Raw genomic sequence first — 144,179 nt, forward strand, 5'->3', positions numbered from 1 at the left:
GCCCAACCAACAAGGCCCACGGGCATGTTGGGGGTGGCCTGCAAAGCTCCACGTCTACAGTGGCATCCATGCCAGGTATGGTAGTAACTGTAGTTTAAGCTGATGATATGTTCACCAACAAGTCTGAGTCAAACAGTGGAAGTGACTGTGACGCCCCGCTGGCCTCAGCACCCTAGTCCCAGCCCAGATGCGCAGCTTCACGCCTGGGGTGATGGCTAGAGGTGGAGGCAGGCAGTGTGAGAGCAGGAGGGCAGGCACCCGGCTCATGGCAGGGAAGGGCTAATTGCTGGAAGGGGTTTCCCGTCTTGGTTTAGGCGGCAGTTGAAATCACCCTGGGAAATTTGCTGTGTCCCAGGGATTTAAAAGGCACACTGCCCAGCTCCTGAGTTCCCCGTTCTAGAAACTCCCACCCCTTCCCATGCTCAGGCATCAACTAGGAACCATGTTTACAAGACATAACCCGCCCTCCCTATCACCCTGCATTGCACCAGATGAGCCAGCCAATCCGAGACCACTGGGTGTTCTGCGAGAGATCAGGAAACAAAGTCACGTGAACTGAGGTGCATAGAAAATGTCTTCAGAACAAGATGAGTGTCGCAGAGATGAGGATGAATGTCCTCCTGGCTTCTAGCAGCCTTCCATGCTCCTGTCCTTTCTGAGAGCCATTGCATCTCCCATCCAGATCATTCGCTTCCTGTTTTGCTTTACCTACTCCAGTTGGTAGCTATTACCAGGGCCCCAGCTATTGGAGGGGGGGTTAGTGTTGGTCCTTTTGGGCTTAGTTGGCTCCTGGTTTGGGGGACCCCCTGCGGGAGGCTGTGGTTTGCTGTCTGGGTTTCCCTCTGCCCTGTTGGGGGTGGGAGAGGAGGTGTTTGAGATGAGTTCAGGCTTAGTGAGAGCTACTATTTCTAGACCCATTTCATAGACGAGGAAACTGAGGCGTAAAGCTACTTGCCACACAGCCAACACTTGGCAGAGCTAGCCTTCGAGACGGTCTATGTCCTGAGTCAACCAGGTGCAGGAAGGTCGCAGTGACCAGTGGGAGCAAGCAGGACAGCTGTGGACTGTCCTGCCCCTGAGACAGCCTGCCTCTAACGCTGTCGGGCCAGGGCCGGCTCCTGGGTCCTTTCTGTCCCCCGCCGCGGAATCTGTCAGAACCCCAAAGGCTTTTCCTGTCAAACCAAGCTACCGTGACAGGCCCCACATTACAAAACAACTCTCGAGAGACAAAAACGAGACTTTGGGGTTTTCCTTGGTGCTCCTGACCATAAGCTTCCAGGGACGTCCAGCAGGTGCTGGCAAGCCCGGGGCAGTGTGGCGACGGCGCTCGTCGGGACCTAAAACTTCTTCCTTTTCCGACTGCTGTTCCGCAGCAAGTTCGTGGCGCTCTCTATGAAGTTTTCCAAATCACGCATGGTCAGGAAATGCAGGATCCTACTCATTTTGCCCAGAAGGACCTGAATCTTCCGAGCCGTTGAACCAAAGTCCACCTCCAGGATTGCTTTCATCTTCATTTCTTTCAGCCTCTCCGGGTTGATGAACTGTGGGAATTCACGGAAGGCTAGGTGAGGGTAAATGCTACCCAGACCCCCCCCCCCCCCCGCCCCAATCCCCCAGGATCAGACCCCTGTGGCCAGGACCGAGTCTTCCCTGAGAACACCACTCTCCAGGGCAAATCTCCGCTCCCAGCCCAACCACCAGCAACCTTTCTGCTGCTTCCCAAGGACACGTGCTGGGCCTGTGCCTGTGGCCACCCCCCAGCCTGAACCCAAGCCAAAGGGTGCCAGCTCCTGAGACCTGGTGTGGGCTGCCATCCAAAGGCTGTGCCCCCCTGAGGACATCCGCTTTTCCCCATGGATCCCCTCCCACGGAGGCCCTGCCACAGTTGGGAGACTGTCCGAAGTGTCTGCCGAGAGCCGCACTCCCACTGCGGGCTCGCTGGAGTGTGTCTGGGTTTTGCTGGGATGAGGCACTGCCCAGTGAGGCCACCTCTACTGCAATTCGGCCTTGGTTTGTAGCAACAGAAGGCCGAGCAAAGGGCCTCCCAGAAGAATGCTAAAGAAAACCAAGATGTTCTATTTCTAAGAAGTATCCAACTTATGAAATGTTTTCACACAAAGCGTCTTATTGAAGCCGTACAACGTCACTGTCACTTTATAAACGACAACAGTCTCAGAAGGAGCAAGAGGCCTGCCTGTGTCACACGGGAAGCGGAGGGGCTGGCGTGTTCTCAGGACGCCCTGCTGCCTGGCCTGGGAGGACCCTGCCAATGAGTCACATCTGTGCTGATTCATTTCCTTTGGCCTCCTGCCGCCTTCCACTGGCACAGGACTCTGACCATGTCAGCCATTCACCTGCCCTTTGGGGCATTGGTTTCCTTTGCTGACCCTCCCTCAGTGGAACCCCAGGTCCTCGTGCCCTCTCCATTCTAGCTGCTCCCTCCTAGCTCATCTCCATGTGCAGGGGCAAATGGAAAACTCAGGGAGACCATAAGTATGCATCATCTCTTTACTGAGGTGGCTGCTCTGGGGGCCCAGGTAGGTGAGAAGGTTGGGACTTCATTCTTTAGCTTGTAAACCAGCAGCCTTCCTAGGCAAGGGGACCAGGCTGACCAGCTGTCTGGATCTGCATGAACGGTCCCGGCTTTAGCTCTCGAAGTCTCCTGTCCTGGAAAAAGCCTCCGTCCTGGGCAAACTGGGGTGGTGGTCACCCTAACCTGCCACATTCTCTCCTCTCCTTTCAAATATTAGTTACACAGCTTAATTGTGCTTGAGTCTGCTTCTTCCCTTCCATCAGCCTGCTTCTCCGCCTGGCCCACTTCCCACAAGACATGTCCTTCTGTCTCCCCAGGCAGTCATGCTGTCAGCGGCCTGGAATGGCTCTCTGGTGGGTCTGTAAACAGAGCCCTCTGTGGAGTGGGTGGGCGGCGGGGGCGGGGGAGCTGGAGCAGGAACAGGATCTTGTGTGTGTCTCAGGGGGCAGTTAGGGAGATAGACTGGGCAGGGGCCGTGCGGATGTAGAGGTTCAGATCCCAGCAGCTCCAGGCCTCTGAGTTTTCCCAGTTCCCCGCCTTCACTCTGGTGGTCAGGAAGGGTCTCAATAGCCTGCCTCTTGCCCTGTCACAGTGAGAACGCTAGGGTCCAGACTCTCCCCTCGTAGTGGGCAGAGCAGTGGCCCCCAAAAGACATGGCCAGTAACCTGTGAAAGTAACCGTATTTGGAAATAGGATCTTTGCCGATGTAATCAAGTTAAGGACCGTGGATGAGGCCTTGGGGTGGGCCCTAACTCCAATGTCTGGTGTCCTTATAAGAGAAAGGAGAGGGAGGTTGATGTGCAGAGAGACGTGGAGGAGCGGCCACGTGAAGACAGACGCAGAGACTGGAGTGAGGCTGACACAGGCCAAGGAATGCCGGGAACCAAGAAGCTGGGAGAGACAAGGAAGGATTCTCCCTCAGAGCCTTTGGAGGTAGACACCTCGATTTTAACCTTCTAGCCTCCAGAACTGTGAGAAAATAAACTTCTGTTGATTTAAACCCCACAGCTTGTGGTCATTTGTTATAGCAGCCGAGGAAACTAACTCTCCTTTGGACTTCCTGCCTGGACTGGGCAGAGGCCTTGAACTTCCAGGCAGTCATTTCTTTGGAAATGAGCATGTGTGAGAAGGAGAGTAGGGCTGGGGACACACATTTCCCCTTTGTTTCTGGCCCTGCCAGATGACAGGGTTGTAGTGAGTGTCAGACCAGATGAGGCATGTTGATATCGTGGCCTTGTTTTCCTATGGGTTGGAGTCATGCAGAACATGGCCCGGGGCCCATGGCACGACCAGTAAGAGCCAGCCGAGGCCTGCGTGCAGGTGGGCAGAGGTGTGGGGACCTGAAACCTTACCTTGTACTTAGTGCCCAGGTTTAAGGAAATGCGGTTTGTTTGGTGGATGAAGCGGAAGATGATCTCATTTTGGCTCTTGACTTGTACCTTGATATACTGGTTGATGTTTAAGGAGATAGACCGGACAGGGGGCGCGTGGACGTGCAGGTTCAGGTTCCACCAGTTCCAGGCCTTCTGGGATTTGTCTTTGTCAAAGTAGTAGCCCAGGTTTTGGCTCAGGCTCAACCTAGATTGAGAAGTCCCATCAGGCAGCTGGGCACTTGGCCATGGGGCGAGGGGGCGATGCAGGCCTGCTCCCTCCCTCTCTCCCCCCCTTTCTTGCTTCAACCTTTGCCCACAAACAGCCCACAGGCTCCCATGGGTCTTGGCAGGTGGGAGAAGTTCCACCTAGGAGGGCAAGCCCAAGACGAGGTGCAGCCCTTCAGCCTCCCGTGCAGACTCTAGGCTTGTCTTGTGCCTGCGCCCCCCACTCCCACGCACTCCTTTCAGTCCCAGGGGCTGTGTGCTCTTTTCCTCCTCAGGGCTTTGCCATGCTGTTTCCTCTGCGTGGAACCGCCCTCCCACCCTGCTTGGCACAGCTGGCTCCTGCATAAGCATCATTTTCTCAGAGGCCCTTCCTGACCAGCCCCTCTGGCTCCCTATGTCACTCTCCATCTTTTGCTCCTTGCTGGTTTCCTCCATATAATTTACTAATACATATAGTTGGTTCTTGTTATTTGTGTATGTGTTAGGTTCTGTAAAGTCGCCTTGAACACTTAGTGAATACTGAGCCCGTTGTTCCAGGAGAACTGTGTATCTATCTCTCGTGAAGGTAATCTTCAATCCTCAAAGCAACCCATCCTTGTGGAGTCCACCTGGCCCCAGAGCTGGGGCTTCTGAGCCACTGAGCCCTGCCTCCTGTGTCCGTCCTCCGGGAGGCAGCACCTCACGCAGCCTCCGCGGGGAACGTGCGCATCAGAGGACTCAGATGTGTCACTGCTCTCCCCGTGTTTGTGATTCTGTCTACGTGAAACACACACACACACTCCCCCACAAGCAATGAGTCCAGTGCTCACTACTCAGTGTTCACGGAGACTTCATAGAACAGAACCATCCTGAATAATGAGAACACCTGCACTTGTCTGTCGTCTGTGTTTTCTTTACTAAAATGTAAATGTAAAATGTGGTCCTGCAGGGCAAGGTCCACGTCCGTTTGGTTCCCCAATGAGTTCCTGCCCCAGCACTGTGCCTGGGACTCACGCAAATAGGTGTTGGATGAGTGAGGGTGCATGCGCTTCTCCCTCACCAGCCCAGGCCCTCTTGTCGATGAGCCATCCTTTCTTGGCATTTGAAGCCGACCGTATCCCTCTTCCCCGGCTTCTGCTTTTGGACTCCCACCACGGCTGTCCCTGGAATCTGTGCTGTTGGAGCAGCAACTTCTCTGAATGCAGAGGGCAGAGGATCTGAGAACTGGGGAAGCAGAGGAGGTGGGTGTGGGGCAGCCAGGGTCACTCAGACGCCTGCCAGGTTTCCTCCGGGCTGTCTGGTGGCCTCACAGGTCAGCTCAGAGCAGGAGGCCGGCTAAGGGCAGTCTTGTTCACCTCCAACAGGAGAACTCCTTGTCATTCCCAATCTAAGATTCTCCTGTTGCTTCCCATTTCCCAGCAAACAAAGTGCAAAAGTCCTAAGTCTCTCACCTTCGGGCCCTGCCTGGCCTACCTCGTTTCTCTTTAAGTAGACAAGAGGCTGTTTGCACGTGAGGAGTTAAAAATCTGGGCTCTGGAGTCAGAATCTCCAAGTTTAAAGCCTAGATCTGCCACTAGGGCTAGTTACTCCCAATGCCTCAATTTCAACTGCAGATGATACTACTACTTCACTCAGAGGGTTGCTGGGAGGATTAAGTGCCTGTACATAGCAATAACTCGGTCATAATTAGAATATCCTTATTACCATCGATGGAAAAAAGGGTAGAGAGGGACTTTTCTTCCACCCTGTGGGGAGCAGATCCTGCTAGCTCTACCCTGTGATGGCCCCTATCACAGCTCTCTCACAAGGCCTTCCCAGGGGTCAGGGGTCTGTCCCTGCCCTGGGCACCCAGCTCTGGGCTGAGGCTTCCTCAGGAAAATGGGTCTAGAACCCCCAGATATCTAAATCTGGAGGTTCCTCCTAGGGGGTGTAAAGACCCCAAGCTGTGGAGTGTGTAGACCCACCCACCAGGAACCCTGAGTTCAGGCAGGTCTGGGCCCTTTGCTGTGGGGGACCCTGAAGCCTGGCAGGAGGTCCGGTCTGAGATTCCTCAAGTCCAGGGCCTGGAGGTTGTGGGCGATGCTGGGGTTTAGTTTCCAAACACCGGCAAACTACAACTATGCCATCACCTTTCCTGAGGAGACGGAAATAAAAAACGACCAAAGAAATATTCAGTCCTTAAACAGCTTAGCACTAAATCCCTTCCAGCGCCTGGGGTGCAATGGAGGAGCTTGGCACACACTGAGGGTGAGGGGGTGGGGCTGGGACCTGGGGAGCAGCTGTGGCCATTTCTAGCAATGATTAGGCTTGGATGGCCCCGGTTGAGCAGCTTTGTGTTCCCAAATGACTCGGCGGGTCTTTGCCACAAAATCGATCTCCCTGTGACAAAGGGACTGCAGTTCTAACGATGGATTCTCTCAGGGACCTTTCCTCACAGGATAGAATTTTCCTTTGGTGCTGCTGCCCCTAGGGAGGGAAGCAGCTTGGGACGGGGAGCCCATTCTGCCCTGTGCAATGACTTTTTGGGGGGATGGGTGTGTGTGTGGGATACACAGAGACAGTTCCTCTCTCATCCAAGTCTCTGAGGCCTGAAATGCTGCTGCTTCACTTTGGTTGAAGCCAAACTAGAGCATGACTCAGATAACATGCATTTGCCCTCAGGGGAGGCAGGACAGAAATGTTGGGCAACTGCAGACAGCTGAGTGAGGAGGGGCTGCTGGGGGGAGACGAGAGGCCCACCAGGCCTGTGTGCAGAGGGGCCAGGACCTGCTGAGGGGACCCCTTCCCTTTCCTTATTGGCCTGCTCCTTCAGCACCAAAATGGAAGGACAAGAAAAATGACTGATACTATGGGGGTGTGTGCTCGGCTGTGGGGGCAGCTGGAGAGCAAGGAGGGAAAGGCAGGGGCTGCCTTTCGGTGGACAGAGGGGCCAGCCCAGGGTGGGTAAGAGTGGAAGCCTTTTGCAGAGGTTCACGAGGCCCACTCCGAACCTAACGAGCAGTTTTCAATGTGGGGCAGCCTCTCTTTTCTCCAGTGACAAGGAGCTCAGCATTAGAAGTGGAAGCTGCCAGTGTATCTCCCCTCTTGAGAACCATGAATGGTGAAGTGGTTAGCAGTTTCAGAAAAAAAAACTTCAAGACTAGAAGACAGCAAGGCCCACAGAGAGAGATGGGAGATGGAAGTTCGGGGTCCCTGAATCCAGAAATGGCTCCGAGGCTAGTGCCTGAGGCCTGGAAGCAAGGCCTGGAAGCAATTTCTCTGGGGGAGAGAAATTGAGCCACTAGTCACTGCTGTCCCACAGACGGGACATTGGGCTCATTCCCTTGTGAGGTTGAGTTTTTCCTGGGGTCCCAACAAAGGTCTTGTGTCAGCACAATGGCTTGGCTATCCACTGTTGTTGATTTTGATGAGGAGATGGAAGTATTTCCTTCGGGGTCTCCTGTCTTTGTCTTACGGTCTTTAGAGGGGCGTCACGCCTGATAGATGAGGTAGCTGCTGCCAGCTTATGGGCCTTGGCTGATTTCTGAAGGCTAGTGGAGGCATGCTGGCCTGGGCCCCACACCCTGGAGACCTGCACAACCTCCTGGGAATCTCTTACAGAGTGCAGGTCTCCAGCCCTACCCAGACTGACAGAATCTGAATCCGAGCACCATCCTTCCCCCTGGGTTTTGATGGGCTGAGATTCAGGGATAAGATGTAGTTTCTTGGATTTGAAGATGGTGGTGTAGGTAAATGCCTGTACTCACTGCCTCCCACAACCACATCAAAATTACAACTAAAATACAGAACAACCATCATCCAGAACTTTTGGAAAGCTGGCTGAATGGAAGTCCTACAACTAGAGAGGTAAAGAAGAAAGCACACTGAGACCAGTAGGAGGTGCAGAGGTGTGGAATGGGCTGGTCCGGCACCCATGTGGGCCACTTTTTTAATTGGGAGGGAGATTGTCTCTGCAGAGGCCGCCTGGAGGGGCAATGGGTCCCAGCCCCAGAGCACACCCCCAGCCCAGGGTTCCTTCCAAAACTGGTAAAAGAAGTTCCTATGGGCAGTAAGAACTACAGGCTGTATAAACCAGTGTGGATTGGAGCTCAGTGACAGGGAGGCTGCTGGAGACCCATCTGTTCCTCTTAAAAGGCTGGCAGTATGAACTAAGCTTGCAAGGTCCTGCTTTATTTTCTGCTCCAGCACCAGGGAGAGACTCGGGGGAACACAATCACATATGAGGAGGAACTGATTGTCCAGCATCAGGGTAGGGATTCAGGGGCAGCTTTCTCCCAGACAGAGGTGCTCACAGGGATCATTGTTTCTATGCTGGGACCACCACAGTCACAGGGCTGACTGGAAGCCATTTCTGTTTGCTATGCCCTGGTGATTCTCTAAGACCCTGCCTCATCCAATTTACAACCCCTCCCAAGCTGGGTGCAGTGGCTGTTGCATATGTCCTTGCTCAGTCTAAAATCTCTCAAACAAGCTGCAGCTGGGTCAGGGAGCCCCAAACCTATCAATAAAAAGCCCAAGACTGGGCACCAGCACCAGCCTGCCTTGCTTCATAGTTGGGCCTCATCTGGGTACTTCCAAACCCGATTCAAAGAGGAGGAATCTGCAGATCTCTCTGTAGCTCCTCCTGGGTGGCCCCAGGCAGTGGCTGACTTTGCACTTCCCTGGAGACTCAAGAGCCAGTGCACCCAGTGGGCAGTGTCAGACCATACCAGATTACAACTCTACACATCCATAAACAACACACACAAGGGGCAGACTAAGTGAACACCAAAGCCCCACTGAAGCAAGTCCTGCTCCATAAGGGTGTCTCCTGCACAGCAGTTCTTCCACTGTAGTCGCAGCTGTCCCTCACAGCCAATTGTCCTGGAGTGACACCAACAGCAATTAAGTCTCAACTGCAACAAGACTGTGCTCACAGCCCACAAAAGGGTGCACCTAGAGCTCCCAGCTCAGGTGACTGAGAAGGCTGAACCACAGAACACCTACTACACAAGGCCACTCTACCAATGCAAGGAGACATAGCACCTCTATCCAATACATAGAAAAAAACACAGGGAAGCAGCTAAAATCTGGAGACAAAGAAACATGTCACAAATGAAAGAAATGGAAGAAAGCAAAGTACTAGGTGTAGAGTTCAAAACAATGGTTATAAGGTTACTCAAGAATCTTCTAGAAACTCCAAAAAAAATGGAAAAGGATGAGTCATAAATTAAGCATACACTGACTGAAATAAAGAATAACATGCAGGTGCATATAAGCATAACCAATGGACATAAGACACTGGGGGATAGAGGAGGCTAGGGGACTGTCTAGGGCGGGGGGGAAAAATGGACACATATGCAATACCTTTTGTAATACTTTAAGCAATAAAAAAAAATAATATGCAGGGATTCAACAGAAGAGTAGAGGATTCTGAGAATCAAATCAATGATTTGAAATATGAGGAAGTAAAAAACTCCCAACCAGAAGAGCAAAAAGGAAAAAGAATCCAAAAGTATGAAGATAGTGTAAGGAGCCTCTGGGACAACTTCAAGCATACCAACATTCGCATTATGGGGGTGCCAGAAGGAGAGAGAGAGCAAGATATTAAAAACTTATTTGAAGGAATAATGACAGAAAACTTCCCGTATATGGTGGAAGAAATAGACTTACAAGTCCAGGAAGTACAGAGAACTCCAAACAAGAGGAACCCAAAGAGGCCCACACCAAGATACATCATAATTAAAATGCCAAGGGCTAAAGACAAAGAGAGAATCTTAAAAGCAGCAAGAGAAAAGCAGTTAGTTACCTACAATGGAATGCTCATCTGACTGTCAGCTGATTTCTCAACAGAAACTATGCAGACCAGAAGGGAGTGGCAAGAAATATTCAAATATTCAAAGTGATGACTAGCAAAGACTACAACCAAGATTACCCAGCAAAGCAATAATTTAGAATTGAAGATCAGATAAAGAGCTTCACAGATAAGAAAAAGCTAAAGGAGTTCATCACCACCAAACCAGTATTCTATGAAGCATTGAAGGGTATTCTTTAAGAAGAGGAGGAAGGAGAAAAAGATAAAAAAATATGAACAACAAAATGGCCATAAATACATACCTATCAACAACTGAATCTAAAAATCAAAATAAATGAATAAGAAATCTAGTGAACAGAATAAACTGGTGAATAAAATAGAATCAGAAGCATGGAAATGGAACAGACTGATGATTCTCAGAGGGAAAGGGGGGTGAGGGAGGTGGGAAGAGATTAAACAAAGATCTTATATGAATATATGCATTACCTATGGACACAGACAATGGGGTGGTGAAGGCCTGGGGCAGTGGGGGAACTGGGTGGAGGGGAGCAATGGGAGGAAAAAGAGGGACATCTGTGATAATATCAACAATAAAGATAAAAATAATTTAAAAAAAGATGTAGGTTCTCTTGCAAACCTTATTTGATAATTTTAAAAAATGCTTAATTTCAGGCTGAGTCAAAATGCCATAAAATTTCTTGCCTATAATTTTATGTATGGCTTAGGGCAAGTGACTTATTAGCTTCTCTGAAGCTCAGTTTTCTCATCAAGAAAATGAAAGTAGACTCCCCCAAAGTCTATTTTGTCCCTAAAAATAAGTGTCATTAGAGAGAAGAGGCCCACCTATATGCAGCCAGATGCCATTTGGGATAATTTAACCAAGCTTCTTGCCCCCACTACTTGGTGCTTCTTGTATCTAGTACCTTCTTCCACCTTTCAGATATCATTTTTATACTAAGGGACCTTCAGGGAGGGCAGACACCTCTGAGAACAAAGTAGACAGCTAATGTCGAAAAAACCCGTACAGAGAAAATATTCTTAAAAACCAAGGCTTGGAATATGAAAATCCTTGTGTCTTTTTTTTTTTTTTGGCTGTGGGCGGGGCGGCGGGGGGGTGGGGGGGCAGAATTAATAAGAAAAAAGTTAATATCAATAAGAAAGAAAGTGTAAGCTCTAGCTGGTTTGGCTTAGTAGATAGAGCATCAAGTTGTGGACTGAAGGGTGCTGGGTTCAATTCCAGTCAAGGGCACCTACCTTGGTTGCAGGTTCCTGAGCCCTGGTTGGGTGCATACAGGAGGCAATCAATCAATGTCTCTCTCTCACATCAATGTTTCTTTCTGTCTCTCCCTCTCCCTTCCATTTTCTCTCTCTCTCTAAAAAAAAAAAAAAAAAAAAGAAAGAAAAATCTCTTTGGACAAAGATTAACAAAATAACAACAACAACAAAAAGAAAGAAAGAAAATATAACACTGATCCAAGATAATATGCACTTCCCACTACATGTCCACTTAGAACACAGCAGGAACAGGAAACCTGAAAAGATAGTCTGTACCCCAAAGAGATGGGCAAAAATTTTGAAGTGACTAAACCACCTTGAATTGGTAAGGTGAAGTTTTCCACCATTACCAGAAAGGGAACTTAAGAACTAAGTTCAGTTACAATGAAATATTTAGAAGTTATATTTTTGAATATAATACATGGGTTTCCAGAGCGCTCACCGCACCCTCCTCTCTGAGGCTCCCAGAGTAGAGGGGTCCTGGGTCTTTCAAAGTTAATTCTCATGAGGTTTGACTCTTAAGGGGAGTAAAGGAGATGAAGCAATAGAAGTGGTTGCCCCAAGTCTGTGACTGCTGTTTCACTCATGGGGAAAAGCATTGGTGGGACAAGGACAATATGCCTTGTCTGAGGTCAGGGACCTGTATTACTGGTCCATAGTGGTACCCATCTCCCCATTCCAACATGTGTGAGTCCAATGAATGAATTCACAAGCAAAAGTAAGAGGGAGGGAGGGAGGGAGGGAGGGAAAGAATGAGAGCGGGAGAAAGAGAGAGAGAGACAGAGACAGAGAGAAATGAGTGAGTCAAGCCTTAACCACACTGCTTCTTCATGCGGATAAGTGTTTGGAACTCATGACCTAAGCTTACCAGATTTCTCTGTATTCATCATAGATGGTGGCATGGCCAGTGTTGTTGATAAGGGCTCGAACACACCCTTCTTTACTGTCTTCCAAAATGATATATGTGAACTGGCTCTCTTGCGTACAGAAGGAGAGCACAGCCAGGTTTCCCGATGGGTAACTGGAAGATGGTTAAGGCACAAGCAGTCCCTTGGGATCCCCTTGCAGCGCCCTGCAGAGAGTGCAGGCCTTGGTAAAACCATGTCCCAGCCCAAATCCTAGACTTTTTAGGTGCCATATATGTCAATATAGGTGTCCTTGTGCTCCAGTGGATACTGTATCTGGCCTGATTGATCAGAAAAGAGAATTCGGAAGATATTCTCATTGGGGTAGAGAATTACTTTTACAACATCTTCAAACACCTGGAAAGAAAAAACAAGCCTGTGAAAAGTGTTCAGGGGTTGATTGTCCCAATTTAGAGTACAGGGTTGTCACTAGAGTGCTTGGGACCTATCCGACCCATCACTACTGGGTCTATCATTGCCATCAACCTGCTAGGTAATCTGTACGGGAACTCTCTCAGGGCCTCAGATTACTTGTCCATATGATGAGGAGGCTGAAAGGGATCACTCTGTGTGCATGTGTGTGTATGTGTGTGTGTGTGTGGGGGGGTGGGGGGTGGGGGGAAGTTCAGCCGCACATGCAGATTTTAAACTATCATTTCAATCACTGCAATAGTTATTGGTTGTTTGTTTCCTAGGGCTGCCATAACAAAGAACTATAATCTGGGCAGTTTGAATCTACAGAAATGTATTCTCTCACAGCTGTGGAGATCAGAAGCCTGAAATCAAGGTGTCAGCAGGGTTGGTTCCTCCTGCCGGCTCTGAGGAAGAATTTGTTCCATGCCGCACTCCAGGCTTCTGGTGATGGCTAGATCCCTTTTTTTCTTGACTTGTACTGCATCGCTCAAATCTCTGCCTCCACCTTCATGTGGCCTTCTCCCCGTGTCTCTGTGTCTTCACGTGGCTGTTTTCTTGTGAGGACACCAGTCATATTGGAGTAGGGGCCCACCCTACTCCTATATGACCTCATCTTAAGTAATTACATCCTCAAAGACCAATTTTCCAAATAAGGTCATACTCTGAGGCACTGGGAGTTAGGGGTTAAACATATCTTTTTTGGGGGGAATATTCAGGGTTTTCTTTTTTTTTTTTTAATGTATATTTTATTGATTTTTTACAGAGAGGAAGGGAGAGGGATAGAGAGCCAGAAACATCGATGAGAGAGAAACATCAATTAGCTGCCTCCTGTACACCCCCTACTGGGGATGTGCCCGCAACCAAGGTACATGCCCTTGACTGGAATCGAACCCGGGACCCTTCAGTCCCCAGGACGATGCTCTATCCACTGAGCCAAACCGATCAGGGCTTATTTTTTTCTTGAATCTGAGTGAATTATACTTTTCTGGGTAATTGTTCATTTTATGTAAATTTTAAAATGTATTATTTTTTTCGATTTTTCCCTTTTTTTAAAAAATATATTTTTATTGATTAAGATATTACATATGTGTCCTTGTCCCCACGTTACCCTCTACCCCCCCCCCCCGCTCATGCCCCCCCCCCCCCCCCGTTGTCCGTGTCCATTGGTTAGGCCTATATGCCTGCATGTAAGTCCTTTGGTTGATCTTTCCCCCTTACCCCCACCCTCCTCTCCCCTCCCTCCAAAGCCCGACAGTCCAATCAATGCCTCTCCGTCTCTGGATCAGTCCTTGTTCATCAGTTTATGTTGTTCATTATATTCCACAAATGAGTGAGATCATGTGGTATTTATCCGCTTTCCAGTTCCACCCATGCTGTGGCAAATGGTAAGAGTTCCTTTTTCTTCTTCCTCTTCTTAAAGAATACCTTTCAGCATTTCATATAATGCTGGTTTGGTGGTGATGAACTCCTTTAGCTTTTTCTTATCCATGAAGCTCTTTCTCTGACCTTCTATTCTGAATGATAGCTTTGCTGGATAAAGTAATCTTGGTTGCAGGTTCATGCTATTCATCACTTTGAATATTTCTTGCCACTCCCTTCTGGTCTGCATGGTTTCTGTTGAGACATCAGCTGACAGTCGTATGGGTACTCCCTTGTAGGTAACTGACTGTCTTTCTCTTGCTGCTTTTAAAATTCTCTCTTTGTCTTTTGCTCTTGGCATTTTAATTATGATGTGTCTTGGTGTGGTCCTCTTTGGATTCTTTTTGTTTGGGGTTCTCTGCGCTTCCTGGACTTGGAAGTCTATTTCTTTCACCAGGTGGGGGAAGTTTTCTGTCATTATTTCTTCAAATAGGTTTTCAATATCTTGCCCTCTCTCTTCTTCTGGTACCCCTATAATTCTGATGTTGGTACGCTTGAAGTTGTCCCAGAGGCTCCTTACACTATCTTCATATTTTTGGAATCTCTTTTCTTTTTTCTTTTTCAGTTGGGTACTTTTTGTTTCTTTGTATTTCAAATCTTTGACTTGATTTTTGGGATCCTCTTGTCTGCTGTTGGATCTCTGTAAATTATTCTTTATTTCAGTCAGTGTATGCTTAATTTCTAGTTGGTCCTTTTTCATGTCCTCCATGGTCTCACTATACTTATTGAGGGACTCATTAAATTTATCGGTGGTTTCCATAAAATTCTTGAAAAACCTTATAAACGTGGCCTTGAACTCTATATCCAGTTGTTTGCTTTCCTCCATTTCTGCCATTTGTGACCTGTTTCTTTGTCTCCTCATTTTGGCTGCTTCCCTGTGTTGATAGAGTGGCTTTGTGTGCTAGGTGTCCTGTAGGGCCCAGTGGCTCAGCCTCCCCAGTTACCTGAGGTGGACACTCTTGGTGCACCCCCTCGTGGGCTTTGTGCACAGTCTTGTTGTAGCTATGCCTTGGTTGTTGTAGGATCATTGGGAGGAATTGACCTCCAGGGCAATTGGCAGCGAGAATCAGCTGTGTCTGCAGTGGGAGAACTTCTGTGCTGGAGACACACTTCTGGGGCAAGACTTGCTTCAGTGGGGCTTTGGTGCTCACTGAGACTGCACCCTGAGTGTGTCCCTTATGGATATGAGGAGTTGTGATCTGGATGGTTCCCCTCTGACCACTGGGTACACTGGCTCTTGGATCTAAGGAGGTGCTAATTTAGCCTCTGCCTGAGGCTACCCAGCAGGAACTACGAAGAGAACTGCAGATTCCCCTTCCTTTTTTTTGGAGTTTGGAAGTGCCCTGATGATGCTCAGCTGTGTAGCAATGCAAGCCACTGTGGGGCCTTGGGCCTTCTCTTGGAAGCTCTGGGTCTATCTGGCCCGGCTGCGGTTAGGTAATTACAGGTTGCAAATGGCCGGGGCATTCATATGCAAAAGCCTGTGCCGCAGCCTGGGCGGGGTGGGGTCTCGAGAAATCAAAGGGCGGAGAAAGCAGCTATGGTGGAGCCTCAGCCCTGCCCTAAGGATTCGCGAGTCCCAGTGTCCCGGCAATGGCTGCAAGCACCTCTGAGGGAAAGCCGGTCTCAAGCTCGCCCGCTGCCAGACAGTCCAGTATCTCCCCGTATGAGTCCTGGGTCCCCAGAGACTTCCCGGAACCGGATTTCAGAGCCGTCGGGAGCTTGTGTCTCCTTCCAGATTCAAAAAGACAGCCGCGTCCTCAGGTGCCAGACCCTTTCCGCGCGCGAGCCCCCGTACCTCTGCACTCCACCTCCGCAGCTCCTCCCGCTCGCAGTGTGCTTTTCTTTCCTTCTAGTTGTAGAATTTACACTCAGCGAGCCCTCCTGTAGCTCTGGATGGTGTCCACCTTGTGTTTTTGATGCATTTATCGATTGTTGTGGGAAGCAGCAATTTCCCGGTGTTTATCTATGCCGCCATCTTAGTTTCTCCGATTTTTCCCTTTTTAAAAAAATCTTTATTGTTCAGATTATACAGTTGTTCCTCTATCCCCCCCCCCATAGCTCCCCTCCATCCGGTTCGAACCCCACCCTCTGCCCTTACTCCCCCCCCCCCCACTATCCTCATCCATAGGTGCACGATTTTTGTCCAGTCTCTTCCCGCACCCCCCACCCCTTTCCCCGCTTAGAATAGTCAGTTCATTCCCTTTCTATGCCCCTGATTCTATTACTTTCACCAGTTTATTCTGTTCATCAGATTATTTATTCATTTGATTTTTAGATTCACTGGTTGATAGATGTGTATTTGTTGTTCATAATTTGTATCTTTACCTTTTTCTTCTTCCTCTTCTTAAGGATACCTTTCAGCATTTCATATAATACTGGTTTGGTGGTGGTGAACTCCTTTAGCTTTTTCTTATCTGTGAAGCTCTTTATCTGACCTTCAATTCTGAATGATAGCTTTGCTGGGTAAAGTAATCTTGGTTGTAGGTTCTTGCTATTCATCACTTTGAATATTTCTTGCCACTCCCTTCTGGTCTGCATAGTTTCTGTTGAGACATCAGCTGACAGTCGTATGGGTACTCCCTTATAGGTAACTGACTTTTTTTCTCTTGCTGCTTTTAAGATTCTCTCTTTGTCTTTTGCTCTTGGCATTTTAATTATGATGTGTCTTGGTGTGGTCCTCTTTGGATTCCTTTTGTTTGGGGTTCTCTGAGCTTCCTGGACTTGTAAGTCTCTTTCTTTCACCAGGTAGGGGAAGTTTTCTGTCATTATTTCTTCAAATAGGTTTTCAATATCTTGCTCTCTCTCTTCTTCTGGCACCCCCACAATTTGGATGTTGGTATGCTCAAAGCTGTCCCAGAGGCTCCTTACACCATCATCATATTTTTGGATTCTGTTTTTTGCTTCTTCGTGTTTCAAATCTTTGACTTGATTCTTGTGATCCTCTAGTCTGCTGTTGGGAGTCTGTATAATATTCTTTATTTCAGTCAGTGTGTGCTTAATTTCTAGTTGGTCCTTTTTCATAACCTCGAGGGTCTCACTAGATTTCTTGAGGGTCTCACTCAATTTATTGGCGGCTTCTAGAAAATTCTTGAAAAACCTTAAAAGTGTGGTTTTGAACTCTATATCCTGTAGTTTGCTTTCCTCCATTTCTGTCATTTGTGACCTGTTTCTTTGTCTCCGCATTTTGGCTGCTTCCCTGTGTTGATAGAGTGGCTTTCTGTGCTAGGTGTCCTATAGGGCCCAGTGGCTCAGCCTCCCCAATTACCTGAGGTGGACACTCTTGGTGCACCCCCTCGTGGGCTTTGTGCACAGTCTTGTTGTAGCTATGCCTTGGTTGTTGTAGGTATCACTGGGAGGAATTGACCTCCAGGCCAATTGGCTGTGAGAATCAGCTGTGTCTGCAGTGGGAGAACTTCTGTGCTGGAGACACCCTTTTGGGGCAAGACTTGCTTCAATGGGGCTTTGGTGCTCACTGAGTCTGCCCCCTGAATGTGTCCCTTATGGATCTGAGGAGTTGTAATCTGGATGGTCCCACTCTGACCACTGGGTACACTGGCACTTGGATCTAAGGAGGTGCTAATCTAGCCTCTGACTGAGGCTACCCAGCAGGAGCTATGGAGAGATCTGCAGATTCCTCTTCTTTGGGGTTTGAAGGTGCCCAGATGAGGCCCAGCTGTGAAGCAATGCAAGCTGCTGTGAGGCCTTGGGCCTTCTTTTGGAAGTTCTGGGTCTCTCTGACCCAGCTGAAGTTTGTTAGGTAATTTTCAGATTGCAAAGGGCCAGGCCTTTCATATGCAAAAGCCTCTGCTCACAGCTTGGGTGGGGCGGGGTCTCAGGGGATCAACAGGGTGGAGCAAGCAGCTCTGGCTGCTCCTCAGTCCTACCCTAAGAGTGTCCCGGTAATCGCTGCAAGCACCTCTGAGAGAAAGCTGCCTTCCAGTTCCAACCGATGCCAGACAGTCCAGTTTCTCCTGTATGAGTCTGGGTCCCCAGAGACTCACCCAGAACTGGAGTTCCAAGCAGTCGGGGGCTCATGACTCCCTCCCGATTCAAAAAGACAGCTGTGTCCTCAGTTGCCAGCCCTTTCTATGTGCGCCTCTGTACCTCGGCACTTTCCTTCTGCACCTCCTCTGAGTCTCAGTGTGCTTTTATCTTTCCTTCTAGTTGTAGAATTTCCACTCAGCCAGCCTTCCTGTGGTTCTGGATGATGCCCATTTTGTCTTTTAGTTGTATTTTTGAAGTAGTTGTGCGAGGCAGCAATTTCCGGTGTTTACCTATGCCGCCATCTTGATTTCTCAAATGTATTATTATAAACATTTTTCATATACTGTTATACTGTTTTAAAAAACTTCTACTGCCTCTGTAGTTATGTCCTTGTCTTCATTCTTTATATTATTAATATCTTTTCTCTCTCTCTTTTTTTTTTCAGATCAACCTTGACCTAACATTTGCCCATTTTACTAGTCTGTTCAGAGAACGAGCTTTTAGTTTGTGTATTTTATTAATTCTTTTGTTTCTGTGGTATCAATTTCTGCTCTTATCATGATTATTTGTATGCATCTACTTTCTGTGGGTTTTCTATATTACTTTATTTAATTTTTCTAATTCCTTGAATTGAATGTTGAACTCATTGGTTTTCATTTTTCTTCTTCTCTGTCTTCTTCTTCCTCCTCTTTCTTTAATATAAACATTTAAAGCTATAATGTTTCTCTCAAAATACAGTTTTAGCTGTTTCACACGAGTATAGATACCTCCAATTCCATTCTAGATATTTTCAAATTACCAATATGATTTCTTCCTTAACACAAAAGTTATTGCCCAGCGGGTGTGGATCAATGGTTGAGTGTTGATCCTAGAACCAAGAGGTTATTGCACCGGTTTGACTCCTAGTCAAAGCACAACTTGCATGTTGTGGCCTTGATCTCAAGAAGGAGGCATCCAGGGGAGGCAATTGATCAATGTTTCTCTCTCATTGATATTTCTATCTCTCTCTCCCTATCTCTTCCTCCCTCTCTAAAATCAATAAAAACACATTTTAAAAATGTTATTTACAAATGTGTTTTAAAATTTACAACATACCAGTTGCTTTTGGTTATGTTATTATTATCACTAATTGAAATGCATTGGGGTAAGAGGCATAGGCTATATATCAAGTATTTAGTGTTTGCTGGGGTTTGCTTTGTGGCTTAGTGTGTGATCAATCATTGTAGCTATTTCATGTCTGCTTGAAAAAGATGCATGCCCTCCAATTGTTTCATGTTCCTGGATTATCAGAACACATTGGTCACCTGATCTTTCCCCTCCCTTTCCCATCATACACCCCCACCTCAACCACACTCGTTCACACTCTCACTCTTCTGCTTTTTTGGGTTTTCTCTATTTCTGGTATTATTTCCCTTACTTTGTTACACACGCTACTCTGTGTTTAAAGGAACGCTTTTTACATTTTCTCTAAATTTCCCAGGTGTTTGGAGCCAGATTTTAGGTCATCTAGCCTTCCACATTACTTTAACTAGAAGCCAAATCAGTGATCTTCAAAAGATTTAAAAGAGTTTAAAAGAGTTGAAAAATCCTTTATTCAGGAAAGCTTGCAGCAGGATTACTGATAGCTCTAACAGGTTGTCTAGGGCCAGTCACAGACAATGTCTGACATTAGCCTGCACCAGAGTCCCTCCAAAGAGGCTCAGAACCAGTACACCCAGTGGCCAGTTTCAGAGAATAACAGAGTAGGATCCAATAAGCTTCATAAGCAGCATATCCACAGGGAGATCTCAGGAGGCACCAAAACCTGCTGAGGCAAATTCTGCTTTGTGTGAAAAGCACCTGCACAGAAACTTGCATGCTGTGTTGGGGGTTGAGCCTCATTGTCAGCCAGCCTGAGGGTCAAGTCCTTGCACAAATGAGCCAATAGCAATCAAGACTCAATGACAACAGGAAGGCCCACATATGTGCATAAGGAACTTTCTTTGAGCACGCAGCTCAGGTGATCAGGGAGACTGTGCCATTGGGTCCCACAGGTCACCTACTATATAAGGCCACCCTATCAAGACTGGGAGTTGTAGAAAATCTACCTAATACATAGGAAAAAAACTACAAAGAGGTAGTAAAAAAAAAAAAACAGGCCCGAAGTGAAAGAACAAGAGAATTCTCCAGAAGAGCTAAATGAGTGGAGGTAAGCAATATGTCAGATATAGAGTTCAGAGTAATGATCATAAGGATGCTCAACAGCATGGAAAAGGACATAGAAAGCATAAAAAAGACCAGTCAGAAATGAAGAATGCCATATGTGAAATAAAGAATACCCTGAAAGGAATAAACAGTAGGCTCAATGAAGCAGAGAATTGAATCAGCAATTTAGACAAGCTAGAAATAAACACCCAATCAGAGCAGAAAAAAAAAAGAATTTAAAAAAAATGAGGATAGTTTAAGGAACTTTTAAGACAATATGATGCATAATAAAATCCATGTCATAGGGGTTCCAGAAGAAGAAGAGAGAGCAAAAAATCGAGAATGTATTGAAGAAATAGTGATTTATTACCTACAAAGGAGCTCCCCTAAGACTGTCAGCTGATTTCTCAACAGAAACTTTCAGGCCAGAAGGGATTGACATGAAATATTCAAGGACCTACAACCAAGTCTATTTTACCCAGAAAAGCTGTCATTTACAATTGAAGGAGAAATAGCTTTACAGACAAGGAAAAGCTAAAGGAGTTTGTAACCACTAAACCAGTATAGAATAACAAGAAATGTTAAAGGGCTTACTCTAAGAAGAAGAAGTAAGAGGAGGAAGAAGAGGAGGAGGAAGAGGAGCAGGAGGAGAAAAAGAAAAAAATAGGAATATATCTAAAATAAGAAAATAACATTAAAAACACACCTATCAATAATCATATATTATTTTTTAAATAATACATAATGATAAAGAGAGCAACCCAACAAGAGGACATAACCCTTCTAATCTTTTATGCACCCAACATAGGAGCACCTAAATATGTAAAGCAAATTTAAAGAAAAAAGATATATTTTTATTGATTTCAGAGAGGAAGGGAGAGGGAGAGAGAGATAGAAACATCAATGATGAGAGAGAATCAATAATGAGAGAGAATCATTGATTGGCTGCCTCCTGCACGCCCCTTACAGGAGAATCAACTCACGCATATGACCTGCCTGGGAATGAACCATGACCTCATAGTTCATAGGCAAATCATTGATTGGCTGCCTGATAACCAAGGATGTAAAGTGGAGACCACATAGAGACTGGGAGGAAGTGTGGATGTGCGAGAGGGCTGGCCAGGCTCCCACAGACAGCAGTTGAATTTCTGGAGGGATATCTCAGCTGTGTGTGTGGGTGGGAGGGTGGTTCCCCACTAAAAACTCTGGTCAAACCCCAAACTAGGTTCCCAGTCCAGAACACCAGAACGGAGAAAGGTGCCCACATAATATCTGGCTGTGAAAAGCAGCAGGTTTTCTGTCTGGCAGAGAGAGATGGCTAGAAATGCAAACACCCTCTTAACGGGCCAATGCACAAAATTTCGTGTGTAGCCACTCACTTTGGGCTCCAGCAGAGGGAGGGCAGAGTGGACTAGAGCTGTGTGAGGAGAATCTAGGGTAGAGGGCTCTGGGGATAGAACCTGGAGAGCAGAAACTGTGCTGAGTTGTTCCCCGATACTGCACAGGACACCTTTCTCAGGCCGACTATTACCACCCAGGCAGCTTTTGCCTAGGACAGTGATGGCGAACCTATGACACGCATGTCAGAGGTGACACACGGACTCATTTTTTTGGTTGATTTTTCTTTGTTAAATGGCATTTAAATATATAAAATAAATATCAAAAATATGTCTTTGTTTTACTATGGTTGCAAATATCAAAAAATTTCTATATGTGACACAGCACCAGAGTTAAGTTAGGGTTTTTCAAAATGCTGACACGCCGAGCTCAAAAGGTTCGCCATCACTGGTCTAGGGGGTGGGGGAAGCATCGCCCCACCCTGTTTGGAAAACCTCTTGCCCCATCCTGTGGAGTTTATGCCTCACTGTGGCATGTACCTGAGGCTTATTAAGAGACTAGGAATAACAATCAGGCTGCAGACAGAGGTGGACCTCTGGGTGCTTTGAGTCTTTACCTGATCTGTTTCTGGTCACAGGGCTGAGAAAAGCCCCATGGTGTGCATCCTGGTCCTGTCCAAACAACCAACCCCAGCAGAGGGAGCCACAAGCTGCAGGCTGCTGATAGCTCCAAACACAGAACTCAGGGCCAGTCACAATGTCTGATCTTATCCTCCACCAGAGACCCTCCCAAAAGACTGGGAGTCATGGCAGATCTACCGAACATATAGAAACAAACCCAAACAGGCAGCCAAAATGGGAGCCAGAGAACAAGCCCCAAATGAAAGAACAAGAGAATTCTCCAGAAGAAGAGAGAAATGAAATGGAGATAAGCAATTTATCAGATATAGCAATTATGAAAAAAGACCAGTCAGAAATGAAGAATGACATAGCAGAAATAAAGAATACATTGGAAGGAACAAACAGTAAACTACTGGAAGCCAAGGATTAGATCAGTGAATTAGAAGACAGGGTAGAAAAAAATCATTCCGAGAACCAAGATGAAAAAAAAAAAAACTAATAAAAAACAGGAGGACAGTTTAAGGGACTTGTGGGACAACATGAAATGTAATAATATCCATGTCATAGGCAGGCCAGAAAATAAAGAAAGTGAGCAAAGGAGTAAGTGGATGCTAACTGACACTCTCCCAGGACCAAGCTGGAATTACAACTAAAATATAAAAAAAATCCTGGATAATCAACTGAATTTGTTGGAAGAAATAATGGCAGAAAATGTCCCTAACCTGGCGAAGGAAAAAGTCACACAAGTTCAGGAGGCACAGAGAGTCCCAAGCAAGAAGAAACCAAAGAGGCCCATTCCACGCATCATAATTAAAGTGCCAAAAATTAAAGACAAAGAGAGAATCTTAAAGGCAGCAAAAGAAAAACAGGCTCCCATAAAGCTCTCAGATGATTTTTCATCAGAAATTCTACAGGCCAGAAGGGAATGGCATGAAGTATTCAAGGTAATGGACAGCAAGGTTCTGAACCCAAGGCTACTTTATCTAGCAAGGCTATCATTCAAAATAAATGGTGAAATAAAGAGCTTCCCAGGTAAAATAAGGATAAAAGAGTTTATAACTACCAAACCAGCATTATAAGCAATGTTAAAGGGACTGCTGTACTACTAATAAGAGATATATATATATATATATATATATATATATATATAGATATATAGAGAGAGAGAGAGAGAGAGAGAGAGAGAGAGAAATATAGGCAAAAAGAATTAAGGTGGAAATAAATAAGTACCTATCAATATTAACCTTAAATGTAAATGGTTTGAATGCTCCAATCAAAAGACATAGGGTCACTTAATGGATAAAAAAAAAAGACCAAAATATATGCTATCTACAAGAAACCAAAAGACTCACACAGGATGAGAGTGAAGGGATAGGAAAAAAGTTTCTATGCAAATGGAAAAGAAAAAAGCTGGGGTAGCAATATTCATATCTGACAAAATAGATTTCATTTTTTAAAAATATATTTTATTGATTTTTTACAGAGAGGAAGGGAGAGGGATAGAGAGTTAGAAACATCTATCAGCTGCCTCCTGCACACCCCCTACTGGAGATGAGCCTGCAACCAAGGTACATGCCCTTGACTGGAATCGAACCTGGGACCCTTGAGTCCACAGGCCGATGCTCTATCCACTGAGCCAAACCAGTTTGGGCCTGACAAAATAGATTTTAAAATGAAGGCCATAAAAAGAGACAAGAAAAAGATTGATCCAACAAGAGGATATAACCCTGGTAAACATATATGCACCCAATATAGGAGTACCTAAATATATAAAAAAAACTTCTGGAGGGCTTTAAGGGAGAGATCAACAGCAATACAGTCATAGTAGGGAACTTTAACATACCACTGACATCACTGGATAGATCTTCCAGACAAAAAAATCAACTATGAAACAGAGACCTTAAAAGACATACTAGATCAGATGGATTTAACTGATATTTACAGAACATTTCACCCTAAAGCTGCAGAATATACATTATTCTCAAGTGCACATGGAACTTCTCAAAGATAGACTACATGTTAAGACACAAAATAAGTCTCTACAAGTTTAAGAGGATTGAAATCATACTAAGCCTCTTTTCGAATCACAATGGCATGAAACTAGAAATCAACCACACTAAAAACACTCGAAACATTCAAATACATGGAGGTTAAATAGCATGTTACTAGACAATGAATGGGTTACCAATGAGATTGAAAAAGAAATAAAAAAAAACTTCCTGGAAACAAATGAAAATGAATATACAACAACCCTAAATCTATGGGATACAGTAAAAGCAGTCCTGAGAAGGAAGTTCATAGCACCACAGGCCTATTTCAAAAAATAAGAAAAATTATTAATAAACTATTTAACCCTATAACTTAAAGATTTAGAAAGAATAATAAGCCCTGGTGGGTTTGGCTCAGTGGATAGAGCATCGGCCTGTGGACTCAAGGGTCCCAGGTTCGATTCCAGTCAAGGGCATGTACCTTGGTTGCAGGCACATCCCCAGTTGGGGGTGTGCAGGAGGCAGCTGATTGATGTTTCTCTCTCATCGATGTTTCTAACTCTCTAGCCCTCTCTTTTCCTCTCTGTAAAAAAATCAATAAAATATTTTTTTTTTTAAAAAGAAAGAACAATAAGCCCAGAGTAAGTAGAAGGAAGGAAATAATAAGAATTAGAGCAGAAATAAATGATATAGAGACTAAAAAACAATACAAAATATCAATGAAACCAAGAGCTTGTTCTTTGAAAAGATAAACAAGATTGATGAACCCCTAGCCAGATTCATCAAGAAACAAAGAGAGAGGACCCAAATAAACAAAATCAGAAATGAAAGAGGTAAAGTAATAATTGACACCACAGAAATACAAAGGATTGTAAGAAAATACTATGAACAGTTATATGCCCACAATGTGGATGAAATGGAAATATTCCTAGAAAAATATAATCTTCCAAAATGGAACAGGGAAGAATCAGAAAACAGGCTAATAATAACTGATGAAATTGAAGCAGCAATAAAAAACTCCAAACAACAAAAAAAAAGCTATAGTCTGGATGGTTTCACTGGGGAGTTTTGTAAACCTTCAAAGAAGAACTGTGGAAAGCAGTATAGAGATACCTCAAAAAATTAAAAACGGAACTGCCTTATGAATCAGAAATTTCACTTCTGGGAATTTATCCAAAGAAACCTGAAACACTAATTTGAAAGAATAGATGTACCTCTATGTTCATTGCAGTGCTATTTATAATAGCCAAGATTTGGATGCAGCCCAAGTGTCCAACAGTAGATGACTGGGTAAAACAGCTATAGGACATTTACCGCACACAATGGAACACTACTTGGGCATATAAAGGAAGAAAATTTTACTCTTTGTGACAGCATTGATGGACCTGGAGAACATCATGCTAAGTGAAATAAGCCAATCAGAGAAGGACAAGTATCATATGGTTTCACTCATAATGTGAAATTTAATGAACAAACTGAACTACCAAACAAAATAGAGACAGACTCATAGATAGAGAGCAGGCTGACAGCACCGGTGGGGGTGGTGTTGGGGCTGGTGGTAGAGGGATTGAGGCAAAAAAGAAAAAAAATAGAGAAAGAACCCCTAGACAAGGACAACAGTGTGGTGATTGTGGGGGTGAGAGGGGTGGGTGGAGATGGAAGAGGGATAAATGGTGATAAAAATAAAACAAAGAAGGAAAATAAAGAAAGCTTGCAGCAGAATGCCAACATCTAAGACAATAGAAGAAAGAAAGGCAGCTATTTGGGGAGTCACTGTGGGTGTTCTCTCTATGGCACAGCCTGTAAGTGCTCAGGAACCTGGGCATCTGGGTGAAAACCACTATGGGAGGGAAGGTCCTGTAACAGACTCTATCCCCACACCTGGCACTGCGGTAACACTTTACTTCCACAACACAGTGACCCCACAAGACTGGCACTATCAGTGTCCCCATGTAAGAAAGGCTAAGGGCTTACACAACGTTACCAGTGAGAGGAGAGCCCCTCCCACTAACCTGCAGGCTCGTTAGTGCAAACAGGCTGTCTCTGGCCATTAAGCTCTCAGCCACCGCTCATATTTAGTTTGCAAATTAATGCTCCTCTTCTTCTTTTTTTTAACCTAAAAAAAGTGCCTTGTAAGAATATCTGTGGTTGGTTTGCTGCTGATGGCCTGTAAAAAGCTTCTAGATCTTGCTCACGGAAGAGGATATTTGTATTGTAGGCCTTATTTTCAAAAGCCACCTGAAAGCCAGATTTCTCAAGATGCTTTTTGCTTGTCAAACTCACTTGTCATATAATGACACTTTCCTAACGGTGAGGACCCCATGGGAAAAGCAAAATCTCTGACACAGAGGTAAAGTCCTTCCATTTTTCTCTCACTAGGAGATCATCATCATGTGTCACTTAACGACAGGCACACGTTCTGAGAAGTAGCATCTCTTGGCAACTGCATCCTTGTGGAAACATCTCAGAGTGCACACACGCAGCCATAGATGGTGTGTCTACTACCGTAACTGAATGCGCTGTGCTTTTATATGACTGGCTGTTTGTTTACCTCAGCATCACCACAAACATGCTGCATTGTTGTACAGCGCATAACTGCATAATAAGTGGCATATCTAAAAGCCTGAATCCCATCACTATTTTCTTGGGAACAGAGTATGAGGCTAAGAGCTAAAAGGTAAGATACTACATCTCTGGACCTTCCTTTAATTCTTCTAGAGAAAAAGCGGTGCCTCACAGGCAGGCCCTGCGCTGTGAGGTAGCTGCTGTCTCAGCTTGCTCTGCTGCTCTCTGTCCGTGAACTCACCCTGACCGCTGTGGAGCCACTGGCTCCGGGCTGGCCGGGTGCACACACAAGCAGTGCTCTGCCTGACTCAGCAGCCTACTCCCAACTTACCGCCATTTGTAAAAACAAAAACAACCAAATGTCCCACTACTCACAGCCTTTTCGGGCAGTCTGATGTGAATGATAAATTAGGAAGGATCCTCTGCTTAGAGATCATGGTGAGAACCTTCCTCTTGGCTACAGGGAACACAGTTAAGTTTACTTGAGGGACAGACACTACAGGACCAAAAGGTCCAAGGCAGGACAGGGCAGGAGTTCACTAGCTGGTTGGAGCAAGACACCAAGGAAGGTTTCATTATGGATTGGAGGTGAGGCCAGGGAGATGTGAAAACTGAAGGCTTCTCTGGGGGCTTCCAACCTGAAGAGACCCCCGCTCTCCCTTAATTTCTGTCTGTAGAGGTTCTGACTGGTCCCACTGACTTCCTTTCTACATGCAGGCCCAAGAGATGAAGGGAGGCCAGGAGTGTCCACACCTGGGCTGACAGTATCCGTTTCTAGCTCTTACGTTTTTACCCTCATTACTCGAAGATGTTTGATTGTTTTGCCTCTTAGTGAAAAGTGTTTTCATTTTCTGCTGGACACACAGCAGAAGTACTTTTCCCAGCCTTCTTGCATCTAGGTGAGGTCATGTGACTCATTTTGGTTAATGAAATTTAAGCCTGGATCTTGGCTCACTTCCTGTCCATGCTGGACACAAAGAACTCCAGTATGGTGGAGACCCATGATAAAAGGACCCAGATCCCTCAGAGCCAGCCTCTAGGAGGGATGCTCAGAGAGCTGTGGGACTCAGATGAGATGTGACATGAGCAAGAACCTTGCATCTGGTTGTTAAGCCACTTAGCTTTGGGAATCATATGTTTCAGCAGCGAATGAGCATTGCCTTGGCCAACACGGGCTCAGTGTCCTGAGATAGTCATGTATGTTCTTCTGGGCCTCACTTTCTTCAACTGTAAAGTGAGGATAATAATAGCACACATCACACAGGAATGGTTGGGAAAAGCTACACTTACATTATATGTGGAAGTGCTTTGTAACCTGCATGGTGTTACATAAATGTTAGTTTCTGTTAGTTTCCTTGTGTTCTCCAATTTAGTAAATGATAAAATAACATTTGCTGAGTTGCCCATGCCAGAATTCTTAGATTCTTTCTTTGTCTTCTTTCTCTCTCACACCCCACTTCCAATTCAACAGGAAACCAATTCCTGGTTCTCCCTTCAAAAAATATCCCAAATCAGACTACTTTCACCATCTTTCCTGCCACCACTTAGTAGAGACGCCCATCACCTCTCACCTGAGTTTATGCCGTGCCTTCCAACTGGACTTCCTGCCTTTATTCTTGTCCCTTAAATGTATTTTCCACACAACAGCCAGAAAGATTCTTCTAGAGACTAAGCCAGGTGATGTTTGTCTCCTGCTCTAGACTTTCCAATATTTCACCTCATTCCAGGATAAAATCCAGAGTCTTGCTGTGCCCACATGGCTCTACCTGATCTGGGCACTGAGGCTCATTGCTTATTCCTCTCGCAGCTGTCCTTGCTTGCTCTGGTTAGCATGCCCTTCCACCCGGTATTTGCATACTCACTCCCTCATTTCATGCATGCCTAGGCTCAAAGGGCATTTCTGAGATTGCCCTGCAGGTTTTAGAGCAACTCCTCTCTCGCTCAACAACTCAAGAGCCCCTTATGCTGCCCCCCCCCCTCCCATGGCACCTACCAACACCTGGCATAGCACTGAATAGTATTTTTTTTTTATATTGGCTATCTCCTCAACTGAAACAGAAGTTCTATGGGCACGAGAGCATTGTGATGTTTACCCCTGTATCTCCAGCACCCAGAAGAGGGCCTGACATAGTAGACTCTCAATAGATATTTACAGAAGACATAAGTCTATCACATCTTTCTAATTCCCACATCAATGTCTCCTTCTTGAGCTTCAGACCTGATTATTAACTCACTCTAAATGACCAATATTTTGAGACTAGTTTTCACTTATAACTTCATAGTATCCATCTTCATAAATATTAGTATGTGATTGATTTTTTTAAAAAAAGCTTTATGTTTAGAGCAGATCACAGCAAAATTGAGCAGAAAGTACAGAGATTCCCTATATCTCCCACCCTATCACACACACACACACACACACACACACACACTCCACCACTGTTACCATCCTGCACCTTAGTGTATATTCATATAGTCAATGAACCTACATCGATACATCATTATCATGCAAAGTCTATAGTTTACATTGGGGTTTACTCTTGGTGTTGTACCTTCTATGGATTTAGACAAATGTCTAATGACATGCATTCACTTATAGTATCATACAGAGTATTTTCACGCCCTAAAATTCTTCTGTGCTGCACCTGTTCATTCCTGTCTCCTCCCTAGCCCCTGGCAACCACTGACCTTTTTATTGTCCCCATAATTGTGCCTTTTCCAGATATCATACAGTTGACCCTTGAACAACATGGTTTTGAACTGTGCAGGCCCACTGATCTATATATAAGTAGACCCGTGCAGTACAAACTCAGGTTGTTCAATGGTCAGCTGTATTTTTGATTTTCAGTTGGGAATCATGTATGCGGAGGGCTGACTTAAGTTATACTTGATTTTCAAATGCACAGCACATTGGTGCCCATAATCCCCACCATGTTCAAAGATAAAATTATATGGTATGTAGTTGAAATTATACAGTATGTAGCCTTTTCAGATTGGCTTCCTTAACACAGTAATATGAATTTAGGGCTCCTCCATGTCTTTCTATGGCTTAATAGTTCATTTCTTTTATCACTGAATAATATTCCATTGTTTGGATGTATCACAGTTTATTTATCCATTCACTATGTAATTACTTTTTAACATGGGTTTAACATTTATTAGGAGAAGGACCTATATATTATAACATATATTTTCTTTACCCCTCCCCCAACCTCACCTAACTGCCAAATATAGGCCCTTTAGGGAGAAGAGTCTCAGTGAGTCCTAGTAAAAGTCCTAGTCAATTTGTGATAACCCACGATGTGCCTCCATATATTGAACACATTTTTCTTGTATTCACATTGTGTATTGGCTTTGACAGCTCCTGGATGGTCTGAGTATCCCACCTGAGCCTTAAAACCTGCACAAAATAAAAATACCACTGCCACACTTACCTCAGTGCTGCTCTTCATCCACTCTGTATCTATTTCTGTATCTAATTTCTTTTTACGACGAATACGGTGAGGTTTTTTTCCTTCTGTCGTGGGCTTCTGAGTTTGGCTCAATAAATTAAATGTGCGAGTAACCATATCTGAATCTCTGAATATGGCTTTGGTAGAAAAGAGAAAGAAAACATAGATCTATTTCTCAAGAGAATTTGGGGGTTTGGGACATGGGCCATATTCTCCCAAGTAAGGAAAGCTGCCAGGAAAGAGCAAGAAGAGAGAGCTGGGTTGAATTTCGAACTCTTATTTATTTACTTATTCATTTAACACCTGTTTATTAAAGGCCTGCAATATGCCAGCCCAGTGCTAGATGCCAGATACCATGTGAAGACCACCCAGTCCAGACTTGGGATGCGAGGGGTGACACATTAGCCCCAAGACAATAACAAGCGTGGCTGCTAACTCAATTAATTAAAAAATAGGCTAAAGTGGGGAGTCATTACAAAAGAAAACATACCTTAAACATATTATTTGAACTTAAAACATAAATCTATATTAACACTCTACTTTAATGTAGGGCAAGGTCTTTTCTTGGTGTGTGGGTCTGATGATGGATTCTGTGATCATTTTTGCTCAAACCACACTCATGATTTATTATATCTAATTTTCAATTTTGGAAAATTCTAAATAGTCTGAGCATAGAATTATAAAGTTTTAAAAACATTTCTATATATTCTCCAATCTTTTAGATATGGTGCATATATAGTTCCAAGCACTTTTTTTTAAAAAAGCTATTTTTTTTTATTGGGTCCTCTTAAAGCATTCAAAGCACAATTTAAATTCTTAAAGCATTAGTTTTCTTAGCAACAAGAAGTTTCTTTTTATTTTCATTTTTGTCCATTTTTTTCCCCCAACTGAAAAAATGGAACTAAACTAGTAAGGACAGTTGAAGAACAATCCCTGCTCCAAGTGACTCTGGGTGGATGTCTGACAACCAGTGGGCACAACAGTGGCCAGAGCAGTGGGGAGGAGCTTCTAGGACCCTATCAGCTGGGCAGCTCTTCACTGGAAGGGGCACCTTGGTACCCTCCACAACTAGGTTAGGAGTGGTTGGTTAAGAGAGCTTAGTTATCCCTTGTCATCAACACAGTGTTGGAGGAGGTCATTGGGAGGCTGTTACTGCTGATTGACCTGGGAGCTGGACCTGAACCACCAGAGGCTCCTCACCGCCACCCCCTGTCCTTAGAATGAGACCTCTGCCCACCGTTCCCACAGCTGGAGCTGCGTCTCAAAGATCCAGCCTTGAGAGAATAATGTGTTGTGAGACCATCTGGGCTGAATACGTGAGTGACACAGGTAAGGCCTCTTTACACAATTCAATCTTTGGATATGGAGATCGAATTGTCTTACTACCGACTAATACAAGACTTGCATATTAAACCTGCCCTGCTTGGGGCTAACCCATTGTGTAAGTTTGGTGGGAGACAGGGTCCTTCCACTATAGAGACTGAAAGTGGCAATTCCTTCTTCTCCCTGCCCCAGATTTCCCATGCCAGGGTTCGGTAACTCCACTGAGAACATGAAACCTATACTTAGAAGGCCCCCACTTTTCTTCTCTAGACACATTGAACATGCCAAAAGGATGAGCCTTGGATATGGCCTGAGAGCTTTTGGACATGAGTGTGGCTCATGTTCACCCAATGACTCTCTGAGCGTTACTTTCTTTATGCTACTTCACATGGTTATGAAAATTAATTTGAACAGATAACATATGTGAAAGTACCTAGCCCATAGCGATTATTTTGTATGAGTTAGGACAGGGGCTAAATTGGTATTTGGGAATGGAAGCACTTCCTTGAGAGAGAATATGAGCTGTGTCCTGGCTCAGTGAGAAAAATACTATGCTTGATTCCTTATGTTTGCCATTGTTATCATTGCCATTTCTATGTTAGTTGGATCTGGTAATTTGAAAGATATTCCATATGGTGGTTTTGAGTTTTTAAATTAGGTAGCCTTGAAGCTTAAGCTCTTGGTTCAAGCTTTTCATGATTAGACTCCAAAAACTGGCAAGCTCCATGATTGGCAAGTCTTAAAAGCTGGACCACAAATGCCTTCAGTATGTGGTAAAAAGGGCTCTTTCTTTCCCAAAGTTTATGTTAATAATGACTTATTGGACCTCCCCAGATCTAGGAATTATCTATTTCTGTGTGGTCTCATAGCATCCTCTTCCCACCATATCCCTTAACCATACTATATGTGAATTTCCTGCTTGCTTGTCTATTTTCACCACCCCCACCAACCTGCACCCCACCACAAAAGCGTAATCCCGTTGAGATCCCAGACTGTGTCCATCTTTCTCCATATTTTATCCCTGGCAGCTAGGACCTCAATAGACCAGTAGGGGCTCAAATGAGGGAATGAGCACTTCTGCCTCCTTTGCGGACATGGCAGAAGGTGAGAGGCAGTGAAATGCACACAGGAGAGCTAGTCATGGATGGAAAATGGTAGAGAAGTCCTTACCTCCACGTTTCTCCATAATCCAGTGAATTACTTCCTTGTACTTTTCAATGTTTGTCTTCAACCTGAAAGGAATGTGAGTTATCTTTAAAAACTGAGACTAAATTCCTGTTTATATGTCACGCTACACAGTGTAGCCAGTGCTAGAACCTTCCAAGTCCTTTTCATAGGTGGAATGTTGGGCTGACGGCTCTTTCAGACCCAGCTATTCTTCCAATCAGAGCTGAGGAGTAAAGGAACAGCACATGGCATAGGCTTGGTGCTTCTTTCCCTGCCTCTAATTGGCCTTCAACCTGGGCACCTGGGCTGACCTCCAAACTTTTAAAATAAATTTAGTGAGGACCAGCTTGAGGGCAGGAACAAGGCAGAAATGCCAGACTGGGTCTATGAGTTAAGCTTGATTTTTCTATGCCTTGTGCGTATCCCAGTGAAGGTGACATTTGGAAACAACGTGAAAAAACAACATTGTTTGTGCCATTGGAAACCCCTTTGCATTTAGCAGGAAGATTTTCAGTAATCCCATTCAGAATGACTCACCATGAAAGCCACACCAAGGCACAGCTTTTCAAAATACTCAAGCCCTAAGGCCCTCTCATGTCAATACACAAAGCAAGTCATCCTGGCATGTCAATGGCTTGGGCTGTTGTCCTCTCAACTAAAGGGACCTCCAGGGGTAGCTGTGTTTCCTGGTTCTCAGATCAGAATATTTTTGAAAGGGAATGTGTCAGGAGTGAGCATCCCAGCTTAATTAGATCTGGAGGAAGGCCTTTAACATGACAGATTTTAAGTTTTCAGTTAAGATTCCTTAAAGAGTGCATGATAATTCAACCCAGGAAACAAATTGCTGGGAAGGGCTGAATGAATTCACTTGGCAGAGAGCTAAGGTTTACTACTTGTGCTTTAAAAGCAATAACGGAACTCGAGAGTGGGTTCTTCATGGGCCATGTATACGAAATGTTTTCATTTTATTTGCTAGCACTTTGAATGGGATGGGAGCAGTTATCTAGCCTACTATTACCTGTGAGAGGGTGAGGACCAAGGAGTGAGTGGGGTGAGACCTATTCCACAGGCCAAGAGAGGATGCCAAATACTAGTATATGCAAGAGTTAAAACTCCAGTGAAGGGTCCAGACAGAGGCACCCAATGCCCTTCTTTGTCTACTTTTGCAAGCTAGTGGAATCTTACTAGGTAGCTCCTCAATGGCAGCGGCTCTCGGGCACACACTACTGTAAAGATCAACACACAGACCAGCACAGAGTAGGTGCTCAGGAAATATTTGTTGAGTGCAATCAGATTAGAATGAGCACCGGTAATAAGCTTAAATGGGAAGGAATGGGGGTAGAATGTCATACATGAGGTAGAATAACTTTTGGGATGTTTTCTGGCATTTGTTTGTACAGTTGTATAAGGATCTGAAAGCTTGGATGTTTGCTTTCCCCTTTCCTAGAGAAACCTCAGAGGTCTCTGGCCCCAAGACACTATGAGTCCAAAGCTGAAGTTTCTGGCAATCTCTCTTCCTGACTTTTGTAAAAGCTTCGACTCACGAGGGAGATTATACAGGACACCCCATCCCTCACAGCCTGTTCCTTGGCGCCACTGCCAGAGAGTTTGTGATAGACTCATGGGAGGCCTAAGAACAACTTGCTTACCAAGGTGTTTGACAGCTGGATGAGTGGAAATGCAGCACCGGGTGGATGTACAAGTGGGGATCTGGAACATTTTGTGCCTGGGGTCATGCCAACTAGAAAGGCTTGGTGCCAGCCACATCTTCGTCATTCTCCACTCTGAATAGAGGGTCTGGCCATTGCTCCCAGGTCAGTGAACCTCATGGCTTTCCCTCTCCAGGAAGCAGGAAAGAGCATTGGCTTAGCCCAGGATAAGGCCAGGGAATTTCTTGGGCAGATGCCTGGGATCTCCATTCCCTGACTGTCCCCTCTCTTAAAAGGCCCAGAGTCTTGAGCCTTGCTCCCCAGACTTTTGTACAAGTTCATAGTCTCTTCAAGACTTTCTTTCCCTGGATTTCCAACCTTTGTCATTGCCTATCTTTGGTCCTATCCTGTATCTCCCAAGCTTGTCAATTTCCTTGCCCTTGTGCCTGTCTTGTGCCTGCTTTTTGACTCAGGGGACCTTCTGGCACTGGCCTTGCTCTTTCCTCTGGTGGCCCAATTTACATTGCCCTACTACTACCTTTAACCTACCTAAACCCACTGACCAATACCTCATCTCTCCAGCCACTTACAGAATTCTCAGTTTCCTTCTGGTTTCACTTTCCAGTTGGCCAGTCAGGGGAATGTCAGTATCCTCGTCCAGTTCACTGTGAGCAGCCTGTTCTTTGAGCACGGTCTTAAATACTGTGTGATAGGAGCTCTTAAAAAGCTACAAAAGGATCAGAGAATAAGATATCTGGCTAGCAAGATTTGTTTTAAAGAATATTTCCATTATTATCATACCCTCTACTTACTTCCCAACTCCCTCAAGATTTTTTCTAGCAATCTTTTGAGAGAAGAAAACTATGCTCATTTTAAAAAATTATTGATTTTTAGAAAGAGAAAAGGAGAGATAGGTAGGTAGGTAGGTAGAGAAACATCTGATTTGCCAAAACTGCAACTTTAGCATACTGTGTGATGCTCTAACCAACTGAGCTACCTGGCCAAGGGCAAAATTTTGCTCTTTTTCCAAATGTGGAGATGGCTATAGAAAGTAAAAATGCTTTCTTGCTTTAAGAGCTTAACAGGCTGTCTGAGTTCTAGGAATGACCAACCTCCTAGCGGTTGGTTATTTATTCAATGTGAACAATGACTGTCTTCAGAAAGCAGTGTGGTACCTGGCATGTTACTACAGTGGACAATCCTGTGTTTAAAGATTCTCCCGAAGTAATGACATTGCAAGCTGCCTTTTTATTTTGTAAACTTGATTGTTCTATCCCAAGTCCATGCTGTTAACTAGAACTGACCCATAGGTGGGTCTTCACAAGCGTTTCCTTTTTTGGATCCCTTTTGCCAGAAGATGGAAGTTGGCTTGCTGTTGAAGAAATCCATGGATCTGTCATGTTGCCCTGCACACCTAGAAACTGAAGTTGTCATTATTGTTGTTCAACATCTGATAATGTATAGTATGCCATTAACTTATTGGTTTTTAATAATAAGCGGAAGACCAATGGACTTAGAGCTGCGGGTGATCTGGGACAGATTTAAGATAAAACTGTGTTTGGCCAGTTTTTATAAGCTATGGAGAAAGCTGGGATGCCTCAGATCTAGCTTGTCGATTCCCAGCCTTTGCCCATTGCTGGTATTAAATTAATTAAACAAGGAGGTCATTAGCCTGGGGTAGCGCTAAGGCTGTGGTGTCCTACATAAACAACCAGAATCTAAGCCTGTCAATGCCCCAAGGTTACAAAATCAAAACCCAAGGACAACCAAACACAAGCAACTAGCTAGCTTTAAGCTATGGCCAATCAATAATTTCCTTGCTTGTTTCTGCTTTTCTCTCTAAAAACCTCTTCCCAGCTCCTATCAGTGAAGCATTCGCAACCACTTCTGGTTTGATGATGACAATTCCAGTTGATGTATGCTCAAATAAACTCTTAACATGTTTAAATATACCTCAGTTTACCTTTTAACACTGGAATCGGTGTTTCAGGCCAGGTTGAGGTTAAGGCCCATGGTGTCTTGCCTCTAAATTCCTCATTATTGACAATCCTGTTCTTGGGTGGAGCAATTTCCTATTAGGCCGGTGATCTCTCAGCATCTTCTTTGGATTCTATGTTTTATTCACCAGAAAATACAGTGCTCACTGTATCCACTACACAACAGACCCACTGGGTGGACCTAGTTGAAGTTCTCATCCCACCTAGGCTGTGCCACCCCATTCGATTTAGCCAGCATGGACACCTTGTGAGGTTGACCCATTTGCTTCCCCAGCCTAGTAGAACTATCATCATCATGGTAGGTGTGTTGGGCACTCCAGTGATGAGTTCTCTCATGCCCAGAGATGACTCCTGGGTGAATCTCTGGTTCTTGCAACCAAAAGAGTTTGCATAGCAGGGTTTGTGATTCATGGGCATGTCATAGAAATAAAACAAACAAAGTGAATCAAGAATAGCAAAGTAATTGAACTGTCAGAATAACCAAAATATTGATTGATAACCCTGATCCAAATGGGAGGACTTCAATTCCTTCTCCCTAGTTTGTACCCCAGTGGCTTCTGGTATCCCCTCATAGGGGCCTCAAAAGTCTTTCAGCTGTAGGTCTCCTGTGACATTCATTCCATCCTTCCTGTCCTGCTCTGGTCCCACCTGTTCGCATCTGCTGCTGACGACGGGGCTTGGAGACATACTGCTTAGCCTCGCTGTATAGCTGCCTATCACGAGAGTGTCAGTATCTGTTGTCTCAGCATCCTCGTAAGCTTCTGATCCTTGGGGACAGAGTGGTATAGACAGCAGGGAGAATGTATCTCCCAACTCTATGCCATACTTTGTCATCAGGGCAAAGCCCCTGAGATGAGGAGGCGAGGTGCTTGTGATTGGAGCTAGCCTGCACAGCTCACCTGTCACACGGAACCCTCCCAAAGTGCCATGCTCATGCAGGAGCTCGCACAGTGACCAAAGAGACTCCCCTCTGCCTGTGACCGCAGCTCCGCCCATACAGCAAATCCTCAATGGGCAGGCATGCTGACGGTTTCTGAATGATTCCAGTTCCTAAATCAAACAATTTCTTTAGATTTTCACTCTTGCTGAAAAATGTTTCTAAAATGCCAGTTACTTTCCTGTCTTAGTAAATGCTATGCAGTGAATCTAAGCTCTTGTGCAATCTTTTTTCTCCCTTGGGCGTGGTATTTCAGTACCTGAAAAGCAATTCTTATTAATACACAGGGTGGGTAAAAGTAGATTTACAGTTGTGAGTATGCAAAACACAGACTTTATTCCTGTATGACTATTAATTATTGTATTATTTTTCATATGAACAACTATAAACCTACTTTTGCCCTACCCTGTAATATATATAGAGGCAAATATGAAATTTAAGGCTAAATATGAATTGAGACCAGAGCATTTCCCAATTAAAACAAACAACTTAGTTGTTTTTCTTTTTTTGCCTTTTCTTTTGTAAGTTTAGAAAAATACATCTGCTTAATATTGATTTCCTGATTTCCAGGGATACACGATTTCAGTCTTGTGATTGTAGCTAGTACCTACAGTCCTGAGAGGTTTCTTAGCCATAGCAGAGAGGATGCATCATAACGCTTCCACCTGAGTCCACATGTGTGGTCAGTCTTGGAGGTCTGACACGGAAGTAGAGCCACTAGGCTGTGCCAGCAGGGAAGAAATTGATGCAATAGAGACAATACCACATACTACAGAGGTAAGGCTTGCTCATGCTGTCATGACGTCCATCTCATCTTGGTTACTGGGCACCCTTGGGGAAAGGAAGCCTGCTGACCTTCCAGGGCTGGTTCTGTGCCCTGCCGAAGGCTGTGCTAGCAGCACTGCAGACCCCTTAGGTGGTTCACTACTGTTGGTTGTGGTGTTTGCTTGCAGAGGGGGCCGTTTAAGGTTTAGCTTGCTAGGCTGCCCCATTCCTACCCTTTGGTTAGAAACACCAGGCTTTTGTTAGGCGTTTTGCTGTCTGTGCTTGTTTGGTTGTTGGTTGCTGTCTTTGCTGGCACCCAGCCTGGGACACGTGAAGTAAAAAGAAAACTCAGGAAACTCGCTGCCATGTCATTCATGAAGTCCCCAGGTCCCTAGCCAGTCAGCCTTCTCTCTGCCTTTCAGAAGTTTCTTATGCTTCTTTTATATGTAATGTCTAGGGTTTTATGCTGTACTTAGTGGGAAAAGTACATCTACGTATTCTTCCCAGAATCTAACTTCATTTTTACAAAGGGTTTCTACACAGAACGATTTGCCTTGAGATCTAGATGATTTATGTTTTGTTTGAACTTTCCTGATTTCAAAAGCAATCTTTTTTTAAATTCTCACTCAAATATATATTTTTACTGATTTCAGAGAGTGAAGAAGGGGGTAGGGGAGATAGGTAGATAGGTAGGTAGGTAGTTAGAGAGATGAGAGAGAAACATCAGTCGGTTGCCTCTGTTACCCAGATATGTGCCCTGACTGGGAATGAAACCCACAACCTTTTGGTGTATGGGACGATGCTCCAATAAACTGAGCCACCTGGCCAGGACTCAAAGCAATCTTGAGGATATTTGTCTAGGTCACCAGCAGGGCCCTCTGAAACTCAGGCCCTGGAGCAACACCTCAGGCGTTCTACGATCCTCTTTGGTTGAATGTGCGTCATTGACATGTAGGTCTGTTATAAGGAAAGCTCATTTGGGCTGTGCTAACAACAGAGCAAAGCGAAGAATATCAGGGCTCATGAGGCAGTGCCAGCTGACCTGGGGCTTCCTGCCCCAACATGGAAGCAAGGTGGTCTCACGTTTTTATCCAACTTACACTGTCATCGAGGTCCATGCCATCCAGTATGTCAGGGCGCTCTTTTAATATAGCCTCATAGAAGCTTCTTCGAGGGACCAACTTCATGGCTTTCAATTGGAAGGCAAAGCAAAGGAAAGACATTTGGAAGAGGAACGAAAACCAAAACCAAAATAAAACAGATTTACAGCATTTACTCTTGCCCCTTTAAATAAAAACGCACACACCATCAAAAAGGCTTTATATGAATTCGTCAAATTTCCTAACATTCAACTTGAAGATATTAATACAATAGGAACAAAAGGATAAGCTTCAGTGGCTGACTTAGGAAAGTGAGTGTGTGCTCCTGGTGTCTGGTGGAGGTTTATCTGACCAAAGGACAATTGAGTGAGTCCTGAATGAAGCAGGCAGAAAGCTGGGGAAGAGCATTTCTGCCAGGAGGCCAGCAGGTGCAAAGGCCCTGAGGTGAGAGTGAGTGGGAGCGTGGTTGGCCTATTTCACAAACCGCAAGAGACACAGTATGCCTGGAGAGGAGTGAGCGTGAAGGAGGGTGGCTGGAGGGGAGAGAGGGGGCAGGGCAAGCTCACCCAGTAGGCTGAGGGAAGCACTTTAGATTCCATTCTGAGAGAGTTATCTTCTGAGTGTGATTTTCTCTTGGAAATCCTGAAAAATATTCCTACCTCCTGCCAGTTTTATCAAAAATTGCCAATTTCTGGAATTGCATATGGTTCATAATTGCAAATTAAAGCATAAGAGGTGAATCTCCAAGCCAGTGAACTGTAGAAAAGGTCTATTGGAGATAACGAATGCCTTTGTTCTCAAGGTCAGCCACAGCCTGGTGACTCTCTGGCCAGGAAAGAGGCTTCAAGTTTCCAGTGTCTAAGGGGTGCAAACTGAATCAAGGAATTGATAATTACAGCTTAGGTCTTGCTTTCCTGCTCCTGGGAAGGTGTGCACCCTGAGGCAGAACTGGCAGGAAGGGCTCTCTCTGATAATTGGGCCTCCAGGGAGTTTACTGGGCCTGTAGCTGAGCTTCAGAGTGGCACCCACCCCTTTGAGCTGGGCCATCCAGAGAGGCCTGAGCACCCTCCCGGCTGGCACAGGGATGACTCATGTTGTCTGATTTTGTGTCCCTATTGTGCCTTTGGGAATGGAGAAGGGATGTCCTTTGTGATCTCCACACATGTTATTTTTGTACTTCTTCCCAATTTTGGTTCAGAATAAAAGCTCTGACTCTGTTGGGCTCCTGGTGGATGGAGAATTCCACCTAGTTGGGACTGCCTGTACGAACACCAGGCTCAGGGCACTTTCTGCCTACAAACCTCCTGCACCAGCTTTGGTTTTTTCCTGGCAGAAACCTGCCCATCTGTGGTGGATCCTGGGCTAGACAGAGCCGCCCCCCGCTCCCCCACCCCTGCGGCAGTTCTTTTCTGGAGTTCCCACAGGAACATATCATCTCACTGTGGTACTGACAACTGGCAAAAGCTAGGGCCTCTTTCAGCTCGGTCCCCAAAACACTGGATGTCCCAGAACTGGACACAGATAAGAGAAGTTTGAAAAAGCCATCCAGGAAAACCCAGCAAGAACCCAAGGGAATGCAAGTCAGGGAGCTCCTTTGGGTTGTCACGGGAGAGGAGACGTGCGGAGCAGCAAGGCCAGAGTGGCAGTGCCTCCAGGGAAGACTTTGAGCATTGCTGCCCTAGACTGAGAATAAGAGTCTGGCGCTGGCCCTGAGAGTGTAGCCAATCCCCATCGTTTGCGATTGCCCTACTTGAACAGGCTTTATGAAATAATACACAGTTAAGTTGAGGGGGAAAGAAGGTGTTTATCAGGGGAAGAAGGTGACTTGGCAGTCCTGAATACTGAACAGCAGTATTCACAAGTGTCTGGCTTGACATAATTAACCTTACTAACATCAATTGCACTGTTGACCTGTCAAGACAAGCACAGTAAATACACAATAACAGGCATATCTGGGCCTGAATGAGAAGGAAAAGCTTATTCCTCATCAACTTTCCCTTTGAGGATTTCCATCAACCCCTGTCTTTGTTGGAGTGAGATCATTATTTTCTCCTGAAATTGCTTTATGGGAGGCTTGGTGAGGTGGGGGAGGGGAGTGTCAGCCTGTCACACAAGACCTGGTCACTTTCACATGGCATGCAGCCCTTTCCTTCTACTCCCCTCACCTATGTGATGGGGACAAGAAGCCTCCTCTTCAGGGTGGCTCAGAGGAGCAGTGCCAATGTAGGTAGGTGCCTGGCATATAGAATTCCCTAAAGTGGAGTGTGTCTGCCCCACATATGATTAAAAACAAATCTTGGGGTAACTGCTGGCGTGTGCCCATGTGAGGTCAACGCAGCCCACTAGCTCCCCTGACCTGTGTACTGGGCCAGCCCTGGCTGAGTCCTTTGAGGGGCCCAGGTTGGGCAGTTTGCTGGGTACCTTTGTGGCCAATATGGATATAACCAGACACCCGGCGAGGAGACTCCACCCACAAATGGGTCAGTAACACTCCAGACCCAACTACAGAGGCAGGAAAATGGCTGCAGTGAGGGAGAGAGCATGAGTGAATGAGGGAGTGAAAGGGGAGTGTGTGGAGGTGTGGGGTGTGTGCGTGTGCACATGAGTGAGGGACAGTTAGATACCACAGGACTTTCAGGGGCAGGCAAGACTAGGCTCGCCTAACCAGGCAGCCTCTGCTACCATTACAAACAATCCTGGGTGGCAGGCTCTACTGCAGAGGCCATGCCTTCTTGAAGGGGAGAGCTGCTGTGACTGAGAAAGCAGCCTCACCTCCACCCAGGATGCCCTCAGACACCACCCAGGACTCTACAGCCACCTCCGCCAGGGACCTGCTGCCTTGGCTGTAGTCCCTCAGTCACTGAGACTCAGCCACCCTGGCCACAGGCTCCTGTGAGTTCAGAAGCATGCTACCCTCTGGCTGGCCCAATGCTTTAGTCCAGGGTGCCATGACCACACAAGCAGCAGCCGCTTGAGCAGCCCACCTCTGTTTGAGGAGCAGGAGCCTCATGCAGCCTGTCCCTATCTGAGGAGCAGCAGCCGCACAAGCAGCACACCTCCCCTCCCCCCAGCCAGAGCAGCCACCACTGCTGCAAGCAGCCATGCAAGCAACATGAACCAGAGGAGCTGCGGCCAACTGAGGAGCAGCCACTGCCACGGTCACCCAAGGAGCAGCCCCCACATGACTTGACACCTAGTTCCTTTGGTGAGAGCAAAAATAGGGAGACAAAGACACCCCAAAAGGAAAGAAAAGGAGGAATTGCCAGAAAAGGGGCTAAGTGAAATGGAGGCATGCAATATGTCAGAAAAAGAATTCAGAATAAGGGCCATACAGTTCGTAAACCGGATAGATGAAAAAAACTAACAACTTATGTAAGACTCAAGAAGAAATAAAGAGTAATATAGCTGCAATAAAAAACACTATGGAAAGTTTCAACAGTAGACTAGGAGAAGCAGAGAACTGAATTAGCAAATTAGAAGACAGGGAAGCAAAACACACCCAAACTGAACTGCAATCGGAGAAAAGTATTAAAAGACAAGAGGAAAGCCTAAGGAAGCTTTGGGACAACATGAAACAAAGCAACATATGAATAATAGGGGTACTAGAACGACAGGAAGAGGAACAAGGGTTAGAAAACTTATTTGAAGAAATAATGTCAGAAAACTTCCCTGATGTGGGGAAGAAAAGAGTCACACAAGCACAGAGAGTCCCAAACAAGATGAATCTGAAAAGACTCACACCAAGACACGTTGTAATTACAGTGGCAAATGTTCAGGACAAAGAGAGAATCTTAAAGGCTGCAAGAGAGAGACAAAAAGTTATGTACAAAGGATATCCAATGAGATTATCAAATGATTTTTCAACAGAAACACATCAGACCAGAAAGTAATGGAAGGAAGTTTACAAAGTGATGCAAAGCAAGAGACTGAATCAAAGAATAGTATACCCAGCAAGGCTATCATTCAAAATTGAAGGGGAAATGAGCTTCACAGACAAAAAAAGGCTAAGAGGGTCATCACCACCAAGCCAGCAAGGCAAGAAACACTAAAGGGACTGGTGCAAAAAGAAGAAATAAAAAGGGAAGAAGGAACACAGGCACAAAAAATAAAAATGGCTACAAACAAGTACTTATCAATAATAACTTTAAACGGACTAAATGTTCCAATCAAAAGACATCTAGTTGCTGAATGGATAAGAAAACATGACCCATATATATGCTATTTACAAGACCCACCTGAGAACAAGGAACTCACACAGACTAAAAGTGAAGGGATGGAAAAATATCTTCCAGGCAAATGGAAATGAAAAAAATGCTGGAGTAACAGTACTTATATCTGACAAATTAGACCTCAAAGTGAAGGCCATAACAAGAGATAAGGAAGGCTACTTCATAATACTAAAGGGATCATTACAACAAGAGGATATAACCCTGGTGCATAAACATATATGCACCCAATACAGTCAACTACATAAAAAAACTCCTGAAAGATATTAAGGGGGAGATTAACAACAATACAGTCATAGTAGGGAACTTTGATACTCCACTGACATTACTGGATAAACTCTCTAGACAAAAAAATCAACAAAGAAGCAGCAATCCTAAATGTTTCACTAGATCAGATGAACTTAATTGACATCTTCAGGACATTTCACCTGAAAGGCATGGAATATACATTCTTCTCAAGTGCACATGGGTCATTTTCAAAGATAGACCACATATTGGGTCACAGGCAAACTCTCTCCAAATTCAAGAATATTGAAATCATATCAAGCATCTTCTCAGACCACAATGGCATAATACTAGAAATAAACTACACTAAAAACAAAAACAAAAATCCAAACACTTGGAAGCTGAATAGCATGCTATTAAACAATGAGTGGGTTACCAAAGAGATCAAAGAAGAAATTAAAAACATCCTGGAAACAAAGGACAATGAAAAAACAACAATCCAAAATCTATGGGACACAATGAAAGCAGTCCTGAGAGGGAAGTTTATAGCTCTACAGGCCTACCTCAAAAAACAAGAAAAAATGGTAATAAATCATCTAACTCTATAACTTAAAGAATTAGAAAGAGAGCAACAAGAAAAGCCCAGAATAAACAGAAGGAAGGAGATAATAAAGATCAGAATAGAAATAAATGACATAGAGACCAAAAACAAGCAAGCAAGCAAACAAACAAAAAACAATACAAAAGATCAATGAAACCAAAAACTGGTTATTTGAAAGGATAAACAAGATTGATGAACCTCAAGCCAGGCTCACCAAGAAGCAAAGAGAGAGGACCCAAATAAACAAAATCAGAAATGAAAGAGGCCGAGGCCGGTTTGGCTCAGTGGATAGAGCGTCGGCCTGCGGACTGGGGGGTCCCGGGTTCGATTCCGGTCGAGGGCATGTGCCTGGGTTGCGGGCACTTCCCCGGTGGGGATGTGCGTTGGCAGCTGATCTATGTTTCTCTCTCATCGATGTTTCTAACTTTCTGTCTCTCTCCCTTCCTCTCTGTAAAAAATCAATAAAATATATATAAAAAAAAAAAAAAAAAAAAAAAAAAAAAAAGAAATGAAAGAGGAGAAATAACAACAGACCCCACAGAAATACAAAGGTTTGTTAAAAAATACTATGAATACCTCTATTTCTTTTTTTTTTTAAATATATTTTATTGATTTTTTACAGAGAGGAAGGGAGAGAGATAGAGAGTTAGAAACATCGATGGGAGAGAAACATCGATCAGCCGCCTCCTGCACATCTCTCACTGGGGATGTGCCCGCAACCCAGGTACATGCCCTTGACCGGAATCGAACCTGGGACCTTTCAGTCCACAGGCCGACGCTCTATCCACTGAGCCAAACCGGTTTCGGTGAATACCTCTATTTCAACAAACTAGACAACCTGGAGGAAATGGACATTTTCCTAGAAAAATACAACCTTTCAAAACTCAATTGTGGAGCACAGTTACGGTGTTTTGGCCAGGTTCAAGCCTCGGACTAATGAAAAGACAGGGTCCTCTCATTGCCACGTGCAAGTCCCAGCTGGAGAGCAGGGCCCTCCCAACACAATTATAGCCAATAGCTGTGGTTGTTAGCTTGAACCTATGGTCCAAACACGTAGCCCCACGTGCCTTGTGATAGAGTTCGGGTGCATGTAGTTGAGTGAGACTGACACTCACGAGAATGCTGTAAACAACGTGATCACGGCCCTACTTTGTCTCGTGGCATCTGCTATAAAATAAAGACACGGCTTGTGGGTGGGGTTATTGTTTCCTCATCAGGGAGGCAGTGTCCCACCGAGACCCAGCTATTATTCTCTTGTCTGTCTTTCCTTAATCCTTTTACCCCCCCACTCAGGATCACCCTTAGTCGTGCTGGCGTGGCACACTCAATAAGGAAGAATCTAAAAATCTCAATAGGACAATAACTATGGAAGAAATTGAAGCAGTCATCAAAAAGTTTCCAGCAAACAAAAGCCCGGGGCCAGACTGCTTCACAGGGGAGTTTTATCAAACATTCAAGGAAGAACTAAAACCTATCCTCCTCAGACTATTAAAAAAATTCAAAAGGAAGGAACATTTCCAAGCTCATTCTATGAAGCCAGCATCACCCTAATACCAAAACCAGGTAAAGACAACACAATGAAAGAGAATTATAGGCCAAAATCCCTCATGAACATAGATGCCAAAATACTCAACAAAATTCTAGCAAATCGGATCCAGCATTACATCAGAAAGATCATACACCAGGACCAAGTAGGATTTATCCTGGGGATGCAGGGATGGTGTAATATCCACAAATCAATAAACGTGATACATCACATAAACAAATTGAGAGATAAAAATCACATAGTCATATCAATTGATGCAGAAAAATTATTTGACAAAATCCAACACCCTTTCTTGATAAAAACCCTCAGCAAAATGGGAATAGAAGGATCATACCTCAACATAATAAAAGCCTTATATGACAAACCTACAGCCACCATCATACTAAATGGGCAAAAACTAAAACCATTTCACATAAGAACAGGAATGAGACAGGGATGCCCACATTCACCACTCCTCTTCAACAGAGTTCTGGAAGTGCTAGCCATAGCAATTAGACAAGAGTAAGAAGTAAAAGGTATCCAAATTGGAAAAGAAGATGTAAAACTGTCATTATTCACAGGTGACATGACACTGTACATAGAAAAACCTAAAGACTCCATCAAAAAATTATTAGACTTAATAAATTAATTCGGCAATGTAGCAGGATACGAAATTAACGCCAAGATATCTATGGCATTTTTATACACCAATAGTGAACTTACAGAAAGAGAGACTAAAAAAACAATCCCATTTACCATTGCACCAAAAAAATTAAGATACCTTGGAATAAACTTAACTAAGGAGGTAAAGACCTGTACTCGGAAAACTACAAGACACCGAGAAAAGAGATAGAAGAAGACATAAACAGATGGAAGAAATATACCGTGTTCATGGATTGGTAGAATCAACATCATTAAAATGTCCATACTACCCAAAGCAATCTATAGATTCAATGCACTCCCCATTAAAATACTAATGACATATTTCACAGACCTCGAACAAACTCTCCAAAAATTCATCTGGAATAAAAGAAGACCCCGAATAGCTGCAGCGATCCTGAGAAAGAAGAACAAAGTAGGAGGGATCTCAATACCAGATATCAAGCTGTATTACAAAGCTACTGTTCTCAAAACTTCCTGGTAGTGGCACAAGAACAGACATACAGACTAATGGGATAGAATAGAGAACCCAGAAATTGACCCAAACCACTATGCCCAATTAATATTTGACAAAGGAGGCAAGAACATACACTGGAGTCAAGACAGTCTCTTCAATAAATGGTGTTGGGAAAATTGGACAGATACATGCAAAAAAAATGATACTAGACCACCAAGTTACACCATACACAAAAATAAACTCAAAATGGATAAAGGACTTAAACATAAGATGGGAAACCATAAAAATCTTAGAGGAATCCACAGGCAGCAAAATCTCTGACATATGCTGAAGCAATATCTTCACTGATACAGCTCCTAGGGCAGTGAGGGCGAACCTATGACACGCATGTCAGAGGTGACATGCGAACTCATTTTTTTGGTTGATTTTTCTTTGTTAAATGGCATTTAAATATATAAAATAAATATCAAAAATATAAGTCTTTGTTTTACTATGGTTGCAAATATCAAAAAATTTCTATATGTGAGATGGCACCAGAGTTAAGTTAGGGTTTTTCAAAATGCTGACATGCCGAGCTCAAAAGGTTCACCATCACTGTCCTGGGGCAATGGAAACTAAAGAGAAAAGAAACAAATGGGACTACATCAAAATAAAAAGCTTTCGCACAGCTAAAGAAACCATAAACAAAACAACAAGAAAGCCCACTGCATGGGAGAATATATTTGCCAACATTATCACTGATAAGGGTTTAATCTCCAACATTTACAGGGAACTCATACAACTTAACAAAAGATAAACGACCCAATCAAAAAATGGGCAACGGACCTAAATAGATACTTTTCAAAAGAGGACATAAGGAGGGCCAAGAGACATATGTAAACACTAGAGGCCCAGTGCACGGAATTCATGCACTAGGAGGGGCTCCTCAGCCCAGCCTGCACCCTCTCTAATCTGGTACCCCTTTGGGATCGGGCCTAAACTGGCAGTTGGACATTCCTCTTGCAATCTGGGACTGCTGGCTCCAAAATGCTTGCCTGCCTGGTTGCCCCTAAATGCCTCTCCCTGCCAACCTGATTACCCCTAACTTCCCTCCCCTGCCAGATTGATCGCCCCTAACTGCCCTCCCCTGCCAGCCTGATCACCTCTAACCATCTCTGCCTAGGCCCCCACTACTGTGGCTTTGTCCAGAAGGACATCCGGAAGACATCTGGTCTAATTAGCATATTACCCTTTTATTAGTATAGATGCTTAAAGTCACTAATCATCTGAGAGATGCAAATCAAAATGACAATGAATTACCATCTCACACCTATCAGAATGGCTATCATCAACAAATCAACAAATGACAAGTGCTGGTGAAGATGCAGAGAAAAAGGAACCCTCTTGCACTGCTGGTGGGAATGCAGACTGGTGCAGCCACTGTGAACAGTATGGAGTTTCTTCAAAAAACTAAAAATAGAACTCCCATTTGACCCAGTGATCCCACTTCTAGGAATATATCCCAAGAAATCAGAAACACCAATCAGAAAGGATATATGCACCCCTATGTTCATAGCAGCACAATTTACCATAGCTAAGATTTGGAAACAGCCTAAGTGCCCATCAGCAGATGAGTGGATTAAAAAACTGTGGTACATCTATGCAATGGGATACTACGCTGCTGTAAAAAGGAAGGAACTCCTACCATTTGCAACAGCGTGGATGGATCTGGAGAGCATTATGCTAAGTGAAATGTCAGTCAGAGAAAGATAAATATCCCATGCTCTCACTCATTTATAGAATATAATGAACAACATAAACTGCTGAAGAAAAACAGATCCAGAGACAGAGAAGCATCAGTCAGACCATCAAACCTCAGAGGGAAGGTAGGGGAGGGTGGGGGTAAGGGGGAGAAATCAATCAAAGGACTTGTATGCATGCCTATAAGCCTATCCAATGGACACAGACACCAGGGGGTTGAAGGCATGAGTGGGGGGTGGGTGGAGGGACAATAGGGGGGGATAAGGACACATATGTAATACATTAATCAATAAAGAAAGAAAGAAAAAAGAACAAATCTTAATTTCCCCCCATCCAATCAATTCTTGTCCTGTAATGTTTTTCTTGACAGAACTGCAGTCCCTGAGCCTGGGAGAGCTGTTGGAGCCATGCGTGTTTGCCTTGCAGGACAGATCCCCTGTTAGAGATGAGATGCGGGTGGGGAATGGCAGTGAATAACCAGCCGGGTGCCCACTCCAAGAAGTGAGCAGCCCAGCTCTGCAACTCAGCGCTCTTTTCACCTCCTAGTGGATTCCTTTCTACCTTAGACAGCTGGGCTGGGCTGGGCTGGGTTGGTGATTCCCAAAGGCACAAATCCATAAGCTGTTCTAAAACCTGGTGTGGTCCATGGAGCAGCAGCAATAGCTGCTGCTGGTGTTTGTGAGAAATGCAGGATCTCAGACCTACTGAGTCAGAATCTGCATTTTAACAAGATCCCTGGTTCTTTCTCTACACAGTAAAGTCAGATCAGTACAGCTCCTAACACTTGCCCTTACCTCAGCGGTTCTCAACCTGTGGGTCGCGACCCCTTTGGCGGTCGAACGACCCTTTCACAGGGGTCGCCTAAGACCATCCTGCATATCAGATATTTACATTATGATTCATAACAGTAGCAACATTACAGTTATGAAGTAGCAACGAAAATAATTTTATGGTTGGGTCACAACATGAGGAACTGTATTTAAAGGGCCACAAGGTTGAGAACCACTGCCTTAACGGAAATGGAGTAAAATAAATTCAATTAATCTGTACCCTTCTGGGGGTGGTGGTGGGGTGGCTGGAATGCAGAGTGAATCTGAAAGAGTTTGTTTGATAAGCCACTTGTGTATCAGGATCAAAGCTCTGATCTACCCCGCCTCCCCTCACGCCCACCATACTGTGAGATAACAGAACACAGTGCCTAGATTATTATCTAATAGGATGGCCTGGTTAATTGCAGGGCTTTTGTTTTGTGAAGTGATGTATGCAAGTTGGGATTCTACTACCGTAAGGATTCTCCCTTGTCCTTTCCCCTCATAAGATTCAACGAATCCCTCCTTAATAAAAATGCAATGTCTTTAAGGGCTCCAGGTGTAGGGGCTAACTTATTCCTTACCCAGGTGTCATTAGTGATCTCTTGCATTCTGGCTAAGTCCTGCTTCCCAGAGATTAGGGAACCCAGCCACCAACTAGACACTCTTTAAATGTGAGAGTCCCTATACCAAAGGTTGAGTAGAGAGATGGACTTTTGGTTCTATGCCAGGTCATTCTGTGTTGCTCCAGAGACCCTCTCTCTGTTTCCCTATCTATCTCCCTTCTTCAGGAAGGGATAGGGAAGCAGCACATTCAGGTTACAGGCTGTGTACCCAGCATGTCCCTAGGTCCTCTCTAAGAATTGGTCCAGCCTGGACCCACAGGATACCCACCACCTGGGGCACCATCCCCAGCCTGGGACTCTGTGGGGAGCAGGGAGCTTTGGGTATATCATGTGGACTCTCACCATTTCCTTCCTGTTGTGGCACTTCATGTGCTAAAAAAGAATAGGAAAAATTATTAATAGAATGTGGTATGGTGAATTAGTCCAGACCTTGAAGGAATCGATTTAAAATCACCTCCTAAATGGCTGGGAAGACCAAGATGGAGATCACATATTTTGGGATAAGAAGCTTCCATGATCTTTAGCAGTTTGAGGACTATAGCTTATGCTCAATAAATATTGATTCCTTTCCCTTTATTTATATTTTACTTTACCCACTAGAATTTAAGTTCTGAGATGGTATAATGGAGTTATTCATCTTTATATCCTGCCCAATATACAGTAGGTGTATAATAAGTGCCAGTAGGCATACAGTAAATGTCATGGAATGAACTGAGTATGAATACCCAATTTTGCTGCTTCCTAACCCCACTGGAAAATATTGTTTCCTCCCCTTTCAAAATTCAATTTTAACTCAAATTTAAAAGCACTTTACCCTTTGGCTCAGTTTCTTACATGACCCATGAGCCTTGACACCAAGCCCTAGAAATAATGCCTTGGTCACTTGACTTTAACTAGCCAGTGACCTAGTCCTAGTCTAAAAAGGTCAAAAGAGGACTTTCTGGTTGGGGGCCTGAAAATTCTGTGCTTCTTATGTTCTTGTGGGTGGATTTGTAACTTCTGCAAGTTATTTAAAATCATCAAATTATAAAATTAAAATGATACCTTCTGAATCCAACTTTGAGGTGTGTGCTATTTTTGAGGCTTCTTGCTCTGTTTTTACTTTTGATGTTGAAGGTCCTGTTAAAAGACAGAAGAGAAATACAGAAGTTGGTGAAGACAAGATGGCGGTGATATAGGCAGACGCATTCCAGGTCATGTCCCAGAGCAAATGGAGTAAGCAGCTGAAACTAGTAACACCCACACCAAATTGGCAAAATTACTCAGCTGGTGAGACAGTTTGCAGCCGGGAAGGGCCAAACTCCCCTGGAAAGCAGATCCAAGCAACAGCAGCCTCGTGAGCACCACACCCTCTGTCTGAGGAACAGCAGCTGTATGTGAAGCCTCCCCCCACCAGCCAGAAGAGCCACCACTGCTGTGAACAGTACCCACCAGAGGAGCTGCTACCAACTGAGGAGCAGCTGCTACCGCAACCACCCGAGGAGCAACCACAGCCCAAGGAGCCACTGCCACCCAGGGAGCAGCCACTGAACGATTCAACGTCTAGATATGTCAGTGAGATCAAACATGGGTAGACAAAGAAACCCCCAACGGAAAGAAAAGGAGGACTCGCCAGAAAAGCAGCTAAGTGATACAGAGGCATGCAACATGACAGAAAAAGAATTCAGAATAAGGGTCCTAGAGTGCATAAACCAGATGGAGGAAAAAAATCAACAACTTATGCAAGAAGCAAGAAGAAACAGATGAAAAAATCAATAACTTATGCAAGAAGCAAGAAGAAATAGATGAAAAAATCAATAACTTATGCAAGAAGTGAGAAGAAGCAGATGAAAAAATCAATAAATTATGTAAGAACCAAAAAGAAATGAAGAGTGATATAGCTGCAATAAAAAACACCATTGAAAGTATCAACAGTAGACTAGGAGAAGCGGAGGACCAAATTAGTGAATTAGAAGACAAGGAAGCAAAACACACCCAAACTGTACTGCAATTGGAGAAAAAAATTAAAAGACAGGAGGAGAGCCTAAGGGAGCTTTGGGACAACATGAAACGAAACAACATATGAATAATAGGGATGCCAGAACAACAGAAAGAGGAACAAGGATTAGAAAACCTATTCGAAGAAATAATATCAGAAAACTTCCCTGAGGTGGGGAAGAAAAAAGTCACACAAGCACAGAGAGTCCCAAACAAGGTGAACCCGAAAAGACCCACACCAAGACACATCATAATTACCATGGCAAATGTTCAGGACAAAGAGAGAATCTTACAGGCTACAAGAGAGAGACAGAAAGTTACATACAAGGGATCTCTCATTAGATTATCAAATGATTTCTCAACAGAAACACATCAAGCCAGAAAAGAATGGATGGAAATTTACAAAGTGATGCAAAGCAAAGGACTGAATCCAAGAATACTCTATCCAGCAAGGCTATCATTCAAAATTGAAGGGGAAATAAGAAGCTTCACAGACAAAAAAAGGCTAAGGGAGTTTATCACTGCCAAGCCAGCAATGCAAGAAATGCTAAAGGGACTGGTGTAAAAAGAAGAAATAAAAAGCTCAGAAAGAAAACAGCCACACACAAAAAGAAATGGCTACAAACAAGTACCTTTCAATAATAACTTTAAACGTAAACGGACTAAATGCTCCAACCAAAAGACATTCAGTGGCTGAATGGATAAAAAAACATGACCCATATATATGATGTCTACAAGAAACGCACCTCAGAACAAGGGACTCACACAGACTGAAAGTGAAGGGATGGAAAAATATCTTTCAGGCAAATGGAAAGGGAAAGAAAGATGGGGTAGCAATACTTATATCGGACAAAATAGACCTCAAAGTGAAGGCCATAACAAGAGATAAGGAAGGCCACTTCATAATACTAAAGGGATCAATACAACAAGAAGATATAACCCTGGTAAACATGTATGCAGCCAATGCAGGAGCACCGAAATACATAACAAAACTCCTGGAAGATATCAAAGGAGAGATTGAAAACAATACAATCATAGTAGGGGACTTTAATACACCACTGACATCACTGGATAAATCCTCTAGACCAGCTGTGGGCAAACTATGGCCCGCGGGCCGGATTCGGCCCGTTTGAAATGATAAAACTATTGAACAAAAAGACCGTACCCTTTTATGTAATGATGTTTACTTTGAATTTATATTAGTTCACACAAACACTCCATCCATGCTTTTGTTCCAGCCCTCCGGTCCAGTTTAAGAACCCATTGTGGCCCCCGAGTCAAAAAGTTTGCCCACCCCTGCTCTAGACAAACAATCAGCAAAGAAACAGCAATCCTAAATGACTCACTAGATCAGATGGACTTAATTGACATCTTCAGAACGCTTCACCCCAAAGCCATGGAATATACATTCTACTCAAGGGCTCATGGGACAGATTCAAAAATAGACCACATATTGGGTCACAAACAAAGTCTCCCCAAATTCAAGAAGATTGAAATCATACCAAGCATCTTCTCAGACCACGATGGCATAATATTAGAAATAAACTACACTAAAAACAACCCCAAATACTCAAACACCTGGAAGCTGAATAGCATGCTATTAAATATTGATTGGGTTACCAATGAGATCAAAGAAGAAATTAAAAACATCCTGGAAACTAATGAACACAACAATCCAAAACCTATGGGATGCAATGAAAGCAGTCCTGAGAGGGAAGTTTATAGCTCTACAGGCCTATCTCAAAAAACAAGAAAAAATGGTAGTAAATCATCTAACTCTACAACTCAAAGAATTAGAAAGAGAGCAACAAGAAAACCCCAGAGTGAGCAGAAGGAAGGAGATAATAATAAAGATTAGAGCAGAAATAAATGAAATAGAGACCAAAAAAACAATACAGAAAATCAATGAAACCAAGAGCTGGTTCTTTGAAAGGATAAACAAGATTGACAAACCTCTAGCCATGCTCACCAAGAAGCAAAGAGAGAGGACCCAAATAAACAAAATCAGAAACGATAGAGGCGAAATAACAACAGACCCCACAGAAATACAAATGATTGTTAAAATATACTATGGACAGCTCTACTCCAACAAACTAGACAACCTGGAGGAAATGGACAAATTCCTAGAAAAATACAACATTCCAAAACTCAATCAGGAAGAATCTAAAAATCTCAACAGGCCAATAACTATGGAAGAAATTGAAGCAGTCATCAAAAAGCTTCCAGCAAACAAAAGCCCAGGACCAGACGGCTTCACAGGGGAGTTTTATCAAACATTCAAGGAAGAACTAAAACCTATCCTTCTCAGACTACTACAAAAAATTCAAGACGAAGGAACACTTCCAAGCTCATTCTATGAAGCTAGCATCACCCTAATACCAAAACCAGGTAAAGACAACACAATGAAAGAGAATTACAGGCCAATATCCCTCATGAACATAGATGCCAAAATCCTCAACAAAATCTTAGCTAATCGGATCCAGCAGTACTTCAGAAAGATCATACACCACGACCAAGTAGGATTTATCCCAGGGATGCAAGGATGGTACAATATCCGCAAATCAATAAACGTGATATATCACATAAACAAATTGAAAGAAAAAAACCACATGGACATATCAATTGATGCAGAAAAAGCATTTGACAAAATTTAACACCCATTTTTGATAAAAACTCTCAGCAAGGTGGGAGTAGAAGGATCATACCTCAACATAATAAAAGCCATATATGACAGGCCCACAGCCAACATCATACTCAATGGACAAAAACTAACACCATTTCCCCTAAGGACAGGAACAAAACAGGGATGCCCACTCTCACCACTCCTGTTCAACATAGTACTGGAAGTATTAGCCATTGCAATTAGACAAGAAGAAGAAATAAAAGGCATCCATATTGGAAAAGAGGAAGTAAAACTGTCCTTATTTGCAGATGACATGATATTATACATACAAAATCCTAGAGACTCCATCAAAAAGCTACTAGACTTAATACATGAATTTGGCAATGTAGCAGGATACAAAATTAACCCCAAGAAATCTGAGGCATTTCTATACACCAATAGTGAACTTACACAAAGAGAGATTATAAAAACAATCCCATTTACCATCGCACCAAAAAAATTAAGCTACCTAGGAATAAACTTAAGTAAAGAGGTAAAAGACCTCTACTCAGAAAACTACAGGACGTTGAAAAAAGAGATAGAGGAAGACATAAACATATGGAAGAACATATCGTGTTCATCGATTGGTAGAATCAACATCATTAAAATGTCCATACTACCCAAAGCAATCTATAAATTCAACGCACTTCCCATTAAAATACCAACGGCATACTTCGAGATTTAGAACAAACTCTCCAAAAATTCATCTGGAATAAAAAAAGACCCCGAATAGCTGCAGCAATCCTGAAAAAGAACAAAGTAGGTGGGATCTCAATACCAGATATCAAGCTGTATTACAAAGCCACTGTTCTCAAAACTGCCTGGTACTGGCACAAGAACAGACATATAGATCAATGGAATAGAATAGAGAGCCCAGAAATCGGCCTGAACCAATATGCTCAATTAATATTTGACAAAGGAGGCAAGAACATACAATGGAGCCAAGATAGTCTCTTCAATAAATGGTGTTGGGAAAATTGGACAGATATATGCAAGAAAATGAAACTAGACCACCAACTTACACCATACACAAAAATAAACTCAAAATGGATAAAGGACTTAAACGTATGACGGGAAACCATAAAAATTCTAGAAGAATTCAAAGGCAACAAAATCTCAGATATATTCTGAAGCAATTTTTTCACTGATACAGCTCCTAGGGCACTTGAAACTAAAGAGAAAATGAACAAATGGGACTACATCAAAATAAAAAGCTTCTTCACAGCAAAAGAAACCATCAACAAAACAACGAGAAAACCCACTGCGTGGGAAAACATATTTGCCGATGTCATATCTGATAAGGCCTAATCTCCAAAATTTATGGGGAACTCATACAACTTAACAAAAGGAAGATAAACAATCCAATCAAAAAATGGGCAAAGGACCTAAATAGACACCTTTCAAAAGAGGACATTCAGAAAGCCAAGAGACATATGAAAACATGCTCAAAGTCACTAATCATCTGAGAGATGCAAATCAAAACAATGAGGTACCATCTCACACCTGTCAGAATGGCTATCATCAACAAATCAACAAACGACAAGTGCTGGAGTGGATGTGGAGAAAAAGGAACACTTGTGCACTGCTGGTGGGAATGCAGACTGGTGCAGCCACTATGGAAGACAGTATGGAGTTTCCTCAAAAAACTAAAAATGGAACTCCCATTTGACCCTGTGATCCCTCTTCTAGGAATATATCCCAAGAAACCAGAAACACCAATCAGAAAGGATATATGCACCCCTATGTTCATAGCAGCACAATTCACCATAGCTAAGATCTGGAAACAGCCTAAGTGCCCATCAGTAGATGAGTGGATTAGAAAACTGTGGTACATCTACACGATGGAATACTATGCTGCTGTAAAAAAGAAGGAATTCTTACCATTTGCAATGGCATGGATGGAACTGGAGAGCATTATGCTAAGTGAAATAAGCCAGTCAATGAAGGAAAAATACCACACGATCTCACTCATTCATGGATAATAGAGACCATTATAACCTTTTGAACAATAATAGATACAGAGGCAGAGCTGCCTCAAACAGATTGTCAAACTGCAGCGGGAAGGCCGGGGAGGGTTGGGGGGCAGGAGGGAGGGGGGTAAGAGAGCAACCGAAGGACTTGTATGCATGCATATAAGCATAACCAATGGACATAAGACACTGGGGGGTAGGGGCGCCCAGGGGATTGTCAAGGGAGGGGGAAAATAAAAGTACACATATGTAATACCCTTTGTAGTACTTTAAGCAATAATAATAATAAAAAAAGACAGAAGAAGGTGGTTGGGATGGTGTGGCTCATTGGTCATGGTTCGATTCCCCATCAGGGCATATGCCTGGGTTGCAGGTCCGATACCTAGTTGGGGACGTGTAGGAGGCAGCCAAGCAGTGATTCTCTCTCATTAGTGATGTGTCTATTGCTCTTTCTCTCTCCCTTCCTCTCATAGAAATCAATAAAAACATATTTTTTTAAAAAAGACAGAAAAGGGTGGCCATTAATAATTTTAACCTCGCACTTCCCAGTGGGTTCATATTGGACATTTACGGTCTGAGGTTCTTTCTTGACCCAAGGCTGATCAAGAGAGGGGAGAAATGGGTTGGAGGGTACTGCTGGTATATACTGGATGTTCCCTCTCTCCTCCTCCACTTTTCTAGGACTGCAATGAACCAATAGTTAGGAAAAGTAGCCCCTCTGTGGCCTTCTCCTCTGGTCACCAGGGAGCCACTTAGGGTTCCAGGATAGATAGCATGACGGGTTGAGCATGCACCTTGTAGCATTAGAACAATAGAGCCAAGTGGTTCCATGACCATGTAGATAAATAACGGGGTATGGCTGTCACGGAAGGAAGTGGGTGTTTCTTGTCTTCTTGCTCCCCAAGGGTGCACAATGGGGGCTGGCTGGGAAACACAGGAGGCTGCTGTAGGTTTTTGAGAACTTTTGTAAGTTCTTGGTGATGCTGACTTTATGTCTTCTGGAATTTTGTAATTCTCAATCCTTTTGCCTCCCCATCTTCATCTCCCCCTCTTCCTACTCCTAAACATATGTGTGCACACATGTTCATGCACACAGCCTAGGTTCCATGCTTAATTGTGGAGGGGAGCAGGTCCATGAAGAAAAAGGAAAGGCTAACTGCACCATCTGCTTGCAGGAGTCTCAGGCTTTGACCTGGTCTGTGGTGCTTGGACGCCTCTACACATGTGCAAGTCATAGCCTGAGATGGACCCAGAACTTGCCTCTAAAGACCAAGAACTCTCCAACTCATTCCCCTGTGGCATGGCTTTCACTGTTAGGAAGAATTTCTTAACGTATTTCCCAAAGCCAGTCCTACGCTAGGCCTTCAATGCAAATGGAGAAGTCAGGTCTCGGTTTTGTATGGCTGATCATCAGGTACTTGTAAGACAATTACACTGTCCCAGAGATGTGTGCCTTCCAGACTTAACATCTCCTTTGCTTCAACAGGTCTTTGTATGGTATAGTCTCCTGGTCTGCCTAACACCACCCTCTCCTCCAAGTCCCACCGGTCTGCTTCTAGACCTCACACAGAGTGACAGCTCTTGGAGAGAACAGCTGTGCAGGCTAGAGTAGGATTACTCCCTCTTTATGGAATCTTTTAATTATATTTGGCTATATTAACTTTTCTGGCACTAACATCAGTCATGTCATTGACTTATTGCGCTTATAGTTGACTAACATCTACAACAAACAGGGCTTCCCTACCTTGCACTTCACTCCATTGTTTTTGCGGACCTAAGAGCAGTGTCTAATATAAATTACCATTATCTTTTATCTAACTAGTTCTGGTCCCACGTTCCTGTTTGTCAAGATCTTTTAGAATCTGATTACATTATTCCCATCACTCAACAGCTTCAGATCATCTACAAACACAAATTTTCCTCCTGCATCTCTACTCAAGTCTATGATAAAATATGTGTGGCTCTCTGCTGGAAACTAGGTTGACTCTGATCCTTAAATAGTATCTCCAGTGGTTATTCAACAGTTATCACTGCATCATCTTATATTGGCAGCCACCTGATATTTCTCTATCTTGTCCACAGGAACATCAGGAAGGCTTTGAAAATGAAACACATTGTATAATTTGGGTCTACTGGATTATCACCATTCCCTGAGCTACTGTCAAAAAGTGACCTAAGCCCTAACCAGTTTGGCTCAGTGGATAGAGCATCAGTCTGTGGACCGAAGGGTCCCAAGGTTTGATTCTGGTCAAGGGCACGTACCTTGGTTGCAGGCTCCTCCCTGGCCCAGGCCCTGGTAGGGGCTCGTGCAGGAGGCAACCAATCAATGTGTTTCTTTTATATTGATATTTCCCTGTGTCTTTCCCTCTCTATTCCATTCTCTCTAAAAATCAATGGAAAAATGTCCTTGAGTGAGGACTTAAAAGAAAAAAAAGTGACCTAAAAGCCAGTATTACTTGCTTTGTTCTTATTGATTCCATGCTGGCTTCTTGTGGTCACTTTGCTCTTAATATTTGCCCCTGATTGGTTACAGACTCATTTCCCCAAATTTTCACAATTCCTTAAAAACCACAAACATGATGAAGCTACTCTCTCTCTGTCTATATTCTGGGGTGCATTTTATCTAGGTCAGGACACAGCAGTGTCTTCTGATCTTTTCACCAAGTTTTGCATTCTGCTATTTCCTGCCTAATTTTGTTGCACCCTTTTCAATATGGAGAACAGTTTTCTTGACAGTGAAGTCAAAATTAAATAGCAATTGAAGGACACGACTTTGAACCATTCCTCAACATTGCACTAAACAGTGGCCTTATCTTGATCTTCTTTTTGCCCAAATCCTGTTTTAAAAGGGCCTCTTCTTTAGGTGCAGCCTGCAGTATTGTTGTTATTATTACTACTACTACTTTTTGGTAATAAAAAATTTATCCTGGGAAATCAGATCTCCTGACATTCTTCTTAAAGTTGGAGCCATTTTTCTACATTTATTGTAGGTAACATTCTTATTTTTTAAATCTCTGCCTGTGATTTTTCAAAACGCGAGTCCACTGAGGTGAACTGTGTGCAAACGCTAGTTTATACTTTTGGGAGCTTTCCAACTGTCTTCTCCATCTGGCCAGGTGGTGTGAAGTAAATTACTTCACTGATGGCACTTCCCTTCTTTCTGTTTGTCCCCCCACACATTGTTCTTTAGGCCCAGCTCCCTTCCTAGCAAGACTGTGTTTTGGGAGTAGGATATACCCTGTAATCACCATATCTGCTCTGAATCAGATAAGGCGTCAACAACAATTTCATAAGTATTTTACAAAGATGTATAGGTGCTCACTCTGTGCCAGGCACTAAATCTTGAGGATTGCTACCAGCAAGGAGGTACTGCTCTGTGTCAGAGCTTTGGGTATACTTTGTTTCTGACACTGCTGTGTGCCTGGGTAGGTGGACACCTAAGGCCATCAATAGCCTTTCTGGTCCTCCTTCAGAGCACTCCTCACGTGGGTCGCAAGGTATTTCTGGTACCTTTAGCATTCCTTCCACTCTCTGTAGTAAGGTTTCAAGAATTTACCTGTTTTTCCTCCACATTCTGTTCAAAGTCTAATTTCAGTTTCCTTGACAGTGAAGTTAGAATTAACTAGCAATTGAAAGACATGACTAACTTTACAACCTAACTTTTACAGGGCTTTGCCACATAAAATGCTGTTTCTGGCCCACGGGGTTTGAACAATCACACAAAAAAAGTTTTAAAAGTAGGAACCTTGCACCCATTATATTAACCCCTTGAGGTGCGTGGTTCTCCAACATCCCTGTACCTGTGAATCCTCTGGGGATCTTGTTAAGGATGCAGGAGGGGATCCTGATAAAAAAGGCTGGGAACGTGCCTCTGTACCAGCTCCCAGCAGTGGGACGCACAGTCTTGGACATTGTGGATCAGCAGTGCCAACACCTGCTGTCATCTCTGCATGCTTCTGTTGGCCCTTGGCCTCAAACTAGCAGCTCACTGGATTGCTTTTGTCTTGATTGTCCATGTTTCTCTGACAGGTGGCTGATGGCTTCTGCCATGGGCTGAAAGTAGAGTCTTTTTTGCATCTGCCACACTGGGGAATCCTTCGTGTTCTGTACTCCAGCTGAAGAGGGTTGGCTTTCCTTCTTGGCACGGGCCACACCTTCATCACTCACAGATCGTTTGCCCTGTGTCACTTTCCCTTCCTCCTCTTGAATGGTTTTGATCTCTTCTACCTTCCTGGACCTCCACATTTCCTGGTTTCTGCCTTCACACTTCTATCACTTTCTGTGTAACTAGTCATTTCTCAGAGAAGCCTTTTTGCTACATTTTTGCTCCATTTCATTGGCCAGATATAATCATGTACCTATTACTGGCAAGTTTTCCCCAATTATTGCCAATGCTTTCCAGAAAGTTATGTTGTAAACCATAGGCAGAAGGAAAAAGAAAGCCCCTTACATAACTGCAGAAATCTGGCGTGTGCCGTTGATCCCATTTAGAGGTCCAATACAGTCCACACCTTTGGTTCAGGCCACTCACATCATAGTATTTGACCAGTAAACATTTATGGTGGTGGCTAGACTTTCACTAAACACAAAATTTATGTTGGCATTAAGGAATTCAGTACTGAAAAGACAATTGTAAAACATGCCCCTACAGACCAAAATTATGTAGAGCGCTTCAAACTTAAGTTAGATATAGGCATGACTAGTTCTATAAATTAAGCTTAGAAACCAAAAGGATCATGAATGAACTGGTTAAATAAAGCAATAACTTCCAGAGGGCTCTTTCTGGAGGTGGGTCCATAGAGGTATGGACAGGACCTGGTGTCCCCTTCCCACACCCCAGCCTTGTCCTATCTTCTTTCTCCTCTCCCACATCCTTCCAAGCTTAGCATTGGCACTTTACAGGTGATTACCCAGTAAATGACTTTCAGAATCCTGCTTATGAATATTTAGAGCAATGCTCAGATTTTCCCCAGCTGTCATGCTTACTGACTTTGAAATGGTTCCAGTTTTGGGGCCCCATCGGAACACACATGCTGACAAAGGCCCGACACGACCCGATTTGGCCTGTAAAACACTCCTCATCAAGTGCTGCCTGCACACCCGACCTCCGGCTGTGTGGGCTGTCCCTATCTCTCCATACTTCTTATGGGGTTTCTGGCTCCTAATTGCACCTAATCACATTTGAGCTATAAAATTTAGCAGGCACAGAGGGGGGCATGGAGTTGAGGTGATGGGGAAATTTAACTTATTGTTGCCATGACTACAGATGTGCAATGGATCCGTGAATCCGTGATGGATCAATCTCACCAAGGCTGGATGTAATTATTAATAATGGTGACAAATGCTGTTAAGCATCCCATCCCAGGATCCTAGAGTGAGAGGCCTTTCTGTTGCCCACTGCAACCTTGCCGAACTTTCTTCTGAGTATCTCCCAGTTGTGGCCACAAGAGTTCACTGGGCTGGCTTGGCTGGTCCTGAGTCAGGGCTGGCTCTGACTGCTCAATGGCACAGGGAGTCTGGGGGACCCCATCACCTTGGGGACCGTCTGTGATCCAGGAAGGAAATGGTCCCTGAGGGAAACAGGCTCTGTGTTCATGCAGAATAAGAACGGGAAGATGAACGAAGAGACAGGGAAAGTCCGAAGAAGGAAACTGCCTCGGTACTTTGCTGATGCTCTTTCTCTGAGGAAGGCCTGGCATGGAGGAAGGTTGTAACAGGACTAGCAGAAGAATTTGACTTCTTACCCAAAATACAACTTCAAGTGGCGCAGGAAGCAGTATATATCATCAGCATGAGAGAGTCCTTAGCTCTGATGTTTCACAGGTATGGAATGCACTCGTACCCTCCTTCCCCCCACCCCGCCCCCAGAGAGCCCTGCTGGGCAGCAGGTGCCAGTTCCCTTACCCTGAGTCTCATAGGCGCTCTCTGTCTGCGTGCCCTGGTTTTGCCAGGGCAGAGATCCTCTAGCATTCTCCTTGAAGGCGATAAAAGTCTTCTTGGCAGAGTGAGAAGACTTCCTGGCATGTTCAAAGGTGGGAGGAGTGACGGTGAGGAGGGTGTTCGCCTGAGAGACGGCAGCAGCTGGGCTTCTGTCAGAGGGGAGCACAGGGTTCAGTCAACTTCCCAGCAGGGGCCAGGTAGGCACCCATGCACGGCCTGCTGGGAAGTTGGGGTGGTGGTGGCTGCTCTCCAGCCTACAGACTTCTGCCCATCCCTAATGGGGGACTCACAGGGTAGAAGGGACCAGGTGAGGGCAAATGAGGGTGGGGGCAATGCTGGCTGCTGTCATTCTCTTAGGGGAAGTACAGAGTTCAGCAGCCCTTCCTGAGACAGGCCTGGGTCAGGGTTCCTGAGGCAGGAGCAGCAGGGAAGGGGCTGCTGGTGAAGAGGCTGAGAGAGAGAGGAGGAGGCTCTTTCCATCCAGGAGACACCACCAGAAAGCTGTTCTCTTTCAGCATCTGTGGGCGTTCCAGGCAGGTTTTGTGCCACTCCGTGGGTGGGCCTGGGTCTGGGTGGGCCGGGGCAGAGCGGCTGTTCCCAGGATGTACCATTGAAAGGGGCCTCCGGGTCACCTGGCAAGATGCTTGGGTCCTAGCCAGGTGACCGCAGGGCTTAAGAATTAGTGGACACAGTGTCAACTCTTGCCCTGCTCCAGGCCTCAAGACAAGGTCAGGAGTCTCTTCTGGGCTCTGTCCTTCTAGTGCAGTGATGGCGAACCTTTTGAGCTCGGCGTGTCAGCATTTTGAAAAACCCTAACTTAACTCTGGTGCCATGTCACATATAGAAATTTTTTGATATTTGCAACCATAGTAAAACAAAGACTTATATTTTTGATATTTATTTTATATATTTAAATGCCATTTAACAAAGAAAAATCAACCAAAAAAATGAGTCCATGTGTCACCTCTGACACGCGGGTCATAGGTTCCCCATCACTGTACTAGTGGGATAATGTCTGTCCTGCCTCACTCCCCAGGTGCGCACTGAGAGGCAAGGAGATCATGCAAACCCTCCTGAAAGGACCTTGAGAAGTCACAGCCGCCAACAACAGAGGGACTATACTTAGGCAATGGTGGACTGCGCTGGTCATCTCCATCTCTGTGTACATTTGCTTAGCACCCTCTCTGCCATGACTGCCCCAGTCTGGGACATTGCAGGGCCTTCTGGGGCACCTGCCAGGGTTCGCTGTGGCCTCAGCACCCACCAATCTGGGACAAACACTTGCTCCCTGGCCCATCAGCAATGGGGAGAGTACAAAGGGGGACCCACTGGATCCTGGGTCCCAGGGAACATGGGTGGTTCCAGGCCGTCTTAGAGAGGGGAAGGGGCCTGGCATGTGCTTGGGGACCGTTAGGGGTTGGTTGTGGAGTGGGAGAGAGAGCCTTCCTATTTATAAGGGACCCAGGAAACACTTGACTTGAATCTGCTCTCTTTTCACACTCCCTACCTTAACCAACATGAGTGTAATGCCTCTTGCCTAAAGGGGTTTGTGGGGGGTTCATTCTCTCAGCAACCTCGTGTGAGGAAAATCCAGGGCCTGTCTGAGCACCCAAGGTTCAGACCTGGACTCTGGGGACCCAAGCCGCAGAGCACACGGACAGACCTCTCTGATTGCCACGTGTTCCGCAGGACCCCGGGAACAGAAAACCCACTCAGCTAACCTATGGAGAAAGGACAGGACGGTGGGTGTGCTCGGCATAAAGCTGGCCAGGAACCACGATCCTCATCCTGGGCCTGGGCATGCTAAGTTCCCACGTGGGCTCGTGGGCGCAGAACAGAGAACAACAAAGGGCCTGAGCACTCACTGGCGTGCCCTGCGCGCTGACCACTGTTCTCAGTGGCCCCACGAGTTCACACTCATCTATTCTCATCACAGCCCATGAGGCCTAAACCCACTGTCGCCATATTTCAGATAAGAAAACCTAGGCATAGGGATATTAAGTGGTTGCCCTGCGGCCCACAGCTGGCTGAGTGGAGGAGCTGCGATTCAAACCCAGGCTCTGGAGTTCCCGTTCTCAAGCAGAGCCTTCCCCATGGTCACTGCACTGTCGGGCCCTTCGCTGCCACGTTGCTTATTGGCCTGTGAGTGTCAGTAACCTAGGCGATGGGGGGGCCTTTGAAAAGCCACTCCCTCTTACACATTGCCCTGGTGGGGTGATCCTGTCAGATCCATGTGTTTGTGCCTCTGGAATTGTGAAGCATGGAATGGAAGGGCCAGTGAGAGCAGGAGGGGAGGCCAGCCTTGTCAGGCCGAGGGGTACCCCTGTGTAGAGCCCTGGGCCCTCAAATTGTAATCTGTTGCTTCCCAATGCCGCAGCGCTGGGATTTTATTCCTGCCTCTCACCATAACCAACTGGCCTGTGCTTTCTTTGTATCTAGTGTCAACCCATTTTCCAGTGGAGATAAATAATCATGCTTTGGGAAGGGATTGTAGAGGCCCAGACTCAAGGACCAAGACTGTGAATCAGAAGTCTTATGTACCTCCCTCCCCTGCCCTCCCACAGGTTTCCACAGGGCTGAGCACATTTAAGGCATTTTAATCATTGATCCCATAGGTATGTTATTGACTGTCTAGTGCAGCCGTGGGCAAACTACGGCCCGCGGGCTGGATCTGGCCCGTTTGAAATGAATAAAACTATTGAAAAAAAAAGACCGTACCCTTTTATGTAATGATGTTTACTTTGAATTTATATTAGTTCACACAAACACTCCATCCATGCTTTTGTTCCGGCCCTCCGGTCCAGTTTAAGAACCCATTGTGGCCCTCGAGTCAAAAAGTTTGCCCACCTCTGGTCTAGTGTGTGCCAAGTCATGTGGCAGTTTAATGACTACTCATTGAATGACCATTTAGACTTCGGAAGTATGCCCGGGCAAGGAAGATTGCAACTTCCTTTTGGGCATTCATTCATCTACTCACCATGGGCACTGCCCATGGGCCTTTGCTCTCTCTCTCCAGCTCAGACTCAGCCCCCTGCCCTTCCATCTCTGTGGTTCTGGCTGCCAGGGCTCTGTGAGTGACTGAGTGACAGAGGGGAGCAGCACTGGGAGGTCCTTTGTGTGTGATTTCCAAGAGCGCTCACCCTGATTGAACCCCTCCTTCCTCAGGGGACCTGCTCCCTGCATCCCGCTTCTCCTCCCTCCCTCCTCATCTTTGGAAAGCTAATGGCTCCGGAAGCATCCCCGAGCATGGATTTCCACCTGATTTACCCCAAAAGAAAACTATTACCTTTCATTAAGATTAGGCGGGGTGTGCGATGGATAAATCACCTGGAGTTCTATTGGGAAAAAGAAGAGAAAGACAATATTGGAAAAAAAGAAACCATCTTTCTTTCTGTTTAAAAATGTGTTGCTAAGTGTGTGACGCCGGGGTTGGGACAGAGGGACCCCAATTTATGTTTTATTTTATTTTTACTTTTCCTATTTTGTCTTTACTGTCTCTCTAAATGGTTTCCTTTAGAAATTCTGGGGTTGAAATTTTATATGATCAAAGAAAACTCAATAAAGTAATTTTCATGAAACCACGGTTTTGGAAATTCAGGTTTGCTGTGTTAATCTTTTGGGTTATCACAGGGGCTCCCTCTGTCAGGGGATGGAGGATAACTGTGCAGAAAAGGTGACTGAGGTTCAGAGAATATAAATATTGTAAACATTATTTTTTGACTTTGAAGAACCTATTTTTCATTTAACCACCTGTTTGCCTTGAATGCTATAACATCAAGAATTTCATGTACAATTGGGATAAAATATGGCACCAATTCTAGTAACACAGCATGGTACAGTGGAAACAGTAAAGAAATGATAATCAGAAAATTTGAACTTGAAACTTACATGTTCAATGCTTATACTTACTCACAGTTTATCCATGCGACAGGACATTGTTGAGGAATATTACTTGGTGATTAAAATGATGTCTCCAAAAGTTAAGCAACAGAGGCAAATATTGAAGTCACAATGCTAAGTTACAAAAGTAAAATATAAACCTGTATATATAGTATGTTTAAAATAGGAAAAATAAAAAACAAAACAAAACCAAGAACCACAACCACTCGATATGCAAAAACTAAGGGTGAGAGGGACAGAATAGAAATCACTAAAATGTAAATCAGTTTTATTTGTATTTTGATGTTGGTAGGTTGGGTGATGTTTTTCCACTTTTCAAATTTTCCATTAAAATAAAAAAATAGATTTTATTTCTCTTTATGTCACTGTCTGTTCTAAAATTAAAGTATGCGCACAATTTACTAAAAAGCATAAACAAAGGATGAAAGGAGAAAGGAAAGGAGAGAAGAAAAGGAGGTGATCTGAAGAGAAAGAAGAGAAGGCTTGGGAGCCTGTCCTGGCTCTTCTAATTATTCCCCATGACCTTGGGATGTTCCACTACCTTTCGCTAACTCCAGGTTCCTTGTTTGTGAAGTGAGGGGTAACGAATGGCTGGGAGAATGAAAGGAGACAGAGGTTGTGAAATGCACTGTGTTGGATTGTGCTCCCGACCTTCTTTAGGGCAAGAAAACACAGAGAAGATGGTGTTTGTACAGGAGCAGAGTGGAGGCTGGGGGTAACTGGTCGTGGGGCTCAGCATCTTCCTCCACAACAAATTGTATGGTGTGGGAGAGCTTTCACTGCACCCTCAGATATGTCCTTTCATTTAAGTAGCAGTGTTCTTTCTTCACACTGTAGAGAAAGGTACGTTTACACGTAGAGAAACTGAACCTCAGGGAATGTAATGACATACATGCCAGGGTCAAAGGCCCTATCATGTGCTTCCTCTTCTGACTCTGACCCCACAGTGTTTATGCACATTTAAAAAAAAAATATATATATTATTGATTTTTTACAGAGAGGAAGGGAGAGGGATAGAGAGTTAGGAACATTGATCAGCTGCCTTCTGCACACCTGCTACTGGGGATGTGCCCGCAACCAAGGTACATGCCCTTGACCGGAATCGAACCTGGGACCCTTGAGTCCGCAGGCCGACGCTCTATCCACTGAGCCAAATGGGGAGCAACATTTTACAAAAACTATTTGCAACATTCTGGGGAGATCAGTCATATATGGTTATTGATTACTCAGTGGTAATTGATGCTACATTTATATTCAAGTTGCTCATCTAATTTTGTCTTTTCCCATAAACCATGGGGAAAACCATCCCTGTAAAGAAGAGGTGGGGGCAGTAGTTAGTCTGACACTACCCTGATTTGTCCAGTGCAGTTGGAATCTCTGAAATTTACCTGCCTATAGGTAGTTGGGTGGCGGGCACAGATTCCTCCCACACACTCGTTCATTTCATTTTTTCTTGTCTGTTTGTTATATCCATTTCACAAAGTGGGCAAATGTGGCCAGGGGAGGAGTGTAAATGACCCTTCACAAGTCAATGGTAGGAGAGTATAAAATATAGTAATAATAATCCTATCTAATAAAAGAGAAAGATGGTAATTAGCGTACGACCGCTACCCTTCCCATTGGCTAATCAGGGAGATAAGCAAATTAACTGCCAGCCAAGATGGCGGCCGGTAGCCGGGCAGCTGATGTGAACAGGGAGGCTTGCTTGCTTCAGTGACGGAGGACTCCAATGTTCCCCGCCTGACTTGCCGGCCTCTCAGCTGCAACTCTAAGCAACTATGTTGCAAATATAGAAGCTAAAAAAACCCCAGAAACCTGCTTTACTCAGCCGGGCTTCAGCCAGCCGGACCGCAACATTGTATCAAATACAGACGGTAAACAAAGGCCAGAAACCTGTTTTCAGCAGCCGAGGCCTCAGAGCTAAAGCTGGGCCAGAATAAAAAAAGAAAAAGAAAAAAAGGAGCAGTTGGGAGCTTTAGTCACCCATCAGCCTGAAAACGGCCCTCAGCCCCTCAGCCAGACTGGCCAGGCACCCCAGTGGGGACTCCCACCCTGATCCAGGACACCCTTCAGGGCAAACCAGCCGGCCCCCACCCGTGCACCAAGCCTCTATTCTATATAGTAAAAGGGTAATATGCCTCCCGGCACCAGGATCAGAGTGACAGGGGGCAGCGCCCCAACCCCCTGTTCGGCCCTGCTCTGTGGGTGATAGAGGGCGGTGCCCCAACCCCCCCCCCCCCCACGGGCCCTGCTCTGTGTGTGACGGGGTAGAGCCATAACCTCCCCATCGGCCCTGCCCTGAGTGTGAGAGTGGCGGCACCCCAACCCCCTGATCGGCCCTGCTCTGTGGGTGATAGAGGGCGGCGCCTCAACCCCCTGATCGGCCCTGCTCTGTGCGTGACAGGGGGAGCTCCCCAACCCCCTGATCAACCCTGCTTTGTGTGTGACAGGGTACGGAGCCCCAACCCCCCTGATGGGCCCTGCTCTGTGCATGACAGGGGGCAGCGCCCCACCCCCCTGATCCGCCCTGCTCTGTGTGTGACAGGGGGCAGTGCCCCAACTCCCCTATTGGCCCTACTCTGTGCGTGACATGGGGGAGCTCCCCAATCCCCTGATCAACCCTGCTCTGTGTGTGACAGGGGGTGGCGCCGCAACTTCCCTATCGACCCTGCCTTGAGTGTGACAGGGGGCGGTGCCCCAACCCCCCAATTGGCCGTACCCTGAGTGTGACTAGGGGTGGCATCGCAACCTCCAGATCCGCCCTGCTCTGTGCATGACAGGGGGCGGCGCCCCAACTCCCCAATCGGCCCTGCTCTGAGCCTGACCAGGGGCTGCACCTAGGGATTGGGCCTGCCCTCTGCCACCCGGGAGCAGGCCTAAGCCAGCAGGTCGTTATCTCCTGAGGGGTCCCAGACTGTGAGAGGGCACAGGCCAGGCTGAGGGACCCCCTCTCCCCCCTGAGTGCACAAATTTTTGTGCACCGGGCCTCTAGTAATAATAATAAAATAATAAATGGCTTACAATTAAAGAGGCTTCAAATGCTATGTGCTTGGCATAGCTCATAATGTTTTACATAATTTAACTCCTTTCATTCTCACAAACATCCCGTAAGGTAGGTCAATTGTTTTTCCTAATTATAGTTAAGAAAACCAAAACACAGAGAGGTTAAGTGACTTGCCCAACCTGTGCAATGAACAAGTGGAAGAGAGTTGGCATTAGAACCTGGATAGTAAAGCTCCCGAGAGAGGAAGAAAACAGCTCTTTGTGACAGGCTTATTAATATCTGTCACCAAATGACAAATAAATGACACTTGTCCTCCTCCCCTCGCACCTGCTCCTTTGGCTAGTTGATCATGGCACTCTTTCCTGCTGAATCTAAATGGAGACTCAGAATCCTTCTTAACATAGTGCTCCACCATGTTAAACCTCAAGTAACTAATCCATCAGCATGAGAGATGGAAGCCCATTTGTCATCTCTAGGGCTCATTTTATAGGCTCTAATTAATTCACAAAGTTGTTTTAAAAATAAACGTGTGTGTGTATACATATGCTTGACTTTATGAAATGAATGAAATTGAACTTGATTCAATTTGCATTTACTGAACATCTGCTATATGGATCAGGAAGGCACTCTTGTTATGCACTGAGGCTTAAAACAAAGGATAAACTAAGTTATGTCTTAAAGAGGACACTATTCCACATAAATTTTGATGTAAATCCTTTTGAAAAGTTAAGAATCTTCTTGTAAACCTCTTGTACAGAGTTTTCATAGATCAAGACATTCTGCCATGTGCCTTTAAAGGCATTTTAGCATTCCCCTACATTGTTTTAGGTGCCTCTCTCATTTTTTTTTTTTTAAGCAAGGCATTTATTTTCATTTTTCTTTCTTTCTTTAAGTTGAATTTATTGGGGTGACATTGGTTTGCAAAACCACACAGGTTTCAAGTGTACAACTCAGTAAAACATCATCTGCACACTGCATCGTGTGCCCATCGCCCCAGGCTTCACACACAGTGTGGTGCGTTACAGCATTGTATTTGTTCTACTCCAGTGAGTATTTATTTACAAAGCTCCAGTGCACGGAGGAGACTTATAAAGAATGCTTGACTCATACTGTGCAAAAGAAAGGGCTTGAATGCTATTTTTCAGTATTAGAACTATACTTACTTGGTACTTGAATAGCAGGGATATTAGGATTCTGAGAAGGAGCTTAATGGTAGAGGCACACAGAAAAAAGGGCTTCCCAACAATAGAGAAATTATCTCTTCCATGTCCCAACTAAGCATCCATGAGGGTAGTAGGAACCAAGGTTAATACATCTGATTGGATCAAGAGGGACATAAAGGTGAAATGCCTGTTGGCTGCTGAGAACACCCGGTCTTTAGGATATAGGTTGTATATAATCAGATGGAGATTTAAAATTCAAGCTGCTTGAGATGCTTGTAGTTGGTAACAGAACTGGATCCAGAAAAATAGTTAGTTCTACTTTTAGGTCAACATTAAGATGCTGCACATGACCTGGATTTTTAAACTTCCCGTACCTAGTTGGATATGGCCATGCAGTCATGATATCAAGGGAAGACACCATGTGGGCTATGGGTGAATGCACATCAACCACTCCTAACAAAAGCATGAGGAGACCACTGCCAAATAACAAAACCCAACTTAAGCAAAAGTTGCCAATTGCAGAAACAGCATTGGAGAAATGTCGGCCCTAGTATGAGAGAAATAACTCCAAAGTTAAATACTCACCAGCAGGGTAAGATGATACCTTCCCAGGGCCCAATAGGCACCCTAGGAAGCACACTAGTGTCTGTTGACTTAGCAACAGGTTGTGGGAATGCATTCTAGGAAATAATTAGAGGTCATTGATAAAATTAGGCTATCAAAGTGCTGTTTAAAAAAGTAGCAAAAAGTCAGAAGCAATGAATAATCAATAATAGGGGATAAATTAAAAATATTATGGTTTGCCCTGATTGGTGTGGCTCATTTGGTTGGAGCGTTGTCCCGAAGGATCACAGGTTCAATTCCGGCCAGGGCACATACCCAGGTTGTGGGTTCAATCCCCAGTCAGGGCACATGCGGGGAAACAGATTGATGTTTCACTCATATTAATGTTTCTCTTTCTCTCCCTCTTCCTTCTTCTCTCTCTAAAGATCAATAAAATATTTTTTAAAAAGTATGGTTTATATTATACAGTTGTATTATATAATACAATGCAATGAGGCAATTACAACAATTTTTAGATAATAAATGAAATGATATTCATATAAGTATGCAATATTTATTTATAATTATAAGTATATTAAAAATGTACCTTAAAAGGCAGGTTACAAACACTATATAAAGTCTGGGGAGGATATAACCAAAGTGTGAAAGAAATGATCATCTCTGGATGGTAGAGATCTTTGCTATTTTTTGCTTATATATAATTTCTCAAACATCCACAATGAACATGTATTACTTGAGCAATAAGGAAAAAATAAGGTAAAAATCATGTTTTTTTTTTTTTTTATGAACAGGTGCTTTACATTCATCAAGTCTCCCTGCCTGCTCTGTTGACATGGTGCTTTGGGGCATGGCTAGTGAAGCTGTGAATAGAACTTAGTAATGAGTCTTCCTACCTGTTCATTCCATGGGTAGGTTGATAATTTGAACTTTGGCTAGATTTCAAATTTCTTCTTTTTTTCCCTGAGCACTTTGGGAGACCCTCCTCCAGATACTCACCCTTTTCTTGATAGCCTTCTTCATGCCAATAATTTTTTTCCTTCTGTAGATGCTTTTTCCCCTTCAGAGACTCCTGTTCATTCAGATCCTTCTTTCCTTTCTGATGCTTTTCCTTCTCCAGATAGTCATCTTCCTGTGGATGCTTTTCCTTCTCCAGATGCTCATTCTTCTCCAGATACTCATTCTCTTCCAGATACTCATTTTCTTCAAGAAATGGAGAGTCTTCCTTTGAACTCTTCTCCTCTCCCTTGGTATACTCTTCCTCTGAAGAGAAGATCTGTGTGGGTTGTTGGAAAGTGGTGGGAAGGAGAGGTGATGACTCTCCTGATGACTGGCTACTTTTAGTAGACATGCTGGGAGGCAGTAAGCAGATGAAACCCTTCAGCAGCAGGTGAAGTCACTTCATCCTGGTAACCAACAAAGGAATAAAAGTTCATTAGTTAGTAATTGACTGCTGCATGCGATTAAAATACTCATTTCAGTCAGTATCCTTGGGTGACCCTTTGAGTATGTAGATCAATACATGACCCATGAAAAGGCACAAAAGGAGGGAACAGGAGATTTACCCTCAAGAACATAGTGGAGAGAGTACACCTGAAGGCAACACCTTTGAAATTGTGGCACAATGTGAAGGAAATGAAAAGGGCTGGAAAATGAAGACATGATCAGTGGTGCTATTATTGGAGAAAACTTTTACTTATAAAAAAATATTTATTGCCACAGTAAGCAATACAGAAACTGTCTTCCAGGAGATTGAAATCCAGGGAGGAAAATAGTCATGCAAACAGATTTCTATATAAAAAGTGATGAACACAATGGAAGAGGTACAGACAGGATGGTATAGATGTCCTGTTTGGTCCTTGTTCAGCGAAGGCCTCTGCAGGTGGAGGTCTGTGCAGCACATAATCATGGCTGCCACACCCACGGCCACCTCTGCTGGAAGGACCACCAGCACTTTACTAATGTTTGACTCCCCAGCTTCAACGCAACTGTGAGCACCTGCCGGAAGCCGGTCCATCCTTGCTGCTTGACACAGTCGCTGCAGGAAAGAAACATCTGCACAGCATATGTTTCAAGGGACCTGGCGTATATAGCATACTGTTCTTAATATGTTTGCTCCCCTTAGCGCTGTGTGTTTTAACCAAGGTCACCTCTCCGAGAAAGGTTGTTTCCCCAGGTAGGAATTTTTCCCTGAAGTCAGGGAGGGGATGCCTCTCCTAGAAAGGTTGTTTCCCCAGGTAGGAATTTTTCCCTGAAGTCAGGGAGGGGATGAAACTCCTTAACTAAGTGCCAGGCGGGTAGTTAATCACTACAAACAATCATGCTTAAGCTACATAATCTTTACTCCCTGGAATGGAGATAAGAAACACCCTAACCTTTGTAATAGAAATTGACAGGATTAAAATCAACTGGTATAAATACGGATGTAACAAGACAATAAACAGCAGAACTTCACTGGAGATCCAGACCAGAACTTGGCTAGAGATCCTGGCTAGGCTGCTGATCAACTGAACACTGTCTCCGTGTCCTTCCTTCTTCGCTGACTCCATCCACGCCTTTGGGGACCCCTGGACCTGCTGGGGTTGGATTCCGGCATCTGGCGCCCGAACAGGGTTCCCTTAGGTAAGTCCCCCCGTACTTGGGACGGATAGGACTGCACTGTAGGGTGCTGCAGACCCCATAGAGAATAAGTAGGGTAAGCGGGTAGTTAGTACAGAACTTAGATTGACAAGATGGGTCATACTGAGTCTAAAGAAAAAAGACTCTGTATTAATCTTTTAACGCATATGCTTGCTAGCAGAGGAGTTAAGGTTACTCCCAGTCAGACAGAAAGTTTTATAGAAGACGTATGTGAATGGCTTCCTGAGGATGGAACTGTTAATTTAGAAACTTGGACTAAAGTAGGAGAGCAATTAAAGAACTATTACAGCTACCATGGATCTGAGAAGGTCCCGGCAGTTACCTTTTCTCTCTGGAATTCAATTTGTGAAACCTTAGCACCAGAGGCAAAAACGGTTGAACTTTCTCAAAATTTAAATAGTCCCTCGGCTCCACCCAGAGAGGATACATCATCATTGTCTCCAGCTCAATCTAAAAGCAATTTAGCTATGCCTAGTGATCGGGAGGAGAATAAATATCATAAACATGACCATTGGTCCTTTCCAGTCAGTAGAGAGGAGAATGGCCCTCCCATTCAAAACAGGCTCCCCAAATTAGAAAGGAAGCCTAAACCAGGTCCTGTGGCTCCTATGAGCTCCATGTCTAAATTTCAAAGGGCCATAAGAGAAGCTGAAGCTAATGGAGATTTTGAATTCTCACTCTGCTTCCCAGTTACATATGAGAATGAGTCTGGTGGGAATAGAAACCCCACCTTGGAGCCTATACCTTACAAAGTACTTAAAGAATTAAAATTGGCCTGCTCTGAATATGGACCTCTAGCTCCTTACACACAAACCTTGGTAGAAACCCTAGCCAGTAAATGGATGAATCCTTATGATTGGTCACAGGTTTGTAAAGCCTGTCTCTCAGGAGGCGATTACTTATTATGGAAAACTGAATATGAAGATCTTGCTAAGAAAGCTGTAGCCACTAGCGAAAAAACCAGAAAAGGAATAACCCTAGACATGATATTAGGAGAAGGTGATTTTAACACGGCTGAGGAGCAAATGAATATGCCCACAGAGGCACTTACCAAAGTAACCAGTTGTGCAGTAAGTGCCTGGAAATCCCTACCTTATACAGCAGGAGAAACAACCACCCTTACAGAGGTTAAACAGAAGGTCGAGGAACCATATCAGGATTTCCTTTCTCGCCTCATACAGGCAGTCAAGAGAGTAATCAATAACAAAGAGGCAGCCGATATCCTAATCAAACAACTGGCTTTTGAAAATGCTAATAATACCTGTCAGGCTTTATTAAGGCCGATTCGCAGAACAGGAACTATAAATGATTTTATAAAACAGTGTGCTGATGTAAGTCCAGCATTTATACAGGGTGTAGCTATAGCTGCAGCTCTCAAAGGAGAGACATACCCTCAATATGTACAGGGTATAGGACAAGCCAGCAATAATACAGGTAATAAAAGAAATATGAACTGCTACTCTTGTGGCTTATCTGGGCACTTTAGCAGAGAATGCCCAAATAAAAATAATAATACTCAGGCCAGATGGCAAGCTCCTCGACAGCCTGGAAATACATTAGGGAATAATATTAATCCTCCAAAAACCGTTTGTCCCCGATGTCAGAAAGGATTCCATTGGGCAAAGGAATGTAGATCAAAATACCATAAAAATGGTCGGCCTTTAAACTCTACAAATAGCTCCCAAGGAGGTTATATCCCATCACCTCAATCGGGAAACTTGAGAAGGGGCCAGCCCCAGGCCCCTGCAATAATAGGGGCATCAACCCTCAACCCCTTTGCAAATTTCAATCAGTCAGTGACCTCTTCAGGGCAACCCCAGGCAGTGCAGGATTGGACCTCCACTCAACCACCCATGCAGTACTAACCCCAGACTCGCCAGTAGCAGCCATTCCTACAGGAGTGTCTGGGCCGCTGCCTGAGGGAACCATAGGTTTAATATTAGGACGGAGCTCCACCTCGTTACAGGGGATCTTAGTCATCCCAGGAGTTGTTGATGCAGACTACACAGGAGAAATACAGATTTTACTTTCCCCACCCACCACAACTATACAGATTCAGCCCAACCAGAGAATTGCCCAATTACTCCTGTTACCAATACATAAAATAGGGACAGCTGTTACCCAGGAAGCTAGAGGGGCCGGAGGCTTTGGATCTAGTGATGCAGCATTTTGGATACAAGAAATCCATGCTACTAGACCTACAAAAATTTTACAAATTCAGGGAAAACCAATTGAAGGTCTATTGGATACAGGAGCAGATGTTTCCTGCATAGCAGGGAAGGATTGGCCCTCTTCATGGCCCACGCACACCACCTCCACTTCCCTAGTAGGACTAGGCAAGGCATCTAATGTAAAAAAGAGTTCTCAGATTCTAACTTGGACTGATGAAGATCAACATTCAGGAACATTCTGTCCCTATGTAATTACGACTATCCCCTTTACATTATGGGGAAGAGATATCTTGTCTCAAATGGGAGTTGTGTTATATAGCCCCAGTGATAGAGTAACATCACAGATGCTAGACATGAGATTTAATCCAGGAAAGGGATTAGGAAAGGAAAGTAATACCTCACACTCCTCGACAGGATCTGTAATTGGGGCCATTGCCCTTAGGACTGCTGATCCCATAGTCTGGAAATCGTCACAACCAGTATGGGTTGAGCAATGGCCCTTAACATCTGAGAAAATATCAGCAGCCCGACAATTAATTGATCAGCAATTAGCAGAGGGACATATAGAGCCATCAAATAGTCCCTGGAACACACCCATATTTGTAATAAGAAAGAAATCAGGCAAGTGGAGACTTTTGCAAGATCTAAGAGCCATAAATGCCACCATGGAAGATATGGGCTCCTTACAACCTGGATTGCCCTCCCCTGTGGCAATTCCACAGGAGTATTGTGTTGTTGTTATTGACTTACAGGATTGTTTTTTCACTATACCTCTTCACCCAGCTGATTGTCAAAGATTCGCATTCAGCATACCATCAGAAAACTTTAAACAGCCTTATCAGAGATACCAATGGAAGGTTCTCCCACAAGGGATGAAAAATAGTCCTACATTATGTCAAAAGTTTGTAGATCAGGTATTGCAAGTTATTAGAAAGAAATTTTCAGATCTATATCTTATTCATTATATGGATGATATTTTACTAGCTCATAAAGATCGGGCTACTTTACAGGAAATTCTTACTCAGACCATCCTTGCTTTAGAAGAACATGGTCTAAAAATAGCCCCAGAAAAGATTCAGACTGAACCTTCTTTTTCATACTTAGGCAGAATATTACATACCTCTACTATCACCCATCAGCCTCTACAATTAAGAAAAGATCATTTAAACACATTGAATGATTATCAGAAACTATTAGGTGATATCAACTGGGTCAGGCCATATCTAAAAATAACCACTCTTGACTTAAAACCTCTATTTGACATTTTAAAGGGAGATTCTAACCCTAAGTCTCCCCGACAATTAACTGTTGAAGGAGAAAAGGCTATAGCAAAAATAGAACAGGCCATCAATAAACAGCAACTACAGTATCTAGATTATTCCAAATCTTGGGCCTTAATTATTCTAGCCACTAAATATACTCCTACAGGATGCTTGTGGCAGGAAGGACCATTAGAATGGATACATTTACCTGTCACTCCTAGGAAGATTGTACCACCCTATTCCTCCCTAGTGGCCACTCTCATTATTAAAGGTAGACGTCGCAGTGTCGAACTCTTTGGAAGAGAAGTTACTGAGATAATAATACCTTATAAAAGAGAACAATTAGACACACTATTACAATTTGAAGAAGAGTGGCAAATAGCTATAGGTAACTTCCCAGGACAAATTTTACATCATTTGCCAAGATCACCTATATTGCAATTTCTCTCCCTACATCCGTTTATATTTCCTATCAAATGTTCAAAAGAACCATTATCACCTCCTGCCTCCTTAGTATTCACAGATGGTTCCTCTAATGGTAGGGCAGTAACAATCATTGACTCAATAACCCATGTTCAACAAACTCTAGAGACGTCAGCTCAGAGAACAGAGCTTTTGGCAGTCATTTATGCTTTTGAACAATTGCAAGAGGTTCCCTTTAACTTGTACACTGACTCTCAATATATAGTTAAATTATTTCCTCATATTGAGACCGCCTCTCTCCCACAAGGAAGAACAGCCATTTTCTCTTTGTTAACTCAGCTACAAACTTGCATTCACAAACGAGAAAAGGCTTTCTATATTGGACATATTAGAGCTCATTCCTGCCTACCAGGACCCTTAAGCGAAGGAAATTATCAGGCGGATTTACTAACTCGCCCAGTAGTTTGTACAGCTCTAGAAGAAGCCCGGCGGTCTCATGCCATTCACCATCAAAATGCTTCTGCTCTCCGTCTATATTATCGCATATCTAGAGAAGCTGCTCGAAGTATTGTGCGTGACTGCGGCCATTGTCCTACTCATTTTCCTAGCCCTGCTACTGGAGTTAATCCAAGAGGACTTAGACCCTGTGACTTATGGCAGATGGATATTACTCATGTCCCATCTTTTGGCAAACTTTGCTATGTGCATGTTTGTATTGATACCTTTTCTCATGTTATCCTTGCTTCTGCACGTACAGGAGAAGCCTTTAAAGATGTAAGTCAACATCTATTCCAATGCTTTTCCTACCTAGGAATACCAAGGGCACTTAAAACTGACAATGGGCCTGCCTATACCTCTAGAGCTTTTAAAAACTTATGCTCTACATTCGGCATCGCACATACTACAGGAATACCCTACAATCCTCAAGGCCAAGCAATAGTAGAAAGGGCTCACCAAACTTTAAAAACACAAATTAAAAAATTGCAAGAAAATGAGTTTAAATATTCCTCTCCTCATCATGTTCTACAACATGCTCAATTTGTAATTAATATACTAAATGTAGATTCTGAGGGAAATTCCCCGATGTACAGGCATTGGAACCCTGATCTAACTAAACCTAAAGCCCTCGTCAAATGGAGAGACTTGCTTACAGGAGCCTGGAAGGGACCTGATGTACTTTTAACCCAGGGGAGAGGATGTGCTTGTATATTTCCACAGGACGCAGACTCACCTGTGTGGATTCCAGACCGTCTAGTCCGACCTTATGTCTCACCGCCCGCCATCTCTGCCTCATCATAGCACACCTGACCAGTGCCCGTCTGCAGCAGATGTGCAGACCTGAGCTGGAACAATCTGTCCATTGGGAGGATCACATGTGCCTCCGTTTTGTCTTTCCACATGTCCCAGCTTTGCCCCACATCTCCTTTCCTTTTTCCTTTTTTTAAAATCTAACTACTTGTTTGCTGGTTCTTTGGCCTTTCTCCTTCTTTCCTGAACACAGCCTTTTCTAGAATCTCCCTACCCTACTGTTCCAGGAAGGGCATCTCCCTTTTATGCCGTGACTAGGGGTGTTTGGTATATGCCCCATACATGGAGTTGTCTTGGGCCAAGAGCCTGACATCCTGGGCTGAGAAAGCCCTGTTCCAGGACTCTCCTTTGTCCTGTATTGGCCCCTCTTACCCTTGTGTCAAGAGGGACCCTCTTCTTACAATCCAATTGCCCATAGCTGTTGCCTGAGCTCTCTGTTCATGCTAAGGTTGAAGCCGCATGGTGGCTGGTACCATGGATCTGTCTCTGGCCCAATGGCGTAAGCTGGGCCCTCTCTAGAGAAGAAACCTGAGTTCCCTATGATCAATGCCAGAGCCCTGCCAGCAGGCAAGGGGATCCCAAGGCAGTTGCTGGGCATGGAGGCCAGAGGGACATAGGCTATCAAGGAGACAAAACTGAACCTCACATCACCCTACTTGGCCCAGAGATGGCTGGTAGCCAATGACGGGTAAGACTCCACAGGGTGGGGCAACCTAAGACAGGCACAGTCGGGGGCCAGTAGGAGAAAACTTGGGGTGCAACAAAGGTGGGGCACAGACCCCCCTCCCCAATGGTGCAGGGGCTTGAACACTCGGCCCTTCTGAGGAAGGTCTCCTGTCCCCATGGCTGCTTCCTGCTTCCCATGCCCAGCTCAGATCGGGACCCAGGTAAAGACAGAGACTGGCTGACAGCAGCTGCCCTCTCACTGCAACAGGACTTGTTTCCCATTTCTACCTTGGACCACAGGGAAAGGGGCAGCTGAAGGAAAGGGCTGTGTCAGGATGCTGCCTTCTTCCCTTTCTTCTCCCTCTTTTTTCTAAACACTTCCATGCCTTGTAGTTCTTTTGCTTTCTCTTCTTTTTCTACTACCCTCCATTTTCCATATCAGCTGGATCCAGAGGGCACAGCTTACTCCTCCTCGGACATCGACACCACCATCAACCACGGCCCTGATGGACCCTTTGATGCAGCCCTTCAACTTGCTGACGCTTCGGGAAGCCTGTCGCCAGTGACGCCGCCCGCTAGCCAGACCAACAAAGACAACCAAACCAACAACTTGAGGACAGCTGAAATCCCTTGACTGAAGAGGCTGGCAACCTTCTACAGGAATGGGGCTCCTTCTGCGCTCCATCCACTATGTTTATAGCTATGCTCACTATCATTGCTTGCCACTCTTCTTCCGAGACTTAAATGGCCCAATCTGAGAGGTGGCCACTGATTTGCATGCGCTATCATTTAAAAAATAAAAAAGGGGGAATTTGCCGGAAGCCGGTCCATCCTTGCTGCTTGACACAGTCGCTGCAGGAAAGAAACATCTGCATAGCATATGTTTCAAGGGACCTGGCGTATATAGCATACTGTTCTTAATATGTTTGCTCCCCTTAGCGCTGTGTGTTTTAACCAAGGTCACCTCTCCGAGAAAGGTTGTTTCCCCAGGTAGGAATTTTTCCCTGAAGTCAGGGAGGGGATGCCTCTCCTAGAAAGGTTGTTTCCCCAGGTAGGAATTTTTCCCTGAAGTCAGGGAGGGGATGAAACTCCTTAACTAAGTGCCAGGCGGGTAGTTAATCACTACAAACAATCATGCTTAAGCTACATAATCTTTACTCCCTGGAATGGAGATAAGAAACACCCTAACCTTTGTAATAGAAATTGACAGGATTAAAATCAACTGGTATAAATACGGATGTAACAAGACAATAAACAGCAGAACTTCACTGGAGATCCAGACCAGAACTTGGCTAGAGATCCTGGCTAGGCTGCTGATCAACTGAACACTGTCTCCGTGTCCTTCCTTCTTCGCCGACTCCATCCACGCCTTTGGGGACCCCTGGACCTGCTGGGGTTGGACTCCGGCAAGCACCTTGGCTCCCCAGGAAGTCTTCCACGCTCCGTGCTATGCTCCATCTGTTCCATTTTTCATTTTCATTCAAGTTACTATTTGCTATATTATTTATTGGCATGTCTGTCTTCCCAACAGTGTGTGAACTTCTTGAGAGCAGAAAGGATTGAGTCTTGTTTAAAAATATTTTTTGAATCCTTTCACTCTTCTCCATCTCCACTGTGAGTATCCACAGTGAACTATGTCATTTCTAGTCTGGATTGCTGCAGTGCACTCTTCAATGGCCTTCCTGCCACCATTGCTGCCACCCTGCTAGTGTTCTTGTGAAAATAGAAATCAAATCATGATATGCATTGCTTAAAAATATTCCAGTGGCTTTTCTGTGCACTTAGAACAAAATGTAAACACCATTCCACACCTTCCAGGATCTGGCGAAATCTGCTGCCTCTGCCAGTTTCCCTGGCTTTTCTTGCCATTCCTTCCCTATTCTCTTACCCTGTTATTGTCTCCTATAACATCACTATTTCTTTTTTAAAAATTGATTTTAGAAAGAGAGGAAGGGAAAGGAGACAGAGAAGGAAACATCGATGTGAAAGCATAACATTGATTGGGTGCGTCTCTCCCCCTACTGTGGATGGAGCCCACACCCGGCGTGTGCCCTGACCCAAAGTCAAACTGGTGACCTCTCGGTGCATGGGCTGTTGCTCAACCATTTAAGCCACTCCTTCCAGGGCCTAATGTTTCTCATTATGTTTCTGTGTGTACTTGCTCAATCTTTCTTTTCCACTAGCCTGAGTGTCAACGACAGTGACCTTATGTGACCCATTTCCCACTCTATCACCAATGGTTAGCTTAGTGTCTGATGCAGAATAGATATCCAATAAATACATGATCAGTGACTGAATGAAAGGCCAAGATGAATGATTCTAAAGCATTGCACTCCAAAGTTTTAAATATCATAATACTTATTCTGCACAATAGGATAAGTTGAAGAGGCTGCTCATTGTGGAGGCCACCTTCCCAGAATCCTTCTGTTTGCTCTGAGGACTTAAGAAGTCCTAGCCTAACTTTTTCTGGATCTCTGATTGGGAACTCTGTTCTAGAGACCCAGGCAGATAAAGTAATTAGGATCACTTTCTAGCATATATGCAACATGATGCTCGAGATGAGAGAAGTGATGTGTGAAGACATTCATAATGGACCAATTGCTTATTTTGTCCACTTACAGGGTTGCTAGAGCCCCTGGACTCTTGATTTTAATAGGATTAGCCTGGGGCAGTGTGGTGAACATAGGGGTGTGCTGCCCAGAACTCTTTTCCAAGAAGGACTAGGGAATGTGGCCAACAGACGGCCACACCCACCAGCTTTGCTAGGATCTGCTTCAGCCGCAGAAGTCATGCCCTTCTCAGGGCAGTCTGTATCTAAGACTAAGCAAGGTGAGGGTATAAAAATCCAGCTGAGCCCTGGCAGTTTTGGCTCAGTGGATAGAGTATCGGCCTGTGGAATAAAGGGTACCGGGTTCAATTCTGGTCAAGGGCATGTACTTTGGTTGCAGATTCCTCCCTGGCCCAGACCCTGATCAGGGTACGCGTGGGAGGCAACCAATCAATGTGTTTTTCTCACATTCTTTCTGTCTTCTCTCTCTTCCACTCTCCCTAAAAATCAATGGGAAAAATATCCTCAGGCGAGGATTAACAAAACAAACAAACAAATCCAGCCAACCCCAGGTGGGACACCTCAGAGGTGATGTTCACCCCAGAGATGTGCACCAGGCTAGCCGAGCTAGCCAACTCTTCCACAGCACAGTCTCCCTCTCAGGCTTGTGTCCTTGCCCTTCCTTTCTCAGGTGTTGGTACTGAATGAATGTTTCTCATCTCAACAGGTTACATCACAATTGTTTGTACCTTAGAGTCTATTTTCAGAGAACCCATCCTATGACAGGCAGCTTCATGAAATGTAAATCTGGAAAAGAATTGATTGCAAGTTTGGGGAAAGAGAAGGGTAAAGGCCTCATGGATAGTTTGATACTTTCCAGGGGTGGGGAATGTCCGGCCCGTGGGCTGTATAAGGCCCGCAAAATCATTTGATCTGGCCCTGCCAAGGCATTAGGGTGAGTTAATTATATGTTTGACCAAATATAGAAGTAGCAGCCTAATTTTTAAGTTAATAATTTTGTATGGCTCTCAAATGATGTTATAAATATCCATATGGCCCTTGGCAGAAAAAAGGTTCCCCACCCCTGCTAAAAGGTTGGGAGGGTGAGGAGTAGTCAGACCTGCCCGTGGCAGGGAAAACTGACCTGGCAAAGAGATGACAAGGCGGAGAAGTAAAGGCAGAGGCATGACAGAGACCTTAAGAAACCAGTATGAAGCATCTTGTGTTGGGTGGTGATTGGGAAAGTATTAGGATTAAAGCAACTCTGGATCAAGAGGATCCTTGGGCCATTCACCAAGTAGTTAGAAACTAGCAGAGACTGGGGTCTCTGTCTGCAGTTGACTCACTCTTCTCAGTCACCTCACTGCTCTGTGGTCTATACATGTCTTTGCCTGTAGGCTACCTCAAATGGTTTTTGGAAGAGGTGAGGTACATGAGATGAGGATGGAGGGTAGTGTCTTTGCTGCAAAGGGTGAGCTGTGAGAAAGCATACATATGAGGCCCATACCTATGTCTACCTGAGCCTCTTCTGTTGTAAGGAAGCCCTCCAACCTTATTTTGATTTAAATCTAAACACACAACTAAAGGGGTCCTCTACTGATCCCACTTACTTCTGATGTCGTCCCTGTAAGCAGAGCAAGGAGGAAGGGGCTGGGATGAAGCGAGCAGTTGAGAAATCATCTGTCCAGCCTGAGTCTGGAAGCAGGGAAGGAGCACAGTCAGGCACCAGCCACCCCATCAGACAGGTGCTCACCCTTCAGGGATCCCAGATAAAAAATAAAAATCAGCTGGTCCCCTGGACAGCCCAGCGTGCCTTTATCAACAGCATGCTGTCACTCAGGGTTAAGAATCTTTTCTTTTTATTTTCTCATCAGGCCTTGTAGAAAGTCTCCAGTCAGTTGCATTCTCATGTCAAAGATTAGAAAAGAAACTGTACTGTAGATACCCTCCCTTTGATTATCCTAGACATTTATTTTAAAAAGCCGTTAAGCAGAAATAAGTAGTAATGGCAACCGGATACCCAGCGTCTGAGGCCAATGTCCTCGTGTTGACTTGTGACTCAGATCTTGACTCATTCTGACCCTCATTCCTGACAGATCGAAGACTAATTTTTGCAGCCACAACAGGAAACATCAACTTCATAAGAGCTGATTATAACCAGCTGATTGCATCACATTAACCTCTAGACTAGCTTCACAAAATGGCTGCTTCAATTAAAGCAGCCGGCAGACATTTTATTCAGCTTAAATAATTTAAAAAAATTAGAGTGAATATTTAGGATTGTCAGGATTCACACACAAAAAATCAAGGCTTCTGGCTTCTCTTGGAAATAGGAGTCTCAGGCAACTGCTGGCTGCTTTCCCACGTGGAACCGGTGATACCGCCCTCTTTGAAAGGGACCGCACTTTCCATTTCTGCTTCTGTCCTTACCTCCTGCTCAGTTCTCAATCATCACATGTCGGGTTATTATTCTTATAGTAGAGCCATAGTTTTCTGTCTCTATAAAAAAAAAAAAAATGGAGCCATGTCTCTGTGAACCGTGGGGAGGTCTGACCTTCCTCATACTTTGCCTGCTCAGGCCTTGGCTTTATCTTTCCAGGCGCAGGGAGGTGGGGCCTTTGCTCCAGGCTATTTGGTGGCCCCAGGTACTCTGTTTACACAGTTCACCACTGAATACCAGCACCCAGCATGGCGTTTGGCACGTGCTGAATGGCTTGTGCTTTGGAAACCAAATCAATGCACACAAAGGGACTTACCACTTGGGTGGGAACAAAGTCCATGGGGCATGAACCAGCTTTGCTTTGTACAACTCATGTGGCCCCAGTTGCTGGCCCTGGGCAGAAAGAAATACAAGGACATGATTGGCGGGCCTGGCCAAACACCTATCCAATCCCTCATGCTTTCTCCTGCCCTCCCCTGCCCTCTGGACCATCAGAACTGGTATGTTTTCCCAAGCACCTCATTTGACCCAGGTATCTTTTGTCATCACCATTCTCACCTTTCCATTCTCAAAAGAAAGGCAAGCTCTGGCTTCTTCCTGACAAGGAGGGCAGGGCCCTGAACCAACAACCCTGAGTGCCCTCTGGCCCCTGTTCAGAGTCCCTAAGGGGCCTTGGCTCCAGCATACAGCTCCCCACCACAGCTGGGGCTCTCCTGCCTGACCTCGCCTCACCAACGGCCTGCACACACAGGTGATGGGCCTTCCCAGCCCTGCCAACTTTCCCGCCCTCCAGCAGGGGCACAGCTTTACAGATAGGCCGAGTCCCCTGTCAATAACTTGATGCAGCCACTTCAGATAATCAGCAGAGGAGGGATCTGTGTGCAAAAGGAAAGGGGGAGTTGAAGCAGGAATATGCTGCAAAAGGAGCAGAATGGCAGGGTGGTTAGATTCTGGGACCAGGTTTCCTGGGTGAAATTCCAGAGTGGCCATTTATGAGCTGTATGATTTTGAATGAGTTTCTTAATTCTCCGGTGACTTAATTTCCTCATCTGTAAAATGGGTAGAGCAATAGTAACAACCTCCCATGAGGATTCAATGAGGCAATATGTGTTCGCATAAGTAGTGCCAGGCACAAATAATGTGAGCTATGTTATTATTGCACACTCATTCTTAATCAGCACTCAAGGTGTGTGCGTGTGCACCAGTGTATCTGTGTGTGAGTATGCATGTGCCTGAGTGTATCTTTCTGAGTCTTCATTAGTCCAGGGCATGGGGAGAGGGAAAAAAAGACTGCTTTCCATGACCTGCTCCCTGGTCCTGACTGCATTTAGAGATTTGGGTCCATTTGTCTTTCAGTGGGTCCTGGTGATTAGACCCCAGGGAAAATGATGGCCAGGGAAAAGGTAGTGCCAGAGGTGAGCTTGCTTATTTTCCAGAACCTGCCCTTGGGAAGGCTGCCTGATCCAAGGGAATTGTGTAGTGATGTTTAGTTTGCTGGGACAGAACAGAACTCCCTCATAATGGGTCAGTCTGTTTTCTGACTCTCTGTCCTGATTGCAGGAAGTTGATAGGTATGAACATAACAGCACTCCTAAGGCTACTCATTCATGTTTCAGATCGAGCCTCCTCACCTTCACTTCCACTCCTTCACCAGCCCTTTCCATCTCTGGGGGAACCCCAACGAAGAGTTCTCACTCCTTTCCCACTTGACAACCTTTTACGGGGGTTGAAGATAGCAACCTGACCTTTCTCCTGATTCCAGGCTCCGCCCTCCAGCTGCCTTCATAGGGTCTCCGCTCCACCATCTGACAGGTATGTCCAACTCACTGTGCCCACACTGAGCCCTGCTCTTCTTCCCACTCAGCTGATGGCAAAGCCCTTGGAATAATCATCAGCTCTTCTCTTTCTTCCTCACCCTACATCAACTCTACCAGCAAATCAGGGTGGCTCCTCCTCCAGAGGATCTCACCACTGCTTACCCCCTCCATGTTCCCACACTGGTCTCAGCCACCATCACATCTTGCCTGGACTATTGCAGTCACCACCTACCAGGTCTATTCTTCACACGATAGCCAGCTTTTAAAACATAAGTCAAATAACCTCACTTCCCTGTGCAAAGGCCCCCATTTCAGATATTAAAAGCCAAAGCCCTTCCAGGGCCTGCAGGTCCTTCTTGATTGGCCCCCATCACCTCTTCAACCTCCTTCTCACTGCTCTTTCCCTTCCTCCCTTGGTTCCTGTAACACTGATATCAGTGCTGCTCCCAACATGTCCGGCTCTGGCCCACCTGAGACCTTGCTCTACCTGTTCCTCAGGTATCTGCCTGGCTCATTCCCTCATCTCCTTCCTGCCACCATGTCAATGAGGCCAACCCCTACTATCTTATATACGGCCACCTGCCCAATCATGGCGCTTCTGATTTCCCTTAACCTACTCTACTTTCCCCCATTTTCTCGAGAGCAGTTATCACCTTCTAACATAGTAAGTACTTCAGTCATTCATTATGTGTATTGTCTGTCTCCTCTCACGAGTAAGTTCCCTGAGGGCTGGTATCTTTGTTTTTATTCACTGATTTTTCTAAATGCCTAAAACAGTGCCCAGCATATAGTAGTTAATAATAAATATTTATTGAATGAATGTGTGAATTGTGATCCCTCCCGTTCACATTTAATTTGACCACTCAGTAGATGGTGTGGTTTCTAGGTCCTTCTTCACTGTTTAGCTAGCTGCCCTCTGGATGGGCTGTAGTGTGTCAAGAGCTCTAACATGCATGGCCTAGAACAGAACCCAGAGCCCGTGGCCCAGCCTGTTGTGTGTCTGAGAACACGTCAATCTCTCAGTGCTGTTAATATGTTCAGATACCCACGCCAAAGGGCGAGTGAATTTCTTTTCTTGCCAACTGGGACTTAGCATTTTCTCCAGCTTGTTCTGATAGTTTTTTTAAAGTGGAGTTCCAGCCATTTCCTATCATCTCTGTCTTCATCCAAATCATCAGTACAAACATCAAACCAGAGAGCCCTCAGGACAGAGGCTAAGACCCCCATCTGGCTGATCTTCATCCATCAGTCAGAAAGGGAACTAGCATTTTTATGTCAGCTACTGTGCTGTGCCCCTTAGCCCTCAGCAACCTCCATGTAGGCATATTACACCACAGTATAGATGAGGAAATGGGTTTCAGTTTTTAAGGGTAACAGAAGGGTTTATAACCTTTATTAGGAGGGTCACAGTGACAAAAAGTAGTTTGAGATAAAAAATGTCATTTTCGCCCTAACCGGTTTGGCTCAGTGGATAGAGCGTCGGCCTGTGGACTCAAGGATCCCAGGTTCAATTCCAGTCAAGGGCATGTACCTTGGTTGTGGGCACATCCCCAGTAGGGGGTGTGCAGGAGGCAGCTGATAGATGTTTCTCTCTCATTGATGTTTCTAACTCTCTATTCCTCTCCCTTCCTCTCTGTAAAAAATCAATAAAATATATATTTTTTAAAATGTCATTTTCCTGAGCATCACAAATGAACAGGAGTGGGGAGAAAGAGGATCTACTACAAACATTTTTTGCTGAAAAAAAAAAAAATGAGAAGGCCTTGAGGAATGCAGTTCTTTTTCTGGGTAGCTGACAGGCCAAGCCTTTGAAGGCCCTCCCCCTTGGCTCTCTGAGCCCTGCCCCTGACTCATGAGGCCCCTCCTTCTTGACTGTCTAAAGCCTCACCCCCTCAACTTTCTGAGGCCCCTCCTCTCTAGCTCCCTGAGACTCCAGCCCCCTGGAGGGTTTCCCCCTTTAATAAGGGTTGGGCAAAGGGTTCCAGTTCCATACAACTTACTCTGTGGGACTCTATGCCGCCTGGCACCTCTCCCAAATGCTCCAAACCAGCACAAGAAATATCCTAGAATTCTGCCAGCATCAACATCAGTCTCACTGGGTTACAATTTGCCACATCGGCCTTTTCTTCTCCCTTTATTTCAATCAGGAAAATGTTCTCCTTTTTCCAGATTTGGAGTACTACTCTCATTCTTCTCTACGCTTTACTCTTGGGGAAATATTTTTTATTTTATTTTATTTTTTTAGAAATAGTTTTTAATTGATTTTTTACAGAGAGGAAGGGAGAGGGATAGAGAGTTAGAAACATCGATGAGAGAGAAACATAGATCAGCTGCCTCCTGCACACCCCCTACTGGGGATGTGCCTGCAACCAAGGTACATGCCCTTGACCTGAATCGAACCTGGGACCCTTGAGTCCGCAAGCCGACGCTCTATCCACTGAGCCAAACTGGTTAGGGTTGGGGTAATGTTTTGAGTTGTAAAACAAATGTGCCCTATTGAATTTATTCATCATGGCAGCCTTATGCAGCAAATGCTTTTATCTCAGTTTTGCAGATAACACTAAGAGTCAGAGAAAACAAATGACTTGGTTAAGGTCGGACAACCAATAAGTAGCTGAACTAGGATTTGGTCCCAGTCTGCCATCATGGAGTATCCTTTCCTCCACTGACGATTATGCGGGCTGAGAAACTGGTGCTCTTTGCAGAGAGCACTTCCTGGGCTCTAGCTTTAGTTCTCCCCCTGACATGCCAGTTAAACAATCATTCTCCATGGCAAAGTGAAGAGGGTGAGAAGAGGGAAGAAGGGAGAACTTGGTTTTCTGTCATTTACTGAGCATTTACTATGTGCCGAGAATAAATAAAGTATATTAAATATATATTTTAATTTAAAGAGTCACAAGAATCTGCTAAGATATTGGTATCCTATTTTTCAGCTAAGAGAGCCAGGGCTCACAGAGGATAGGTAACCAGCCTTAGGCTATAGCTACTGAACATAACACTTGGAATTCCACACTAGGTCTGCCCAATTCCAGGTCTAAGCCAAACTGCAATGGAGGAAATGAGCAGGTATGTCGTATTTCCCATCTTTACAACTCAAGTTCTTAGCAATTCCTTCAATTATGTAGAGATTCTGAATGGCAATTATTTGAAAGACCAAAAAACCCCTTAGTTTCCACTTGCTGAAAGGAAATTCATTTAGAGGAGAAGACATCATCAGTTAAATGTTTATCAGACTAATTTTCAAGAATCATATGGAGAGCCTTTGAATTGACCTCTCTCAAATTTTCTTAATGATTAGAAGCAAAGTGGGATTATTAATAATTCTTATAACAGATGGCATACTAATTTTTGGATAGCTCAACTTAGGATCTCAGTTGAAGCATATTTTGGGTGTGCCCTGTTGACACTGTGTGCTGAGTACATGTGTTCTCAACATGTATGAGTACATGTATTGGCCACCTTGTGAGGCTGTGAGCAAGCAGGTGGCCTGAGAAACAGCACTGTCTTGGCTGAGCTCCAAACTGAGTATGTGGTTTTGAACATGTTCCCTGTTCCTCCCACACGTGTCTAGGCTCTTTTTTCATTTATAATATTAATGGATCTAAAAGATCTGTAGAGTCCTTCCTGCCCAGTTTATAAAGACTAACTGGCCCTTATTAAAAAACACTTGAGGCCAATGTGTTGTGAAATTCAGATTTTTTTTTCTGGTGTACACTGGCCTTAGGGTGAATCTATCATAGAATATAACAACCCTACTGGGGTCTGGGGCAGCACTTGGTAGTTAATCTTATCAGTATTTCTGTAGCAACATGTGAATGCTCACAATAAAGAGGAACTTCAGCCCTGCTTTAGTTTAGGTTAGATTTTGCTTCCAACTGAGTTCATGCTCACAATAAAGAGGAACTTCAGCCCTGCTTTAGTTTAGGTTAGATTTTGCTTCCAACTGAGTTCTTGCACGTCAGGTTTTGAGCCCAAATGAATTTGCCACAAACTTACCATGAAGACTCGGTTTTCAGAACTTTTTGGATTGCAGAATTTGTGGGTAAGGGATTTTAATGCTGCATCTACATGCCTCTGAATAGCCTAGGGTGGTCACATCTAGGATTTATCTAATGCCATGCTCTCGATGGGAATGTAATGCATTTAAAATGCAGTTACTGTAGGGGAATAAAATCCTCTTGGTGGAGATTTATTTTGGCATTGGTATTTCTGGGATCAGTGTGGCTGATAGGGAGGACAGTAGAATTATTTGCAATCATGACTGTGCAGCCTTCAGATCTGGAAGAAGGCAGCGCAGTTATGCCCCGTTATCCTCATGGCTCTGTACTTACAATCTCAGGAGTGAACTGAGTCCAAGCCAGCAGATTTTTCAACAATAACAGCTGAAAGAAAAACGTTTTCTGATTAGCTCTTAATTACCCAGAAAATTAGCCAGAGAACACCTCATTCCCTAAGAACACTAAATAATGGATATTTTTCATATGCTAATATTTAATAGAATTTATTTTTGTAACACATACATCTGTCTTTCTTAACCTCCCTTAGTCAGTCAAGCTGACTGTGCACCATGGAAATCAAACCTCAGCAGCCCTCACTTACAGTGCTTCCCCTGCCATCCCCAGCCCCATCACTAAATGGTCTGACCAACCTGAGCACCACGCCTCCCTGAACACCGCAGAGAGCTCATAAGGATGCTGGAGTAGATTTTAATTTTTTATGAAAAACAGCAATATTCAACATATGCTGGATATTGTATGAACTACTAACTTTAGAATACTGTATTCCTTCAATGTCAGCACATTTTGCAAAACCGTGTTTTTGGCAGTTGTTGAGATAAGAAAGCAAGTACCATGCAGAAAACAGTGTGGATAGGAAATGAGGGTGGCCATGTGCAATATGGTTCCCCGATTGGAGAAGCTGTGAAATGCTCAATGGACACACATCCCATTAGCAAGTCATCATGGCTATTTAAGAATGAAATAAAAGTATTATTTTTTTTCAATTTCTGTGTATTAGGTTGTGACATAAGAGTGTGACACAAATATTTATTAAGTTACTTGAATGTATCCAATAAGTGAAATGTACAGATTTCCTTTGGCCTTGGGGAACACTGTGAAAAATTCAGACACTAAGGGTGCCACGAACTGAGAAAATTTGGGAACCTCTGGTGTAATTTACACAGTTGCTTAGACATAGAAACTTAGAATCATCCTTGATTCTTCTCTCTTTTATCCTCCCAAATCTAAACAATCAGTTAAGTCCTCTTGGCACTATCTTCCAAAAATGTCCTGAATCCATTTTTTTCTCTACCACCACTGTGATTACCTTTGTCTAACCCCCCATCTCTACAACACCTCCTTGCTTTGGTTCTTGAGTTCTAATAATTCATTTTTCAGTCGTGAACTTATTTTTTTATTGCTTAAAGTATTACAAAGAGTATTACATATGCAGTGGTGAACTTTTATTTTTTAACACACACACACACACACACACACACACACACACACACACACACACACACACCAGAGGGCCGATGCATGAAATTTGTGCCGGGGGTGGCGAGGGGTGCCCTCTTGCAATCCGGGACCTCTCAGGGGATGTTTGACTGCAGGTTAAGGCCCTATCAGGCCTAAATCAGTAGTTGGACATCCCTCTCGCAAGCTGGGCTCACCGCTTCTTAGCGCTGCCATGGAGGCGGGAGAGGCTCCTGCCACCACCACTGCGCCCTCCAGCTGTGAGCCCAGCTTTTGGCTGAGTGGCGCTCCAGCTGTGGGAGTGCACTTACCACCACGGGGCAGCTCCTGCATTGAGCATCTGCCCCCTGGTGGTCAGTGTGCATCATAGTGACTGGTCGTTCTGGTCATTCCACCATAACGGTCCTGGGCTTTTATTATATAGATATTTATTTATTTATATTGATTTCAGAGAGGAAGGAAGGGAGAGCGAGATAGTAACCACTCCCACCATTACCACCAGGGATTGAGCCCACAACCTAGGCACATGATCTGACAGGGAATGGAGCCATGACTTTCTGGTTCATAGGTTGATGCTCAACCTATGAGCCATGCTGGTTGGCCAGAGGTGATTTTTTAAACACACACATTAGATCATGTCACTCTCTTGTATTTAACTCTCCAATGATTTCCACTTCACTTTCTAAGGCCTCCACAACTAGTCCATGTTGGCTGCTGCTTCCTTTATGGACCTCCTGGAATCTCACTCCTCTCTCTGCTCACCATGCTACAGTCTGATCCCTCCACAAGGCTCTTCCAGTAGTTCTCCCCATTGTCTGGGACGTTCTTCATCCAGATCTTCATACTGCCTCCTCCTCCTCCTCCTCCTCCTCCTCCTCCTCCTCCTCCTCCTCCTTCTCCTCCTCCTCTTCCTCTTCCTCCTCTTCTTCCTCCTCAAGTTTGAGCTCAAATATCACCTGCTCAGCAAATTGCCTTCACCCTTACTCCCAATATATTTTATCATGTTGTTTTATTTTCTTCATAAAACTTGTACCATGTTCATTGATCTGTATGGGAAAAAGGAACTTTGCTTTCTCTGTTGCCAATGTAGTCCTGCTACTTAGAATAATGCCTGGCACATAGTAAGAGTTCAATTAATATTTGTCACAAGAAATAAATAAATGGTTATTTCATATGGTTGCATTTTGGATTGTTTACTGATGGTTCCTAATGGAGAAGATACAGAAGTATGTTGGGAGGGAGGAAGTCAGTAATTTCATTTGATATATATACTAATATATATGTATGTAAAGAATACATTTATATACAAAATATATTTTACAAACTAGGTAATCAATCAAGGGTTTCCATATTCTCCGGGAAGAGACAATATAGAGACATTCAGTTATCTTATATGAACTCCATTTTTCTTAGCAATACTGATGGTTTATAGTAAGTAATTCTGTTGAGTTGGATAATTAGTGAAGCAACTTCATCATTTCATTTGCTATTCTTCATAACAATCAAGCTCCTCCTACCCCTTCCGTTTATTTCTTTAGGAAATTGAGATAAGGTTATATAAAGAAACATTTCTAGAACTACAGGATTAAACCAGCTGGGAATGCCATTGTCCAGCCTAAGCTTGCTGATGCATTTTCTTGGACAACACTAAATCCAGGAAGGACACCTCTGGCACAGGACAGCAACAATGGGAATCAGTGTGGAATTGTTCAATGTTTCTGGCAAACAGCAGCAGGGATTAAACAGAACTTTCGCATAAGATTAATTCTGAAATACTATGATTGGTTTGGCAATTCCCAAAGATACAAGCCATATGTATCTGTAGAAAATTTAAAGGAGCTTTCCCATAAAGCAAATTTATTTTTCAACATCAAAGAGATGCTTTGGAGGGGTTACTTGAAGGAGGCACACTGCAACAAACACAGGGAATGCAAGAGCTTCATTATATAAAAGACAGTTTGCTTAGCCAGGAGTTGTATCTGTCGCTTTCACTACCCAGGACATATAAATGATTGTTCTTTGAGTCATAAACATTTAAACCTATAGAGAATTTTTGTGAGTTTATTTGAACCAAACTGTTGCCAACTGCCAGGAAGAAAAATCTCGACGGATTGAAATAATGTGCCAGAGAATGGCAGTTTTGAACATTATTTTATACACTACAATACAGATACAAGTGGGTTACATGAAATCCATTAGTGATAGATTAGGGAGGTGGGAGAAAGCAAAGTGGGGAAACTTCTGGGATTGGATGAAAAGTAAAATGATAGACACATACACCTTTTACATAGGTGGGTGCAGGATAGTTAACAGTCAACAATAAACTCAATAACAGTGAGGGGATTTGTGGTTTCTGTGGAACAGTGCCTGTGCTTTGAGGTGTCTGGAAAAAAGAAAATTACTTTGACATTCCAGTGATGTTACTGTAGATGCAAAAGGACAATAGGCTCAGTTAGGGTAAAGATTGACCTTTGTCAGGAAAGATGCCAGCCCTAGGACATGACTATCTGCCATAAGCTGCTTTTAGTTAAAAATTTTAATTTCAGACCATCCTTTGTGGTTACTTTCAGTGACTGAGTATATAAGGCCACCACACAGGCCTTCCTTGAGCTAGTCAGGTTAGCATGTGGCCCCTTTTCATCCACACAGAATCCTGGAAGAAGGGAGGCCAGGGTTACTCAGTGATAACTTTGGATTTTCAGGGAGGGGAGCTCAGTGTTTCCCGAGGCAATGATGTGACAGCTCTTAGAAATAATAAATAATGACGATGATGCTGGTAATGATAACAATAAGAAAGATCACAGCCACCATTTCTATTTAGCATGGAACAAATTCAACTTCTGCTGCTAAATCTTGCTCCCTTGGGCTTTCAATCAGCCTTCCCAGATCTGCTCTCTGGAGCTACCCACAACAGACTTGCTCCACAGCCAGCCGAAAATATTTTAGGGTAGCTTTTTTTATTTTTTATCTGCGGTTTTCTTGTGTGTGTGTGTGTGTGTGTGTGTGTGTGTGTGTGTGTGTGTGTATAGTTTATTTTCTGAACCAGCTGTAGATATTTATATGGATTAGAATTAAACTTCATCTTGTTGGCTTTGTATCACCTTTCCAGGCTGCTCAAATATTTGTTAACCTGATTCCATCTTTCAGTGTATTAACCAGACCTTATAAAATGTGTTACTGAAAATGATAAGTTTCCAAGTCTTCTTCCTGTCCTTTGTTCCTTTCTCTTTTTGCTCTTTTTTTTTTTCCTGCGAACATTTATTGAGGACTTCCCATTTGCCAATTTTTCACAGACACTGTCAAGCACAGGGTTTCCATGGAGACAGAAAAATAAATTGAAATACAGTACAGAGTGATGGTATCATGAATTAAAAAGAGGGTGGAGAATTTTGATATGAGTTGTAAGAGTAATTAGCTGTAATGGGTGGGGGGATTAGAGCTAGTGGGGAAATAGTTACCTCTGGCTTTGGAGTGTGAGGGAAATGAATAGTCCCCAATTAACTAAAAGCTAGCCAGAGGATGCCACAGGATGTGTGGCAGGGAGGAGAAGGCTTTAAATACCACAAGGAAGTAGAAAGAGAATTAAGTGTAGAGGATGAGGGTGAGAAGAGCTCATTTATGGAAAGGGTTACTAGGTCTAGGGTTCACATGGTGGACTGAATCAGCAGAAAGCATTTGAGATTTTAAATTAGAAACCAGGCAGGGACAGAATTTGAGGAAGGGGGTTACTTGTGGCCTGAAGCTTCCCAGATAGTGCCTGGGAAGGCTGATGAGATCAAGAGCACAGGGACTTTTTGTTATGGCTGTTGCGACTTCTTCCAAGCCTGATTACCCAGTCATTTAGGGGCCGTCCCCAGTGTGGAGACCGGAGTCCTCAGTAGTAGAGGCAGAAAGGCTCCTTTGATCACATTGCAGAGCCCAGGATGGTTGCAGGATAGTTAACAGTAAATTTTGGAATTTTGTAGGACAGAGAATAGGTGACCTTGGTAGAGCCACTATCCCATGTTGGACACATGTCCTTGTTCAAAGAAGGGTGCCAGTGAAGCAGTGAGCCCCTCCTAAGGAAAGAAACACCTCTGCCGTGAAGAGGCTACAGAGACCAGGGAATTAGTGGGTTCTGGGCCAGTGTCAGGTTCCCACTGAGAGCTGTCGCTGAAGGTCTCCTCAGTGCTTCCTAGAATCCCTGAAACCCTGTAGAAAGCTCACTGTACACACTGATTTTGTTGGGGCTGAGCCACACCTGTTGCCAGAAAATTAAGGAGTTTAGAAAATTAAGACCTGAGTGAAAGTGTTCCTAGTGCTTCCTTCCTTAGAGAGTGTGTCTGTGCACATGTAGATGTAGCTCCCCAGTCCCTGAGTACATGGCTGCTGGACGCTAAGAACAGTAGTTAGCATAGTAAATGTGAGAAGTTAGTCAGAAGGCTGATGGACATCTTCAGCAGGGCTGAAGATCTACATATTATTACCTGCTGCCAAACAGCTGAGGGCAATTCCCCTAACCTGAATAATCCTTTACTGTTTACCAAACCTTACCTTTGATATGTATATCTGCTTTCCTAAAGGGCAAAATGTGTGAATAAAAAGCTGTGGGTCCGGACATTCAGGGAGCCCATTCCACTAGAGAGGGTTTCTGTCTGGCTCCCCCAATGCCTTCCAAATTTATATTTCTTGTATAGTCTCTATCCATTTATGCATCAGCCCCTTCTCCATATTCCTGAACCCTTGCTGTGAAAAGACTGCAGCACATGGCTATTGGTGGGTATGAACTACACACACAACTCAGCTCCCAAAGCATGGCTCTGAGCTGTGAACCAACATACAGCTAAAGTTTACCATAACCACTGGTGAGAACAGGGCTTGTGAATTTTGATGATTTGGAGCTGAAAGGCAGGCTCAGGACTTGGGGAGTGCTGCCTAAGCACCCCTTTCTTCTAAAAGACTGAGGCAGCAATTTCAAAAGGCACAGATGTTTACATTAGGAGTTTGGAGTGATTAAATATGAAAAAGAATAGACTCTGATCATGAGATTAAAAATGGTAGCACAGAGAACCAAGATGGCGGTGTAAGGTACAGACCTGTGCATGCTGCCTCCCACAACATTGAAAATACCAACTATAAGACAAAACAGCTATCATTCAGAACCATGGGAAAGCTGGCCCAGTGAAAGTTCTACAACTGGAAGGAAAGAAAGAGCATTGAGACTGAGTAGGATATGCAGAGGTGCCAAGAACAGAGTCACGGAGTCGCGCGCCAGGCGGGCTGCAACTAGATGCCCGTTTTTTTTCAATCGAAAGGGGTTACAAACTCTAGAATCCACTGAGCTTGTTTGGGGCGGGATTCTGAGGTCCCAGACCTCTACGGGGAGAGGCAGGATGGCCTTGCAGTGGGTCGGAAAGCGAGGGTGGTTTTCTGGCGGAGCTGCTCACCGGCACTCGGAGATGTGGAGACACAGAGTCATGGAGAGGCAAGGAGTCGCAGAGATGCCATTGCTGTTTGCTCTGCCCTGGTGACTCCCTGAGACCCCGCCCTACTCAATTTACATCCCTGCCCAAGCTGTGCCAGAGGCACAAAAGGAACCACCTGTGCTTTTGCAGCATAACCCAACAAACTGCAGATTTCAACTCCTCACACCCATAAGGGACACACTCAAGAAGCAGAATCAGGTTCGGAGGAAGCTGGAACCAGACCTGGCTGGGCCGGCAACATGGAACCGCTGTACCAGCTAACACACAAACATGTCCACCAGATCCAGTCTCACATGGGACATCGGGAGATGGCAGACAAGCAGTCTGTGCACTTAGTAGAAAATGAAATTCAAGCAACCATACCAGATATTCAGCTAGAAAGAACACCTGGAGATTTTGTCCAGCAAGGAGCCACCCAACAAAAGACAGAATACCAAACTTCGTGTTGACCAGTTCAAGTATGATGCCCAGCACCTGCAGACTGCTCTCAGAAACTTCCAACATCTGTGCTATGCAAGGGAGCAGCAGGAGAGATAGTGAGAGGAGCTTCTGTCTTGCACCTTCACCCCCAACATGGGATGCAGCGCCCCCTGTGAGGCTGCAATGGCACCTATGAGGCTGAGACGGCCCCTGCAAGGCTGAGACGGCCCCTGGGAGGCTAAGAAGGTCCTGGTGAGGCTGAGACGGTCCCTGTGTGGCTGAGACGGCCCCTGTGAGGCTGAGACGGCCCCTGGGAGGCTGAGACAGTCCCTGTGAGGCTGAGACGGTCCCTGTGAGGCTGTGACGGCCCCTGAGAGGCTGAGACGGTCCCTGTGAGGCTGTGATGGCCCCTGAGAGGCTGAGACAGTCCCTGTGAGGCTGCGACGGCCCGAGAGGCTGAGACGGTCCCTGGGAGGCTGAGAAGGTCCCGGTGAGGCTGAGACGATCCCTGTGTGGCTGAGACGGCCCCTGTGAGGCTGAGATGGCCCCTGTGAGGCTGAGACGGTCCCTGTGAGGCTGAGACGGTCCCTGTGAAGCTGCATCGGCTCCTGAGAGGCTGAGATAGTCCCTGTGAGGCTGAAACGGTCCCTGTGAGGCTGAGACGATCCCGGTGAGGCTGAGACGGTCCCAGTGAGGCTGAGATTGTCCCTGTGTGGCCGAACACAGGGACACGTCGTGGGTGGAAATAGCTACATTCTCCATGTGTATGACCCGGCAACAAAAAGCATACACCTATGGATGAGGACAGTGGGTGTGTGGGGGGGGTAAGGGCAGAGGGTGGGGTGGGAACTGGGTGGAGGGGAGCTATGGGGGGAAAAAGGGGAACAACTGTAATAACCTGAACAATAAATATTTATTTAAAAAAATGGTAGCAAAGTAGGTGGATGCTGCACGAACATGCTCCCAGGAATGAGCTGAAATACAGAAAGGCTTCCTGAATAATCAATGGAAAGCTCACAGGAGAGAACCCTGATACCCAAGGACCAGGTGGAGACAAGACCACATAAAGACTGACAGGAGGGGTGGAGGCACTAAAGGGCTGGCCAGGCACCCACAGACAGCAACTTAAATCCTGGAGAGATATCTCAGCTGTGTGTGTGTGGGGGGGTGCCACTGAGAACTCTGGGATATAACCCCAAAAGCTGGGCTTCCCAGCAGAGAGCACCAAACTGAGGAGGGTACCCATATAACATCCAGCTGTGAAAAGCAGTGGGGTGCTATCTGCCAGGGAGTGGCAGCTGAATGTTCTGGCATCCTCTTGAAGGGCCAACACACAAAAATTCCCTGTGAAGCCACCCACCTTGTGCTCTTGTAGAGGGAGAGTGAAGTGGACTGGAGCTGTGAGAGCAGAACCCAGGATTGGGGACTCAGAGAATAGAGCTCAGAAAGCAGACACCCCAAGTTTCCTGGGCTGAGTCATTCCTTCACGCAGTGGAGGACAACTTTCCCACATAAACATTTACCTTGCCTGGGGGGAAGATAGTGGACACACCCTATTGGAAAAACACCTATCCCTGAGGTCACTTAAGAGGTTAAAAGTAATAATTAGCCTCCAGGCAGAAGCAAATATCCCATCCTATTGAAAAAAAATTCTCACTACACCTGAGGATGACTGCCTGGGGGCAATTCAAATCAGAATCCTATTAGTCTATAGACAGAAGTGGTCTTTGGAGGCTTTGAGTCTTTGCCTGATCCAATTAGTAAGAAACAGTCTTTAACACTGTCCTGCACTAGAGGTTGAGAGGTGTAGAGGATCTACCCAATACATAGCCACAAACCCAAACAGACAACTAAAATGAGGAAACAAAGACACCACCCCCAAATGAAAAAACTAGAGAAGTCTTTAGAAGAAGAGATAAATGAAGCAGAGATAAGAAATTTATCTGAAATAGAGTTCAGAGTAATGATGGTAAAAATTCTCAACAGTATGAAAAAAGATATTGTAACTATGAAAAAAGAACAGTCTGAGATAAAGAATGACATAACAGAAGTTTGCGAGGAGAGTTTCAGGTGTGAGGGTGTGTGAGGGGTGCTGGGAACATCGTCCCCTCTCTCAGCTGCTGGGGAAAGATTTATTTTTGAATTCCTGTAAGAGAGGCTGTGCTGAATTTGAGCCTGGGGGCATGAACTCAGGGAGTTTGTTTCCCACGAGCAGACCCTGCACCCAAGCAGGGAGGCTGCACTGAATTTGAGCCTGGGCACGCAAACTCAGGGAGTTTGTTGCCTGCAACCAGACCCCATGCCCACACAGAGGGACAGGCTGAATTTGAGCCTGGGTGCACGGACACGGGGAGTTTGTTTCCCACAGTGCACACCTGTGTGACCAGACCCAATGCCCACACTAGGCGGCAGTGCCACCTAACTTTGATTCAGGGCAAGTGCACACGGAAGGCTGTTTTCTGCAGGGCAGGAGTGGATCTCCAGCTGACACAGTGCGAATGTGCAACCCAGTCCTCCATACAGACCGGGGACCCTGAGTGTCCATGCAAGAGGCAGCACTGAGGACCAGTGACTTGACTCTGTTTCTCATCATGAGTGCCTGGGATCCCTGATTCCCAGTGCATTCACACTAAGAGCCAGTGACTCCAATTCTTGGCATATGTGCACACAGGGACCCTGATTCTCGGCACGAGACCACACCAAGCAACAGAGACTCTGATACTCGATTCTTGGTGTGGACACAGGGGATCTCTGACTCCTGACATGTGCTAGGGGACTCTGATTTTTGGCACACACCAACAGGGTCTCTGTTTCAGCGTGGCGCAGGCAGGGTCCCTGATTCTAGGTGCACACATGAGGCCATACTAAGCGCTTGTGACTCTGATCCTGGGCGAGCGTGGCTCCCACCAAACCACGGCAGCCACACATCTTGGTGTCAGAGCTCTTCAGTGACACTAGGGGGGTGCAAAGCTCCCACTGCATGGCCCAGGCCCCCGCAACTCAACATTTGAACCTTCTGGTGTTAGTCAGAATGGGGGGACAATGAAACAATCCCCAGAGAAAAGAAAAAGAGGAATCACCAAGAAAGGAAATAAGTGAAACAGAAGCATGCCACATAAGTGAAAGAGAAGCATGCATGAAACAGAAGCATGTGAGTAATGATAATACAGTTCACATACCAGATGGATGAGAAAAATCAACAACCTATGCAAAAACCAGGAAGAAATCAAAAGTGATACAGCTACAATCAGAAACACCATGGAAGGTTTCAGCAGAAGACTAGAAGAAGCAGAGGACCGAATTAGTGAGTTAGAAGATAAAGTACAGAAACAAGCCCAATCTGAACAGCAACTGGAGAAAAAATTTAAAAGCAGGAGGAGAGCCTAAGGAAGCTTTGGGACAACATGAAATGAAGTAGCATACGTATAATAGGGCTGCCAGAAGGACAAGAAAAGCAGCAAGGCTTAGAAAATCTATTTGAAGAAATAATGACAGAAAACTTCCCTGATATGGGGATGAAAAAAGTTACACAAGTACAGAGAGTCCAAAGCAAGATGAATCCCAAAAGACTCACACCAAGAAATGTCATAATTACAATGGCAAATGTTAACGACAAAGAGAGAATCTTAAAGGCTACAAGAGAGACAGAGTGTTACCTACAAAGGATCGCCCATCAGATTACCAAATGATTTCTCAACAGAAACACATCAAGCTAGAAGGGAATGGAAGGAAGTATACAAAGGAATGCAAAGCAAAGGACTGAATCCAAGAATACTTTTTTTAAATTTATTTTTTGTTATATTGCTTAAAGTATTACAAAGAGTATTACATATGTCTCCTTTTTTCCCCGCCCTTGACAATCCCCTGGCCTCCCCTACCCCCCAGTGTCTTATGTCCTTTGGTTATGCTTATATGCGTGCGTACAAGCCCTTGGGTTGACCTCTTACCCCCCCGCCCCCTCATGTCCGCCAGCCCTCCCAGGACTTCCCATTGTAGTTTGAGAGTTTGTTCGAGGCAGCTCTGCCTCTGTATCTATTTTTGTTCATAAGTTTATAATGGTCTTTATTATCCATAAATGAGTGAGATCATGTGGTATTTTTCCTTCATTGACTGGCTAATTTCACTTAGCATAATGCTCTCCAGTTCCATCCATGCTGTTGCAAATGGTAAGAGTTCCTTCTTTTTTACAGCAGCATAGTATTCCATCGTGTAGATGTACCACAGTTTTCTAATCCACTCATCTACTGATGGGCACTTTGGCTGTTTCCAGATCTTAGCTATGGTGAATTGTGCTGCTGTGAACATAGAGATGCATATATCCTTTCTGATTGGTGTTTCTGGTTTCTTGGGATATATTCCTAGAAGTGGGATTGCAGGGTCAAATGGGAGTTCCATTTTTAGTTTTTTGAGGAAACTCCATACTGTCTTCCATAGGGGCTGAACCAGTCTGCATTCCCACCAGCAGTGCACGAGTGTTCCTTTTTCTGCACATCCTCTCCAGCACTTGTTGTTTGTTGATTTGTTGATGATAGCCATTCTCACAGGTGTGAGATGGTACCTCATTGCTGTTTTGATTTGCATCTCTCAGATAATTAGTGACTTTGAGCATGTTTTCATATGCCTCTTGGCTTTCTGAATGTCCTCTTTTGAAAGGTGTTTATTTAGGTCTTTTGCCCATTTTTTTGATTGGATTGTTTATCTTCCTTTTGTTAAGTTGTATGAGTTCCCTATAAATGTTGGAGACTAAACCCTTATTGGTGATAACATTGGCAAATATGTTCTCCCATGCAGTGGGCTTTCTTGCTGTTTTGTTGATGGTTTCTTTTGCTGTGCAGAAGCTTTTTATTTTGATGTAGTCCCATTTGTTTATTTTCTCTTTGGTTTCCAATGCCCTAGGAGCTGTATCAGTGAAGAAATTGCTTTGGCATATGTCTGAGATTTTGTTGCCTTTTGATTCTTCTAGTATTTTCATGGTTTCCCATTGTATATTTAAGTCCTTTATCCATTTTGAGTTTATTTTTGTGTATGGTGTAAGTTGGTGGTCTAGTTTCATTGTATTGCATATATCTGTCCAATTTTCCCAACACCGTTTATTGAAGAGACTATCTTGGCTCCATTGTATGTTCTTGCCTCCTTTGTCAAATATTAATTGAGCATATTGGTTCAGGCCGATTTCTGGGCTCTCTATTCTATTCCATTGATCTATATGTCTGTTCTTGTGCCAGTACCAGGCAGTTTTGAGAACAGTGGCTTTGTAATACAGCTTGATATCTGGTATTGAGATCCCACCTACTTTGTTCTTTCTCAGGATCGCTGCAGCTATTCGGGGTCTTTTTTAAATTCCAGATGAATTTTTGGAGAGTTCATTATAGATTTCTTTGAATAGTATGGACATTTTAATGATGTTGATTCTACCAATCCAAGAACATGGTATGTTCTTCCATCTGTTTATGTCTTCCTCTATCTCTTTTTTCAACGTCCTGTAGTTTTCTGAGTAGAGGTCTTTTACTTCTTTAGTTAAGTTTATTCCTAGGTATCTTAATTTTTTTGGTGCGATGGTAAATGGGATTGTTTTTTTAGTCTCTCTTTCTATAAGTTCACTATTGGTGTATAGAAATGCCATACATTTTTTGGCATTAATTTTGTATCCTGCTACATTGCTGAATCCAAGAATACTTTATCTAGAAAGACTATCAATCAAAATTGAAGGGGAAATCAGGAGCTTCGCAGACAAAAAAAAAGGCTAAAGGAGTTTATCACTACCAAGCTAGCAATAAAAGAAATGCTAAAGGAATGCTTTAAAAAGAAGAAATAAAAGGTAAGCAGGAACACAGGCACAAAAATAGAAATGGCTACAAACAAGTACCTTTCAATAATAACTTTAAATGTAAACAGACTAAATGCTCCAATCAAAAGACATCTAGTAGTTGAATGGATAAAAAAACATGACCCATATATGCTGTCTACAAGAGACCCACCTCAGAACAAGGGACTCACACAGACTGAAAGTGAAGGGATGGAAAAATATCTTTCAGGCAAATGGAAATGAAAAAAAAGCTGGGGTAGCAATACTTATATCGGACAAAATAAACCTCAAAGTGAAGGCCATAACAAGAGATAAGAAAGGCCACTTCATAATACTAATGGGATCGATACAACAAGAGGATATAACCCTGATAAACATATATGCACCCAATGCAGGAGCATCCAAATTCATAAAAAAAAAAAACTCCTGGAAGATATCAAGGGAGAGATTGACAACAATATAATCGTAGTAGGGGACTTTAATACCCCACTGACATCATTGGATAAATCCCTTAGACAAAAAATCAGGAAAGAAATAGGAATACTAAATGACTCACTAGATCAGATGGACTTAATTGACATCTTCATAACACTTCACCCCAAAGCCACAGAATATACGTTCTTCTCAAGTGCACATGGGAAATTTTCAAAAATAGACCAGATATGGGTCACAAGCAAAGCCTTTCCAAATTTAAGAAGATTGAAATCACACCAAGCATCTTCTCAGACCACAATGGCATAATATTAGAAATAAACTACAATAAAAACAATCTAAAAAACTCAAACACTTAGAAGTTGAATAGTATGCTATTAAGCAATGATTGAGTTGCAAATGAGATCAAAGAAGAAACTAAAAACATCCTGGAAACTAATGACAATAAAAACACAACAACCCAAAATCTTTGGGACACAATGAAAGCAGTCCTTAGAGGGAAGTTTCTAGTTATCCAGGCCTACCTCAAAAAACAAGAAAAAATGGTAGTAAATCATCTAACTCTACAACTCAAAGAATTAGAAAGAGAGCAACAAGAAAAGCTCAGAGTGAATGGAAGGAGATAATAAAGATCAAAACAGAAATAAATGACATAGAGACCAAGAAAACAATAAAAAAGATTAATGAAACCAAGAGCTGTTTCTTTGAAAGGATAAACAAGATTGATGAACCTCTAGCCAGGCTCACCAAGAAGCAAAGAGAGAGGACCCAAATAAACAAAATAAGAAATGAAAGAGGAGAAATAACAACAGACCTTATAGAAATACAAATGATTGTTAAAAAAAATACTATGAACAACTCTATTCCAACAAACTAGACAACCTGGAGGAAATGGACATATTCCTAGAATAATACAAGCTTCCAAAACTCAATCAGGAAGATTCTAAAAATCTCAATAGGCCAATAACTATGGAAGAAATTGAAGCAGTCATCAAAAAGCTTCCAGCAAACAAAAGCTGGGTACCAGACGGCTTCACAGGGGAGTTTTACCAAACATTCAAGGAAGAACTAAAACCTATCCCTCTCAGACTATTAAAAAAATTCAAGAGGAAGGAACACTTCCAAGCTCATTCTATGAAGCCAGCATCACCCTAATACCAAAACCAGATGAAGACAACACAATGAAAGAGAATTATAGGCCAATATCCCTCATGAACATAGAGGCAAAAATACTGAACAAAATTCTAGCAAATTGGATCGAGCAGCACATCAGATAGATTATACACCATGACCAAGTAGGATTTATCCCAGGGATGCAAGGATGGTACATTATCCACAAATCAATAAACGTGATACATCATAGAAACAAATTGAGAGATAAAAATCACATAGTCATATCAATAGACGCAGAAAAAGCATTTGACAAAATCCAACATCCATTTTTGATAAAAACTCTCAGCAAGGTGGGAGTAGAAGGATCATACCTCAACATAATAAAAGCCATATATGACAAACCTACAGCCAACATAATACTCAATGGACAAAAAGTAAAACCATTTCCCCTAAGAACATGAACAAGGCAGGGATGCCCACTCTCACCACTCCTGTTCAGCATAGTACTGGAAGTACTAGCCATTGCGATCAGATAAGAAGAAGAAATAAAAGGCATCCAAATTGGAAAAAAAGAAGTAAAACTATCCTTACTTGCAGATGACATGATACTGTACATAGAAAGCCCTAAAGACTTCATTAAACAATTATTAGACTTAATAAATGAATTTGGCAATGTAGCAGGATACAAAATTAACGCCAAGAAATCTATGGCATTTCTATACACCAATAGTGAACTTACAGAAAGAGAGACTAAAAAAGCAATCCCATTTACCATCGCACCAAAAAATTAAGATACTAGGAATAAACTTAACTAAGGAGGTAAAAGACCTATATGTGAAAAACTACACGACACTGAAAAAGGAGAAGAGGAAGACATAAACAGATGGAAGAACATACCATGTTCATTGATTGGTAGAATCAACATCATCAAAATGTCCATACTATTCAAAGCAATCTATAGATTCAATGCACTCCCCATTAAAATACCAACAGCATATCTCACAGACCTAGAACGAATTTACAAAAATTCATCTGGAATAAAAAAAGACCCCGAATAGCTGCTGCAATCCTGAGAAAGAAGAACAAAGTAGGTGGGATCTCAATACCAGATATCAAGCTGTATTACAAAGTCACTGTTCTCAAAACTGCCTGGTACTGGCACAAGAACAGACATATAGATCAATGGAATAGAATAGAGAGCCCAGAGATTGACCCAAAGCACTATGCTCAATTAATATTTGACAAAGGAGGCATAAACATACAAAGGAGTCAAGACAGTCTCTTCAATAAATGGTGTATGGAAAATTGGACAGATATGTGCAAAAAAATGAAACTAGATCACCAACTCACACCATACACAAAAATAAACTCAAAATGGATAAAGGACTTAAACATAAGATGGGAAACCATACAAATACTGGAGGAATCCACAGGCAGCAAAATCTCAGACATATGCTGAAGGAATTTGTTCACTGATACTGCTCCAAAGGCAACGGAAACTAAAGAGAAATAAACAAATGGGACAACAACAAAATAAAAAGCTTTTGCACAGCTAGAGAAACCATCAACAAAACAACAAGAAAGCCCACTGCATGGGAGAACATATTTGCCAATGTTATCACTGATAAGCATTTAATCTCCAACATTTACAGGGAACTCATACAACTTAACAAAAGGAAGATAAACAATCCAATCAAAAAATGGGCAAAGGACCTAAATATACACTTTTCAAAAGAAGACAGAATGAAGGCCAAGAGACATATGAAAGCATGCTCAAAGTCACTAATTATCTGAGAGATGCAAATCAAAATGACAATGAGGTACCATCTCACACCTGTCAGAATGGCTATCATCAACAAATCAACAAATGACAAGTGTTGGTGAGGATGCGGAGCAAAAGGAACCCTCTTGCACTGCTGGTGGGAATGCAGACTGCTGCAGCCACTTTGGAAAACAATATGGAGCTTCCTCAAAAAACTAAAAATGGAACTCCCGTTTGACCCAGTGATCCCACTTCTAGGAATATATCCCAAGAAGCCAGAAACACCAATCAGAAAGGATATATGCACCCCTATGTTCACAGCAGCACAATTCACCATAGCTAAAATTTTTAAACAGCCTAAGTGCCCATCAGCAGATGAGTGGATTAAAAAACGGTGGTACATTTACACGATGGAATACTATGCTGCTGTAGAAAAGAAGAAATTCTTACCATTTGCAACAGCATGGATGGAACTGGAGAGCATTATGATATGTGAAATAAGCCAGTCAGTGAAAGATAAATATCCCATGATTTCACTTATTTATGGAATATAATGAACAACATAAACTGCTAAACAAAAACAGATCCAGAGACAGAGAAGCATTGATCAGATTGTCAAACCTCAGATGGAAGGTAGGGGAGGGTGGGGGTAAGAGGGAGAGATCAACCAAAGGACTTGTAGGCATGTTTATAAGCATAACCAATGGACACAGACATCAGGGTTGTGAGGGCATGAGTGGGGGAGGATTGGGAGGGTAAAGGGAGGATGAAGATACATATGTAATACCTTAATCAATAAAGAAATTTAAAAAAATAATGACATAACAGAAATAAAGAACACATTGGAAGGAATACACAGCAGATTAGGGGAAGCTGAGGATCAAATTGCTGAATGAGAAGACTGAAAATATAATTCAATTAGAGAACCAAAAAGGAAAAACCTTTAAAAAACAGGAGGACATCTTAAGGTAGCTGTGGGAAAATGAGAAACGTAACAATATTTGAATAGAAGGTATGCCAGAAGAGGCAGAAAGGGAGAAAGGAATAAAGAAGGTGCTTGAAGAAATAATTGTAGAAAAATTCCCTAACCTGGTAAAGGAAAAAGTCACAACAGTTCAGGAGGCACAGAGAACCCCAAACAAGAAGAGCCCAAACAGACCCATGCTCAGATAATCATAATTAAATGCCAAAAATTAAAGACAAAGAGAGAATCTTAAAGGCAGCAAGAGAAAAGAAAACTGTTTCCTACAGAGGAGTTCCCATAAGGCTGACACCTAATTTCTCATCAGAAACTTTATAGGCCAGAAGGGAATGGCATGAAGTACTCAAGGTAATGGAAAGTAAGGATCTGAGACCAAGATTATTATACCAGCAAGGCCATCATTCAAAATAGATGGTCAAATAAAAAGCTTCCCAGACTAAAAAAGGCTAAAGGAGTTCATCACCACCAAGCCAGCATTACAAGAAATGCTAAAGGGATTGCTGTAAGGGATTTCTGAGAAGAAGAAACAGAGAGAGAAACCTAGCCATATAGAATTAAAATGGCTATATATAGGTACCTCTCAATAATAACCCTAAATGTAAATGGATTAAGTGCACCAATCAAAAGGTGTAGGGTAGCTGAATGGATGCAAAAACATGACCAAACTATATGCTGCCTACAAGAGACCCACCTCAAAACAAAAGACACACACAGGATAAAAGTGAAGGGATGGGAAAAACATTTCCATGTAAATGGAAAAGAAAAAAAAGCTAGGGTAGCAATACTCATATCTGACAAAATAGACTTTAAAATGAAGGTCATCACAAGAGACAACAAAGGTCACTACATAATACTAAAGGGACCGATCCAACAAGAGGATATAACCCTGGTAAACATCTATGCATCCAATATATATATAACTTCTAGAGGACTTTAACAGAGAGATTGACAACAATACAGTCATAGTAGGGGTCTTTAACATCACTCTGATTTCCCTTGACAGATTTTCCAGACAAAAACTTAACAAGGAAAGAGAAACTCGAAAGGACACACTAGACTAGATGGATTTAGTAGACATTTATAGAACATTTCACACCAACACAGCAGAATGTACATTCTTCTCAAGTGCACATGGATCATTCACAAAGATAGACCACATGTTACGACACAAAACAAGTCTCTACAAGTTCAAGAAGATTGAAATCATATCAAGCATTTTCTCAGATCACAGTGGAATGAAATTTGAAATCAACTACAGTAAAAACACCTAAAAACATTCAAATACTTGGAGGCTAAATAGCATGTTATTAAATAATGAATGAGTTACCAATGAGATAAAAAAGAAATAAAAAAATTCTCGGAAACAAATGAAAATGAACACATAACAACCCAAAATCTCTGGAACACAGAAAAAGCAGTCCCGAGAGGGAAATTCATAGCACTACAGGCATACCTTAAAAAAACCAAGAAAAATCAGTAATAAACTATTTAATCCTACAACTTAAAGAATTAGAAAGAGAACAACAAGAAAACCCCAGAATAAGTAGAAGGAAGGAAATAATAAAGATTAGAGCAGAAATAAATAACATAGAGACTAAAAAAATAATACAAAAAATCAATGAAACCAAGAGCTGGTTCTTTGAAAGGATAAACAAAATTGATAAACCATTAGCCAGGTCAACAATAAACAAAGAGAGAGGACCAAAATAAATGAAATCAGAAATAAAAGTGGAGAAGTAATCACGGACACCACAAAAATACAAAGGATTGTAAGAAAATACTAAGAACAATTATATGCTAACAAGCTGGACAATGTGGATGAAATAGAAAAATTCCTACAAAAATACAATCTCCCCAAACTGAATTAGAAAGAATAAAAAAACCTGAATATACTGATAACAACAAATGAAATAGAAGCAGTAATCAAAAAACTCCCACCAAAAAAAAAAAGCTCAGGTCCAGATGGCTTCACAGGAGAGTTTTTCCAAACATTCAAAGAAGAACTAACACCTATACTCCTCAAACTATTTCAGAAAATTCAAGAGGAAGGAACACTTCCAAACTTTTTTTTTTTTTTTTTTTTTATGAGGCCGGCATTTTCCTAATTCCAAAACCAGATAAAGACACCACAAAGAAAGAGAATTATAGGCCAATATCCCCGATGAACATAGATGCTAAAATCCTCAACAAAATATTTAGCAAATCACATCCAGCAATATATTAAAAAGATAAAACATCATGATCAAGTGGGATTTATTCCATGGATGCAAGGCTGGTACAATATTCACAAATCAATAAACATGATACATCACATAAACAAACTGAAAGACAAAAATCACATGATCATATCAATAGATGCAGGAAAAGCATTTGACAAAATCCAACCCCATTTTTTATAAAAACTCCCAACAAAATTGGAATAGAGGGAGCATATCTCAACATGATAAAGGCCATATATGACAAACCTACAGCCAACATCATACTCAATGGGCAAAAACTAAAACCATTTCCCCTAAGAACAGGAACAAGGCAGGGATGCCCACTCTCACCACTCCTGTTCGACATAGTACTGGAAGTACTAGCCATAGCAATCAGACAAGAAGAAGAAATAAAAGGCATCCAAATTGGAAAAGAAGTAAAATTGTCATTATTCGCAGATGACATGATACTGTATATAGAAAACCCTAAAGACTCCATCGAAAAATTATTACACTTAATAAATGAATTCGGCAATGTAGCAGGATACAACTCTCCAAAAATTCATCTGGAATAAAAAAAGACCCCCAATAGCTGCAGTAATCCTGAGGAAAAAGAACAAAGTAGAAGGAATCTCAATACCAGATATCAAGCTATATTCACTGTTTTCAAAGCTTCCTGGTTTTGGCACAAGAACAGACATATAGACCAATGAAACAAAACAGACAACCCAGAAATCGACCCAACCCACTATGCTCAATTAATATGTGACAAAGGAGGCAAGAGCATACAATGGAGTCAAGATAGTCTCTTCAATAAATGGTGCTGAAAAAATTGAACAGATACATGCAAAAAATGAAACTAGACCACCAACTTATACCATACACGAAAATAAACTCAAAATGGATAAAGGTTTTAAATGTAAGATGGGAAATCATAAAAATCTTAGAAGAATCTATAGGCAACAAAATAGCAGACATATGTCTTAGCAATATCTTTACTGATATAGCTCCTAGGGCAATGGAAGCTAAGGAGAAAATAAACAAATGGGACTACATCAAAATAAAAAGCTTCTTCACAGAAAAAGAAACCATCAACAAAACAACAAGAAAGCCCACTGCATGGGAAAACATATTTGCCACCATTATCTCTGATAAGGGTTTAATATCCAAAATTTACAGGGAACTCATACTACTTAACAAAAGGAAGATAAACAATCCAATCAAAAAATGGGCAAAGGACCTAAATATACACTTTTCAAAAGAAGACAGAATGAAGGCCAAGAGACATATGAAAGCATGCTCAAAGTCACTAATTATCTGAGAGATGCAAATCAAAATGACAATGAGGTACCATCTCACACCTGTCAGAATGGCTATCATCAACAAATCAACAAATGACAAGTGTTGGTGAGGATGCGGAGCAAAAGGAACCCTCTTGCACTGCTTGTGGTACTGCAGACTGGTGTAACCACTGTGGAAAACAGTATGGAGTTTCCTCAAAAAACTAAAAATGGAACTCCCGTTTGACCCAGTGATCCCACTTCTAGGAATATATCCCAAGAAATCAGAAACACCAATCAGAAAGGATATATGCACTCCTATGTTCCTAGCAGCACAATTTACAATAGCTAAGATTTGGAAACAGCTTAAGTGCCCATCATCAGATGAGTGGATTAGAAAACTGTGGTACATCTACACAGTGAAATACTATGCTGCTGTAAAAAGGAAGGAACTCTTACCATTTGCAATATCATGGATGGACCTGGAGAGCATCATGGTAATTGAAATAAGCCAGTTGGAGAAAGATAAATATCACATGATCTCAGTCATTTGTGGAATATAATGAACAACATAAACTGATGAACAAAAGTAAAGCCAGAGTGGGAAATTATTCTAGAATATAATATAAATAATCCTGTTATTTTAATATTTCATACAACTTTTGTGATATCATACTATGTTAGTACAGTTTTGGTAATATTATTATACTTAAAATCCCTTTTTTCTTGAAATATTAATGTTTATTGCATGTAATATTATTACATTTTTCTTGAATAATTGGTATTTATTGCATGTAACATTATCATATTTAAAATAGTTTTTCTTGAGATATTAATATTTATTGCATGTAACATTATTACTAGTATATTTAAAATCGTTTTTCTTGAAATAAAAAGAAAACCTGAAAAAAATACAAAAAAAAGAGACTAGGCTTTGTTATTAAACTAGCACCTCCTATTTTGGCAGGATAGGAAGAATATAGGTGAACATTTCTAGAGTAAGAGATTTTGAGCTACAAACCCAAAGCCAAGAGGCCAGGTAAACCCCTAAGATACAGGAGGTGACTGGCAGGTTCTGGGTTGAGGACCAGTATATGCAATCATCAGCTGAGGACGTGAGGAGGGAGGAGTGTGCTGCTGGGGCCTACTTAACAGATAGGTCGGCTCCAATGACACCAGCAGTGATGGGACAGGAGGGCTTCATTGTTTCATGTTGTAAGAGATGCCTCAAGATTTGGTAGGTAACTGTATGTGTTCTTTCCAATAGGAGACTGGAGAGAAATTTTGTTCTAGAATAAGCCAGCTTTTCCAAAACTTTGCCTGTAGGAATCAGGTCTTTCCTGTCAACCCCGGTGCATTACTTAACATGAAAAATCAACTTAGAAAGAAGCTAGGCTTTGGGCTAGTCCGGGATTAGCTCTTGTCAGGCTGGGCAATGCAAGCCTCTTGGAGCTAGGACCCAAAGCTCCATCTACTGAGCAGTCCTCCTGCCTAGCATCCTCCTGGCCCATGTTTCCCCGTCTCTTCTTGGTCCTCTACTCCAACAAATTGGCAGTCCTGCTTTATTTTCTGGAGAATGTAGTATACATTCCAGAGGGGTGGGGATTTCTTTTTGGAGCCCAGCATTGCCTTGAATTTCCTTCTCACTTTAAATCAAGTCTGTTTATTCTTCAAAGTCACCTCCTCTGTGCAGGCTCTTCTGGAAAGAGTCTGTTCTCTTTTTCCTACAACTCCTTCACCCGCTGTATGCATGCCTTACCCATAGGACAGTAGTCTAGCATAACAGCAGGATTTCAGCAGAAGCTTGAGGACTGAATGGATGATCCATAGGAGGAAAGGCACACAGGAGACTGATTGCAAATCAAGTTTCTGGTTTGGACTTTGCAGGCCCCCATCCACTTAACTTTCTCTGCTATGGGGGGACAGCCCAGCACAGACTTGAGGGCTCAGACAGGAAAGATGTAGCCAATGGAGAGAATGGGTGCTGCCAGCCCAGGCTTGGAAACACTAGCTGGAGCAAGGGGAGAAGTTTTATTTCTGTAAAGATCTGGGGTGTTTTGTAGTGCTCCGCAAATGCAAGGCCTTGTTTCTGTTGTCCTCAGTAGCTGTTTCTAACCTCTCTAACTGGCAGGATTCTTGGCTGAAGGCGGTTGCCTTCCCTCTGGGGAAGTGGATGGCCTACTTTGGTGAGTTCCATGGTGCCATGCCCACACAGGCTGGGATCCACATGGAAAAACGCCACGGGCAAACACCAAAGTCAAAAGTTCTGTTATCTCCCTCACTAATCTGTGCAGTTTTTAGCAGTATAAATACCTCTGTGCACTCATTAAAACACACTTTCCTAAGGCCTTTTTATAAATAGAATTTCAAATGTATTCAGGTTTGAACTTCCAAGGAGGGTGACCTTGAGCGATCACAGAACACCTGCTGTGGGGCACCAGCCATTGGTGTTACTCACCATCTGCTGGGAAGGTTAGGACCTCTGTTTCTCTCCCATTTTAAGGTGAGGGGAAAACAGAGGTACATGGGCTGGTTTGGAGGTGCGGATCCCGCCCCCACGGCTTAGTTGACTGGTCTGTGGGGCTGAAAAGAAAGTAGTGCTGTCCACACCCACAGTTTTTCTTTAAACTCAGAGCCAGGGCTCCCTGGAGTGAAAGGGACCCAGTCTTATTTGCAGAAGTATATGACCCAATACCCTCTTCACGAAGAGTAGAAGCACAGAAAAAGCTGGGAGCAGGAAGGCCAATTGGGAGGGACAGAGAAAGGGAGAGGGAAACAAAGAAGTCTGGCTGTTGAGGCTTCTTTGTTCCTCAGACCTTCGATGCTGTTTCCACTCCCTCCTGCCTGGCGGAGGCTGGAGGAGGAGACCCATCTCTTTGAATACAGGGGTTAATGACCAAAGCCTTACCCTAGCCCAACCGTGGCGCGCGAATACAAGGTGCTGTGCTGGGCGCCAGTGTTTGTTTCAGCTCCTGGTTACCATGGCAACGGCGTCCTCCTGCCCAGCACCCATCTAAGGTTCCAAGCCTCTGGACCTCACATGGGCTTCCCTTTCTCAGCCTCTATCCTGGTTTAAATAGTTTCCTCACTATTTGCCTCATGACCGCCTGTGCCAGGTGTTCCTGGAATGGGACTGTGGACCACAGAGCGTCAGTATTTGGAGACGGCTGACGCCAGCCAGGCCATACAGTCAATCCGTGCTGGGCTCCTGGACAGAGTAGGAGAGGCAAAGCCTGGATAGTTTTGTTATTTATTTAATGGTCTGTAATTTTTATGGATAACTTCGTGTTTCTGATTACAAAATCATGCAGCGTTAGCTTTCCTAAATCCTGGAAGACGCGCTCCTTTGCTTTTTCTAAGTACTATTGTTGGGGTGGGGGTGTGGCAAGGAGCTACCTCGGGGGACAGAGTCCAGGTAGAGGGATTTGATCTGGGATCAAGGATTGGAGGAAGCCAGTGAAGTTCATAGCTCTGGCTGCTCCGAGTGGACTTGCCGGGAGTTGCAGAGTGGCCCAGGTGATGCAGGAGGCTAGGTTGCAATCTGTGGAAGCATTTCTGGTCAACTGTCACAGACAGAAGTAAAGGACCTGGATCTTTGAGGTGCCAGTAATTTTCTGAGATTTCTTTTACCATTCTAAATAAATATTCACTTTTGCACCTAAATTCATATATAATTTTTATTTTTTAAAGGGGATCCACCAAATTGTATATGCTCAGGTATCCACAAAACTTGAAGAATCATGTCCCATGCATACCAGGAATGTGTGGTCTGGGATTCTTCATACTGTCTCTCAGCAGCCTGTGCCAGGCTCTTGGGAAGGGAGTGGTTGAGAGAAAAGGGAACTCCACTGGGAGAGGCATGTGGTTCTCGGTGCTTACAGCTTTGCTTGGTAGTTGCATAGGACATAAGCAAGTGGCAGGTGACCTGATCACCATTTCTGCCTATCTCCCTTCCTTCCCTCAATATGAAGAAAGTTGAAGAAAAGCACAAAAGAAGCCAAGTTTATATCAGTATTATAGGGCAACAGCAGGCGCCTGAGTTGGGGAGGAAAAACAGAAAAACAGAGAATGCTACCAGGTGCCCAAAGAGCTCTTTGGACCTTTGGTTCGCAAGGATCTCTTGAAGCACAAAGGCAGACTTTGAGGCTAGTTTGTTACAACCATTTTTTGCTGGGTGGGACTGGTCAAAGACCACTTCTGAGATTCACACCTCTCAGCTTTCCTCAGGCAGTGCCAAAGGCTGGTTTGGGGGAATTCTGTAGTCCACTATCATCTCCATCTGAATCTAAGTCATACTTGGTTTTTTGCAAAGACAGCTTCAAAGTTTCCTAGACCACCACTCCCAAGACTCCATGTGTCCTATGGCGCTGTCACATAGAAATTTCAGTATCCTTCCCAAGCTTGGTGACTAGAATCTTGGATGCATTATGGTAAGGCTTTCCACAAAATGGTACTTATGGGTTGTATTTTCATTTTTTAAAAAAAGTCAATTGATTATTCCTTTGTCAGTATTTCATTGAATGTTACTCTGGGCTAGTATTGTTCTGGGAGATGCTGAGGATACAGGCTGAACAAGACAGACTAAGTCCCTGGTTTCAAAGAATTTTAAAAGGTTATGATTTTTTACACTTTCAGAGGCAAATTTAATTGGAATGTAAGTTTTCCTGTTAATGTTGCTGGCATATATTTTTGATAGTTGTTCTACGTTTCTGAGGGTTACACATTTCCCCAGACTCCAGGCTGGTATGGCCTGGAGGAACTATAGACATTTTTGTTATTTGGCTGGGGAAGGATTAATTTGTATCTGCCTGTGTAAGCCGCTGTTTGAGATCCACCCTTTGGCCAGGAAAACATGACATCTGAACTTGGATAATTCCAAATGGTTGCTGAACACCAGCTTATCATTCTGAGGTCTCAGGTTGGGATTTCTCTGCCATTTGAGTAAATTCACAGCTCATGTTTGTTTTTTGTTAATCCTTACCTGAGGATATTTTTTTCATTGATTTTTAGAGAGAGTGGAAGGGAAGGGGGTGGAGAGAGAGAGAGAGAGAGAGAGAGAGAGAGAGAGAGAGAACGAGAGGTGAGAGAAACATGTTGATTGGTTGTCTCTCACACTAAACCCAACTAGATGGGTACTAGCTGCAACTCAGGTAGTTGTTCTTCACTGGGAATCGAATCCACGACCCTTTGGTGCAAGGGCCAATGCTCTAACCACTTAGCAACACCAGCCATGGCCACAGCTCCTTTTAATATTTTTTTTTTATTGATTTTTTACAGAGAGGAAGGGAGAGAGATAGCGAGTTAGAAACATCGATCAGCTGCCTCCTGCACATCTCCTACTGGGGATGTGCCCGCAACCCAGGTACATGCCCTTGACCGGAATCAAACCTGGGACCTTTCAGTCCGCAGGCCGACGCTCTATCCATTGAGCCAAACCAGTTTCGGCTACACAGCTCCTTTTCAAGAAAAATTCTGGCCAGCTTTTCAAATATCCCAGTGACTTGCCTCCAAGTAAAGGTGAGATGGATCTTGTTCTGGGTGAGAATTTATCCAACTCCTTTGCTTTTCATGACAAAATCCCAACTCTGAGACCTGACCATCTTCCCCAGAGAATAAGGGGCTCGCTCTTGCCAAAGATAAACCTGAAATTACAGTTGAAAGAGACAGGCAGAGGTCTGTGTGAGCTACCCATTCCTCCAGCTTCAGTAAGCTCTTTTCTTGTTCTAGATTCCCAAAGGCAGCACCTTCTAGGACATTTACTACACTAACTTGGATGCTTCCAGAAATGCCTGCACTTAGCTATGATTAAAGAGCAGGCCCTTGATTTTTATTGCAGACTTATATAAAAATGATCATCAAACAGCCTGGCTGGAGTGGCTCAGTTGTTTGAGTGTCATCCTGTGCACTGAAAGGTTGCTGGTTCATTCCCAGTCAGGGCACATACCTGGGTTTCAGGTTAGTTCCCCAGTTGGGGCACATACAGAAGGCAATGAATTGATCCCTCTCTCTCTGATTGATGTTTCTCTCTCTCTCCCTCTCTTTCAGCATGTGCTTGGATGAGGACTTCAAAAGAAAGAAAAGAAGAGAAAAGAGCAATGGTGGGAACTATAATTCAAAGACTTCCAAGGTCTCCTGTGGCATCCCTTCATTCACAATTACCTGGACCACTCACCTGTTGTTTCTTTCTTTCTTTCTTTCTTTCTTTCTTTCTTTCTTTCTTTCTTTCTTTCTTTCTTTCTTTCTTTCTTTCTTTTTTAAGAGAAGATTATAAAACAAATGTTTCTGTACTTTTGGTAAAAATAACTGTTAAAGACCTTGCTCACTTCACCATTCCATGTTTTTATATAAGGATTTATGAGAACCCAGACTCATCTAACTACCTGCTTGACTTGACACTTATTTCTACTTGAGTGTCCAGTAGGCATATCCCATTAACATGGCCAAAAACAAATTCCTGATCACCTCCAACATCTGTACCTTCCTCAGTCTTTGTCATCTCAGTAAACAGCAAGTCATTGCTCAGCCAAACATCTCAGAACCATATTGAACACTCTCTGTCTTACCTTACATGTAACCTGGCATCAAATCCTGCTGTCTCTTAGAATCTGATCATTTCTCACTACCTTCTCTCGTCTGGTAAGTTCACAAGCTTTTTCACTGATCTCTCTACTCCTATGCTTCCCCCTACACCTACACTTGACATAGTATCCAGAAGGGTTCTTTAGAATTTATCAGGTCATGACACTTCTCAGTGTCGTGTTCAAAATTTCCCCATGACCTTCTGTCTTATGGGAAGGAAAAAACTCAAGACATCCACTTTCTGTCTCTCTCTTTCCATTGCTGACTTGATGTCCTCATAATCTATTCCTGATTCACATCATAAGAGCCACACTGGTCTCATGTGCCCCCATCTCAAGGCATTTGTTGGGAATGCTCTTGCCTATATCTGCACATGACCACTCCTTGTTCCCCTTCATGTCTCTCCTTAAAAATGTCACCTCAGTGAGGGGTTTCCTAACCACCCTATTAAATTTGCAAGCCCCTCTCTGAGCTCTCTGTTCTGGCTTCATTTTTTCTCCATAGCACTAATCACTATCTGACCCAATATATGGTATATTTTATTTATTGTCTGTCTCACCCTACTGGAATGTGAATTCCATGAGGACAGGGTTTTTAAAAAAATACATATATATTTTTAGCCCTAACCGGTTTGGCTCAGTGGATATAGAGCGTCGGCCTGTGGACTGAAAGGTCCCAGGTTCGATTCTGGTCAAAGGCATGTACTTTTGTTGTGGGCACATCCTCGGTAGGAGGTGTGCAGGAGGCAGCTGATTGATGTTTCTCTCTCATTGATGTTTCTAACTCTCTATCCCTCTCCCTTCCTCTCTGTAAAAAAAAAAATCAATAAAATATATTAAAAAATATACATATTTTTATTTATTTCAGAGAGGAACAGAGAGTGAGAGAAAGATAGAAATATCAATGATGAGAGGGAATCATTGATCGGCTGCCTCCTGCATGCCCACTACTGGGGACTGAGCCAGCAACCCAGGCATGTGCCCTTGACAGGAATCGAACCTGGGACCCTTCAGGCTGCAGGCTGACACTTTATCCACTAAGCCAAACCAGCTAGGGCAAGGGCAAAGATTTTTGTCTGCTTGTTTTCTTGTGTTCACTTCTGTATCCTACCACCTAGCACATTGCCTGGGACATAATAGGTACTCATAAATATTTATTCAATGAATCATTGAATTCTATGAGAATTATTATCAGGAGAAAAAGTAGCTTTTGAGTCAATGTTGTATTTCCTTAGGCAATATAATGATGTTATTCATTGTAATGTACTTTTTGGTTCTGCTACCAGGAAGCTGAAAGTCAAAGACAGAAGGAATTACAATTACTGTTTCAGCCATTGAAATGTGGGGTTTGGGGTGCAGACTTTTCTTCCCATGGGTTCTTGTCCTCAAGAAGTTTGAAGAATAAACTTGCGGACTAAAAGACTTCTTTAATAAAAAATGTAGAAGTTTATTGGAAGCAGATACAAACTCCATCTGGGCAGGGGTGTCCCCAAAGGGGACCACATGGGGAGGAGCCCCCAATGGGAAAAGCCTGCTCTCTCTCTAATGAGAAAATCAATCTAAAAAATTGTGTGTCATATCCTTTTATTTCTGGGTTATATATGCTTCAGTTCTTTGTCTGTACCTGACCCTTCCTCATTGGTCCCTTTCCTTAATTTGAGAGCCCCCATGCTTTCCTCATTGGTTATTTTGTTACATAGTATCAGTTTCAAAGGTCAAAGCCCACATGGTGCTTCCCTTTTTCTCTCCCCCTTATCTTGCTGGTTGGAGTTGCCTTTGATCTCCCAACTGCTCAGCCAGAGATACCTCTGTCCTTGGGTAATGGCTGTTTTAATTGCTCAGGCCAGAAATGTTTCCATCTGCCTGGACCCCCCCTTCCTGTGGCATTTCTCTAACCTCTGTACAAATAAGATAAGCATTTTGGCTTCTTCAAGTCCCTGTCCATGCATTCATCTCCCATGGGCCCTCTTTATTCCCTGAACCTTCCTAATTAAGCTAGCTAGCTAGCCCTTTCACCATCGCCTCCTCTCAGTAGTCTCCTTCCTCTGTATGGTTTTGCATTGCCTTCACTTTTAACTTTTATTTGAACAACTTTGAGCATATCTATATTCCTAGGTATGACTCATGGAACTTTAGGCTTAGTAAATATTTGCCAAGTGAATGCATTGTATACCATTTTTAATCCTTGTTGGAAGTAAGTGGGATATGAATAATAAATTATTAATGCTCTTTAGTAGGACTGAAAAGTAATGGGCTGGAGAGAAACAAGTGGCTATTAGGAGAGGAGAGGCTGGGGGATGGGATGGGGCGGGGGAAGAAGCACGGCACGTGTCCATGGCTGGGCTGGACACAGGATTATCACACGGACTGGGACCCTATGTGAGTGAGAGGGGAGATGGGGGTCATTTTGCTGGTACAAGAGGCATAAACTGGGACAGTGTTGGCAAACTAGGACAAATGGTCACTTTAGCAATGGTTAATAGTTATTAAATAGTAAATATTTAATTAAGGTCAAGTTCAGAAAAATAAGCACATGTAACATTGAATCCTTTGGTGGGATCAACAAAGGCCACTGGAGGTGCCAGCACCAAATGAAGACGCATCCCTATACATCTTAACAAGAGTTAAGTATCAGGTTGGCTTTTGTTATTACTTCTCAACATTGACTTTGGCAGAGTAGTTTTAAAACGGGAATTCCCGGGTGCTCTCAGAGTAGGGTCTGCTGTTTGCCTACCCCTGAGGCTAGATGGGGGTGACCTGATCTCTCTCCCACCTGATGGAGAGGCTCCTGCCCTCTTCCCCTCTTCATTCTCAAAGATGGGTTTTCTGTCCACTCCAGCCAGGGTTCCCAAAATTACTCATTCAAAGGCCAGTTCCTTAGATTGCTGGTGACAATGAGAACCCAGAGCCTAACTGAAGTTTTAGGAGATAATATCTATTGCTTTCTACAACCCCCGTTACTTTCTTTACCTTGGAGCCAAAAGAAGTTTGGCTGATAGCAATTAGCTTTTCACAAAACCATGCCAGCGACTCATCTGTACCTTATATTGTTCCAAGACTGCAAATGGATGCACGGAGAATCCATTCACTGTCTCTCCAGTTATTACAGTGCCATGGAACACTCTGCTGTTGCCAAGGGTGCCATTTCTCTTTATAAAGCTGGGCACCATCTTTATCCTCTGTTAGAATCCAGGCACTGAGGGCTTAGCTTAATCCTCACTAGGGTCTCACTTGTTACTGGATTCTGTTCATCATCCTGTCTAGTAGTAATTCTTGATTCTTATTCTCCTCTGGGTTTCTACCTTCTCATTCCAAGGGTAACTGGCTCTGACAGTTGAAATTTGGATTTTTATTTTCTACAGGATGATGGGTGAAATGACATTCTGAAAATCCTGCCTTTTCACGACGAGCTTTCTTCCCCCAGAGTGACGTTTCCCTTGTTCCTTCTCTAGCTGAAGAACGCCAGAGCATCGTGGAGCTGACTGGCTCGCTCATGCATCCTCTTCTGCATTCCAGCTGGCAGTGATTGCACCCCAGGGAACAGAGGCCAGGGCAGCTCTCCAGGCCCAGAATAAGGAAGAAGAAACAAATTGGCACATTGCTAACTTGGCTGTACTGAGTCCTTAACCACAGCTGAGGACATCACAAGAAAGAAGCAAATGCTGAAGAATAGATTTTTTTTAAAAAAGGGAAAAACAAAGAATGAAATCAAACACCATGTAAGAATCTCTTGCTAGGATGTGTTGTACAGCAGGTGTAATGCTGCTGTATAAGGTGGCCCATTTGGCACTTTTTCCTTCCCGTTATGTCATAGCCTGCCTGAGAAACATCAAATTTCTTAACAAATGGGAGGAAAATGAGATATGTTCCTCACATTTCTTCCTGGGTCTCTTTGGAAATCTCTCTGGAAACTGCTGGAAGAAGCCTTTTTCTGTTGCACCTGTTTGCTGCAGGGCTTTGGTTCTCTGCGTGTGTAGTGATTTGGGGCAGGGTTGGATTTCACATCACCTGCATCATCAGCACAACTGATTTAACTGCATCCAGGGATCGAGAGAAATTTTCAAATTTCTATTTTCTTTCTTGGCAAAACTGTGGAAACAAAATACTGTCTTTTAGAAATCAAGAAATGCTTGTATTTCAAGGCAAAACTTTGCTGTAATGAAAGGATGGTGTGGGCTTCCGGTAAAAATGTATTCTCATTTTTGATCCACAGTCAAGGGATCCTTAGACATAAGAATCACATCCTTGTATCTTGTACCATCCTTGGATATCAGGTCTGTTGGGCAGAGCTCTGTTAAGCTGAGGACAGTTCCATTGCCGGGTGTGAGCATGGACCGAGGGTTGTCTTCTCGAGGCAGGAGTAAAAGGAAGGCTCTATGAAACCTGGCTTATCCATTTGTTTATAGGCACACTTGGTTCACCTGGGTGAGTAGTGAGCCACAGTGTAAAATAAAGAGCCTTTGAATTATTGTCCCAAAACGTGAACAATTTTTATAACCCGTCTAGGGGATGATGAACTCATCAAGGGAAGAAAGTTGTCTGGCTTTGAGAGAGCGGGGCTGTGATTGGGTGCCTGTGTTCCAGTGATTTATAGTTCCTTTTAATGCAGTTGGGATTGGGAGCGAAGGTCAGAGTGGGTCTTTTAGTAGATGTATGGGAGTGGATTTTGGATATAAATTATGCAATACTTGAAGTTCAACACAGATACAAATTGAGCAGCTCCTTCATGGTGTTTGGGGAGTTATGACTGATTTATGGTCTGCTTATGGATGGGGATAGGGCACACTTCAGTTAGGAAAGTATTTTTCACAATTAGGATACCCATAATTAATTAGAGCTTCATGTGGTGAGGTCATGAGTGGAAACGCTTGGTGTTTTGACCCCCTAAATCTGTGTTCTTGCCCACAAGGCCTCAATGATAGATTTCTTTTATAGTTCACAATGGAATCATGAGATCTTGTCTCTGAGTACAGCATGAAACATGTTTATGGCACCGTTAAAATTGGAGCTTTTTAAGGATGCAGCTGGGAAGCTGATTTTTCCTAAGACTAATAATATCCTATATTTTATTTTAATACAAAATTTAACTTTGAGACTCCTGGCTGATGATTTTGTCTTCTAAATATTTTGGATATAATTGGTTTGCTTTTTCATTACAGGGTAAGAAAGAAAACTGAACAACTCAGCTTTTGCCCAGTCAAGCTAATCCAATGAAGGAAAACTTGAAGCTGCATAACAGCCTGAGACAACTGACCTCCTGCATTTACTAACCCGCATCCCCTGCTGCAGGTGGACGGAGGCTCTGAAGCTTTGACTGGAGCTGCTTCTGACACACCCAAGGAAGCCCCAGTAGCCTAGTCATCATTTTTGCACTTTTGTATTTGATGCTAAACATACACACTCTGAGCGCTGGGGCCCTGGGGAAGCTGGGACTTTATTTGGAAGCTGCAGAGGCTGGTTCTTCATATCCCGTTAGAGAGACACCACTGCAGAGGCCTATCAGCACTGTTCTCTGCTCTAAGCTTGTAGGATCAGGTACTGCCACACCTTAGAGAACCTTATTTGTAGGTCTCTGAGCGGGCAATGCCCACCAGTCTGTGCATGTGTTCATGAAATGTGAGATTTTGTACTTAAGTGTCCCAGAGTGGAGTAATGTGCACCAGGGCATGCCATTCAGCAACACGGTAGACTTTATGATTTTCAGAGTCTGCTGTTAAGGTTTGCAAGTTCAGTGTGATCTAAAGCCTTTAAATCAAAGTAACACCTTCCATGTTGTTGCCATATTGTATTCTAGGAATATATGGGATTTTTTTCTCCTCCACATCAGAGAAATTTCTCTATTTCTTCTTTATAGCCCACCCCTCACCCCACCTCTTTCTTTTTCTTGTCCCCTTGCTCTCCTTCACTGGCTTCATGATTCTTTTGAGCACTTCATCCTCCTTTCCTACATAGTAGAAGTGGGCAAGGGAATGGAGAGGTAGAGGGAGGGATGGAAAGAATAATAGCTCCTGTTTGCTGGGTACTTTTAGGTGGATGGCACTATGGTAAACACTTTAGACAGTTTGTCACTAAAATTTGATGAGCAGAAGCGATCACCAACCTTGCATTCAACAGGGAATCTGGAGCCTTTGAGGCTACACATTAGGGAGTGAAATGATGCAGGCATGGCCAATAACTTGTTTCATTAGCCACATCGTGCCCCAGCACCCCAGCTGGCACAATACTATGTTGAACATTAGGAAAGAAATACACACTTGAGAATCGCTTTTGTGCCTATCCCTGGAAGAGATGTTTTCTTTTATGTGATCTCATTTAATCTTCACAGCACAGTTAAGGTATGTGATATTTCTTCATTTTGACTGTTGAAAATCTGAAACTAAGGTTGCACATGGCTAAGTTGTGACTACATTTGACCTGATGCTACCACCCAAACCAGGCTGGCCAGTCCTCATTCTGAATGAATGAATTTTCTGAGAAGCTGGGATTGTCTTTTTGCTGGTCTTATGTACATTTCTGCTCTGGTGAGGTGGAGCCTGTGCTAAATTCATTGCGAGGCTTTAGCTTCCAACCTTGTTTCATATCATCAATTCCTATCCCACTATGGGTTCTCATAGGCAGAACATTGCTAAAATGCAGAACTACTTCTTGTGGTGTAGGATAATGGCTCCAATGGCGGAGTGATAATGGTTTCCATGGAGGCCTTCCCGTGGTGGGAATAAGTGAAATGGTACATGTAGCTGAGCATTTCTTTATGTTCCACTCAAGTATTCCTCCTCTTTTAGAGCCACCATAACAGTAAAGAGCTGAGGACTTCCTGGGAAGGTGGTGACTTGATTGCATTCCCCCTACATTACATTTCCAACTCTGTCTCTTCCTTCCTTTCTGATGAGACAGGTTTTCAGCTGTGTGTGAGTGAGGCTCTGCTGGGGCCGGCAGAGCTTTCACAGCTCACTTATAGATAGGGTGGCGTCTCAGAACAAACCATTAAATGACCAGGAAGAAGTATGAGTCCTGGGACTGGTGTTCAAGGATATGTTGACATCTTTTGAAAAGATTAAGAAAATGCTGGCATGAAAGTTTGCAGAATGGGAGTTAGTAGCTTGGATGAAAGTATTGGAGATAATAATGGAGTGCTCATTAAAATACTTTCTTGATGGTAGAGAAGATAATATTGTGTGGTGACAACTCTGAGTTGCTGAGAAGTTTAGGATATCTGAACTCTGTATGTGAAGAAGCTTTAGAAGTGCCTACCCAATTTATTGTATTTATATTTTTCTTCTTATTAATGCACAAGAGTAAAACATGATAAAATTTATGCCTAAGTAAGGTTTAAAGAGCTTTTACAATAAGTGTAAAAGAAAAATTTAAGTTATAAGAAAGCGTTATGTTATATTTTAAATAGAAGCATTTTTCTTTCTTTCTTAGCAGTACATAAAATAATGGTGTATCTTACAACAGCTGAAATCTGGCATCCCAGGAAATACAGTACATATTGCATGTAGATGGAAAGATATTTATAAGCATCCAATAATTGAGGGAATACACAACCCACATTTGAAGAGACTATTTAAATTAAAAAAACAACCGAAAACAAAACAAAAAAAAATGAAAAATCAGGATAGCAAGATAGACAATAATGAGGAAAGAAAAAAGTAGCAGTGAACACTCCATTATGTAGTTAAGGGGCTAGTACCACCTGTTATAAACCACCAGAGGCATATGATAGAGGCTCTTTTCTTGCTCTCATAAAGCCCCATCATTGTGGTGGTGATGACAGCAGGTGGGAAACTCTGCTCCACTCAGGGTCTGTGCTGTGGAGGCTTTGTGGTCTTCAATTCATGTCTCCTGAGATTGCCCAGGGTGTCCAGACAGCAGATGGAGAAGAAAGCCCAGAAATTGGAGGCCTGCAAGTTTGGAAAAGTTATCTGCTTCCAGACTTCTAGAAACACCAAAGGCTATTTTGAACCACTAATTCCCATTAAAATTTAGATGTATGCGAAAGATCAGATTAAATAAGTGCCTTTTCTTTCTACTATTTCAGAGAAGTTGAGAGTCATAGGGCCAAGAGCTGTGGACAATAACAGAGAGTTCACCCCAGAGAGCAGAATTAGGACCTTGGAAAGGAACATCTCAAACCTCGGGCGGGGCCTTCACCATCCCTGAGAAGCAGGCCTTCACAACCTCTGTGGACCAGTGATCACTACATATCTCTCAAGTCTCTTTTTCCAAAAAGGAATTTTTATTAGGGTTATTCTGAACCTGCTCTTTCACTTCAGATAGGATCTGTGTGGTGGGAAAGTTAACTTGTTTTGGCACCTTCTGGGGAGTTTCTGGAATTTGAGCTGGATGCAATGGCTTAATAACTTTGGGTTGTGTTTCCTGAAGATAGGTGGTGTCCCTGGATTAAATGGATGCTTAATGACTAGAAGCTGTTGACCAAAATCCATTTCCATTTCTTTCTGTGGTCATAACAAAGCTACATTTCCCCATCTTCCCCTGCAGTTTGGTGTAGTCAAATGCTTACTTTTGTCCAATGGAATGTAGTGGAAGGGATGTAAGCTACTCTGAGGCCTGGACTGTGTCTCCTCCATCTGCCAGTCAGATGTTTCTGAATGAAACAGCAATGGATACAATGATATGAGTAGGCATTATGAAAATAGCAAATTCTAATGGCCAGAAAAACAAAAAATGCTCATACTACCCAAAGCAATCTATAGATTTAATGCAATCCCCATTAAAATACCAATGACATATTTCACAGACCTAGAACAAACTCTCCAAAAGTTCATCTGGAATAAAAAAAAGACCCTGGATAGCTGCAGCAATCCTGAGAAAGAACAAAGTTGGAGGGATCACAATACCAGATATCAAGCTACATTACAAAGCCACTGTTTTTAAAACTTCCTGGTACTGGCACAAGAACAGACATATAGATGAATGAAACAGAACAGAGAACCCAGAAATTGACCCAAGCCATTATGCTCAATTAATATTTGACAAAGTAGGCAAGAGCATACAATGGAGTCAAGACAGTCTTTTCAATAAATGGTGTTGGGAAAAATGGACAGATACAAGCAAAAAAAAAAAAAAAAAAAGAAACTAGACCACCAACTTCCACCATACACAAAAATAAACTCAAAATGGTTAAAGGACTCAAACATAAGATGGGAAATCATAAAAATTTAAAAGAATCCATAGGCAGCAAAAAGCAGACATATTTCGTAGCAATATCTTTTCCGATACAGCTCCTAGGGCAATGGAAACTAAGGAGAAAATAAACAAATGGGACTACATCAAAATAAAAAGCTTTGCACAGCAAAAGAAACCATCAACAAATCAACAAGACAGCCCACTGCACGGGAGAAAATATTTGCCAATGTTATATCCCATAAGGGCCTAATCTCCAAAATTTATAGGGAACTCATACTTCTTAACAAAAAGAAGATAATCAAAAAATGGGCAAAGGACTTAAGTAGACACTTTTTGAAAGAGGACAAACAGAAGGCTGAGAGTCATATGAAAACATGTTCAAAGTCACTAATCATCTGAGAGATGCAAATCAAAGCAACAATGAGATATCATCTCACACCTGTCAGAATGGCTAACATCAACAAATCAACAAATGACGTGTCAGCGAGGATGAGGAGAAAAAGGAACCCTCATGCACTGCTGATGGGAATGCAGACTGGTGCAGCCACTGTGGAAAACAGTATGGAGTTTCCTCAAAAAATTAAAAATGGAACTCCCATTTGACCCAGTGATCCTACTTCTAGGAATATATCCCCAAGAAACCAGAAACACCAATCAGAAAGGATATATGCACCTCTATGTTCATAGTGGCACAATTTACCATAGCTAAGATTTGGAAACAGCCTAAGTGCCCATCAGCAGATGAGTGGATTAGAAAACTGTGGTACATCTACACAATGGAATACTACGCTGCTATAAAAAAGAAGGAACATTTACCATTTGCAACAGCATGGATGGAATTGGAGAGCATTATGCTAAGCGAAATAAGCCAGTCGGAGAAAGAGATAAGTATCACATGATCTCACTCATATGTGGGATATAATGATCAACATAATTTGATGAACAAGAATAGATCCAGGGACAAATGGCAGGGGAGAGGGGGGGCGTTAGAGAGCCACCAAAGGACTTGTACGCATGCATATTAGCATAACCAATGGACAGAGACACTGGGGTGGTGGGGGTTTGCCTGGGGTGGGAATGGCTAGGGGGTGTCAATTGGGGAAAAAGGAGACTTATGTAAAACTTTAGACAATAAAAAAATAAAAATAATAAAATAAAATATATCCAAGAGGGGGGGGGGGAGCGGGATAAAAAAATAAAAACAACAACAAAGGTGGTAAATCTACACAATGGAATACTACACTACTATAAAAACGAAAGAACTCTTACCATTTGCAACAGCATGGATGGAACTGGAGAGCATTATGCTAAGCAAAATAAGCCAGTCAGAGAAAGATAAATATCACATGATCTCACTCATTTGTGGAATTTAATGAACAACATAAAGAAAGATAGAGCCGGATGACAGAGAAGCATCGAACAGACCATCAAACTTCAGAGGGAAGGCAGGGAAGGTTGGGAGTGGGGGTTAAGAGATCACCCAAAGGACTTGTATGCATGCATATACGCATAACCAATGGATCCAGACACTAGGAGGGTCAGGGCATGTGCTGAGGGGTAGGGGTGGCCGGGGAGAGGTCAATGGGGAAAAAAATAAGACATATGTAATACTATATGTAATACTTTAAACAATAAAGAATTTTTAAAATTGCTCAAATTCACTTATAGGAAAATAAATTGCTACTATATGAGATTATTTTAGATCCTACTTTAATACTTCTTTAGACTGACAAAAATTAAAAACTATGATAACAGTTATTACTGGCAGGTATGCAGAGAAATATGAGTTGCTTTTAGGAACAGAATTGTTATTGCATTTTTGGAAAATGTTCTGAAAATATTTATTACAATAAAAATGCATGTACCCTTCTTAACTGCCCTCATCTGAATGTAATCTCATGGGAATGTACTCAGTAGAAATAAAAGGTTTAAGTTAAGGATATTTATCTATGCATTGCTTATAGTGTAAAAAACTGGAAACAAAATGAATGTCCATCAATAAAGAAATGGTTGAATTGTATCAATATATCATTCAGAATTAATGCCGGCTATAGAAACTACTCTCTATTTTAAGAAGAAAGAGATTTCATACAAGGAATTAGGGGCTTACACAATCATTGGAAGAGCTGCGACTTTTAGAAAATCACAGAACTGACCCATAAAGAGAGCTACAAGCCCTTACAGCCTCCCCTGAGGCTATGCTGTGGTTGTCAAGAATCCACCACTGTTGTCATTGCGGTGCCCTTTTGGACACCAAGAAGCTAGAGACCACTAACAGTTGCTACCCACAAAGTGACCCCTGCTGCTACCCCACAGATACTTCCTGACATCCAGGAGGCTGGAGAATGGAAACTGGTGCCCTCTGAGATGAGTACCAACATTTATATGTGGAGAAAAAGGAACTCTCATGCACTGCTGGTGGGAATGCAGACTGGTGCAGACACTGTGGAAAACAAAATCTAGCAGAAGTAGCAGAGAGTTCTTCATCTTACCTCTACCTTCCTAACTTTATGTGATGCCATCTAATTGGTAGCATCCTTTTGTCTCAAGAATCCTGGCATCAGGAGAGTCTGGGAAATATAATTTTTGCTTCTCAGTTTCTCTTACTAGAAAGAGGGTGGAATGAATTAAAGCTACACTGTTTGGTTGGGAAGTATTTCCGAGAGATATTTTGAGTATTAAGAAAAATAAGATGCAAAGAAGTGTGTGTGAAATCCCACCCCTTCCTAAGGGGTGTGTGTATGTGTGTGTCTGTATGTATAATATGATGAAGATGAGGAGCAGAAAAGAAGGGAAAAGAGAAGAAAAAGAGAGAAAGATAAAGAAGAAAAAAGTCTTACTGTATTATTAAAAAACTCAGCATGTATCACATGATCAACTTATGTAAAATAGCGTGTATATGATTTTATGAACAGGAAGAAAAGTATGGGGAGATATACAGTAGGTTGTTAAAACTTGCTAATTATGTGTGTTGGGGGAGATGTGAGGAGAGGAGAGGAAGATGGAGGAGGCAAGCAAAGAGAGAGAAAATACTCTTAAAAACTCAAGCACATATAAGATCCCATTCATGTAAAATTATATATTTACTAGAGGCCTATTGCACGAAATTCATGCAAGAGTAGGCCTTCCTTCCTCTGGCTGCCAGCACCGGCTTCCCCCTGGTACCTGGGACATGGGCTTCCCTTGCAGATGGAGGCCTTGCCCACCCACCATAGCCCACTGGTTGGTGGTCTGGGCCTCTTTCTGTGGGGCGATCATGGGCGATGGCCTGGCCCCTGACCAATCGCATTGCATCTGCCTTGGCTGGCCTGGCACCAGTGGGTGTCATAGCATGGTCCCGGATGATTGTCTGGAAGGTCTTCTGGAAGGTAGTTTGGTCTAATTAGCATATTACACTTTTATTATTATAGACTAGTAGCCCAGTACACAAAAATTTGTGCACTCGGGGCGGGGCGGGGGGGGGGGTGTCCCTCAGTTTTAAACATTTATTGGCACAACACTGACCATATTGGTGGTGGTGATGGTCTTGTCAGAATGTGTTATGCAGATGAAAATCTATTTAAACAGATTTGATGTAGATATTTTCAAAGATGGAAGAATTGTCCCTGTCAACTATTCTAGTTGATTCATATCTTCAGTAATTGCCATCATTGCAAAGTTTTCAGTCCCCATATGGATTGCTGGATATAATAGGTCATGCGCTGTCTCTGTCCTTTGTAGCCTTTGTTACCTTAAGGACTCTAGTTTTCCATTTATATGTTTAAGTACCAACCTTAAAAATGTAAGCTTTTAACACTGCTCTCTCTGTTCCATATCCTTCCAATGAAAAAGTGGAGTTGGGTTGCAGCACAGGAGAGAAATTCAGAAGGGGAATATTGAAGCAATGACTGCAGTAGGAGAAGAAGGAACCTATTTCCCTGGCCACAGGCTCTGGCGCCCTGGACCACAGGGCTGGCAGCTTCTCCAGGTGGTTGCAGCCTGGGACCTCGGGCGGGTGGCTTGTAGGTCTCCTGGGCTGCAGCCAGCCACAGGTGCTGGCGCCTGGACCAAAGGTGGGCGGCTTCTTCTTCTGGTGGCTTCTTCTTCTTCTGTGCTTCCAGGGAGGGCAGTCAGTTATGTGGATATGTGTGTGCATGCAAACATAGGTGTGTACATGTGTGTGTGTGTGGAAATCTGCTGGGCAAGTCAAAACCATAGAAGAGTTGCCCCCTATCTCTTGAATCTTTCAGAGATATCCCCCACTTTTTTATTCTATCACTACTGGAGAGTCAGTATTTGCAGCCAGTTAGCCAGTGACTCTCTCAGTGTCTATTTCTGACTTCTTCTTTCCCTGTCTATCTTCCAACCCCTAATCATATTTCCACCTGGATGCATCATTTTTACTTCCAATATGCTGTATAGAGAAGGAGTCAGGATGCTGTCTTCCCATGAATAGTACTCAGTAACAAACCAATTGCATTTTAGTTGGGCAATGCTCGTACCCACCCTTCAAATCCCTTCCACCATGCATTTCTGTTTCCCTTTTTGTTTGTTGGATTGTTCTGCTGCTCCTTCTCCTCACCCCACCACCCTTGGATCGTAATGTAAAATTCTTTTACCATGTCAAGAAATTATTAAAAATACAGGTACTTTGAAAAAAAAATACAGGTACTTCTCTGAACACCGGCCGGCGGGGGCAGCTTCTCCGATCACTGGCCGGGGGGCAGGGCAAAGGGCCGCCTTTTCCCTGCCACCCGGCTCTTGCCTGCCGCCTGGGTTTCCGATCACCCTCAGTGGCAGGCAGCTTCTTCTGTCCTTCCCCTTTCCCCTCCCAGCATTGTGCCTATGTATGCAAATTAACCGCCATCTTTGTTGACAGTTAACCGCCATATTTGTTAGCAGTTAATTTGCATATCACCCTGATTAGCCAATGGGAAGCGTAGTGAAGGTATGGTCAATTACCATGTTTGTCTATTATTATATAGGATGTGCATATATGTGACTATGATTGAAGGAATTAGAATAAAAACTAGTATTAAATCTACATTTCATGATTATATCTATATCTACTGACTTGGAGGATGGAATAGATTGCTATAGCAGTGGCTTCCAATTGAGGAGTCAGGCCTCCCTATATCCATGGCCTTGTATAGACCCTCTCACCTTGACCCTGGGCTTGGTCATGCAACTGGTTCTGGCCAATGGGACAAATATGAAGCAAGCAGAGACTTGTATCAGTGCATTGGGCTTGTTGCCCCCATGTGAACAAATCTGCTGGACACATGTTGCCCAGCTGATAGCCAATACCAACTGACAGTTGTCAGCCTGAACCCTGAGAGAATTATGAGGAAATAAATGGTTGCTGTTTTAAGGTAGGGGTTGGCTAAATTTTTCTTAAAGGGTCGGGTAGTACATATTTTAGGCTTGTGGCCTGTGTCATCTGTATTACAACCACTCACCTCTTGTGTGGTAGGGTAAGAGCAACCACATACAATGGAAACGAATGGGTGTGGCAATCGCTAACTGGTATTGAGGGATTTCACTTGATATTTTCAAGTGAAAAAATCAGGTTGCAAAATTATGCAGACTGATTTAAAAATTTTTTTTGGCAAAAACTCCAATCAAAACCCCCAAACCTATTGTACATGTCTGCCTGGCTACGTGTGCATGAGTGAGGAGAGAGGTGGGGAGAATGCAAGCCAGTCTTTTTGACTCTGAGTTCCTGAGAAGTGGATTATGGGATGTAGGTGTGGTGCAGGAGAGACAGGCGGAGATGAATAACTATTTGTCCATACTGTTTTATGCTATTTCTTGTATTACAATGAGCATGTGATTTTTGAACTTTGAAAATAATTAAATACTAAAAAAATTAAATACCTTGGAATTTCTGTTCAGTATGGCTGAAGACCACATAAAGTTAGTAATATTGGCTCCATCCTCATTCATCACTAGAGGGCGCTGGGCATTTGCCAGGTGTCAGGAGTGAGATGGTCCTTGGACGAAAGAGGAATGTGCATGTGGAGGAAGATGGGTGAGTTTTCTGTTGGAGTCATTTTTCCAGTCTTGAATTTTCTGAAGGCAGAACAGAGGCCTGAAAGTCATGGTCTGAACATCTCAGAATTTACAGAGGCTGTCAGCTCAGATTCCTCTGACTAAACCTCTTTGGGCTGAGCTGTGCTCTTGGCCGAGGCTGTTTTAAGGGCATTATAGGAACACCCACTGCAACAGCCGTGCCTCTGGAGGGGCTCTTGCCATCATCATCCATGAGCTGCGGGAGCCTCTGCTACAATTTGTGAGAAACGCTCCCCAATGGGATGTGAAATTTCTTCTTTTCTCTGCAGAAAAACCTCTCTTGATTGATCATTCCAGTTACTGTGAGAAGGAAATCATTTACAAGAAGGGTCACTGAATAGCACAGCAATTAAGAAAAAGTGCTCAAGAGTCTCTGCCAGCAATTCCCTGCCTGTCAGTGAGTGTGGGCAGTGACTGTGGGATGAGCCCAAGTGGAATGCTCTGGTGAGTCCTCTGGCCCTTTCACGCCCAGCCAGTCCTTCACAAATAAGCCAAGGGAGCCCATTTGAAAGAAGCTGCTCTCAGCCCAGATGACTGAGGATTTGAACATATATGGAAAGCATGATCAATACTACTGGTTGGAGGAGTTGTTTTTTTTCCAATTGATTTTTAGAGAACGAAAAAGGGAGAGGGAGAGGGAGAGAGACAAACATTGATGTGAGAGCGAAACATAATTGGTTGCTTCCTGCACGCCCCCCTACCGGGAATCGAACCAGCAACCTTTTGGTGTCTGAGATGATGCCCAATCAACCGACCACACTGGCCAAGGCTGGAGGTGTTTTGTTTTGTTTTAAATGGGGGATTTATTTATTTTAAATAAACATTTTATTATTGAAAGTATTACAGATATCTTCCCTTTTCCCCTAAAAGGGGGATTTAAAAGACTGACTAATTCTAATAGAACTACTTCACCTAAACATATGTTACATGTAGGCATATATACACACATATGTATGCCGAGGTGTCACATGTATATCTCATAACACACGCATGAACAACTTATACTTATCCTGCAAAATGTTTTAGCTTTTTCAAAGCAGTTTGATATCTATTATCTCATTCAAATAAGCATATAGACTTATTGATAAGTACTTAAGTCAAACTTTGGTTTAGTTTCAGTTTATGTGTAAAAATAATTGTATAGAATAATGATGTCATCATGTTGATATAGTAATACATTTTGAAGAAGTTAAGCTCATCTCTGATTCCTATAGATTTCTCAGTGGCATGGCAAAAAAAGGACAGAGAAGACACATTTGCCCAGGCTCCAGGCTGTCCAGGTGCAACAAAGGTGCTGGTTTTGCAAATGCCAGCGTGGCAGCCACAGTGGTGGGAGGGAGGGCACCATCTCCCTTCTTCTGCCCTCTGTGAACTGAAGGTAAGAATCAGGAAGAAAAACACACAGAGGGAGTTAGAGCTATTGAACCCAACCACATTTTACGGACATGGAACACTAATCTCCCTGAGATTTATCTATCTTTTGTTGTTATTTGTTTTGTTTTAGTGTTTGCTTTTAAAGAAAAAAAATCACCATAACTAAATAAGTTTTGACACAACAAGACTAGGTAAGCTTCAAGAATTACTTTGGAAAATGTTCTCCCACCATGTGGCAGGCGTTTAGAATAAATGGCCTCAAAGCCCATCCCAGCCCAATTTCGATGGTTTCTTTGATTATGGGTTTACACAACCAGGCCAACAGGGCCCATTGCACATGCTGTTGACTAAGCCCAGAAGCCCTGTCCCTGTGCAGGATAGCTCACTATCACTTCTCAGCTGAGTTGTATCTTGTCTGTAGGGCTGGTTTATGCACTTCCTTGGTCAGCCAGGAGGAACTTCAGGAAATTTGGACACAGAGGAGCTCTAGAATTTACCTTGTGCCACCGGCATTAGGGTGCAACCCTTCTCAATGCTTGTTAGGATGAGGTATAATAACAGCAGTCAAAGTTGGTAGAAATGCAGTCCCTGGTGTGGGAGCATGTGTACAATTATGCTGCATAAGGGGTGGTGGGAAGGAAGGGAGAAAAATGCCCATTTGGAAAAGGTGGACAGGTCCTCAGGGATACTAGGCTTGTCCTTTGGCTCCCCCTCCCCAGGGTGGGAGAGCCTGAAGATGGCAGAAAGGAGCTTTAAATGAGCCCATATAGCTTATTGCATGCATCTCCCATAGAACCTCAATGCTGCTGTCTGCCTTGATTTCCTGGCTCAGAGAGTCAGTGCCAGGAGGGGAGGCCTTTATCCCCATGCAAGGAGCAGAGGTGTAGGAGTTAAATGAATGGAGTCTGGAACCAGACTCTGACAGCTGCATGACCCTGGGCATGTCGCTTAACCTGTTTCTGTTTCTTCATCGGTTAAAATGAGAGAAGCGATATGCTCACAGGATTGGTATGATGATCCTATCTAATAATAGAGAAACATGGTAATTAACCTTAACTTTGCTACCCTTCCCATTGGCTAATCAGCAAGATATGCAAATTAACTGCCAACCAAGATGGCGGCCGGCAGCCAGGCAGCTGAAATGAACAGGAGGCTTGCTTGCTCCAGTGACGCAGGAAGCCAGTGTTCCCTGCCTGCCGTGTCCCAGCTCTGAGCTCCGGATGCAACAATGTTGCAATTATAGAAGCTAAACAAACCCAGATACCTGCTTTCAGCCGGCAACAGCCTCAGAGCTGGAGCCAGCTCTCAGCTCTAGTGACAGCTATAGAAGGTAAATAAATCCCAGAATAAAAAAGAAAAAAAAGAAAAAGAGGCTGGGACCTTGAAACGGCCCTCAGCCCCTCACCCAGACTGGCTAGGCACCCCAATGGGGACCCTCACCCTGAAGGGGGTGTGACCAGCTGCAAACAGCCATGAGCCCGTCATCCAGGCTGGCCAAGCACCCAAGCGGGACCCCCACCCTGATCCGGGACACCATTCAGGGCAAACCATCGGGCCCCCACCCGTGCACCAGGCCTCTATCCTATATAGTAAAAGGGTAATATGCAAACTGACCCTAACGGCAGAAAGACTGGGAATGACTGGTCACTATGACACACACTGACCACCAGGGGGCAGACGCTCAATGAAGGAGCTGCCCCCTGGTGGTCAATGCTCTCTCACAGGGGGGAGCTCTGTTCAGCCACAAGCCAGTCTGATTGCTGCCAGTACTGCAGTGGTGGTGGGAGCCCCTCCTGCCTCCTCAGCAATGCTAAGGTCTGCTCCCCGCTGGCAAGTGGGCATCCCCTGAGGACTGCTGGGCTGCCAGAGGGATGTCTGATTGCCATCTTAGGCCCAATCCCCCGGGGAGCAGGCCTAAGCCAGCAAGTGGTCATCCCCCGAGGGGTCCCAGACTGTGAGGGGGCACAGGCTGGGCTGAGGGACCCCCCTCCCCCTAGGTAAGTTATAATTTCATATGTAAGAGAGCATTATGGGCATATCATAATCTATTTAATATATCACTTCATGCATTTATTGTTTCTCACCAAATATTTATGGAGCTCCATTGGGTATTTAGAGTCAGACCAGGGCTGACTCCTCTCCCCAAGAGTTCATGACCAGAGGAAGAGTTTCTGGGAGAACATTCATTGCAGGCATGCTCCCAATTGAAGAGATTGGCTGGATCAAAATAAACCTGATCACGCCCGGCCGGTATGGCTCAGCGGTTGAGTGATGACCCATGACCCAGGAGATCACGGGTTCAAATTCCTGATCAGGGCACATGCCCGCTTTGCAAGCTCGATCCCCAGTGTAGGAGGCAGCTGATCAATGATTCTCTCTCATCACTGATGTTTGTATCTCCCTCTCCCTCTCCCTCTCCCTTCCTCTCTGTGATCATGGTATCTCCCCTGCCAGGTAAGTATTCCCTTCCTCTCTGAAATTAATAAACAATATATGTATTTTTTTACATTAAAAAAATAAGCCCGATCATCTGGGACAATGAGGTGGCAGTCCCCGAGAAAAGGCCTGGTGATGGGAGCAACTACGAGTGGAATCTTGTTAGGCTAATGCTGCACTTGAGAGCCTTCAATCACCGAGCTTGTTCTCTGTGTTAGTGAGGCTTGTACTTTCCGTGCGAAGATGCCACTCGTCCATGACATTTATGCCGCCATTACCCAGCCATAGAGCTTTGGTGACAGTCCTTCATTAGTCCCCTGAGAAGACTGACTCATTTTTGGCTCTAACAGCGTCGCAGAGAACAGGAACCAGGCTGCTGATGGGGAGGACAGACACAGAATCGCTCAGCGTGTATTAGTATGAGCGGGAAGGTGACAAGTCTGTTCCTTCAGGGATGATGAGCTGTCTAAGACCAGCAATTTGGCAAAAAAGAGTCTGCAAGACTCCAAGTAAATTTGTCATTTTACGTTTCCCTCCTCTTTCCAGTGTTAATGCAAGTTCGCAGTTGAATTTCTGATTTTCTGAAATGCATTTCCTGGCAGTCACGGATGCTACATCGAAAGCAGAAGGCTAAACACAGTATGCCTTCCTTTTGCACCCAAATAATCTTTTAGTTATATATATTCAATTATTCTTGTTGCTTTGGCTTTACGGTCTTCTGATCCAGACACCATCTCATTTCATTAAGTCCTTGACATTTTTGTTTAACCATTGTTACTACACAGACTTACTACACGAGTTGTACGCAGGCATTTATAGCAGCAGGCAAATGTACTTTTTTTGGAATCAAGCGAATATCATCGGATTTTAGGATTTGTCCTGGCATTCTAGCAGTGGTTCTCAACCTTCTGGCCCTTTAAATACAGTTCCTCATGTTGTGACCCAACCATAAAATTATTTTCGTTGCTACTTCATAACTGTAATGTTGCTACTGTTATGAATTGTAATGTAAATATCTGATATGCAGGTTAGTCTTAGGCGACCCCTGTGAAAGAGTCGTTCGACTGCCAAAGGGGTCGCGACCGACAGGTTGAGAACCACTGCTTTAGGGTCAGACAAGATTTGGAAGAAAATATTCAAAACAGGATCTTGAGAAGAAATCAGAAGACATGATATTTAAAAAAATACTGTCTGAAATTTCCCCCGGCTGCCAAGGGTAATGCTGCAGCTGGGGGGACGAATCGGAGCTGTCCACAGAGGAAGGAGTCTGCCTGTGGGATTCTGACTGAGCTGAGCATGGTGTGCGGTGCCAGCAGACAGATAAGGGAAAGGCTGCAGGCACAGTCAGGGGGCAGGCGACACAGCCGTGGACTTGAGCCTGGAGTTTCCTGGACACGGAAATGCGGGCTCCCAGTAGGCGGAGTCTTGCAAGGGCCACAAAAAGCCTCGGCAGCTTGAGGAACGTGGATGTCACACACACATATTTTTTCAAGGTAACGAATGAGACCCTGTAAGATCATTCCTGACGAGGAAAAGGATTATCTGTGTGCAGCTGCCTGAGGGAGCCGGCCCAGTGCCACCCGCCGCCGGCTGTCCCCACAATATGCCCGCTTACGCCGATGCCCTGTTGGGTGTTTCAGGCCTTCCTTTCACGACAGTGGTGATGCCGTGTTGTGTTCAGCCTTCGTGGAACCTTTCTGCATTCTGAGGATTCCTTTTGTATCGGTTACTGGAGGCAGAAGTAAGTGTGCCCCTAGCAGATGGACGCTCCGCCTGCACGCCAGCCTGTCCGCAGCTCCGATCAGAGGCCGGCGGGTGACCCAGCCTCATCTGAGACTTTTCCTGAAAAACCTGCATCAGTTGCTCCCTCGTCAATAACGGTGATTAGAGGGACAGCGCAGGGCTGCCCAGGAGCTCACAGCACTGTGTAGGGGCTGTGGCAAGGAGCCTCCTAAATGAGTGTCACAGGGACAAGGACAGCATTGCCACCGTCTTATAGGCGGGGAAACGTCACCGAGGGAGGCTGACATAACTTCCTGTTCATGCGGAACAGGTTCTGGAGTCGAGGTTTTTATGAATTCTGACGCGCTGTGCTAATCATCCCGCTAAAATGCTCCACCCGAGGTCAGCCTTCTCAATGCGGCGTGAACACGGGTATCTCAAAGACGTTGCTCCACAGTGAGAAGCCACTTAAAGATGATTTCTTTCTTTTTAAAAAATTTATATTTTTACCAAAAAAGCTACAGACTAGCTTAACATATAAATTATATCCAAGCACGGGTAAAAGGACAAAGGCTAGATAACGTGTGGTGGGCATGAGGCGACGGGCAGTGTGGGGCAGGGGCAAAATAATGATGGTGGAAAACGTGCACTAAAGCCAGTTACTGCACTTGAGCATAGCATTTAGCTTTGAGAATCCTGGCAGTCAAGGCTAAAAGGGAAGCAGGATGACTTATAAAGGTCCCTCTATCTAAGAAAATAAAATATGCTATGAGACAAGAGGAGCTGAGGTGTGTGAGCTCAAGTAGGCAAGTTAGCCTAGAAATAAAAGTTTAATTTTGCATCTTCTGAAGGAGAATCCTAAGGCCAAATCACAAAGAGTACTGCGCATGCGCGAGCACACACACACACACACACACACACACACACACACACACGCATATGCACACCTTATTCACATTCTTCTACTTAAAGGTTGAGGGGAAAATGTGGATAACATTAGCATCAAGGACCGACTTCAAAGCAGCAACGGGAAGAGAAAGCTTTAAGTGGCCACTTGGTGACTGACAGGTATAAGGCAGTGGAAAAAGCATGTTTTGCCAGATACCAGCCTCTATCTTTCTGCAATGTTATGTGAGAACGTAGAGTCTTCTTTATGTGGGGAAGCACGGGACTTGGTTGGAATGTCTGTAAGGAGGATTCTCTGAAAGGTCGGGGGCCTCTCGGGGGACATTGCCGAAGGCAGCAGACCCGATTTTGACTTTTCCAAACAAGTCTGAGCCCCCAGGTGTTTTACTGGAATCTCTATGTTTAGTCTTTTAGACCCGACCTTGTAGAAGCTTGTGCTTTCTCTAGGATGCTTACCCTGCGGACTGTATCTAATAGTTAATTTTACTAGTAGTTCAAGCTGTTGTGACAATAAAAGGCTAACGAGGCAGGCAATCGAGGCTTTTTTTTTGGGCTTCTGATGCCAACGAGTCCTTTAGCCTCTTTTTCACAGAAACATGTATCAGAATAATCATTCATCTGTCGTTCATGATCTTCCTGTCAGTCCCGACATTCTTACATCAGCTATTCCAACCTCCTTCTCCCTGATGTACAGCATTGCTTGGATGCCTAGAATCCTCAACTGTGTATGATCCCTGGGAGCAGTTATCTTAACATATACCCCACAAGCAAAGCTCTATTCCCCCAATGATACCAAATTCTAGAAAGGCTTCTTTGCTCACTATTGCTGCAAAATAACCAGGTCTCTAAGCTCCCTGCAAATTGGGGGGCTCTTTAAACAGTGTTTAAAAAAGAGGCAGCAGGCATGTCTGTTGTTCTTGCTTATGTTCTTTACTTTTAATTATTGGAGACTAGCCCTTCTAAGGGTTATACTTTTAAAGACATGGATGAGGATGTCACCAACTTCCATACATGTAAGCATTGCTCAAAATAAGAGGTTGGCTTCCACAAATGTTCAGAGATCTTGAACATTCTCTCAAACACTATCTTCAGGGCAATGCCCACTTCAGCTAAATGCTGCCCAACTACTAGTATATTATCCTCCATGGTGTGTGTGTGTGTGTGTGTGTGTGTGTGTGTGTGTGTGTAAGACATTTTGACAGCAAAAAGTAGGCAGAGAAGAAAAAGAAGAGCAAATGTTGCCTTAGATTATATGCCTCTCCAGCCACATGCTGCCTTTTTAACCAGGGGTAAAACACAACTGGTTTCAGTATTATTGATATTATTTCTGGCTCTAGAAGACCTTTGGAATGAAAACTAAGCTTTAAAAGCTTTGCAGTTAATTGCTGCTGAGTTAGGTATTTTTTTAAAACACCTTTGTGCTGGCACATAATTTAGAAAATCAATCAGGGAGATGAGGAATAAAAATATGGGTCTAAAATGCTCCTGGCTAATTACAAAATGCTATAATAAACTCCGAGTGCCAGGGAGCCCCAGGGGGAAGGGCTAAGGCCTGTGTGGAGGAAGGGGCTAGAGAACTGGTGTCACCTCGCAGGGGGGAGAACAGAGGAAGGAGCAGGGGCCGAGGAAAGGTGCTGTCTGCTCTGACAAAGGTGTTTCTTATTAATCAGTCAGCCCTGGTGGAACATTTTCTTTAAAAACTGAGCCTGACAGTTTTGACTCAGCAGCAATGAACTGCAAAGCTTTTAAAGCTTAGTTTTCATTCCAAAGGTCTTAAAGGGCCAGAAATAATACCAATAATGCTGAAATCAGTTGTGTTTACCTTGGTTAAAAAGGCAGCAAGTGGCTTGAGAGGCATTATAATCTGAGGCAACATTTGCTAATCTTTTCCCTTTCTGCCTTATTGTTAGCTGTCAAATACACACACACACACACACACACACACACACACACACACACACACACTATGGAGCAAAGAATAGTTAGGCAGTGATTTTAGAAATTGGAGATTGTGGGGGCCCTGTCTAGAGCGCACCAGATGGTCAAGGCCACTCTGAGTGTGGGACTCCTAGTCAGGGTGTTCAAGGCTAATTTGCTATATGCAGGTGCAAAAGCAAGGACGCAGCAAGCTACACACTACACAGGCATCCCTTTCTGTATTTGGCACAAAGCCTCTTTTGTTTGAGCTTGTATATAAGTTGCCACTGACCAGCCTGTAGCTGGCTCCTGTATAGCTCCTATGCTGGGAGCTGCGTTGTAGGGAAGATGTATTACTGACCAGCCAGTGCTGGCTGTTTTTGCTAGGATGGCTCCTGTGTTTGCTACTGTATTAGCAAGGACTGCTTTGCTGGACTGCTTTGTCTAATGGCTCCTTAGTAGCAATGGCTACTTGGGCTACAATAGAGACTCTCATACGTTTACAACTTCTTATGTCTTCTCCGTCCGATACCCGGTGTCCAGTCCCTGGCAGAGGGACTTGGACCCAACAGTTAGCATAATGGAGCAGGATGGAGGAGTGAATACTCCCACAACTGCTGCAGTGAGCAGGGCCAAGGAGGAACTTACTGCAACAGAGGTGATATTTCTATTTTTCATAAATGAATGAAAACTGTGTCAGTAATAAGGCCAAGTTTCAAGCCTGGCCCTTGACAATATTAGAAAGGCTGTAAATTGGTCCCCTGCTTCCTCTGTACTCTTCCCCCCCGCCCCCTAACTGGCCCTGTTTATCATTTACCAGGCTCCCAGTTTTCTCCACTCAACAGGTCATGCCTGAGAGTAAACCAACACACATTTTTCCTCCCAATGGGGTAATAATGCTCCTAAGAGGGCCAAAATTTATTATTGGGAGGCAACCCCCCCTCTTATCTTTTTACATATAAAGCATACACACACACACACACACACACACACACACACACACACACACAATGCACAAACAGATAGAGTAGCTGTATACCTAGGGTATTATCATTTCATAGATGGGGAGCAATTAGGAAAAATGTCTCGGGCTTTGAGGTGGGAGGAGGTGCACCAATGAAAATAAAGTGGGGAAAACTTCCATAGATTCAAGGGCTTTGGCCCAAGTTAGAGTATGTGGCTGTTTCCCAGATGGTCAATTCTTTGGCAAGACCCTTTGCCAGTCCTTCTTTTTGGGAGTCAGGAGGTTGAAGAAATGTATTGGGTACCATTGCCTTGTTTGGGGATAGGGTTAAAACCAGAATTTATAGTGCAGTGAGTCATTCAGCCCAGGAAATAAAACATTTCAAAATCACCCAAGAGGCATTAGGAAAAAAGGAGAAGGAAGAAAAAGAAGAGAAGGAAAAGAAGGAGGAAGAGGAGGAGGAGGAGGAGGAGGAGGAGGAGGAGGAGGAGGAGGAGAAAAAGCAGTAGCAGCAGCTGACTTACTGGAATTTGCTTTCTTGTGAGGATCATTTATGGCTTTTCTTGGCTTTCCTTGGCTAAAAATATTTGACTAATACACATATCCTCCGTGTTTTAAAAGATCACTTTACACCACCTTGCTTTAATGAAAGACATATATCAGTACCTGTTTTTGCTAACCAAAGTAAAATCTGAAGAGGATTTTCCCTTTTATGAAAAAAGGCGGAAAGTGAAAATAGTGTTCAGCGTTGGATTTGCAGCAGCTGATACAGAGGCAGCGTGAATCCCCGGCATGGAGAGTGGCTCCACCAAGCTCCGTCCCTCGGAACCACTCTGCATCTCTGCATTAAGTGACCAGAGCTTTGACCTGTGTATGTGAGCACCTGTACTTTATTTCTCTTCATTGTGTGCCTCCCTTAGCAAGATGTGTCCTAAGGTAATTGCTTCTTTGCTTTACCATTTAGGCTTATGAGAAGTTTCATAGGAATGCTCTGCTGTCAGATAATGGGAGAAGCCTGTAATAGTTTGCCCTAAACTAGAGCACTGCCTTGGGAACTGACTTGCAGGAGGTAAATGCTTACCTCTGTGGCCTCCCTTGCGGGAGTTCAGTACCATTTTTCTCATTGCCGGGCAAAGTCCAGCTCTGTGATCCTTCAGAGAACAACGCAAAGCTTCCTTTCTCTGATGTTGGCATTTTCTATCTAGTGGAGGCCTTTATTTGTTCTTAGTTCTTCCTTTTGGCTGAACAAACATTTGGTGCCTGATCTGTGTCTGTTATCAGCAAGGGACATATTGACAGAGAGTTTTGATAGGTCTTGCGTATAAATAATTGGCCTTCTAATCACCAACAGAGCATCCAGGCAGCAATGTTCTTACAAGGATTAAATTAGCACCAAACTTTAAGGAGTGAAGGTAAAAGTACACAGGAAATCGCTAAGCATAACTTTAATTTCTACCTGGTAAATTGCTGAAACAATCAATAGCACAGACAGTCTGGAGTCCCCTTGGGAAGCAAAGGTGATAAATGTGTTATAGTCCCCCAGTGGAGGGGGAGGGGTCTGCAATGGAGGCCCTTCTCAAGGGGGCCGTTGGGGAGCTGCCATGGTAACCTCAGCAGTGTGCTCCTGCGTCTTGCAAGTAGGTCTGGACTGCATTGGGCTAGGTGGTTAGAACAAGCAAAGGGAAGGGTTCACGGAGGGGTTGTCTGGGCTTTTCTACTGTGGGTTGGTCACATGATGAGAAATCCATACGTGTTCAGGCCACATTAATTTTTCATCGATAACAATAGGAAGTTGAGAGAGTCTCTGCTGGGTAAATGCTTATCAGATTTGATTCAAAT

The 144,179-nt window shown here is 43.8% G+C and overlaps 1 protein-coding gene across 1 annotated transcript; it reads right to left on the bottom strand.

Annotated features, from left to right (window-relative positions):
- Positions 1–1,303: 1,303 nt before the first annotated feature.
- ERICH6B (glutamate rich 6B) lies at positions 1,304–72,386 on the bottom strand. Its single transcript, XM_036300288.1, has 13 exons — positions 72,035–72,386; positions 65,694–65,742; positions 62,372–62,556; positions 50,903–50,977; positions 50,201–50,230; positions 38,990–39,078; positions 34,781–34,917; positions 32,545–32,606; positions 30,034–30,188; positions 12,356–12,441; positions 12,048–12,200; positions 3,886–4,111; positions 1,304–1,541 (listed from the first exon to the last, which is right to left on the bottom strand). The coding sequence occupies exons 1-13, from the start codon at positions 72,384–72,386 to the stop codon at positions 1,338–1,340; spliced, it is 1,803 nt and encodes a 600-aa protein (XP_036156181.1). The 3' UTR covers positions 1,304–1,337.
- Between the last annotated feature and the right edge of the window lie 71,793 nt (positions 72,387–144,179).

This window comes from Myotis myotis, unplaced genomic scaffold, assembly GCF_014108235.1.
Source record: "Myotis myotis isolate mMyoMyo1 unplaced genomic scaffold, mMyoMyo1.p scaffold_m19_p_3, whole genome shotgun sequence".
NCBI lineage: Eukaryota > Metazoa > Chordata > Mammalia > Chiroptera > Vespertilionidae > Myotis > Myotis myotis.

Bases quoted from the DNA above. Each gene is read 5' to 3' on its own strand.
- ERICH6B (XM_036300288.1), bottom strand. From the start codon at position 72,386: ATGTCTACTAAAAGTAGCCAGTCATCAGGAGAGTCATCACCTCTCCTT. The intron at 32,607-34,780 runs GTAAGTGGCTGG...CATTCCTTTCAG, and splicing joins AGAAGGAAACTGAGAATTCT to GTTGAAGACAAACATTGAAA. The intron at 12,442-30,033 runs GTAAGTGTGGCA...TTTTCTTTCCAG, and splicing joins GGATGAAGAGCAGCACTGAG to GTGTTTGAAGATGTTGTAAA.